General features: G+C 44.0%; 1 protein-coding gene across 3 annotated transcripts; it reads right to left on the bottom strand.

Annotated features, from left to right (window-relative positions):
• Window positions 1-2630: 2630 nt before the first annotated feature.
• SCARB1 (scavenger receptor class B member 1) lies at window positions 2631-86589 on the bottom strand. Of its 3 annotated transcripts, none has more exons than XM_040416222.1 (13): window positions 86302-86589; window positions 28930-29090; window positions 26476-26617; window positions 25907-26110; window positions 25699-25794; window positions 24877-24992; window positions 24152-24318; window positions 23591-23709; window positions 11753-11826; window positions 10431-10482; window positions 9884-10030; window positions 7921-8043; window positions 2631-3859 (listed from the first exon to the last, which is right to left on the bottom strand). In XM_040416222.1, the coding sequence occupies exons 1-12, from the start codon at window positions 86419-86421 to the stop codon at window positions 7921-7923; spliced, it is 1521 nt and encodes a 506-aa protein (XP_040272156.1). In that variant the 5' UTR covers window positions 86422-86589; the 3' UTR covers window positions 2631-3859. The 3 variants fall into 3 exon arrangements, with proteins under 3 accessions (XP_040272156.1, XP_040272157.1, XP_040272159.1); XM_040416223.1 differs by having other exon boundaries at window positions 7910-8043; XM_040416225.1 differs by lacking the exon at window positions 7921-8043.
• Window positions 86590-144179: the final 57590 nt, after the last annotated feature.

Below are 144179 nucleotides of genomic sequence, written 5' to 3' on the forward strand. Positions count from 1 at the left end.
CAACCAGAGGGACTCCGAGTGTCCGGTCACACATGGACCTCCACGCCTGACGTGCTGAGCGGGAGGTAAGGCGCAGGGATCTTGAAGGGCTTACCAGCACCTCAATACCAAACTAGGGCACGGGTGCTGCCTGCTTCCCTCATGTGTATAAGGCATTCCATTTTCTTCTATCCACCGCCTCTGCCTGCTTTAGAACAGAAACGGGCTCATAGCAAGTGTCAGGAGGATGATCCATCTCCCACCTGGAGGGACAGGAAGACACCGAGGAGGAGCAAGTTTATTCTTCCTGTCTCTACCTGGTTAGAGGCAGGTCATCTCTCATGGTATGCCATCATGGAGGATGAAAGGGAAAATAAGGACCATAAGACAGTATAACAAAGTCATGGCTTTATATATATATTTTTTCCAATTATTTTTACTTCCATTTATATTGTGACAAGAATACAGAAATGAAAATAAAAATTACACCATAGCACTGCAGTTAGAAAAACATGTAGCACCTCCTAAAGGACAGAGAGATAAGGTTAAGACTTGAAACAGCAGCTTTCAAGACTTGATGTGGTACTTGAACACAGCACCACAGTACAGAACAGGTGCAGATTTCAATCTGATGCTTTTAAATGTGAGCGGTACCTACAGCTACAACTGGGATAGGTGGAATCTTATGCATAGCATTAAAGGGGTTGTGTCACTTCAGCATGTAGACAAAGTTCATACAACATATTGTGATTGTCCATATTGCTTCCTTTGCTAGCTTGATTCTTTTCTCCATCCCATTATACACTGCTTGTTTCCAGGGGTTATGACCATCCTGCAATACAGCAGCAGTGGCCGTGCTTCCACACTATAGGAAAGAGCGGCAGCCTCTCTGGTGGACACAGTCCTGGCCAGCAGAGAAGCTGATGTCTTTTTCCTATAGTGTGCAAATGCAACCACCACTGCTGTATTGCACGGTGGCCATAACCTCTAGAAACGAGCAGTGTATGATGGGATGGAGAAATGAATCAAGCAAGCAAAGGAGACAAAATGGAGAAATCACAATACATCAGTAAGTGCCTTGTATTAAAACTTTGTCTACTTGATAAAGGCCATTTGCTGAAGTAACAACCCCTGTAGTCCAGTCTACATTTAGCAACAGACAAGAGTATAGTAAAGGATTACTGTGACCGGTTCCCAACCCCTACCCGCCCAACACTGTGCAGTAAATATATTCCTGACCACCCGGTGTCCTAAGGGATCTACTTTGCAAGGGGTAGTCCAGCCCCATACCATTTTTAACCTCCATGGAACCTGTTGGATGAAGCATACAGAAATATAATTGAGCACTATTAGGACACCTGCTATGCCAGGATGGTCACTGTACAGTAATTCAACAAATCGCGTTAACTGCCTTAACAGGTTAAGCCATCAAAATAAAGGTGGCTGTATCTTAACTGCTCTGTAACACTTGGTTTCCAGCTCCTAGGGTCCACTACTGTCTTCTCCATACTTGCAGCACCAGAGCTAAACATCCAGCACCTGTGCATATACTGCTATCCATGCTGGATATTTACCCGAGACACTTGACGTCCAGGGAAGATAGTGGTGGACCCCATGAACTGGAAATCAGTGTTAAGGAACAGCTAAGTATGCTTCACTCCACAGAGTGAGAAAGTTAAAAATTGATATGTGGTTCAACAGACCTTTAAATTAAAATCTGCACATTAAAATGCTAGAACAGAACAAATTCGATCTAGGATGCAGTTAGTGTGCATGAAAAAAGCCCAGTGATCTGTAAAGCTAAATCTCATACATAAAAAGTAGATTTTGTGCTATAAAATAACAGTAGATTTGTACACATTTTATATCCAGTCACATATACACATGTATGAATTGCATCAATATAATTTATACTTAAGCTATTTTATAAATTACTTTTCACAATGATATAAAAAAAGGCACCAGGATTCCATTTCATTAAAAAAATTTATGGTTTAAATTTTTTGGTGTATTCTTCACACTTTTCTGTGCAAAACACCTAGGTTGTAAATTGTTCCAAAAAAATAGAGTACTGCACTACAGTGCGGTTGAAATGCTCACAAGTGACCAACACAAAGTTGATCCTGCGACCATATTAGATCATAAGATTATGGCACCCTTGTACAATTCTAGTATGCTGGTTAGAATTAGGCTAAGGCTAGATGGCGACTTGTGGTCATGCGACAAAGCCGTAATGTCGAACTACCACAATCATACCTATTGTCAGTGTATGCAGTTGTGTTAGACCAGCAAGCCACCACGACAACAGTCAGGGGCTCTTATTAGGAGCAACTGGCAGAGCAACACTTACAATGTTCATGATGCACAGCCCCAAGTTGACAAAAAGCCCTAGGATGAAATCAAACATTTTGTTTCAGAAATTTCTGCAACTGTCCAATGGGGCTTCCAAAAACCTATGTGCTTGCCACCAAAATGTTATTCATGTGAATAGAACAGATTCAGTTGCAAAATTTCTACAACAAAATCTGCTGTGTAAATACCCCCTTAGACTATAATCAGACACCCGTGTTACTAGGCAGCATAAGAATTGCATAGTTACAGCCAAATCCAGGATCAGATACTAGGAAAGAAAGAAACACTCTGGTAAGGTCTTTTTTTGCTTTCCTCTGATGGGGTTCCTTTACATGCACCATTATGCTTGTGTGACCGAAGCCTTATGTTGAGACAAACATTACCCTGAGAGGTTTGTGGTATAAATTATTGCTTGAGATGTTCAGTGCAAACACAAACATAAATTTAAATTAAAATAATCATTTGCTTGGACTTCTAGTAACCATGTAACTTTGAATGACAAACAGTGAGAAAAGAGAAAATTATCCATCTGAAGAGGAGATAAGTGCTTAGTAAACTCAACACTGGACAACTTGGACTTTTTTTTGAAGGACAGTAAACTGAGAAACACAAAGCTTTGATATTACGCTGTGACATTACATAATCACATTATTGAGGCCCATTTCTCACCAGGGGTTTATACATGTAAGGGTATTGTTAAAGGAAGGTTGGCAATAACCGGTTCAATTAATACTGAAAGGTTTTAAAAATGTTGCCCCCCCCCCCCCCCATAAAGTAGTGTCCAGCTTTAGTATATAGCTCTTACACTTGCAATTTTTAGATCTGCATATTAATGCGGCTATAATTTTAGCCATAGAAACAACAAGATGACCCTTGCGAGTGGCCTCGTAATCACACAGCACAAACAGATGTATCAGGTCTTAATAAGCAGAAGAAACCGCAGATTGATGTGCATTCCAATCATATCAATAAAAGCTAAGGCACTGGAAACTGCATATTTTCTGCATGACATTAGCTACTAAACTAGAACATATACCAGGTTCTTTGAAGGGGTACCTTCATTCTGTGTTTAAATTTATTTTTTCAGGTGTTAAAAACTGAAAGCCACATATGCAGAGTCCCCAAGTCACGTTGCTTCTCTGGCCAATGTGGATGAGAAAGCAATACATTTGGATCTCTGTGGCAGTAGGATCCTGCTAAGCTCAGAGTCTTTAGGACTGAGCTCATAAACCCCTAATGTTTTACTGTGGAATCCCCTCATCGCCATTCAATTTCAGTCTTACTGGTGTGGGTTTCCTCTTGTTTTGCATGGATATTGCTCCACATTTTATGTAATATGTGGTACCCACTAAAGGAAATTATAGAACTATCCCTTAAAAACATGTTTCAAAGGGTCCATTAGAATGGGTACTGTGATTTCTCAGTCTTGAGGTCATTCATAATCTGGATCTTCAAGAAGCTTTGCATCGTCAGAACATTGATCTGCTTGAGTTATTTCACCTGTGTCTTCCAAGATGTTCTCCGCTTTCTATAAATTGGAAACAAATATACAATACATCCAATAAATATTTTAAATATTTCAGAACAGAATTGTACAAGTTTCTTGATTAAAATTGTGATCTAGAAGGGTTTGATCAGTCAGCAAAATACAATAATCTATCCATATTAAAGGGATTCTGTCAGCTAGGTTTAGCATATAGAGCCGGTTACATGTTCTGCTAGATCACCACTAGCATGTCCACAATATAAATTCAGAAAAAAAGAATATATATTCTTTTGTACCCTTCTCCTGACTGATACCGTTTAACAATGAGATCCCTCTGATGCTTTGGAAGCTCTCTGTGGACCATGGCTTTTGCTGTGGGATGCAACTAAGAAAATTTCAGGAAAGACCAACTAGAGCAGCTGAACTTTATTTGGGGTCAGGCTACATTCACACAACCGTTCCGTTTTTTGCGGTACGCAAAAAAACAGAAGCCACCCGTGTGCCTTTCTGCAATTTGCAGAATGGAAGGCCCATTGAAGAAATGCCTATTCTTGTCCGCAAAACTAACAAGAATAGGACATGCTATATTTTTTTTGCAGGGCCACGTAACGGAGCAAAGGATGCGGACAAAACACACAGTGCTGTCCGCATCTTTTGTGGCCCCATTGACGTGAATAGGTCTGCACCCGAGCCGCAAAAACTGCGGCTCGGATGCGGCCCCGAACTACGGTTGTGTGCATGAGGCCTTAAGAGGCACTTTAAATGATGGCAGGTGTATGCTGACTCCTATTTAACATGATTTTGAATGTGATTGCTTAATTCTGAACACAGCTACATCCCCAGTTATAAGAGGGTGTGCACACTTATGCAACTACATTATTTTAGTTTTTTTTGTTTTCTTCCCGCGACCTAGAAGATTTCAGTTTGTTTTTCAGTTGAGTTGTACAGTTTATAGGTCACATTAAAAGGTGGAAAAAGTTCTGAAATGATTTATCTTTGTCTAATTTTTTTTACATTTTAACAGGGGTGTGTAGACTTTTAATATATATATATATATATATATATATATATATATATATATACACATACATACACATATACATACACACATACACTCACCTAAAGAATTATTAGGAAAACCTGTTCTATTTCTCATTAATGCAATTATCTAGTCAACCAATCACATGGCAGTTGCTTCAATGCATTAGGGGTGTGGTCCTGGTCAAGACAATCTCCTGAACTCCAAACTGAATGTCAGAATGGGAAAGAAAGGTGATTTAAGCAATTTTGAGCGTGGCATGGTTGTTGGTGCCAGACGGGCCGGTCTGAGTATTTCACAATCTGCTCAGTTACTGGGATTTTCACGCACAACCATTTCTAGGGTTTACAAAGAATGGTGTGAAAAGGGAAAAACATCCAGTATGCAGCAGTCCTGTGGGCAAAAATGCCTTGTGGATGCTAGAGGTCAGAGGAGAATGGGCCGACTGATTCAAGCTGATAGAGGAGCAACGTTGACTGAAATAACCACTCGTTACAACCGAGGTATGCAGCAAAGCATTTGTGAAGCCACAACACGCACAACCTTGAGGCGGATGGGCTACAACAGCAGAAGACCCCACCGGGTACCACTCATCTCCACTACAAATAGGAAAAAGAGGCTACAATTTGCACGAGCTCACCAAAATTGGACAGTTTAAGACTGGAAAAATGTTGCCTGGTATGATGAGTCTCGATTTCTGTTGAGACATTCAAATGGTCCGAATTTGGTGTAAACAGAATGAGAACATGTATCCATCATGCCTTGTTACCACTGTGCAGGCTGGTGGTGGTGTAATGGTGTGGGGGATGTTTTCTGGGCACACTTTAGGCCCCTTAGTGCCAATTGGGCATCGTTTAAATGCCACGGGCTACCTGAGCATTGTTTCTGACCATGTCCATCCCTTCATGACCACCATGTACCCATACACCATGTTTTGACAAAGGCTCACAGTAGCCGAAACGCACGCGTCACTTTTCATTTGTATGTGACCATTAAATCTATTTGAAATTATTACTGAAGCGAGTGCTGGTCCTTACTATACCACCATGTACCCATCCTCTGATGGCTACTTCCAGCAGGATAATGCACCATGTCACAAAGCTCGAATCATTTCAAATTGGTTTCTTGAACATGACAATGAGTTCACTGTACTAAAATGGCCCCCACAGTCACCAGATCTCAACCCAATAGAGCATCTTTGGGATGTGGTGGAACGGGAGCTTCGTGCCCTGGATGTGCATCCATCAACTGCAAGATGCTATCCTATCAATATGGGCCAACATTTCTAAAGAATGCTATCAGCACCTTGTTGAATTAATGCCACGTAGAATTAAGGCAGTTCTGAAGGCAAAAGGGGGTCCAACACCGTATTAGTATGGTGTTCCTAATAATTCTTTAGGTGAGTGAATATATAGTTTTTCTGACTCAATAGAAGCATTCATAGCTATGAAAAATGTAAATTCATTGATCTGAATGTTCAAAAGGGTTCTCTTTTAAACACTTTTAGCACCCCTCAGTGTTAAAAAGCTGAGCAAACTCTTTTAGAGCCGGTTCTCACAGTTCATTTTTAATGGGAAGCAGCATTAGCTATCTTGAGGCGGAATCTCTCATTGAACTGAATGGGGAAAAAAACTGCTCCAACACACTGGTGTTAAACTTTTCCGGTATTGAGTTCCGTCCTAGGGGCTCAATACCGGAAAAAAAAAAAACTGATCAGTTTTATCCTAATGCATTCCGAATGGAGAGCGATCCATTCAGTATGCATCAAGATGTCTTTAGTTCAGTCACTGTACGGTTTTTGGACGGAGAAAATACCACAGCATGCTGCGGTATTTTCTCAGTCCAAAATTCTGTAACACTTGCTGGAATGCATTACTTTACATTGAAATGCATTAATGACCGATCCGGCCCCAAGTGTTCCGGCAAAACTGATCTGGGTTTGCGGTCTGCGCATACTTTTAAAAAATGTGAAAAAGATAAATACTGGATCAGTTTTTCCAGATGACAACCGGAGAGCCGGATCAGATATTGCAAATGCATTTGTGATACGGATCCGCATCAGTCTACAAATTGTATTCGTTTGCAGGTGACCGAACTGCCTGCGGGAATCCAACAACGCAATGTGAAAGTACTCTTAGTCCATGCCATTTTTTGTGCATTTTTTGGTGTGGATCTGTGGCAAAAACATTGATCTGAAAAATGCAGCTTTGTATTGAACAATCACCGGTAAAACAAACAAAAACAAAAAAACAATGCAAACACCGTATGAAAAAAATCTGTTTTCAAAATCCATCATGTGAACATCCCCTAACTTTGTCTCAGTTCTCATCTGAAACAATAGATGCTAACAGTAAAATGTAAGAATTTCCTAAAGTACACTTTGGATAAATCTAGATTACAACTATGTGGCGCTAAACAACTGACTCCATGGTTATATGCAATGTATAGAAAGAGGATGGTGGTGGGTTATGAAGTGTGGGACTACAAAACATTAAGGGGAATCACACAACACAACTTGGACCATGGAACATGAGCAAATGTGACAATATAATTATTAGTATTAGATTTAATATGTTAGTATAATTTTAAGCAAAGCCTCACATCCAACATTTTGAGTAGATTTGAAAAAGGAGTTGTGTGTCCCTTTTCCTCTCCTCTACATTAACAAAATTAATCCATTGTACACAGACAGATATATCATGCCAATTCTCTGAATTTAACAGTAGTATAGGAATATGTACATAAATTGTTATTTTGTTTTGATAGAGGTTCTAATGAAAAATGGTTAGCAACTGCAGAAATGAAATAATCCCCACTTGCTACAGGATTAAAAATATAAAAAAAAATTTAACCATGCAAAATGTATGAGTATTCACTAGTTGTGAAGCATGCGGTACACTAATCTAGATTAGCATTTATATTAGTGCTAAATACCCTTTTATGAGCATCATAAATGTACTAAAAACACATAATAGAAAACCTTTTTTTCCTTAAATGTATAAAAGAACAAAAAAAATGAAATAAAATAAAAAACCTTCACACATTTTGTTTACCTTGTACGCACCTATAATTTGGCTTCCAGTACCACAGTTCCATTAGAAGCAGTCAACTTTTCTTTTTGGGCTTTAGTGATATCATAATTTTCATCAAGCTTTTTATTACTACGCCAAAATAAGCAGAATTTTTCCTAAAAAATAATTAGGCTAGTTTGTCATATAGAATGAAGGGCAGAAGACAGAAGGTTAGCTATAAAATGTTACACTGTGGAAACCCACAAAGGGGGTTAACTGGATTATTAATAAATCCATTAATTTAAAGCACCGTCTGCCATTTGTAATGTAAAGATGGATTCTGATATAATAGACTGCTCATGTTTTAGATGAGCAGAAACTATATTAGTAACTTGGGGGGGGGGGGCAATATTATGGCAAACACAATTAAAGAATATTTTTTTAACAATGATACAAAGTCATCAGTTTATGCAAGTGTATCGAGATGTTTTGTGGCTTCAAAGTAGACAAAATTATGAAACCAGGTAATGCCGGTAAACCACTGGTTTAAAAAAAATATATAAAAAAAATGAATTATACTTTTTCCAACTTTACAAATTTCCATCACTCCTGTAAAGCAGATCAGATAGATTTTCAACATGATCTATAGATGTTCGTTTGTTGTGAACAAAATTAGTGCCATGACCAAATTTGGGAAGGGGTTAAAGCTCAATTTTTGCAGAATTCATTTTCACTCAATTGAAAACAAAGTTAGTACATTTAGTATAGTGTAAGGGAAAAGAACAAAAACCACGCATGATGCGGTGCAGTAGAAGCCAAAACAAAAATCACATGATAAAAGGTATACATAAGTGGGAAAACAACATGCAGAGGAAGGAAACAACATAATTCAGACAACATGATATGACTGAATGAAAGATGAAATTTTTAAACAATTTATAAATTTGTTCTCTGTTTAGTTCCTCTTATCTTTTGAGGTTCCTTTTCTAACTTAAAGGGGTTGTCCCATTAGAACAACTACTATCTATATTTGCGATTATGGAATATGTTTCATACAGTTCAAACTTCTCACCCACAAAGCTCTCCAGAGGGCTGCACCTCCCTACATCTCCCCATTCTGCCAATGATCTAAGACGAACAGCCTCATAATCTGAACCTCACTCCAGCTGTCTGTCCAGGGCAGTGCATTCCAATCAGGTTAATCCTCAACTTCCTTAGCTTTAAAATGTGCCAAACAGGTAGGCTTATTAGGGTCCATAAACTGACTCTTCCCAGTTTACCCCCACACCCCATCCTTTCTTCAGAAACAAATGTCACCTTCTTCCAGAAATCCCCACATTCAATGCACTAGCTCATGTCTGCACTACTCTATTTAGTAGAAGGATGGCTGAAACAATTGCCAAAATTGATTTTTTTTTGTGTGTCTCCTCCATATCCCAAGATTGTAAATTCTTGAGAGCAGGGCCCTCACTTCTAGTGTTTTAATTGTATACTAGGGATTAATCCTGCGATTTCCATTTTGATTTGTAAACATACAGTCTGAATTTTCAACTGCTGTGGAATATGGTGGCACTATATAAAGATCATTAATTGGATAGCAGGAAACGGGAGGGGGTGTTCAGCCAGAGCGGCCATTATAGGCCACAGTGTTAAACTGGCCATTCGCTGAGTCCAAGCGAAAGCTGCTTTCTTCTGCAATTCAAACATTTCCACTAAAGTCTGATGCAGGGCTGTTTTCTTAAACTAAAGAGCTACAGTTCTCTACAAACCAACTACACTAATTGTCAAACTTTAAAGAAAAACTATTCATAGTGGCCACTAATCCCATCATCTGATATATAGGCAAAAAAAACAAAAAAAAAAACACTGCAGAACTGCATGGGCAATGTGAACCTGCCAGAGAAATTCAGAGACCCCCCCCCCTCCCCCACTTCATGGCATTACATTTACCTGCTGTCTAAAGGATGACCAGGAAATTAAATCTTTTAACTCAAGACTGATATACTTGAAGTTTACCTTTTTTGCAAATGCAAGAACCGCTGAAACCAGTATAAAAAAGAGACCAAGGGCAATGAAGATGTATTGCAGGTAGTCAAGTACAGCAGGGAGCACAATCAGGGTGTTATAATATGTATGATACACTGGACCATCGAGATATCCACTCTGTAGGAAGCAACACAAATTATATAAACGGGAACGTCAATCACCTCTGTCTGACCTAAAACACATGTCCAGGCCGGAAGATATTTCGATTTGGACTTTACTTTTATAAATGGTGCACAAGAAAAAAATATATATATATATCTATCTATCTCATTATTATTAATCATCAATCATTCATCATCATCAATCTATCTATCTATAATGATGGGCTGCTAAAATCCACACACAACCAAAATACAAGTCTGACATTAACATTTTTAAATAAATTTTTTTTTATTTCAATATGCAAAAAGATCAACAGTCACACCACAATCACCCTGAGCATATATTCCTATTCAGTAGAAATCATTTATAGGGGGGGGGGGGGGGGAGGGGAAGAGAATAAAAAAAAACCACTTACCTCTGAAAACCACAGGATTGGAAAGATTACAGGCTTAATGTTCCCAATTTGCCTACAGATAAATTACAACATGATTATGATTATATATATATATATATATATATATATATATATATATATATATAATATATATATATATATATATATATTTTATGATCCATAAAAAAGATGGTGGCAGGGTCTCTATACATGCTCCAATAAGCTAAACATTTACATGGCTTCATCGGGGCAACAAGGGATAGATTCACTTGTCTTGTAAAAACGTGCTAAATCCAAGGTGCATGATGAGTGATAATGTTGATGCTCTGCCACACCACTACTGCTCCATATGAATGTACCCCACTAGAAAGTGGTAACAAGCCTCCTCTCTCGTCTGCCAGTCGCATGGTCTCTTAAAGGGGTTGTGTCACTTAAGAAAATGCTCTTCAATCTTCAAAGTTTACAGTATTTAGACACAAAACCTATACATATGTGGTACCGTAATCGTACTGACCCAGAGAATGAAGGGCACGCTGTAGGGACAAAACCATAAAAGAATTGCATTTTTTTCCCCGAATTTCACCCCATTTTGAATTTCTTTCCCCTACATTGTATGCCATATTAAATGGTGGCATCAGAAAGCACAACTTGTCCTGCAAAAAACAAGCACTTCTATGGACGGGGAGGGGAAAAAAAAATATATATATATATATATAAATAAATAAACTCCCCAGGAAGATAGGAAAGAAAATGAAAAAATGAAAAACCTCTATATCCAAAGGGTTAAACTTTCCATATGGCATTTGGAAAAACAAAAAGGATATAGATTGACTGCTATGAGCAAAAAACACTATGTTAAATGAGGTCCATCAGTACGGTATGGGTTGCCACATTTTTCAAAACTAAAAAGGGAAGCTAAACCCGGACATAGCCCATTCTTCATCCATTCAGCCCATATGAGTGGAGCATATCATGCTCCCCCTTGTCTTGCATTGGGCAGGCAAGGGCTGCTTAGTTTACATTTTTACACTGCCAGGCAGACGCTTCCGCCTAGCAGTGACCCCAGTGATATCACTGGCACTAATGGCCCATCTATAACGCTGCCCTAGGCTGTTTTACAGACTAGGGCAGCACTAAAGACCGTCCATTAATGCGCATGTCATCACCGGGCTCACTGCTAGGCAGATGTCTCCACCTAGCATTCCCATACAGAGACCCGGTACATCACCAGATCTAAAGAAAACGCCTTTGCCCTGTGCAAAATGCTCCACCTATTCATGCAGAATGAGGGAAGGGGTTATGTCCAGGTTCAGCTCTTAAATGAATCTTAAGTAAATACTTACGTAATGCCACTGACTCCCATGGTTAGTAAGCTGAGCTGCATCTTGATTGAACAATTCATGGGGATCCCTGTGAGCTGAAAAGATCAAACATATTAGTCAGGCTACATCAGTTAAAGTTAAGGTCCCTTTCTATGGGTAAATGATCAGGGCAATTATTGGGAGGGAACAGTCCAGATAATTGCCCTTTGTAATGGTGTCACCGGTCATCCGATGAACGAACAAGTGACTACTCATCTAGTAAAAGCATAGCTGTTGCCACAACCAAAAATCATCATTTCTGAGCAGCAGCTTGTCCTGTGTAAAACTGCAATCTGCTGCCTAAAAACAATTAATCTGTATGGGCACAAGTGATCACAGTAGCAGAGATGACTGCTGAATGTAAATGCACCGAAGATCAGACATTTGTTAGTTTTTTCACGGACAACCGCCTGCACACATTCAGCCCATGTACTTAATAACTTACAATTTTATTTATTTTACTAGTTATATAGCGTTTGCATATTCCACAGCGATTTATAGACCTCATCATTGCTTGCTGACCCTAATGGGGCTCACAATCTAAGTTCCCTAAGGGCTGTTTGACACAAGCGGATGCCGGGCGTGACATCCACTGCGTGAAAGAGCCAAGACCCGCTGCGGACAGCAGAAGCACCGAGCACTAACATGATTAATAATGCTCCGTGCCTCTTTTTACTACAAAATCACAGTGAGATAAAGTGGTCACTGATTTTGTAGTAAAAAGATCAGAGAGGCACGGAGCATTATCAATCATGTTAATGCTCCGTGCTTCTACTGTCCGCAGCGGGTCTTGGCTCTTTCACGCAGCGGTGTCTCGCACGGCATCCGCTCAAGTAAAACAGCCCTAATAGAATGTCTTTGGTGTGTGTTTGCTCTGGGTACTTTTGGTTTCCTCTCACACACACAAACCTGGGGAGAATGTTTCCTTGGTGGATTTGAACCTAGGACCCCTCATCTTTGATATCATGGAGAATGCACTGATTACACCGACTGGTTTCCTCCACTACTGGAAAACCCTTTGCATTAGGTTCCTACATTAGTCTAGATATTCAATATAATTAAAAAAAACTTTCTAGTGCTCAGGGGGCAGGGAGAAGAAACTGACATTTAACAGTATGTGGCAAATCAAGGCTGAAGATACAGCAATTGGCCTGAGACTGTACATCCACTCTGTCTAATTGAACTTGGACACTATAATACTTTTGATCTAGACTACATTGTGAAATTGTACCACTCCCAATCATTGGGAGCAAAAAAAAAAAAAAAAAGAAGGGAGAAGTTTGTGACATATTAACAGTATACGATGGAAAGGTCTGATAGGTGGGGGTAGGGTCTACTCCTGGGATCTCTACTGAACTGGGGCGGTGACATTTGTATGGTAATCTCCTCTGCAGTTCACTGGAGTTACCAAAAACATTGTTTCTCAAACCACAACAGACAGAAAAGTGTACGCACAGTCACCCGTCCTGTCTCTCCCCGAGTGCAAAACAGAGAGGAGTCCCAATATATAGAGGGGCCAGCCTGTACAGCCCTGCAACAGAGCAGACAGGCAGTGGATTTGGAGCCTTGTGTCACAAAAGACATGGGTGCTATGAATTTGGAAATTAGCACATACTTTTGGACCTATAAATGACAGGTGTTAAAGGTGGGCACTGACTTTAAAGAGGTGGTTTGGGATTTTTAAAAATGTAGCCAAGAATAGGCAAATAATGATAAAATAACATAAATCCAACTCCCGTGCTGCCTCCAGGCCTACTGATAAGACATCACATAGATGCATGATGTGACCGCTGCAGTAATGGACGGACCACGGGAGCAGCGAGGGATTAAGAGAACATTCATAGTAAATAAATATCTGATGCTTGAAGGTAGAGCCATATTCAGATTCAAACAAGGTCATCACCACAATGCGATTAGATAGGTCCAACTAACGGCTCTTCTGTGCAGGCCAAATATTGGGAATGAATGTTTGTAGGAACATTCATTCCAGATAACTGCCCCATATAAATATGCCACACCCGATTAATGAGCACCTTGTTGTTTAATCGGGTGCAAGCATAGTTAATTTGGAATCCAAAAATCATTGTTTTTGAGCAGCATATTGGCTTGTGTAAATAATGATCCTCTGCCCAGAAACAATGAACCTGTAAGATGAGTACCTGCAGTAGTGAAATGCCGTTAGTAATGAATTATTGGGAGCATTCGGCTAATGCCTGTGCACAGGAGCATACCTGCCATAGTGGCAGACCATGGGACTGCTATGGGGCCCAGTCTTAGTTGGGATCATCTCCTACTGGAGGTGAAAACAACTATAAACAAATGAGGCAGTGGAAAAATTGCCCAAGGGTCATTGAATAGGGTTTAGGCAGAAACCCTTCTGTCCTGTGGGGGGGGGGGGGGGGGGGGGCTTGTTTTGATCTTTGCTATGGGGCCCTTACTTCTCTATGTAGGCCACTGCCTGTGCATTAGCCCATTAAAAAGGGAAGGTTTTTCCTATCTAATTTAGGAATAACCAAAAAGGAACCTAAACCAAAAATGTATTTTTATCATGCTACATAAAAAATAAAAAAAAAATATTTATAACTGTACTTAGCCTTACCCATAGCATGATTAAAGCAAATTTGTGCTGCTCCTGCGGAAAACATAATTTACAGACAACTCCTTATTAGTACCGTACATGCTGAAGTTACCTTAAAATACTCCCATGTAATAGAAATGTGATTATCTCAAGGGCCTGGTTCTTGTCCAGAAAACTGAACTAGCCTGAGCCAATTTGTAGCTTGATTAAAAATATCAATACTAATTTTTTTCACAGAACACCCTTATTATAGCGACTGAACCGAGAAAACAACTTAAAAATTTGTTATGTGTCAGCCCCGTGACAATCTATTAACATTTAGTTTAGCAAACCTGGCATTCACCAGTCATGTATGCCATCAAATATCTGCCAAAAGGTCTTCTCCAAGTAGGTTTGTGAAACCGTTATATAAAAATATATATTTCATTCTTCTGTATTTTCTGCAATTGTCCCTTCAGTCATAATGCATGGGATTACAGTATGGCAGACAACGGTGCATACAAGCCGTATGCTCGGATGGTTCCATTGCAGACATTGGTCACAAGAGTATATGTCCAGTCTCCATTACTACATACCACTAACTAATGTACCTGTAATGTGTTAAAAATGTAAGGTACCATAAAAAGTTAATAAAAATAAAAATAAAAAAAAATATGAAAATGTCCGTAAATCAAGAGTTAAAGCAGCACTCAATTACTATACAAAATTATTCATTAGAGAATCTGATTTTCAGTTTTGTTAATGCAGCAATGTATTTGTAAAGTACAAAACAAGTCGTGTACAGTTGACAACATATTCAGAGAAATTTAAGCCTTGCCCCCAGGTTCACAAAGAAACACTCACTTTGGGGTAAATTTGGGACTGTTGGCAACTATGGTAGAGAAGTCATAAGCTGCAACTTCAAAAATCAAGTTGTAAAACTCATTACGAAGAAGCCAAATTTTGTTACTGCGGTGCTATTTTGCAAAAAATTACTACCAAAACAAAAACAGAAAAATTGCATATAGATGTAATGGGTGGGGGCAGATGTGCTCGAGACACCCTGGACACTTAATGAGAGCAGACAGGGTGCAGGGAACCCAATTCAGATATGTAATGCACTGGCCGTCCCAAAAATAGAGGAACCCATAGTTTGGGAAGGGTTGTGACAAACCCTTTAGGTTGAGAGATTTTCCAGGCTCCAAATATTTATGACTCAGGATAGGTCATCAATATCCGATCAGTGGGGATCAGCTGTTCTCGGCAGCTACCGTAACTAGCACTTGCTTTGGAGTGGGAACAACAGCTCTGTTGAAAGTGCTAGTTCTAATGAAAACCAATGGATGTAGGTGTGCAGTGTAGGAGCCCACCAATCCAATATTGATGGCCTATCTTAAGGACAGGAGCCTGGAAAAACTAGATTTTTGTACTCATCGTAAAATTTGTTTCTCTTCCATTCATTGGAGGACAGGCATTTACCAGGGGTATAGCTGTTGCCGCTAGGAGGCAGACACTAAGCACACAAAGTGTAAGCTCCTCCCTCTTCAGCTATATCCCTTTCTGCAGGGACAAAGCTAAATCAGTTTAGTGCAAAAGCAGTAGGAGAAGCCAGACACAAGAAAATTACATTATGTACAAACCCAGAACCACACAGGCCCGAAAAAGGCCCATAAACAAAAAACTGGGTTGGAGCTGTGTCCCCCATTGAACGGAAGAGAAACAGATTTTACGGCGAGTACAAAAATCTAGTTCTCATCTGTCTCATTGGACGACACAGGCATTGACCATGGGACGTTCCATAACAGTCCCAGAGGGTGGGCTTAATTTCAACCCCCTGCCAATCAGAGAACCGCTGTCTGCAAAACTATGCCCCAAAGAAGCGTCAGAAGATGCTAAGGTGTGCACTCTGTAAAACTTGGCAAAAGTATGCAAAGACGACCAGGTCGCCGCCTTACACACCTGAAGGGCCGGAGCCCCGTGATGCACCGCCCAAGAGGCCCCCACTGCCAGAGCTGAATGAGCAGTCACCCGGAAGGGCGGGGACCCAGTCCTAACACGGTACGCTTCCACAATAGCCAAACAAATCCATCTGGAAATGGAAGTCTTTGATGCTGCCAGCTCTCGTCTCAGCCCCTCCGGAATCACGAACAGGGAATCGGTCCGCCTAAAAGATAGTCTGGGACAGATAGATACGCACTGCACGATACCACCTTCGGCAAGAAGGACTGCACAGGGCGAAGAACCACCTTATCCTGATGGAGGGTCAGGAAGGGCGACCGACATGACAGTCGCAAGTTCTGACACTCTACAGATAGAAGTAATTGCAACCAAAAAAGCCACCTTATAAGACCGGAAGCACAGCGACACCTGCTGAAAAGGCTCAAACGGAGAAGAGTGGAGAGCGTTGAGCACTAGATTAAGATCCCAAGGATCCAATGGAGGACGGAAGGGGGGGGGCACAGCATGCGCCACCCCCTGCAGAAAAGTCCAAACCTCCAAAAGCAAAAGCTAAATTTCGCTGAAAAAGAAGGAGGAGCCGACACTTGCCCTTTGAGAGAGCTGAGAGCCAGACCAAAGTCCATGCCCGACTGCAGGAAAGCCAAAACTCGCAGCAAAGAAAAACGAACGGGAGACCGCTGTCTCAGCTCGCACCAACTAAAGTAGGACTTTCAAGTCCGGAGGTAGATTCTGAAAGACAGCTTACTGGCACGAATCATAGTCTGGACCACTGCATCCGAAAAACTTCAGTACGGCGGCTTCAACAGCCATGCTGTTAAATGTAGGAAGATCGGCCCTTGCGACAGCAAGTCCTCCTGAAGAGGAAGATGCCAAGGTTCATCGGCGAGAAGTGAGACTAGGGATGCGTGCCACACCCTGCGTGGCCAATCTGGGGCCACGAGAAGGACGGGCAGTCCCTCGGACATGATCTTCCTGAGAAGTTGTGGAATGAGCGCAAGAGGCGGGAACATGCAAGGAAATGTGAACCAACTCCACGGGATGACCAGTGCGTCGCATGCCAGGGCCCTGGACCGTGTGAGGAAGTCCTCGACCTTGTTGAACCGTGAGGCGATGAGATCCACATCCGGATGACCCCACCTCTCGCAGATATCCCGAAAGACCTGCGGGTGAAGAGCCCACTAGCCGGGATCGAGACGCTCCCGGCTAAGAAAGTCCACGATTCAGTTGTCTACGCCTGGAATGTGAACTGCCGATAGCGCCGGAACAGGTTTCTCCGCCCAGGTGAAAATCAGCGCCGTCTGCTCCATGACTGTCTGTCTCCGGGTGCCGCCCTGGTCAATGATGTAAGCCACCGCCGTGGAGCTGTTGGACTGCACCTGCATCAGAAAACCCCCGAGATGGTCGGCCCAATGTCACAGAGATTGAAGGCCCAGCGCATTGGGGCAACGGGACGCTTTGGCCGATCCAAGGAGGCTGGGGAGCGATGCCAGCTGGACAGAATGGCTCGCTGAAGCGTTTTGGTATGGAATCGAGCATAGGGAAGAATCTGCAGACAAAGAGCGGATAGTTTTTCTGAAGGCAAGAACACCTTGGCCTGACAAGTGTCCAGTAACATGCCCAGATAAGTCAACCGCTGCGATGGATAAAGACAAGACTTCTGCCTGTTCAGGATCCATCTGTAGCGCTCCAGGGTGTCTAGACTCTAGAACAATGTTCAAGCTGTCCCCTGGAACAACGGACCCTTTACCAGGATATCATCTAAGTACGAGATCGCCACGATCTCCCTGGAATGGAGCAAGGCCATGACTGCCGTCAGAACCTTCGTAAAGAGGAAAAAGCCTAATCGCGAAACGCGATAGAGGGGATGGCGGCAGCTCCACCACTCATATCCTGGTATGTTACTTATTTAGAAATTTGTGGCCATTAGTCATGCACTTTATGCTTCACCTATTTATTGAGCTACAGTCTTATATATTTTTCCCAGGTAGGATCGGAGTCTATCTTGATGTGGTATTTTCACCCTATTTAGTCACCATTTCTTATCCTATCATCAGGCATTAACTATACTGGGCTCACATTTTATATTAATCTAAATCCTGGCTTTTTTGCTCATGAATTTTGTATATACTCATCTGTAGTTACACAGGAAGGTTATGAATTGAGTGGCGGCGCTATTAAATTGGATTCCCCACCATTAGGTTGTATCTGTCATTTTTAATCATGATTAATAAAAATTGTCTATTGTACTAGAAAATTATGTTCACTCATTTTTTGTTGGGAAGTGTTATATTGATTGAGTGTTCCTGAGAAGTTTATCAAGGTTACTGCAGGATCTTTTGTGGTACAAATTCTGCCTTGTGTGAAGTTACCCTAACTTTCCTAAGTGATATTGCCCACTCAAGTTTGTGTATTAGCACATGTAATCTGGTCATCCTCTCTCCACCTTACACCTATATTCATAAGGTTTACCCTCAGTAGGTTTGTTAATCCTAGATGTTACAAAGGCAGAAACATCCTTGGATTTGGATCACTGTTTCGGTTTTGGGTGTAACTGATGAGCAATTGGCACGCATTTTTACATGAACACAAAACATAAATAATGAACCTATGAACAATAAATGGATCCACAAGCAGCAGACGTACATTTCTTCCTTCTGAAAAGGAGTTCGTACATCTGGTATATGACACAATGGTTACTTCCTCAAAGTTCCTTCAAGTGAAATACATTTTTTTGTTAATCTGATGCTGCTTCTATTAAATAACTCTTTATTGCCAACCCTGTATTAAGCAGAAAATACGCTTTGATAGAGAGGTTTATGAGGAAATTGAGGATATACTGTGAAGAATCAAATTTTCTTCTGCTGGATTGGTCATGCAGAAGTCATCAGGTTCCTGCAGAGGGAGCCAAAGCAGTGGTCAATAAGCTCTTTGCTAGTCCTAGAGCAGCACAACCATTTCACATTAGAGGACACGTAAAACACTTCCATTACATCATGAACTTGGGGATGAAACATCTTTAACAAACAGTCTGAACTCTTCCAGCACCGATGGGTGGCTTGCATACTTTGGAAATATTGCTCTGATCTGAACAGGGATTGGCAGTTAAGAGTTCAACTAAATAAGGGCAATAACAGCATTCTGCAAGATAACTCCTACTGATTAAAATCAGCAAATTTCATTTACAACCCCATAGATAGTTATTATGACTGCAGCAGTACGAGACTAACCTGATAAAAGACACGCTACTTTAAAGGAAAGTTACATAGAAAGCACTTTTCATGAAGACAATCAGATCAGATACAGGGAACCACATGAGTTGAGAATTTATGCTAGTGTGCATTTCTACACCATTTGTCCACATCAAAAAGGTTTCTATGCATGCGTGTTGCAAAACTGCGGTCAAGGGCAGGCTGGCAACTTAAAGTAGCCCTGGAAAAAATGTAAAAAATAAAAGATCTGAAAGTGGTCCATCCTAATTGACAGAAGGTGTGAACCACACAAGTAGGCATGCTCAGCCATAGCATATGCAATGCAGGCCACAGGCAGGGTGAATGATGGGCAGGAAGCCATGGGCTCCTACGCCCACTGCAGTATTCAACTGTCTCACCATCCTGATAATGGTAATACAGTTGAATTAAGAAGGGCATTTGTGGTCCCTAGCTGGGAACATACAGTAAGTACCTGATGCTCCCATTGCTAATTAATAAGAGGGTCAGATTGCTACACACCTGGAGGCCGGAGGAAGGCTCGAGAGGCCCATTGTCTATAGCCAGTCAGTCCCTGAATACCGTTTATAGCCAAATGCTCCCTACACTTTTACCAGATCTCCATTTAATAGAACATAAACTGAAACGTTTAAAGCATGCGGGGCAGAAAGTTGAAATTCTATGCTACTAGAGTACAAATAAAATTTACTCTAAGATCTCCTGCACATGACCGCAGTTTTGCAGCCCACATGCATTCTTCAATTTTTGAGAGACCCACTGTAGAGGATGCTGATGGATGGGACCTTTCATCAGCCGCCATGTTCGGAACAAATTACCCGGAAGCAGGTGAGCAGACCTGCGTGAATAAATCTTCATTAAACCGTCTGAGCCAATAGTTTAATATGAGTCTTACTAGTTGTATACATGTGCTATTCCCCGCACACGTACAGCTAGTAATGAAAACTGGCCAACCCTTAAAAAAAATAAAAAATCTAGTTGAAATAGCTTGGTCAGTAAGGTGGAGTATAATACCATCCTGGGAGGTGATGGGTAGATGACCGATTGTTGCAAAAAGTCTTTCCTAGGCTGGCAATAAATGTGTATTCAGTACATCATATCCAGGTTTAAAACTGATATAAAGTGCCATTCTAAAGAAAAAAAAAAAATAATAAAAAAACTATCTCCATTACATTTTATCACTGGGCTTGAATTATCATAAATTATAATTTAATCATTTATCACACGCAGTACCAAAGTTTAATGCCATAGAAAAAGCAATAAAATAAATGAACAAATAAAAAACAGAAGGTAATATTTGACCCAGACTAGCACATGGTCCACATTTGTCCCTTATCACTAAACGATAACAGAGCCTAATGAATTTATGGCTTTATAAGCCTCTTATCTTAATCAATGCTCATGTTTCAGCATTATGAAATCCTTGTACTATGGAATACAGGATGCTTAAAACATGCAAACGTCTGCTCAGACTTTGCCATTTATATGGTTGAGAGAAATGTAACGTTGGCCATACACAATTTTGGCAGGACTTGCTGACCACATGATGTGTATGGGATCCTCCCAACTAGTCCCTGACAACAATATTGTGGGTAGAGAAGGACTGGGTTGTTGCATTTCAAAAGTATCTGGCAGCAGCTTATTCCCCTCTCTATGAAGAACACAATGGGGTAAATTCATCAAGACAGAATCTTTCTGCTCCGGTCTGGATATGCCCTGCACTATTGGAGAATGCGCCACATTTTTGACGAGACACGCGTTGTCAGAAATGAGGTACTTCCTCCGGCAGTCCATCTAAACAGAATCTACGGCACCTCTGAGCTACCATAGGTTCCTGGCTTCACTTGCGCCAGAAAACTGGCATAAGTGAAGATAAATTTGTCTCTGCTGTTGGCCACACCACATTTCTGAAAATGGTCAAAGTTACATTTAAAAAGTCACAAACTCATGCATTTGACTTTTTAAAGCCACTTTTCTGGCACTGGCAGATAAAGGTCTCCTAAAGACCACTTGGTGGAGCATGAGTCTGCATGCTCTGTGGTCTGGGGGGTATAGTAGATCTAACATTTGGCACCAGCCATCTAATTTATATGACTGGTCTAAGGTTGCAAGTTCTTTGTCTTCCACTATTTGTTTAGTAACCTCATGCATTTTTTTTGCAAAATAAATCCTGAATTCAATCCTAGGGGGAAGAAAAATTCATACCCATCAGTCATCAATAGCTCCATCTTGATCAGCAGCTTTTTACAAGTCATGATGTAAAGTGATGCTTACTCATGCCAGTTTATGCTGGATATTTAGACAGACACAAGATTATGATGATATCTAAAAATGGGTGCATCTGTAAATATGTAGTTGGGACCATAGTCTTAGGAATCTTAAATTCTTTCACCAGTGTATGAAATATTTATGCTCTACTGAAAATAAACCACTTCCAGTCCCGTTCAAGTACAGCAATGCCTTGTAGGAGCCCATCCTACGGCATTTTTGCTTCACCATTCAGAAATAGAAGAAATAGTTCTTTTACTGAGCCACAGACTCTCAGTTGTCCCACGAGATTTACTCCACCTAGAGAACTTTGCTTGTGCCACTGTGTTCTCAGAGAGCATTTCCAGATGTTCTGAATGGCTCCTATTTACTACCATGGAATCCCCTTCGCCAACAGAGGCTTCAGTTCTCAATGCCTAACTGCATACAACATAATGTTTCTATTGTTTATGACATAACCAAACCTCGAAAGAACAGAAGAATAATGTGGTGCCTGGAGATTACAAATCATGTCCCCGATACAGAGTTCTTACAAGTTTTCACAAGCTACTTATAGCAACTCTTTAGGAAAAGAAGATATTAATGTAAGATATTTCTTATCAAGCGCTTCTATAATTAAATTGTTTTGTTCCAGTAGAGGATAGAGATGAATGAGCATTTTATTATTTAAAGACCCGACGAAAGGCCGCCGGACTAAAATTACTGCATGTCAGTTTTTTTAGTCCGGCGGCTTTCGCCGTGCACCGCCGGAGCTCCACCCCCGTCCCCATTATAGTCAATGGGGACAGAGCGGCGGCCCGGGGGCACGGCGAAATATCCGCAGGACGGATTTGACATGGTGAACAGCATGTCGGCTCCGTCCTGCCGCAAGTGTGAAAGTACCCTAATTTGTACTAGCCTTAACAAGTGATTAAAGCTGGCCATAACCATTAGCTAAAAAAGGTCCACTGGACAAATAATCTGGCAGAACTGCCTGGCAAACATGAATAGGGCTGGTTGGCTGATCCTTAAAGGGGTTGTCTCGATCAATAGAGGCATATTGCTAGAACATGCCCCCATTGCCTTATTGGTGCGGGTCCCACTGCGCATGCGCAGCTGCCCTCACTTCATTTTCTATGGGGCTGGCGAAAATAGCCAAGAGCTGGCTCGGCTATTTCCATCGGCCCCATAGAAATGAATGGGAGCAGGGGCCGCCCATGCACGGTACGCTCCCATTCACTTCTATGAAGAGTCGGCTTGGTGGTGGCCGGACCGGAGTCCTCCAGCCACCACCTTGCGGGGCTCTGTTCTCGACATAGGTGCGGGTCCCAGCTGTGGGACCCGCACCTATAAGACAATGGGGTCATATCCTAGCGATATGCCCCCATTGTCTATGATGAGACAACCCCTTTAACACATGCTATTTCTAGAAAGAAGCATTGGGCATGTTGGATTATGACTAGTGTTGAGCGAACTGGTGTTTTAAGTTCAGCGTCTAAAGTTCAGGTTATCAAAGAATCCCATTATGGATTCTGAATCCCGTTATGGTCCATGGTAGCGGAATCCTTAACGGGATTCTTTGATAACCCGAAATTTGGACGCCGAACTTAAAAACACAAGTTCGCTCAACAATAATTATGACCCATCTCTCAGGAAAATAGTTTTGGAAGAGCTGTCTTCCAGTAGCTTATCCTCATGCTACTGAGGTAAATGTGCTTGCTTATAGGGGGAGTTGTGGCTGATCACTGCTTGGATGAAAAATCTCATATGTACTTCTGGGCCCAAACTAGTAGAGAATTTATTATTAAGATATCTACAGAGGGGCATACTTACTGGATGCAGGTCTAGGAAGAGGGAGTGCAACTTTTCACTAGGGTGTAAACCGTCCACAGCTTCTACAAATCCTGGGTCAGCGTTGTAAAAATGGGGAAATGACAGAAAGAGTGGGGCATCTAATAATAAAATAAAAAAAATTATATATATATATATATATATATATATATATATATACACACACATATATACACACACACACACACACACACACACACACACACCATTATTAATTCAAAAGGAAATAAACCCCATCACCACACAAGCAATCTCGCTATATAATGTAACAGAGCATATATCTATACAGCTACGCATGGCCTGTGTAATGCACTATAGCAATCACTTGAAAGAAGCATCAAGGTCTACATCCCAATACTATTCAGCATGTACAGTCTTATTTCTTAAATAAACATTACTTCTTATGATTTGAAGGTTATGTCATGCACAGTATATTATATGTCAACTGGGTTTAACAAAATGACAGTAGGAAAAGACCATTAATATTTCATACAATTTTGTAAAAGCACTGCAAAGCTGAAGGAAAAAAATAAAAATACATACTAAACCGACAGGAACTGACGTTCATCACTCCAGATGCCACACATGGGCAAAACCCCTCATTTGGAGGATAGTCCGATCCATTTGCAAAAAGATAGTTTGGGGCGGTGTATCGGTAGGTCGGTATACCTCGAAAGGATTCCTCTTTTTCGTACACCAATTTCATGGTTCTGTCATTTATACAAAATAAGTAAGTAGTATAAAAAACAATGAGTTTAACAATCTCATCTTTCACAACTGCACATCCAGGTACATAGAGCATTGGCAATGCCTGACGAAACTGAACAGTCTGCCCTTTGAGCAGCAATTTGAAACAATGAGAAAGGCCATGAACATAGTGAGCGTTGGTGTGCCCAGTTCTTAATTGTGATAGAAATTTGTGAAATCTTATATTGCAGTCTAGTTTTCACTTCTGTGAAACATTATGTCAACTAATGTGATAATGAAATGTCACAAGTAGAAGGTCACATAATGGATTTTCCTACAAAATCCTGAGTTTTCTTACGTCTCTGATATTGTGAAATCGCTTTACAGAATGTACGCACATAAAGATTGCCTTCACGTTAACACTGAAATGTCTATTTAGAGGTCAGATTCTGTATCAGATGATACACTGACAGCTTCAAGGCCAGCGGCCAGCATTCATTGTCAGGATTGTTAGCCTCTTCACTATAGCAGGGTAAACACATAAACAGTATATTCTATAGCAAAGCCGTTCTCTCCCTTACCTGCAAGCGTCCGGGCTGTAAAATTCTAAAGGTTGGGAGGGGGTCCGAAACGGGGGCCACATCTGACCAGCAGTACCATTGAGCATATTGGCCTGCTCAGAGTGCCAGTAAGCAACCTAGGATCATACACAACAGCCATGTTATATATAAAAAATAAAAAATGATGTGTAACAGTGAGGAAAATGCAGAAAAGCTTTGTTGCCCATAGCACTCAATCACAGTGCAGCTTTCAATTCTGGCAGTGCTCTTGAAAAATGAAAGCTGGACACTGGTTACTATGAATATATAAATTTTTTTCTTTGGGCTGAGCAAATTTTGTATGCATTAGTCCAGCATGCGTGTTACTTAGAAATATAGGCTTAACCTGGGATACATTCACATGACCTTATTTTCGGTCTGCTCCCGAACCACAATTTTATGTTTTATTTTTTTTGCAGATCGAGTGTGGACCCATTCATCTCTATGGGGCCAAAAAAAGAAGGGGAAAGCGAAAGCGCATGTGCTGCAAAATATAGAGCATGTCCTATTCTTGTTCACTTTGCAGATAAGGATAGGCATTGTTACAATGGTGTCCGTGAAGTGTGGGGTGCACACAAACCACATACATAGTTTGTGGATCCGCAATTTGTAGACCGCAAAACAGAGATTCAGTCGTGTGAATGTATCCTTAGTGACAGGTCTGAGAGCAAGCAAGTTTTATACAGCGTTATGGAAAATGCCTGCGTTAAGAAAAAGAAAAAAAGGGAAGTAAAGTACTCCAAACAAGATTATTATGTTTGTACACAGGTAATCTACACAGTATATCCTACATTTCTTCACTACCTCTCTGAGTCCATTCCATGTGTCTAACATTTGGACCTTGCTGATATCTTCTACCCCAGTGTTCACGGTAAAGACACCAGTGTTTGAATTATTGAACTGCAGAGGAGAATGATAATGATAATAATAATAATAATAATAATAATAATAATAATAAATAAGTCAGTAGGACAAGTCCAGAGTGCTCACAACAATAAAGAACGTTGCTTACATCTGCAAACAAGCCAAACTTCCCTTTGAAGGGTAAGGCGTTCGGTACGATCGTATTTACAAAATCCAGGAATGGGTCACTGTAGCCCCACAAGACTTCCTTCACAGTACGGTTCATGAACGGCTCTTGGTTGTATACTAAAAATGCAGCATTGAGCATAAATCTAACAGCATAGGACATATCCTTTGTCATCAGTGAAGAAATCTATAAAGAAAAAAACAAAATTAAAAAAAGAGCTCTTATTTAAACGAGAGGAAACCATACCTTCACAAATAGTAAAAATACGACAGAAGCTTTAGATAAATGCTAGACTACTGTGAGCCATGCTCCTATCCCTCTTCAACTCAAAGCCCACAGCAAATATGGAAAACAGATATAGGACAAGGCTTCTTCTCAGAGTGTAGACAAAACTACCCACTGCAGAAATGTAAATTTACATAAAAAAATAAAATATAAAAAGACAGACCCTACAGTGGATCCTGTAACAATTCTAGTATGCAAGACATTTCTAAAATAGTAAATACAGAATAGATTTTTTTTTTTTTTTTTTTAAATGATAAAAAAATTACCATGACAATAAGATTTGGGACCAATACATAATCATCTTCGCTTCCTGCAGACTTTTCACGATCAAACTGGAAACTTCTCGTTTCCACAAACGATACGGTTCCATTTTCATTGAAAGTTATGTTTGTTTTCTGTTTGCGCTCTCTGTAAAGCAAGACACTTTGACTTTACACCACTACACTTCAAAACAGCATACTAGAAGAATTCATTTTCTAAAAAGAGGTTGTCCAGCATTAATTCATATTTTCACCAGCCCCACTCCAACCCTTTGCCTGCCAGAACTGTGGAAGACGGGGAGGGCTGGGGGAAATTATTTTGAAGATAGAGACCTTAAAAGGGGTTGTCTAGGACCTCTACACATTAGGCTACTGTTACACTAGCGTTTTTGCTGGATCCGGCAGGGTTCAGCAAAAACGCTTCCGTTACTGATAATACAACCATCTGCATCAGTTATGAACGGATCCGGTTGTATTATCTTTAACATACCATAGACGGATCAGTCATGAATTCCACTGAAAGTTAATGGGGGATGGATCAGTTTTCTATTGTGTCAGAGTTAAATGGATCCCCATTGACTTGCATTGTGGGTCGTGACGGATCAGTCTTGTGCCGCATCCCATGACGGAAAGAAAACTGCAGCATGATGCGGTTTGCTCTCCGGTATGAGAACGGAACGGAATGCATTTTGGAGCATTCTGTTCAGTTACGTTTTTGTCCCCATTGACAATAAATGGGGAGAAAATGGAAGCCTTTCTTTCCGGCATTGAGACCCTATGACAGATCTCAATACTGGAAAATATTAACGCTAGTGTGAAAGTAGTCTTACTTTGGCACAGGCATTTTTTTTTACCGGCCTTTTACTGGCCTGCATAAATGTGTCCTTAAACTGTTCACTTATCTGGGTGCTGTGACTGTATCCAGTTAACTACAATGACATGGGCCATACATGTCAAAGTACTCACACAGAGGACCAGCCAACTGTGGCTAGTGATCTGACTTGACGTGATTTCAAGGCAAGTGTGTAAAGACAAACTCCCAGCACAGTCTGATGCTAAGGGCACACAAGTTGACTGTGGTTTACGGGTTCAGCCCTTACCAGCCTCCAAAGTGGTTATGGTTGGGCAGTTATACGCCTGTAGTGAACAGCCCTTCTCCTCCACAGCTCCAGCAGACATCGGAGAGTAAGGTAGTTCTGAACAGCTGATAGCAAACAATGTACCACTACAGACTAAGGCATCATGCACACGGCTGTAGATGTTCTGTACTCTGAAAGTCACGGAACTGCAAAACACAGATCCCGTCCAAGTGCATGCAGCCATTTTGTTATTACTCCTGCAGAAGTGTCCTATCCTGTCTGGGTTTGGGAGTTGAATGGAAAAAAAAAATTTGATTAGGGAATGTGCTAGCTAGACCAACCTAAAAAAAAAAAAAAAAAAAAAAAAAAAAAAGCGTTTTCAGGGAGCACCTAAAAAAACTGATGGGAATTAACCTAATTTGTTGGAGTAGGGCCTTCCAGAGAACTGGTGTAGCTCAGGAGAAGTCTTGGCGATAGGAGTGAGGTTCGGATTATGGTGGATATTAGTCCCACTCCCCATACACACTAGATTATTGTATAGTCCCACTAAAAACAGCAGGTTCAGCTGACAGTAGCACAATGTGTTTGAAGGCCTTATAGGACAAGGTTTACCGGATTAAAATTATTGACCAGCCTACATGCTAGAACAGATTATGCAGGGAAGCCAACCTGGTTTGACATTTCCTCAACTATAGTGGTCCATTTTTAAATAACTTCGGAAGCCAACAGAAGAAATTTGGTAAGATTTATCAAAAACTGGTGAAAAAGGAAAACTGGCTTAGTAGCCCATAGAAACCAGATTCCAGTTTTCATTTTCCAAAAGAGCTCTGAAAAATATAAAGTGGAATCCGATTGGTTGCTATGGGCAACTAAACCAATTTTCCTTTTCCCCAGTTTGGATAAATTTCCCCCTATGTTCATAAAACTATCAGAACACATTAAGGAATTGTGTAAACTTCACTTCCCTTAGGGATCCTAACGTTCATTCACTACAGGACAATAACTTCAGAAGCATGAGTGAGGGTTGTGAACAGTAGGGTTACGTGAGGTGGACACACAGAAGTATAGTTAGGCATTAGTCAAGTGTCCAGTGAACTAATGCACATTTACTGCAAATTACAGGGGGCAGACTAGCCACGGTCCCTACAGTAAAAATTTCCGGTGGCCCGGTGCCCAAAGGACTGCACAAGCCCTCCTCACAGGTGCCGGCTGGGTACATCGCAATCTAATTAATGCTAGGAGCATCTGGTACTTCTGTATCTGGCTTGCAGAAGAAAATGCCCTCTTGAATTTAACTGTACAGTTTTTTTAAGGGCCACTTTAAGTCCCAGTTTATCCCTGAGAAAGTGGTAGTTTTCTTCTTACATGAACACCGCCATACCTATAAACGTAAGGCCCACGTTCTTCAACCCTTGGTTTCTCTCCCAAAGTAATTTCTTTAGGATTCATTACTTCAAAAACATAGATTGACATGAAGAAGGGTACTGGGAGATCCCTCCACATTTCATAAGCAAAGCCACTGCTGGGGTCGATACGGACATTCTGCAAAGAGAAAAAGAAATGGGAGGTTGTCAGAAGAGGAGAACAAAACCATGCTAAATTTCTATTACATGCAGGAGAAAGGTTTACTCTCCGAATTAGACCTCATTCACACATACGTACACAGAATCATTGCTTGCTATGACGCCATGCGCTTTGTGCCACCGCTGTACAGTAATACACTTGTATGATTTATTAGTGTATTACTGTACAGCGGCACGAAGAGCACGGTGTCATAGCAACCAATGACTCCGTGCACTCAGCAGGATGGGAAAATCCACGTATGTGTGAATGAGGCCTTATGCATTCATTACTAGGGCTGGCAGAGGATTGGAAGATAATGCTACTTTCTTCAGTGCAACCCCTGTCCAAAGGTTGTGTGCAGAACTGCAGCTCAGTCTCATTCACTTCAATGGAGCAGAGATGCAGTACCAGATTACCCTCTGAGGTCAGTGATTACTGCTGCAGTTGTGGGTACACCAGCACCGCAAGGAGTTGGTGAAACATGCTGGAAAATGGGTATATGGCTAGATTTCAATAAGCTGCAGTGTTGTGTGCACCAACATATTAGGACAGCCCCTTAATATAGTGGTGGTGATCTAATTGTACAAATTCAACTTACTGACACAGCCGTCAGTGTCACAGGCACCTCGGTTCCGCTGTAGCAATGGTATTGCGAGAGATGCCTTGTAACACTTATGTGAAATTACCAGCGTCATGCTCGCTACTTAGAAGGAACTTTAATACTACACAGTGCTATAAAATGCACCATAGCTAGGAGCGTTATATTTCACATTTTTAATTTTTCATAGGTTATACAGTCCTGATCAAAAGTTTAAGACCACTTGAAAAATGGCAAAATATCATTTTACATTGTTGGATCTTAACAAGGTTCCAAGTAGAGCTTCAACATGCAACAAGAAATGAGAGGGAGACAAAACATTTTTTGAGCATTCAATTAATTGAAAAACAAAAACTGAAACAGGCTGTTTTTCAGCTGATCCACATTTTAGGACCACATGCCTTTAAAAGGTTAAATATGTGCAAAGATGTGAGTTCATTGACATTTCGTGTCAGGTAGTCACACGTTGTGATGGCAAAGGGAAAAAAAAACTCCCTTTTTGAACGTGGTCGGGTTGTTGAAGGTGGGACGCAGTAAGACTGGGGGTTATGGAACAAAAGTCAAATGGAAGACCCAACAAAAATTTTATCAGCACTGAGCCAGAGGATCCAATTGGCTGTCCGTCAAGACACTGGACGATCATCGACCCAAATTAAGGCCCTTACTAGTGCTGACTGCAGCCCCATAACCATCAGACGGCATCTGAGAATGAAGGGCTTCAAAAACAAAAAAAGTCTTCAAAGACCTCGTCTCCTTGAACGCCACAGAACTGCTTGTTTGGACTTTGCAAGAGGGCACCAAACATGGGACATTCAAAAGGTGGAAGAAAGTTTTATTCTCCGATAAGATTTTTTTTTAACCATAATGGTCCTGATGGTTTCCAACGTTCCTGGCATGAGAAGCAGATCCCACCTGAGATGTTTACGCGCCACAGTGGAGGGGGCGCCATAATGGTCTGGGGTGCTTTTTCCTTCAGTGGAACAATGGAGCTTCAGGAAGTGCAGGGGCGTCAAACGGCCGCTGGCTATGTCCAGATGTTGCAGAGAGCATTCCTCATGACTGAGGGCCCTCGTCTGTGTGGTAACGACTGGGTTTTTCAACAGGACAATGCTACAGTACACAATGCCCACAGGACAAGGGACTTCTTCCAGAAGAATAACATCACTCTTTTGGCTCATCCTGCGTGTTCCCCTGATCTAAATCCAATTGAGAACCTTTGGGGATGGATGGCAAGGGAAGTTTACAAAAATGGACAACAGTTCCAGACAGTAGATGGCCTTCGTGCGGCAGTCTTCACCACTTGGAGAAATGTTCCCACTCACCTCATGGAAACGCTTGCACCAAGCATGCCGAAACTGATTTTTGAAGTGATAAACAATAACGGCTGAGCTACTTATTACTGAGTTCATGTTTGGAAGTTGGATTTCTGTTTTTTTTTTGGGGGGGGGGGGGGGTTTTAGTTATTTTTTGGAGGTGTGGTCCTAAACTTTTGATCAGCTGATAAACAGCCTGTTTCAGTTTATTCGTTGTTTTCATTAAATGGAATGCTCAAAAAATGTTTTGTCTCACTCCCATTTCTTCTTGTTGCATGTTGAAGCTCTACTTGGAACCTTGTTAACCACCTCAGCCCCCCTAGCTTAAACACCCTTAATGACCAGGCCACTTTTTACACTTCTGCACTACACTACTTTCACCGTTTATTGCTCGGTCATGCAACTTACCACCCAAATTAATTTTACCTCCTTTTCTTCTCACTAATAGAGCTTTCATTTGGTGGTATTTCATTGCTGCTGACATTTTTTGGTATTAAATCGAAATTTACCGAGTTTTTTGCAAAAAAAAAAGAAATTTTTTCACTTTCAGTTGTAAAAGGTTTAAAAAAAAACGACATCCATATATAAATTTCTCTCTAAATTTATTGTTCTACATGTCTTTGATAAAAAAAATAATAATATTTGGGTGAAAAAAAAATGGTTTGGGTAAAAGTTATAGCGTTTACAAAAATGTGAATTTCTGCTTTTTGAAGCAGCTCTGACTTGTTTCACCTGTCATGTTTCCTGAGGTTCTACAATGCCCAGACAGTAGAAAAAACCCCCAAATGACCCCATTTTGGAAAGTAGACACCCTAAGGTATTCGCTGATGGGCATAGTGAGTTCATAGAACTTTTTATTTTTTGTCACAAGTTAGCGAAAAATGATGATTTATTTTTTTTCCTTACAAAGTCTCATATTCCACTAACTTTTGACAAAAAATAAAAACTTCCATGAACTCACTATGCCCATCAAGAAATACCTTGGGGTGTCTTCTTTCCAAAATGGGGTCACTTGTGGGGTAGTTATACTGCCCTGGCATTCTAGGGGCCCTAATGTGTGAGAAGTAGTTTGAAATCAAAATGTGTAAAAAATGCCCTGTGAAATCCGAAAGGTGCTCTTTGGAATGTGGGCCCCTTTGCCCACCTAGGCTGCAAAAAAGTGTCACACATCTGGTATCGCCGTACTCAGGAGAAGTTGGGGAATGTGTTTTTACATATACCCATGCTGGGTGAGAGAAATATCTCGGTCAAATGCCAACTTTGTATAAAAAAATTGGGAAAAGTTGTCTTTTGCCAAGATATTTATTTCACCCAGCATGGGTATATGTAAAATGACACCCCAAAACACATTCCCCAACTTCTCCTGAGTACAGCGATACCACATGTGACACTTTTTTGCAGCCTAGATGCACAAAAGGGGCCCACATTCCTTTTAGGGGGGCATTTAGACATTTGGATTCCAGACTTCTCACGCTTTAGGGCTCCTAAAATGCCAGGGCAGTATAAATACCCCACATGTGACCCCATTTTGGAAAGAAGACACCCCAAGGTATTCAATGAGGGGCATGGAGAGTTCATAGAAATTGATTTTTTTTGCCACAAGTTAGCGGAAATTGATTTTTGTTTTTTTCCTCACAAAGTCTCCCTTTCCGCTAACTTGGGACAAAAATTTCAATCTTTCAAGGACTCAATATGCCCCTCAGCGAATACCTTGGGGTGTCTTTCCAAAATGGGGTCATTTGTGGGGTGTTTGCACTGCCCTGGCATTTGAGGGTCTCCACAATCATTACATGTATGGCCAGCATTAGGAGTTTCTGCTATTCTCCTTATATTGAGCATACGGGTAATGAGATTTTTTTTTTTCCGTTCAGCCTCTGGGCTGAAAAGAAATGAACGGCACAGATTTCTTCATTCGCATCGATCAATGTGGATGAAAAAAAAGTGACAGTTTACACTGATCACTTTTTTCCCTTTCACTAGTGATTGACAGGGGTGATCAAGGGGTTAATTGGGGGTGATCTGGGGCTAAGTGAAGTGTTTGGTGTGTACTCACTGTGATGTCTGCTCCTCTGCTGGAACCAACCGACCAAAAGGACCAGCAGAGGGGCAGAGAAGCCATTTAACACCTTCTATTTATAAATAAGGTGTTAGATGGCTTGTGATTAGTTTTTTTGAAAATCAACCTGCCAGCGATGATCATTGGCTGGCAGGTTGATGACGAACTTGTCCTGTAACTTTTGCCGGCCCGCGATGCGCATGTGCGGGCCGGCTTTGAGCGAAATCCCGCGTCTCGCGAGATAACGCGTATATGCGTGACTCTGCCTGCAGCTGCCGCCTCCGGAACACGATCCTGCGTTAGGCGGTCCAGAGGCGGTTAAGATCCAGCCAGCCATTCTAAATATGATTTTTTGCCATTTTTCAAGTGGTCTTAAACTTTTGATCAGGACTGTATCTATCAGCCAGTTACCCATAACAGTCATGTCCTAATAGAAAGTAGGACAACCAACTACCTCCATCCCCACTCGGTCAGCATGATGTGCCCTCCCACCATACAAAAACTGTTCGGGAATGGTGGAAAACATGGCAGAGGTGTAGCTAGTGGGAAGGGGAAGTGGCCACCATGGGCCCACCAAGGGTACAGATGCTGACTGTGCATGGGAGTAGTGTTCCCTCTAAACTGTGCGATCACACAGCTTCTATAGTGCCGCTGCTCAGGACCTCTGTAGACCCACTCCCCCCTGCAGACCTGGACCCCAGGCTACACTGTGCATGTTCTGAAAAAAGGAAAATTCAGAAAATGCGGACAGCCCACGTCAGTGAAAAACAGAAACGTCGACAAAGTTTTATTAAGTGGACACCCAGCAAATATATTTTAACATTTTTTGGCCTGAAAAGTCTTCAGAGTACTAGATTGCCGCACAGTAGGACTATGGAAGGACGCCCACGCCTAGCAGGAAGGCTAGGAGCTCTGAAGGTAGTGTAAGCCATGTGAAGCAGTGCTGGTTAGAGAGGGGTGCTAGCACTCAATGCCCACAATTTTCACTGTATACAGAGTGCTCATACACATGCATTGGGGACCGCAATTTGTGGACCCCACGGCACGGGCAACATTTATGCGGATTCCACAGACAGATCCAGACTCCTTCAACTTGAATGGGTCCGTGGGCCCTCTGCACCACAAAAAAGTAGTGCATGCACTACTTTTTAGCAGTGTGGAGGCATAAACAGAAACCCCAAAGGAAAGACTCCATGGTGCTTCCTTGCCTCCATTCTGCACCGACCTTCCAGACTGCGGACCCATTTAAGTGAATGAGTCGCATCAGTGATACGGGGTGCACACAGCCGATGCCCGCATATTGAGGACCAGAAATACGGGCAGGGCTGGACAACAGCTGTGTGCATGAGCCCTTAACCTGATGCTACCTGGGGGCAGGCTGTCAATCACTGATAGGACCGCCTCCTTGACTTCAAAGCCAAGAATAAGCAGTTCTTAAATTACCGATTAAACTCAATCTTTAATGACAAATCAGTCTGTTCAGCTCCTCTATAACATGTTGCCTGCAGATTACACTGCATTATCATAGTGACTGGTCCCCTTTAAAGCCTCAAAAACCATAGAACATGTCACATGAGAACCATACCAATAGTTGATATTATTTCAGCCACTGAAGCCTCAATCCACAGCAACAAAGTATCACAGGGTGAGGCTGAATAACTTCGCCTTAAAGTGTCTGCCGCTCTGGCCAGTGCCAAACCACCTCCTTCAAACTTTACTAGAGAAGAAAAGAGGGCGGTTACATCCCTGAAGAAAGACACAAACATCATCACCCTGCCTGAGGATAAAGGAAGATGCTCGGTTGTACTTAATACATCCGACTACGATGCCAAGGTGACCACACTCCTGGATGATAAACACATATGAGGCCCTAAGACGAGACCCAACCAGTGGCTACAAGAAGGTTATACTACTACAACAACTACACTGCGTGCAGAATTATTAGGCAAATGAGTATTTTGACCACATCATCCTCTTTATGCATGTTGTCTTGCTGTATAGGCTCGAAAGCCTACTACCAATTAAGCATATTAGGTGATGTGCATCTCTGTAATGAGAAGGGGTGTGGTCTGACATCAACACCCTATATTAGGTGTGCATAATTATTAGGCAACTTCCTTTCCTTTGGCAAAATGGGTCAAAAGAAGGACTTGACAGGCTCAGAAAAGTCAAAAATAGTGAGATATCTTGCAGAGGGATGCAGCACTCTTAAAATTGCAAAGCTTCTGAAGCGTGATCATCAAACAATCAAGCGTTTCATTCAAAATAGTCAACAGGGTCGCAAGAAGCGTGTGGAAAAACCAAGGCGCAAAATAACTGCCCATGAACTGAGCATGCAGCTGCCAAGATGCCACTTGCCACCAGTTTGGCCATATTTCAGAGCTGCAACATCACTGGAGTGCCCAAAAGCACAAGGTGTGCAATACTCAAAGACATGGCCAAGGTAAGAAAGGCTGAAAGACGACCACCACTGAACAAGACACACAAGCTGAAACGTCAAGACTGGGCCAAGAAATATCTCAAGACTGATTTTTCTAAGGTTTTATGGACTGATGAAATGAGAGTGAGTCTTGATGGGCCAGATGGATGGGCCCGTGGCTGGATTGGTAAAGGGCAGAGAGCTCCAGTCCGACTCAGACGCCAGCAAGGTGGAGGTGGAGTACTGGTTTGGGCTGGTATCATCAAAGATGAGCTTGTGGGGCCTTTTCGGGTTGAGGATGGAGTCAAGCTCAACTCCCAGTCCTACTGCCAGTTTCTGGAAGACACCTTCTTCAAGCAGTGGTACAGGAAGAAGTCTGCATCCTTCAAGAAAAACATGATTTTCATGCAGGACAATGATCCATCACACGCGTCCAAGTACTCCACAGCGTGGCTGGCAAGAAAGGGTATAAAAGAAGAAAATCTAATGACATGGCCTCCTTGTTCACCTGATCTGAACCCCATTGAGAACCTGTGGTCCATCATCAAATGTGAGATTTACAAGGAGGGAAAACAGTACACCTCTCTGAACAGTGTCTGGGAGGCTGTGGTTGCTGCTGCACGCAATGTTGATGGTGAACAGATCAAAACACTGACAGAATCCATGGATGGCAGGCTTTTGAGTGTCCTTGCAAAGAAAAGTGGCCATATTGGTCACTGATTTGTTTTTGTTTGGTTTTTGAATGTCAGAAATGTATATTTGTGAATGTTGAGATGTTATATTGGTTTCACTGGTAAAAATAAATAATTGAAATGGTTATATATTTGTTTTTTGTTAAGTTGCCTAATAATTATGCACAGTAATAGTCACCTGCACACACAGATATCCCCCTAAAATAGCTAAAACTAAAAACAAACTAAAAACTACTTCCAAAAATATTCAGCTTTGATATTAATGAGTTTTTTGGGTTCATTGAGAACATGGTTGTTGTTCAATAATAAAATTAATCCTCAAAAATACAACTTGCCTAATAATTCTGCACTCCCTGTAGAAAAGGATAAAATCATTGATCGGGCCATGTATCATTGCCTCTACCATGGGGAAGCCCCTCCATGTATTTATGGACTTCCTAAGATACATAAGGACGGGACCCCTCTCAGGCCAATTAGCAGCATCTACTCTGACCTACAATGTGGCAAAATACTTAGCCAGAATCCTAGCGCCCTTGGTTGGAAACACACAACATCACATACAGAACACATACAGAAATTGGTATTGGGCACAGAAGAAACAATGGTCTCCTATGATGTTACATCCCTCTTCACCTGCATACCCACTACAGAGGCAATTGAAACAGTCAGGAAACAGTTGCTACTAGACAACACCTTAGGCTGCAGAACAGAACTTAGCCCAGACCAAGTGTGTGTAAGCCAAAATACCATCAAACATGGGACCCTTAGATCAAACTTTTAGAAAAAAGATGCCATGACTGAACATCTTTAATTACTAAACTTCATTATCCTGACCCTGTACTCATAAGGTTAGATTAAACCTGACTCCCCCCCCCCCCCCCCACCCGTGGTTCCCCTGTTAAATTGTTCTCCCCCCAAGTTACTGTTCTCTTTGAGATATAGCTGGAATGACTCGACTAGGTTGTCACACTCAGTAATTTAGAAGCTGGTTAAATCCCCAAAGTATTTAGGATACTGTAGTGGTATAGACACATAAGGGCTCTTTCACACCTGCGTTATTGTCTTCCGGCATAGAGTTCCGTCGTCGGGGCTCTATGCCGGAAGAATCCTGATCAGGATTATCCTAATGCATTCTGAATGGAGAGTAATCCGTTCAGGATGCATCAGGATGTCTTCAGTTCCGGTACGGAACGTTTGTTGGCCGGAGAAAATACCGCAGCATGCTGCGCTTTTTGCTCCGGCCAAAAATCCGGAACACTTGCCGCAAGGCCGGATCCGGAATTAATGCCCATTGGAAGGCATTAATCCGGATCCGGCCTTAAGCTAAACGTCGTTTCGGCGCATTGCCGGAGCCGACATTTAGCTTTTTCAGAGTGGTTACCATGGCTGCCGGGACGCTAAAGTCCTGACAGCCATGGTAAGTGTAGCGGGGAGCGGGGGAGCAGTGTACTTACCGTCCGTGCGGCTCCCCGGGCGCTCCAGAGTGACGTCAGGGCGCCCCAAGCGCATGGATCACGTGATCGCATGGATCACGTCATCCATGCGCATGGGGCGCTCTGACGTCATTCTGGAGCGCCCCGGGAGCCGCACGGACTGTAAGTATACTGCTCCCCCGCTCCCCGCTCCTACTATGGCAACCAGGACTTTAATAGCGTCCTGGGTGCCATAGTAACACTGAAAGCATTTGGAAGACGGTTCCGTCTTCAAATGCTTTCAGTACACTTGCGTTTTTCCGGATCCGGAGTGTAATTCCGGCAAGTGGAGTACACGCCGGATCCGGACAACGCAAGTGTGAAAGAGGCCTAACAAATGGCAAGTACAATATCATGTTGTCAATAAAGACTTCGGTCCTTACTTGAAATTTGATTGCCTGTCACCCCAGCGTCAATGGTTATAGGTTCAATAACTTTTGAGAACTAGAAATTTTCCTTTTTCACATTAATACTTGATTGTTGTATAATCTCATTGTAATACATGTCATGACATTTAATGCTATGTAGACCAATCCTTTTAGGTTTATGATATAGATTTTCAGTATCATTTTATTGTAAAACAGAATTACTTCTTGAACCTTAAAATTTGAATAAAAAAAAAAAAAAGAATTTAAAACAGACCAAGTGTGTGCCTTACTGGACCTTTGTCTGAGTACCACCTACTTCAAGTAGAAGGACAAGTTCTACAAGCAAAAACATGGGATCAACCAGTCTCACCTATTGTAGCGAACCTGTATATGGAGGAAGTAGAAAGGAAAGCCCTGACCACTTTCAAGGGAATTACGCCGAGTCATTGGTTCCGATATGTGGAGGACACTTGGGTTAAAATTCATAAACAAGAGTTACAGGCTTTCACCGACCACATCAACTCAGTGGATCATAACATCAATTTCACGCGGGAAGATATGCAGAACAAACTGGCATTTCTGGACTGTCTTATAACAGTGGAAGAGGGAAGGAAGCTGGGAATAGAGGTCTATCGAAAACCAACACACACAGACCAGTACCTGCTATTTGATTCCCACCATCCTCTAGACCACAAACTGGGAGTTATCCAGACTACACCACCGGGCAGAGAAAATCCCCACCAGCACAGAGGCCAAGGCGAAGGAATTCAAACACCTCAGAGGGGCACTTAAAACTTGTGGGTATCCAGTTTGGGCCTTAGTCTTGGTGCTCTTTCTTCTCCTTCCTTCTGTTTTGACAACCAGTGAGGGCGAGAAGCATGATGGACGCAAGAATATGGTTATCCCACATGTAGCTGGGGTGTCTGAGAAACTCAAAAGGATTTTTAATAAACATCACATCCCGGTCTGCTTTAAACCCAGGAACACACTGAGGCAACTGGTTGACCCCAAAGACCCAACGCCTAAAACACAAGATGGACAACATTGTGTACGCAGTCCAGTGCAATGAGGAATGCTCAGAACTGTATATCGGTGAAACAAAACAACTACATCAGCGTATGGCTCAGCATAGAAGAGCCAAAACCTCTGGTCAAGATTCAGGCGTGTACTTGCATCTAAAAAGAAACAGGTCACACCTTTGAAGACAGTCAAGTACGTGTTTTGGATAAGGAGGCAGATTGGTACAAACGAGGTTTGAAGGAGGCCATCTACGTAAAAATGGAGAAGCCAAGCTTGAATAGAGACGGGGGGAGGGGGGGGAGGTTAGACATCTATTGTCTGCCACATACAATGCTGTCTTAACACCTTTTTCTGGGAAGTCTTTATCACCTACCGACTCCAATTAGGATAACTGAATCAACACCTTTGACCCCATGCTGGGTATAATGACCTCTGACCCCATACTGGGTATAATTACCAGATGTTGATTCAGTTATATATTGATTCCCAGAGAATTCTTGTAAAGTCATTCAGAATTGAGAAAGCTCGTTGGAAGAACGAGTGAAAAGTTTACGAAATCTACAGTACGTCCAGTTGCCTGGATTTATTCTTTACAGATATACCATGACCTGGATAAATGAGAACCTTCACAGACATGTCACATGAGGTACTACAACAGCAAATGGTGTAAAAAAAAAAAAAAAAAAAAATATATATATATATATATATATATATAATTTTAGAGAAGTGACATCTCCTGAAAATTTGGGTGAGGGGCACAGAGTATAGCATGTAGGTTTTCTATGCACTAGTAATACTGCAATAAAGAGCAGATACTGACAATCAGCAGGAAAAGGGTGCAGCAGGATTTTAACCCTTTTAGTTGCTAGACATATTGACAATGAACCATACTTGGTACACTGACCAAGATAAAGACCGTACTGTGCGAAAAAGAGGCAGATCTGCTGGCTACTTGAAATGCTATTGGGGAGAACCAGGTCTCTGTGTCATGCCATAGTCATATGGACCAATTATAGAAGCACGCTGCCATTTGCAACGGTGTCATATCTAACTAAGGATTAGCACATAATGTTATGCTGTGGTCATATGTGCAATCTCCCCACCAGCAGCGCTCCACCCTCAGCTCACAACTGAATGTGATAACATGAAAACTAGCAACACATTGGGTCCTTTACCATACTACTTATTACCTTTGCATTAATAAGTATATCTAGAACTAGAAAAGCTACAGTTTCTGGGGAAATTGTGTGAAGTGTTCTTGCCTCCACCAGTAGTCTACAACTGGAGTGGGCGGAGTAACTGGGTGGAGTGGCTTGAGTAACTTGTGTGGTTGGAGTGGCTGGAGTAACCGTGGAAAGGTTGGACTGGGCAGAGTAACTTTATGGAGTGTTTGGAGTGAGTAAAGATTAGTAAACATTACACTAACCAATTGATTGATCAAATTTATAAAGTGCACATGGCAAGCTTGATGAAGTGCATTTCTCACTCTAACGTTATTTATATAGCACATTTAATTGCAATGTTGTTGCCCAAAGTGCTTCACACTTACATTAAAACACACATTTACAGTCAGGTCCATAAATATTGGGACATCGACAATTGTAACATTTTTGGCTCTATACACCACCACAATGGATTTGAAATGAAACAAACAAGATGTGCTGTAACTGCAGACTGTCAGCTTTAATTTGAGGGTATTTACATCCAAATCAGGTGAACGGTGCAGGAATTACAACAGTTACATATGTGCCTCCCACTTGTTAAGGGGCCAAAAGTAATGGGACAATTGGCTTCTCAGCTGTTCCATGGCCGGGTGTGTGTTATTCCCTCATTATCCCAATTACAATGAGCAGATAAAAAGTCCAGAGTTAGACCTCATGCACACGGCCGTGTTCCACGGCCAAGAGCGGTCTGTGGTAACCCGGCCGGGATTCCAGCTGACAGCAGGAGCACACGGCGTAATTGGTTGCTATGATGCCGTGCGCTTCATGCCGCCGCTGCTGTACAGTGATACACCCGTATGATCTATATGAGTGTATCACTGTACAGCAGCGGCGGCATGAAGCGCACGGCGTCATAGCAACCAATGACTCCGTGCGCTCCTGCTGTCAGCAGGAATCCCGGCCGGGTTACCACGGACCGCTCTCGGCCGCGGAACATGGCCGTGTGCATTCGGCCTTAATTTCAAGTGTGCTATTTGCATTTGGAATCTGTTGCTGTCAACTCTCAAGATGAGATCCAAAGAGCTGTCACTATCAGTGAGGCCATCAGTATAAAAACCATTAGCAGACAATTTGTGTAGGTGGGCTTGAAAATGAGGGAGTGGTAGCAGTTTAGAAATCATGTCCTGATTTTTCAGCTCCCACTCTAGCTTTTGTCACTTTGCTGGCTGCTCACACACCTGGGATCCTATGGCAACTCACTCTACAGTAAGGGCAGAGAAGAGTTAAAAACAAACTGCTCCAACTTGCTCACTTCACTGGCGGTTGCCATCTTCAGACGGTTGTAGTTTATAAATTATAAATCCTACAGCGAAGAGCTTTATATTGTGAGAATCACAAGACCCTACATTTTGATGCATAGTATGTCTCTGAAATATTAAAAAATGAAGGCACAGTCACAGTTTAGAAATTGCCCTTCAAATTTGAGGTGGCTAGAGTGGAGTTTCAATGAATGTCAATGGGCAGCGCTGGTTGCAAACAAATGGTCATATTGTGAAAACTATCAGGACTATGGCTTAGCTTTGGACATTTTTTTTAGTGCCAGCAGGGATAGCTGAACATTTTAATACAAGAAGTGTAGGTGGCCTTGAAAATGAGGGAGTGGTGGCAGTTTAGAAATCATGTCCTGATTTAAACATTCCGCTATTCATTCCTATGGGATCAATTTCGCCACAAAAAAGCTGATATTTTGTGAACCATTCGGCAAATTGTTCCACAAAGTAATAGCACACCAATCGGGAACAATCCGCACGTTTTGCTATATTACTGTCTATGTAGTCTAAACTGTGGGAGGAGTTAGGGTGGTGAATTTGGCTAGAATATTAAGAATATATATGTGAGATAACAGTAAGTGGTCTTGCCATGCAAGAACACTTAATAATCAGATCTACATAGACCAATATTAGGCTGTGATCTGTCCTATAATACCAGTTTACAAAAGCAGCACATAGCAAGGGAATTACCAGCTGGCATTCTTAATATCCTTTAGGTCCAATCACCAGATAAAAAAAAAATCAATTGTTCCTTATCCTATTCTATAAGAATCAGTTCCAAATAATGAATTACCTGTATGCTGGTGGCTCACATTTAAAGCAATCTGGTAGAGGTGGGGGTTTATGCAAACAGAGTTGTACTCTCACTCCAAGCTAAACTATTGAAAGGAGTACTCCCACGATAAACTTTAGGCCAGGGATGCCCAACCTGCAGCTCTCCAGCTGTTGCAAAACTGCAACTCCCAGCATGCCTGGATAGCCTACAGCAGGGCATGGTGGAAATTGTACTTTAACAACTTGAGGGCCGCAGGTTGAGCATCCCTGACTTAGGGCTCATGCACACAAACTTATTTTATTTACATGTCCGTTCTGGTTTTTTATGGACATATGCAGAACCATTCATTTCCCACGTATTTGGTGTCAGAAACATGCTCTGTGTGATGGCTGCAGTTCCCAGACAGAATACTGCACCACTGACCGGTAAGCAGCATTATGACCGTAGACCCACGATCGGGCACAAACTCACAGCATCATAGATCTTTATGATGCTGCAAGTTTGGGTTAGAGGAGCATTGCTCTGCCTGGGAACTGCAGTCATCACACAGAGCATGTTCCCTCGACTGTACATACAAGTGTGAAACTAGAGATATGCAAGAAATGTCCAATGTTGGGACCCACTCCTAGTTCCAGAACAGGCCCCAAAGCAAAGAGCAAGCCGGGCATGCGGCCACCCGCTGATTTCTTAACATGCATGCTTTTTCATACAGTTTGATGCATTTTTTTTAACCAACCGGTGTTCACGTCAATACAGAGCTACATTTTCAGCTTGAGCTTTTTATGCGGATCTGTACCAAAAAAACTAAGACCATGGATTTATGCCTCATTCACACATCTGGTTTTGGCTCACAATCACTGATGGAAATCACTGACCAAAAACACTGAAGTGGAGACTGCACAGAGATAAGCTAAAAGGGAAAGATCTGCACCTGTTGTGCCCCAATGCGCATTGAATCTTATTTTAAATCCAATTGAGGCAGAAACGCTCCAAAATGAGCGCAAAAAACAAAAACAAAAAAACACCTGTATAAGGCTACTTTCACACCTGCGTTTAGGTGCAGATCCATTTGGACTTACATGCAAACTGATCCCTTTTGACTTACATTGAAAGTCAATGGGTCAACTTTAAATCCGTCCCCATTGACTCACATTGTAAGTCTGGACAGATCCGTTTGCCTCCGCACGGCCAGGCGGACACCCGAACGCTGCAAGCAGCGTTCGGGTGTCCGCCTGCTGAGCGGAGGACAAACGGTGCCAGACTGATGCATTCTGAGCGGATCCGCATCCACTAAGAATGCATTAGGGCAGTACGGATCCGTTCGGGGCAGCTTGTGAGAGCCTTCAAAACGGAACTCACAAGCGGAGCCCCGAACGCTAGTGTGAAAGTAGCCTAAATTGGTCCTTTAGGGTCCAGCCACACATCGCTTGCCCGCTGCAAATTTTTACAGCAGTAGATCTGGCTGAAATCTGCTACTGCAAAACCTGCTTGAAATAGCTGGTTTTCATTGTGGCATTGCTGCCAGGATCATGGCAGGTCATCCCATGCTTTTAACCTTTGCATTGCAAAGTTAAAAGCCATGGATAAAACTCACAGTATAAATTCTCTGCAGTGTGTGGATGAGATTTCATTTACTGTAAATGCAGTGTATTTTCCACACAAAATTTAGCTGTGCAGAATATACATCATTTATCTCACAATTGAGCTTACCCTAAGGCCTCATTCACACGGCCGTTGCCCAGCCGTCGCTGTATTGCGGCCTGCAAACAGAGGGTCCGCAATATGCGGGCACCGGCCGCGTGCTCCCCGCATCATGGATGAGGACCCATTCACTTGAATGGGTCCGCAATCCTGAGCTGCAGTGCTGAACGGAGGCACGGAACCACTACGGAGTGCTTCCGTGGTGTTTGTCCGTGCCTCCGCACTGCAAAAAATTTTTTAAAAAATCATGTTCGATTTATTTTTTATTTTTTTCGGTGCAGATGGATCACAGACCCATTCAAGTGAAATGGGTCTAGATCCGTCCCAGCTGTTGCCAGTTCATTGGGGACTGCAAATTGCGGTCCCCAATACACGGAACCGCCGCACAACGGCCATGTGCACGAGGCCTAAAGGTCCTCTTACACTGACCGATAATCAGGCAAATTTTCGGGGGATGAGCATTTGTATAAATGCTCATTCATGATAATTTGACTGTGTGAAAGTTACCTTTTTTTTTTTTACATCCCCTTTGCTTTGATTACTGCTTTGCACACTCTTGGCATTCTCTTGATGAGCTTCAAGAGGTAGTCCCCTGAAATGGTCTTCCAACAGTCTTGAAGGAGTTCCCAGAGATGCTTAGCACTTGTTGGCCCTTTTGCCTTCATTCTGCAGTCCAGCTCACCCCAAACCATCTCGATTGTGTTCAGGTCCGGTGACTGGAGGCCAGGTCATCTGGCGCAGCACCCCATCACTCTCCTTCATGGTCAAATAGCCCTTACTTTCAAAGTTTTCCCAATTTTTTGGCTGACTGACCTTCATGTCTTAAACTAATGATGGCCACTCGTTTTTCTTTACTTAGCTGCTTTTTTCTTGCAATAATACAAATTCTAACAGTCTATTCAGTAGGACTATCAGCTGTGTATCCACCTGACTTCAACGCAACTGATGGTCCCAACCCCATTTATAAGGCAAGAAATCCCACTTATTAAACCTGACAGGGCACACCTGTGAAGTGAAAACCATTTCAGGGGGACTACCTCTTGAAGCTCATCAAGAGAATGCCAAGAGTGTGCAAAGCAGTAATCAAAGCAAAAGGTGGCTACTTTGAAGAACCTAGAATATGACATATTTTCAGTTGTTTCACACTTGTTTGTTATGTATATAATTCCACATGTGTTAATTCATAGTTTTGATGCCTTCATAGTCCTGAAAATAAAAGAAAACTCTTTGAATGAGAAGGTGTGTCCAAACTTTTGGTCTGTACTGTAAGTCATTTTGATATTTTTACTGTATGTGCTATGGTCATATTAGGGAGAGCTAAAAGCTGTGATGTGAAGCCATAATTTTTATTTTGTCTTTATGCCACCCCGCCCCCCCATAAGGTCAAACGAGACCTCCGAGAGACATTTAGGCCTAGTTCACACGAATGTGGTTTTTTTTGTGAGTGTACGGGCCTTTTTTTGTGTTCCGTATACGGAACCATTCATTTCAATGGTTCCGCAAAAAAAACGGAATGTACTCCGTATGCATTCCTTATTTCCGTTTTGTTGAAAGAAAAGAGAACATGTCCTATTGCCCGCAAAAAAAACCGGAATACATACGGAAATGCATCCGTGTGTCTTCTGTATCCATTCCGTTTTTTCTGAACAGTCTATTGAAAATGTTATGCCCAGCCCAATTTTTTCTATGTAATTACTGTATACTGTACATGGCATACAGAAAAAACGGAAACACAACGGATCCGTGAAAAACGGACCGCTAAAAACTATAAAAGCCATACGTTTGTGTGAACTAGGCCTTAAACATAACTTTATTTTTTTGCTGATTTCTCCTGTAGTAGCCCAAGTTACAGGGGGAATACAGACCCCAAAGAGGTTGTACAGGGCTGCACAACCTCACTGCACAGCAGATTTGGGTCTAACGCAGACACCAGACTACCAGGAATCACATGACTGCTGGGACTCATTGAGAACTATATACAGGTCGGTGGAGAATGCAGGGACTGTGAAAAAATCCATCATTGCTTTCTCTATGGGGAGCCCTGCTGTCACAGACAGCGAGTTCCCAACTGCCACATGATTAGAGTACAGCTACAGCCCCTGCAAGGACAGTTAGAAATGTATAATTAATATGGTCAACTGTGAAACCCAAGGTCACAGCAGAGAAAATTTTGCCACATATGCCACATGTGAACTAGCTCTTATGTCAAACACCACCCTCGTTAATGTCTTTCCTTTAACATTTCAACATGCCTGAGATTGCACAAGAAATGAAAGTACCAGGCCAGCCAACAGGAGCAAACATAACCCTGAAACATATTACAGATGACTGGAATTTTTTCGTCTTTGACCTGAAGACTTCAGCAAACAGAAGCAAAAAAGGTCTTCCAGATCAATTAGTCGAGCAGCAAGGGAAACAAAGTTAAAAGGCTTGTCCAGGACCAACAAGCATCAATCTAACAGGGCAACATCCACACTGGACTGAAATGCCGCATATTTGCTTCCCACGAATTTACTGTTTTACAGTACCAGCAAAATGGATAAAAATTGAGAAATCTCATCTATATGCTGCAAAAAAAAAAAATCTGCAGCATATGTGGTGTACCCCCCAAGGGTATTTATTTTTTTTATACCAAAAAAGGGGGTTAGTCAGCACCTCCCAGTGCGCAGGTGCACGCTGCCATGGCAAAGACCTAGAGGGAAAAAAAAGAGACAATGCAGCAGCACTCTGCAAATCAGACAAAGTACAACAATGCTTACAAAAATTATGGTGCTAATACTACACTTATTTATAAAAGATGCTTGGACAATGCATTTTGTACAAAACCATCTAAGCCCGTCTGCCGAACGTCAAGGCGATCTCTGTTAGACGGGTCCTAACACTAAATACCTGTTATGCGCCATAAAATTCAGGGAGTGTTGGATCGACTGCCTTTTTCCATTTTTTGTGCCAAAATGGCCTCCATTACAAGGGATGCAGGTACCAAATTTATAATATTATTTATATATATATATATATATATATATATAATATATACACACACACACACACACACACACACACTTATTTTTTATTCTTTATTTTTAGGGCCGTCATGGTGGATTCAAGGAAACGGAATTACTGGTAAGTCTAATTGCGTTTTTTCCATTTCATCCACCATGACAGCCACAATGAGAGGTAACAAATGACTAAGTGGGTGGGGATATCCCCTGGAGAACCCTCCGGCAAAAAAAAAAAAGTCTCATTAGAGTCCGGAAGACTAAGACGATAGTGTCTCACAAAGGTATTTACACTTGACCAGGTTGCAGCCTTACAGCTCTGGTCAAGTGAGACACCTCCTTTCTCAGCCCAAGAGGCAGCAGTGGCCCTAGTGGAATGGGCTTTAATGACCCCAGGGCTGGATTTGCCCTGAATCAAATAGCAACACTCAATGGTGGATCTAATCCACCTAGCTATGGAGGATTTAGAGAACTTTTTTCCCCCATTTCTCCCTGAGAACTGTATTAGAAGATTATTATCCTTCCTGAATTCCTTGGTAGTCTCAAGATATTGAATGACTGCATCTCTGACATCTAATAGGCATATTTTATCATCTGTCCCTCTATCCTGGGACCTGATAATGGAGGGTAGAAATATCTCCTGGTCACGGTGGAAGGAGAAGAACACTTTAGGGATGAACCCGGGATCGAGCTTTAAAACAAATGTGATCCTCTTTGATCTGGAGATACAGTTCCTTGCAGGAAAGGGCCTGAAGTTCTCCGATACATCTGGCTGAGGTTATTGCTATCAGGAAAGCAGTTTTTAGGGAAAGGTGCTTTAAAGAAATATCAGACAGCGGCACGAAGAGAGGTTTTGTTAAACCTTCCAGGACGGTGTTTAGGTCCCAAGTGGGAGCCCTAGATTTAACAGTATGTCTTAGTCCGATTGCTGCTCTGATGAATCTCCTGATCCACCTGTGATCGGCTAGGCTGGAGTCGTAGAAGGTGCTAAGAGCAGATATTTGTAACTTCAGGGTACTAGGTCTTAACCCCAATTCCAAACCGTTCTGAAGGAAATCTAAGATTTTATTGATGGGAGGAGAGGAGGTGTCAGGGTGATCCACCCCTAACCAGGAACAGTATCTTTTCCAGATTTTAAGATGGATGGAAGATGTAACTTTCTTCCTACTGGCTTTGAGGGTGAGGATTACTCTATCTGAAAGGCCTTTACTTCTTAAGGTCTCGCTCTCAGGATCCAAAAAGCTAGTCTGAATATTCTTGGGTCGTGATGTAGAAGAGGGCCCTGGACTAGCATGTCTCTCTGAAAGGGGATCTCCCAAGGACCCTCCAACGACAGCTGTTTCAGTGTGGAAAACCAGCTCCTTTTTGGCCATAGAGGAGCTATCAGGATTAGAGTGGTTGGTTCTCCTAGGAACTTCTGGAGGACTCGAGGGATTAGAGGTATTGGAGGGAATGTGTATGCTAGTCTCCATTTCCAGCGTATTGATAGAGAGTCTATCGCCCAAGGTCTGTCCCTTGCATTTAGGGAGAAAAAGATCTACCCGAGTGTTTCGTTTGGAAGCAAATAAATCTATTTCGGGATGACCCCATCTTTCGGATATCCTGTGAAAGATCCTCCTGTTCAGGGACTATTCTCCCGGATCTTTTCTCTCTCTGCTCAGGTAGTCTGCCACTGTATTTTCGCATCCTTTCAAGTGGACAGCGGATAGCGATAAGGTGTTTCTTTCTGCCCAAGAGAAGATTCTTTTTGCCACTTCTCCTAGCAGGCTGGACTTTGTCCCTCCCTGGGGTCTCAGATATGCCACCGTTGGTGTTGTCGGACAGGATCTTTAGATGCTGATCTTTTAACAAACCTTCTCCTTTTGTTTTGGCCTTGAGAACTGCGTATAGTTCTCTAAAGTTCGATGAATTTCTTTTTATGTCCTCTGGCCAGGTATCCCTAAAAAAAAAATAAAAAAAAAAAAAATAAAATAGTCTCCTATTTTGGCTCCCCAGCCCTCAAGACTTACGTCCGTTATTACTTGAACCTCTGGATGGTTCAACCAATCCAGTCCCTTGAGTAGTCTTTTCCTTTTCCACCAGTTGAGATCAGATTTCACAGACTGTGGTATCCGGATCCATCTGTCCAGGTCTCCCTGTCTTCCATTCCATTCTCTCAGGATCCAGCCCTGGGTTATTCTCGTGTGGCTCTGGCACCAAGGTACTGAAGGTAGGCAGGCGGTTAGGCATCCTAATAAGCTCATGACTTCCCTGATGGAGCATATGTGAGATCTCTGAAACTCCACGACCTTCTTATCAGAATCTCTGTTTTGTCCTGAGGCAGAAAGATTTTTAGTAGGGTCCAGTTCTACCCCTAGGAACCTTATTCTCCTGGATGGAGTGAGTGTAGACTTCTTATGGTTTATAATCCAACAGAGACGCGTTAAAGTTTCCGAAAACCTGTGAGTTGCCAATAGGTTTTCTTCTTCTGTCCTGCCGAGAATGAGAAAGTCGTCGCGGTATGGAGTGATAGTTATGCCCTCTCGGCGAAGATAAGCCACCATCTCTACCACGAGTTTTATAAAAATTCTGGGTGCAGAGGAGATGCCAAATGGAAGAGCGATGTACTGGAAGTGGTGGATGGAACTGTCCGAACCATTTAGTGCGAACCGTAGGTACTTCTGAGAGCTGGTGAATAGGGATATGATGATAGGCATTCTTGTAGTCGATTAAAGACATAAATGAGAGGAATTGTGGATTTAACTTGAATGGGTCAGTGAGCATTACAAAAAAAATAAAAAAAAATTAAATTAGAACAAGTTCTATTTTTTTTGCAGTGTGGGGGCACGGAGAGAAACCCCATGGAAATACTCCGTAGCGCTTCAGTGCCTCTGTTACACACCACTTCTTCAGTATTGCAGACACATTCAAATCAAGGGGTCCGCAACCATGATACGGTGTGCAAACAGCTGGTGCCTGTATATTGCGGACCCTCTGTTTGCAGCCACGGCAATGGTCGTGTGCATGAGCCCTAACAATACATTTTTATATCTGGATATCGCTATCACAGCCATGTTCAGAAATTTGGTGCATGCAGTGCTGGAGAAAAATAGCCCCACCATTTGTACAGTGCACCCATAATAAATCTGTCTTTGCAAGTTGTGAATCACTAAAGCCTGACTATGTTGGTGATTTTTAAGTTGCATTCAATTTACACAAGTCAGCAGTATGGCATCCATTTTTTTCCACATTCATACACTTGAAAGAACAAATCAGGGTCATAATACGGACTACTGGTGCATGCTGCAAGATTCTTGCCATGGCCAATGGACATAGAATTTAACCAATGAATGGGTCCATGTGCAGTCCATTGCGCACATGGGTGTAAAATAGGGCTGCAGCTAACGATTATTTGAATAATCAATTAGTTGTCGATCATTTCATAGATTAAAATCGGGGGGAAAAAAAAACCACCAAAATGGGTTTATATGATTTCACTTGAAAAATTATGTTCAAAGGCCATATTAAAACAAATTGTGGATGGCACTGGTATGGGGAGGGCGGGATCTATGGATGACACTATATAGCATCTTATGCTATATAGTGTCATCCACAGATCTCCCCCATAGCAGTGTCATCCACAGATCCCCCCCTCCCCATAACCGTGCACAGATCAGAGCAGTATTCCTTAACCGGCAGTAACTTTTACTTTAAATCACTGCATCTTTATTACTTTACAATGAAGCTCCAGTAACAGGCAGAGCGGGAGGCTGCGTAACATCACTTACTCACGTGACGCGCCTGCTCAGCCCACTTTATGAACTAAGCAGGCAGAGCTTGCGCGTCACGTGAGTAAGTGACGTTACGCCGCCGCCCGCTCTGCCTTTTACTGGAGCTTCATTGAAAGGTAAAGATGCAGTGATTTAAAGTTCAAGGACCCGCAGGCATAGCGCCTGACAGCCCGCATAGCAACGACTCAGCCGATTATTCGATAATGGGATTCGTTAACAGATATTGGCTCTACTCACTGCTGTGTACTGCATGTGCCCCAACAGACACTGATGGTCCTGACTAAAGCTAGGATGGTAACCCTTTGTATCTAACCTGCTATGCTTCCCACACAGACAGGAATTGCAAAAGAAAAAAAATGTCACATACGGTGTATAATGAGTTTTAAGAGCAACCTTTTACAACTGTATGGCAGAGTACCAAACAGCTTCTCTAGAGATGATTAGAAAAGTCTATGCTCACCATGCTTGCCTGTGCTTCAGTTTAAAGGGGTTGTCCCACAATACCTAACTTTACTGATGCGAGTAGCCTGCCTCCTCTATGGACCTGCGCGTCCATCTTTTGGTCTTCAGTTTGTTTATTTTCTCCCGGGCATGGTCTCCGGCCTCTGAGGCCAATGACTGATTCAGGTTGGCTTCAGCAACCCAGGTGACCATGTCCGTGAGGAGGTAAACAAGCTGATGACCAGAAGACTGGTTTGGGGCCATTACGAAGGACGACAGCAGTGGGTAGCAGGTAAGCACGATTCTTTCCATAGTGGAGACAGGCTGCAGGCACCAGTTAAATATAAGGACAACCCCTTCAAATTCAGATCCCACAAGACGCAGGGAAAGAAACTCCCAAGTTTGCAACTGGTTCAGTCCCTGAAAAGATAAATGGTAAAACCAGCAGCTATCTTCAAGAAATTATTTAAAAAAAAAAAAAAACACAAAAATCACATCCCAACATAGCCTCTTAAGCCTCAAATATATGGTTTACTATGGCTTAGTCATTGAAACCTCTAGGAGGTTAACCTTGGGAGCAGTTTTCAAACAGATGCCCTAAATACAATATGAATGATACAACTTTGTGTCCTTGTATTTAGATTTTATTGAAATCCCCTTTACATGAACCACACATTATAACAAGGAGGTTCTGAGCAGTGAAAGTCCAAGTGACAGTATGCCTAAGAAATATACACTGTGCTCGCTGCTGAAATGCCACGTTACTAGCTACAAATCTGTGTGTGTTTACGTCTACACAATAATTTGTGGTTTGAAGAACTGAAGACCAGTGGGTTCATGCTCCAAAAACAAAAAGGATACACAGAGCTGTATACATGCTCATTTGCTGAGGGTTAAGCAAAGTTGAATTATTTTAAACACAAACTTTATAAAATGGGTAAAAAGGTTGTGCATGTAATATATTGATGACCTGCGCTCAGGAGAGGTAATCAGTATCTAATGGTGTAATTTTGGGGGGAGTCACGCAGTTTTGACATATCTAACTTTTTGTTTACAAAATGCAATAAACTTAAACTTTGGCTTTCAGAAAGGGGAGTGCCAGAAGTGGTAGGGGACTAGTCATGGCAGTGCAGCGCTCAGGATGGTTACCAAAATGGTCGCCAATGCGCCTTCAAATTTGCAGATGGCGACAATACTTTTTAGCTTGTCGCCATTTGTGACAGGGCTGCCGTGCTGTAGCTGAATATTGCGGCGGGGCATGGGAGACAATAATTCCTTGCCCCGCCACAGATTGCCTACGCTACAGGCCTGAGGTCTATTTGGTATGCCTCTGCTGCGGGGGAAGAACATCCTCCGGACCCAGGAAATGGTAGGAGAGAGAGTGGAGAGGCCACTTGACAGGCCTGGGAGGGGCTTACTCCTGATGTGGCTCAATGGGGGGGGAGAAATCTGCGGCTGCAGGTCTCCATACATTTCTCCCCCCCCGGTATTGTAACTAATTGTGAGGGGTGCAGTCCGTGTAGATGAGAGGAGGGGGGGGGGGGGGGAAATGTATGGAGAGCGCTCTGTTTAGATGGAGGGGAGGGGGGGTGTATGGAGAGTGCTGATGCGGTCACTGGTTGCAGTGGCACCTCTCAAGTGATTGGCCTTTTAAGGAGGGGGATAGTTTATTTTAATCCACTACTTCCCTTGCATTATGTTAATTAGTCATGTGATGCAAGGGGAGCAGATCTCCACTGCAGACAGTGATTGGCTGCAGAAACAGCAAGATAAAAGTTTTCATGGAGAAACCCAAGACGAGCAGCGGAGGCATGGAAGCTTATGAGCCAAGACCCAGCACCTAGGGGTCAAGGAAGCCTGATCAGCAACGCGAATCTGGCTAGTCTGAGAGTTCATAGAAATTAGTGCACAACCCCTCAAAATTGATGGGGGTTAGAAGAACGAATCGAGGGAGAGAGGGACAAATGGGCAACTACACAAGGTAAGACACTTTTTTTATTATACCGTAAATTATATGCATTTTAAATTTGGCAACTAAAAATGTCATTTGGCTCCTAAATCTTTCAGGTTAGGAGCCAAAGGGCAGGGCCATCTTTAATATTGATTGGACCCTGGGCAAGAATTTACTTGGGCCCCCTGGATCCCACCTTCCTACACCCTAGCATGCAAGCACGCCCTCCACGTTGTGCAACACTGGACTAGGTGGCCGTCTGATGAGTGGCCACAAGAAGTGTTCCTTGGCAGTAATGCAAATACAGCTTTTTCTCTGAAAAGCTTGCAGAGACATGCTATAGACACCAGAACTACTACGTTTAGCTGTTGTGGTTCTGGTGACTATAGTGTCCCTTAATATAGAGAGGGGGGGGGGGGGAGAATCAGCACAAAAGTATTAAACAAAATGGCTGTATCATTAGTCTAAAAATAAAAAAAGCACAACTGACAAATAGTATTGCAGATTTTTTTTTTTACAATGTATAGATTGTACTGTACTACTAACCCCTCCCTCGCTCACAAACTATATAATAGGGATCGACCGATTATCGGTTTTACCGATATTATCGGCCGATAGAGGATTTTAACAGGTATCGGCATCTTTTTTGCCGATATACCGATAACTTATTGGGAACACAGAACGCGCTGCTCTCAGCGCTCTGTGTTCCCTCCGCAGCACAGGGGAAAAGGAAGCAGTGTCTCCCTCCCCCTGTGCTGCTGCTGCCTCCAATGAGAGGGGAGAAGATAAAAGAAGGGGAGGGGCTGTGGCCACCGCTCCAACAATGAAGAGATCTCTCTCATTAATTCATATACAGGAGGCGGGAGCTGGCTGCAGAATCACATAGCCGGCTCCCAACCTCTATGAACTGTAGCTGCGGTCCGCGGTAGTTAACCCCTTAGGTGCCGCGGATTGCAGCTACCGCTCAGAGGTCGGGAGCCGGCTATGCGATTCTGCAGCCAGCTCCCACCTCCTGTATATGAATGATTGAGAGACTTATCTTCATTGGTGGCGCAGTGTGCCCCCCCCCCCAAGCCCCCCAGTATTAATCATTGGTGGCGCAGTGCACCCCCCACCCCCATCGTAAAAACATTGGTGGCGCAGTGTGCCCCCCCCCCACCCAGTATTATTCATTGGTGGCAGTGGCCACAGGGTCCCCTCTCCCCTCCGTGGCAGTTCCGATCGGAGCCCCAGCTGTGTAATCCTGGGGCTCCGATCGGTTACCATGGCAGCCAGGACGCTATTGAAGCCCTGGCTGCCATGTTCAGCTCCATGCTGCTGTGTGCACAAAGCACAGGGCAGCAGGGACAGTGTGAGATCCTACTCACCCTGATAGAGATCTATCAGGGTGAATAGGACAAGGGTTCTAGTCCGTAAGGGGGCTAAACGTTAGTAAAAAAAAAAAATTTAAAAGTATAAATGAAAAAGATTTACAAAAAAATAAAATAAAAAATACACGTTAACAATAAACATTAATTTTCAGCAGATTTGTGTAGGAAATTTTTTTCCTCAAAAATAAATACCCAGAATATCGGTATAAATTATCGGCTATCGGCCTGAAAGTTCACAAATTATCGGCCCTACTATATAATATATACATTTCCCCCCCCCCCCCCCCCTCTGTATATATTCAATTTTTTGCCCTCAAGGCCACTGTAAAGAGAGAGAGAGAGAGAGAGAGAGAGAGAGAGAGAGAGAGAGAGAGAGAGAGAGAGAGAGAGAGAGAGAGAGAGAGAGAGAGAGAGAGAGAGAGAGAGAGAGAGAGAGAGAGAGAGAGAGAGAGAGAGAGAGAGAGAGAGAGAGAGAGAGAGAGAATCATTATTATTACTACAACTTGTTCCACTCTAATGGCTCCTTGATATTTTATTTTTTTGTCTGGAGCACTGCAGTGCAAGGTAAACGTCAACGGACAGAACGAATGTCTGCCCTAGTGTAAAGCTTGGGACCAATTTTTATAAAAAAAAAAAAAAAAAAAAAAAAAAAAAAAGGCAAGCAGATGTTTCAGACTGCATTTCCAGAAGTCATGCTGCTGTGCCAGGTACAATGCATCAGGGAGAGTCTACAGGATCACTGTAAAGTTTTATTTCAGAGAGGATGCAAGGGAGAGCGAATCGCCCACCGATTAGGAGACTTTTATGTACCAAAAAATAAAATAAATAAATGTCAGTGTACCGATATGCCTAAAGTCACTTTGGTGTTGATTTCACCAATAGGTCTGGAATCACTAGAACAGAGAGGTCCCTCCTGATCAAAGTTACGCCATTGACGGAGAGGTCACAAGCACCAATGATTAGTGGGGGTGCCAGCATCTTCTCAGTGGTCCTTATGCAGTGAAAGAGTAAAAGCAGTATAAAGGGTATACCGACAATTCCAGTATAGAGACAGGAGAGTTTCTGTACATCATACTCCAATTCCTCAAATTTCAAAGCTAAAATCCGTCTCTACAGAACGACCGATGTGCGTGGTATAATCATATCAGTAGATTATACAAGCTCTTTGTATCAGCCTCTGAACATATGTTACAACTTCCACCTCAATGGACATGGATCTCCGTCTAGGAGTTTTTCCTGGTAAATGAAGTCTCTGAAGAGACAACACTGGAATTTTTATAATGGCTCATCTGTAATAACTGGAAACAGGAGTACAAGCTAAAAGGTAGTCCTGTAATACATTACAGCCAACATATAGATAAGGAAAAAACAGCAAGTTTTTTTTATTTATTTTTTATTCCTTTTTTGGAAGAGTCGACCTTTATTCTGCTAAAATCATGCGAGGAGGCTTCAGGAAAAAAAAAAAAAAAAAAAAAAAAAAAAAAAATGCAATTCGGTTGTGCAATTCTACATCACGACTATTACATTATAACAGCACGAGTTCCAACCAAATGTGCCAGAGGTAAGGTGAAACAAGGCCGAGGACAATCACCCAAAATCTGGCCTACTGTCAAATACTCCTAAATCCTCTACTAAGGAGGGAACAGGCTGATAATGTGCACGTTGCTCACTAAATTACTCCATCAAGGGGTAAGAGGCAATCGTCGCCCAGCAGCATGAAATTCATTTGACATGCTCAAGATTGAAGTGGGCATCTAATACACATAGCGCCAAGTTTATCAGTAAAGTACTTCCGCTGGCCTTGCCACTTTCATGAAATGGAAGCGTGGTGAGGGCAGGGAGGAGCCAATAGCTCTGCCACATTTATCATCTTTTATGCCAGTTTTCTAGTGTAGAACACTGAAATGTACACCAGGCAGGGGCTGGCGTACATCTTAAAGAGGACCTTTCATGCGATTTTCTTAGGGGGATATATACCTAAGTGGGGGGAGGGGGGGGGGGGGTCCAGCACGTTTATCTATGCCCCTTTTGATGCATCCCATGATCTTATTAGCCTTGGCAGCAGCTGCCTGACACTGGTTACTACAGTCAAGTCTACCGTCAACCAACATTCCTTAGGCCTCTTTTACACGGGCGAGAATTCTGTGCGGGTGCAATGCATGAGGTGAACGCATTGCACCCGCACTGAATCCGGACCCATTCACTTCAATGGGGCTGTGCACACGAGCAGTGATTTTCACACATCATTTGTGCGTTGCGTGAAAAATCGCAGCAGGTTCTATATTCTGCGTTTTTCAACGCAGGCCCCATAGAAATGAATGGGTATGCGTGAAAATCGCAAGCAAGTGCGGATGCGGTGTAATTTTCATGCATGGTTACTAGGAGATGATAGGGATGAAAGCAACCCAGGACCCCATTAAAGTGTATTTACTATTATTTTCCCTTATAACATGGTTATAAGGCAAAATAATAGAATTCTTAATACAGAATGCTTAGTAAAATGTAGATTGAGGGGTTAAAAAAATAAATAAAATTAACTTGCCTTATCCACTTGATCGCGCAGCTGGCATCCTCTTTCAGGACCTGCAAAAAGACCTTTGGTAACGTAATCGCTCACCACGTGATTACGTCACCAAAAGGTCCTTTTGCAGGTCCTGAAAGAAAAAGGGGATGCCAGCTGCGCAATCAAGTGGATAAGGCAAGTTAATTTTTTTATTTTTTAACCCCTCAATCTACATTTTACTAAGCATTCTGTATTAAGAATGCCATTTTGCCTTATAACCAGGTTATAAAAGGGAAAATAATATACAGAACACTTAACCCAAACTTCAGTGAAGAAGTCCGGGTACCACAGTCACTTATTTTATCACATGCGTGCAAAATGCATTGCACTCACACGATAAAAACTTAACATTGGAACGCAATCGCAGTCAAAACAGTAGGTACGCAGTTGCAGTCAAACACGATTTTCCCGCAACGCACCCTCATCCTATCCGGCCCTCACACGTGACGCCCACGTGAAAGAGGCCTTAGGCCACCTTTACACAGTAAATTGCTAATATCAGCAAAATGTAAGATTTTAGTGTAAAGCCCCCCCCCCCCCCCCATTTCTAAATAAATAAACCTGTGGGAGGGGTCAGTGTAGAGTCCTATTCTCTTTAACCTCTTGGGGACACAAGACGTACCTGTACGCCCTGATGTCCCGGAACTTAAGGACATAGGGAGTACAGGTACGCCCTGTGTATTTCCAATCACCGCGGCGGGCAGTGATTGGAACAGAGTGCCTGCTAAAATCATTCAGCAGGCACTCTGACAATGCAGAGGGGGGTCCTGTCACCAATTCAGACCTGTGGTTTGCAGCGCCTTCAGAAGTTTCTGATCCCCGCGACCTGATCTATAAAACGGTCATGTTACTTTCCCCGCACGGTGAACGCCATAAAAAAATAAAAAAAATTATATATGATGAAATAGAAATTTTGCCCACCTTACTTCCCAAAAAAAAAGGTAATAAAAAGTGAGCAAAAAAAAGTTGTATCTACGCCAAAATAGTACCAATCAAACAGTCACCTCATCCCACAAAAATTATACCCTACCCAAGACAAAATCACCCAAAAACTGACTCAGACTATGGAGACACTAAAACATGATTTTTTTGTTTCAAAAATTATATTCATAACGACCGGCTCTAAAAATATCATATGACCTAAAAAAAAAAAAAAAAAAAAAAAAAAAAAGGGCCAAAACCACTATTTTTCGGCAAATTTTCCATTTTAATCCATTTTTTCCCGTAACAAAAGCAAGGGTCAACATTTATTACTCTGATATAGCAGTTTACAGAAACACCCCATATGTGGTTGTAAACTTCTGTACGGGCACACAGCAGGGTGCAGAAGGAAAAGAACGCCATTTGGTTTTTGGAAGGCAGAATTTGCTGGACTGGTTTATTTACACCATGTCCCATTAGAAGCCCCCCTGATGCACCCCTAGAGTAGAAACTCCAAAAAGTGACCCATTTTGGAAACTACGGGATAAGGTGGCAGTTTTGTTGGTACTATTTTAGGGTACATATGATTTTTGGTTGCTCTATATTACTTTTTGTGAGGCAAAGTAACAAAAAATAGAAATTCAGAAATTTCATCTCCATTTGCCATTAACTCTTGTGGAACACCTAAAGGGTTAACAAAGTTTGTCAAATCAGTTTTTAATACCTTGAGGGGAGTAGTTTCTTAAATGGGGTCACTTTTTGGAGTTTCTACACTAGGGGTGCATCAGGGGGGCTTCAAATGGGACATGGTGTCAAAAAACCAGTCCAGCAAAAACTGCCTTCCAAAAACCATATGGCGTTCCTTTCCTTCTGCGCCCTGCTGTGTGGCCATACAGTTTACGACCACATATGGGGCATTTCTGTAAACGACAGAATCAGGGCAATAAATATTAAGTTTTGTTTGGCTGTTAACCCTTGCTTAGTTATAGGGGAAAAAAAAAAAAAAAGATTAAAATGGAAAATTTGCCCAAAGAAAATAGCTGTTCTGGCACAGTTTTTATTTTTTATTATTTACAATGTTCATCTGACAGGTTATATAATGTGCCATTTTTATAGAGCTGGTCGTTACCTTTAAAAAAAAAATAAGTTTTACACAATAATATCCTTTTTGAAAACAATGTTTGTGTCTCCATAGTCTGAGAGTCATAGTTTTTTCAGTTTTTGGGCGATTATCTTGGGTAGGGTATCATTTTTGTGGGATGAGATGGTTAGATTGGCACTATTTTGGGGGGCATACGACTTTTTGATCGCTTGCCATTACACTTTGTGATGTAAGGTGACAAAAAAAAAAAAGAAAAAAAAAGAAGCTTTTTTGACACCATTTTTATATTTTTTTTTACGGTGTTCACCTCAGGATTTAGGTCATGTTGTATTATTAGAGAGCAGGTTCTTACGGACGTGGCGATACCCAATATGTCTACTTTATTTTTTATGTTTAACATAAAAAAGCCTTTTTGAAACAAACAAAAAAACATGTTTTAGTCTGAGAGCCATAGTTTTATTTTTTTGGGCCATTGTCTCATGTAGGGGCTCTTTTTGCGGGTTGAGGTGACAATTTGATTAGTACTATTTTGGCGTACATACGACTTTTTTGATCCCTTCTGTTACCTTTTTTGGGAAGTAATGTGAGCAAAATTTCGTGTGTCCCCAAGAGGTTAAAATGGAAAATTTGCCAAAAAATTATTTGAAATTCTGAAATTTCATCTCCATTTGTCAATAACTCTTGTGGAACACCTAAAGGGTTAACAAAGTTTGTAAAATCAGTTTTGAATACCTTGAGGGGTGTAGTTTCCAAAATGGGGTCATTTTTCGGTGTGTTTTTTTTTATGTAAGCCTCACAAAGTGACTTCAGACCAGAACTGGTCCTTAAAAAGTCGGTTTTGGAAAATTTCTGAAAAATTTCAAGATTTGCTTCTAAACCTTGTAACGTCCCCAAAAAATAAAATTACATTCCCCATATGTCTACTTCATGTTTGGATCATTTTGGGAATGCCAAGTTATATTTTTGGAGGTATTACTATGTTGATGGGCACGGCTGGGCTCCAACAGATCGTGGGACCACCCCTTGGGCTCCTGACAGAGGTGATTTACATATCAATAGGATCGATTTTTATAAGAATCTAACACACAGAGCAGTAACAGTGAGATCATTTTAAACACAGCAAGGAGACTGAAGGGCACATATAAATATCGCTATAGCGTTAATCCTGGTGACAGAATCCCTTTAAGGTAAAAATGAGCCCGGTCCATAAAGGGGTTAAGTGTGTAATGACAACAACCTTAACCATACAGCAAGTGGAACATAGGCGTAGCAATGTAATTTGGTCAGAGGAAAGATCATATGCACACATAAGCAATAGGCCTGCACCTATCTCAAGAACAAAGTCCCATCTTGCAGCCACATATGTATAGCTCCCTCTTCAGTCATCTCTAAGGAAGTTCCAATAAAGGTAAGCCTGCCTTCTCTGCAATTTTTGGAACCCGTGTGGCCACGAAATAGGGCCGCATTCCTCGGTGACCAGCCTCTAGCTAACATCAATTACATATCCTGTGGATAAGCTACAAAATGTTGAGATGGAAATACCGCTTTAAAAAAGGTGGTGTTCTCCATGAATACCTTTAGGCTACTTTCACACTAGAGTTTCTATTTTCTATCCTATGACGGATCTAAATACCGGAAAAACGCTTCCGTTTTGTCCCCATTCATTGTCAATGGGGACAAAACGTAACTGAACAGATCGGAATGCACCAAAATGCATTCCGTTCTCATACCAGAGAGCGGTTTGCTTTCCGTCCTGGGATGCGGAGCAAAACGGATCAGTCATGACCCACAATGCAAGTCAATGGGGACGGATCCGTTTTCTCCGACAATAGAAAACAGATCCAACCCCCACGACTTTCAATGGAGTTCATGACAGATCCGTCTTGGCTATGTTAAATGATGATTACACTTACCAGTAATCAAACTTTCCAGACCCCACGACAGCACCACAGAGAGGATCCGCCCCCAGGGACAGGAAACCAGCAAAGTAAAAAAGGTGGAGCCTCTCCCCAACCTCAGTGGTTTACAGAGTATCAGAGCGACTCCAACCCAAATTAGTTAATCTAATTATGTGTGTAAAGGGTGCTGTCGTGGGGTCTTGAAAATCTGATTACCGGCAAGTGTAATCATCATTTTTCCCTTCCCCCATGACCGCACCACAGTGGATTTACAGAGAAGAATACCCCTTCCTTATGGGAGGGCTACCACTTGCAGTACTTCTTACCGACAGAAGAACAGAGGCAGAATTTAGCTGGAGCCAATAGAGACTGTAAGGTAGAAGGAAAAGACCACGTGGCAGCCCAACAGGTTTGCACAATAGAAACATTAGCTCTGTCCTCCCAAGAGGTAGACTGCACAAGTAGAAAGTTTCCCTACCTTCTCACTATTGCCTTTGCCGAATGAATATCAACATCTCTTTTACCTATGATCAACTGGTGTTACAAAAAAAAAAATTTAAATTGTTGGACACCAGGTTGGGTCATTTGTGAAATACCTCTGATGCCTATCTAAAAACTGCATCTATGTCCCCTGATGAGCCCAGTTTACACACTGGGGGAAACGCATTGGGGTAAAGGGACCTATAAATTAATTGCGATGATCTTTGCAAACTGAAGGTTGTGTGTAAGGCTACTTTCACACCTGCGTTCGGGTGTCCGCTCGTGAGTTCCGTTTGAAGGGGCTCACAATCGGCCCCAAACGATTCCGTCCAGCCCTAATGCATTCTGAGTGGACGCGGATCCGCTCAGAATGCATCAGTCTGGCGGCGTTCAGCCTCCGCTCCGCTCAGCAAGCGGACACCTGAACGCTGCTTGCAGCGTTCGGGTGTCCGCCTGGCCGTTCGGAGGCAAGCGGATCCGTCCAGACTTACAATGTAAAGTCTGGACGGATCCGTTCAGGCTACTTTCACACTTAGAATTTTTTCTAAGTTATAATGCAGACGGATCCGTTCTGAACGGATACAAACGTCTGCATTATATGAGCGGATCCGTCTGGGCAGACCCCAGACGGATCCGCTCTGAACGCAAGTGTGAAAGTAGCCTAAATCAGGATACAATTTGATATTTCTGAAATTGTACTGAGCATGTATTCATCGTTATGTATTGAGCAAAGACTCACCTTGATGTATTCAGCTTCTATCTATCTATTTTGATGTAGCTTTTTTTTCCATATTTATAGTAGGGTATCTAATAGACCCACCTAAGGGCACCTTATTTTGGTGCCTTGCATATCTATCTTCAGGGTCATCCAAGGGCTTGTAGGAGGTTCCTGAATACGGGATCGCCCCCATTGGGGCGGCCATTCCGTTCTATAGGCAGGGATTGATAGCATAGAGACCATCACCATCCTGCTTAGAAATCTGCCCTATCCTGTATTGTGGAATACGAATGACTGCTGAGTTTACACAGTCTCTCTTGATTTAATATTTCTTTTTTGTTTTGCATATTTTGTGTTAGGTAATTTTTAGCACTTTGAATAAAGGCTACGTTTTAATCAGGGTGGTACTCTGAATACTCTATTTGACTTTATAATACTTTGGCATACTGACCCTATGACAGGCTACCATGTTAGCTGTGATTCCAGAAGAGATGTAAGCCAGAGAAAAAATAAATAAAATTACCTAAACTATTTGGCTAGTGAACTCTTAGAGGCCGCCTTAGCCTTATTTATGCCAAAAGGAAACACAAGCATGGAAAACTTCTCCAATCCTTAGTTACCCCTAGGTAACGTATAAGGCATCTCCAAAAAGTCCAGACAGTGGAACTTATTCCTTTAGATTTCAGGGCTTATCAGAAGTGCTTGAAAAGTAATGAAAGGTAAGGGTACCCAGATGGAAGCATAGTGAATCTAAAAGCTTAACTAGAGGTCCAAAACAAATGAAAAAGAAACAAAAAGGGGGGGGGGGGGGTCTGATCAAGAACATTCTAGGAATTTTTAATACCGGACATACTTAAATCTAGTATAATCTTATAAAATAAATCTCAAATGGGTTTCTCATCAAGTGTTTATCAAAATAATCGGAACAGATTTTAACAAAACATCTTAGAGAAGTACTTATCTTGACAAGAAATGACCAACTGAAGACTGCTGAACACAGATTTCTTTGGTGCAGAATATATTGCGAGACAGATGCTTTGATCTAAGATCCACCACTGGAGGCCTTGCGATAATTCTGCCAGAAGAACTTTAGACGTCAAATCTCCTTCCTCGCAATCTGGCATCCATGATGGAAAACTACCGTGGCCTCCATCCCCCGGGGGAGCTCACGGGTATGCCGCTAGAGGTCCAAAGAGCTCACTGGACCCTTCAGTTTTGGATTTCTAGATCCAGACCGCGGCAAGTATAATGCGATAGAGTTTGCTGGTGCGCCATACCTCCTGTAGGCCATCCAGACTAAATGTTCCACTGGGAGCCATATAGGGCTCTGTTAATAGGCCATTCAAGCAATATGGTCTAGCCCATTTTCTCACTCATCAGGATTATAGGGCTTTGTTGGAGTGCTATGCCTATTGTAGACTATTAAACTAAAAAGTGACAACCAAAACATAGGCACAGAACTAGTTCACCCTGCATGCATAGCCACCAAGATAGACCGCCACAAAGACGTGGCGGCACCGCTGGACACAGATACTCACTCAGAGCCAAGTTCATTCATCCAGCACTGCTGCACGAGTGGTCCACTGTTTAGACATGGCAACAGAAGACACCAGCCATGCAGACACAGCTGCCAGTAGCCATCCCTCATGCAGACACAGCCGTAGAAGCCGTCGGCCATGTTGAGCTGTTCGTGGATCAACACACTAGATCAACTCGGCAGCATAAACACAGCAAGCATAAACACAGAAGGAAACAGCTCCCTAGGTACATGAGGCCAACCAGGCAAATACCAAAATGTAGCCAGCCTGCCATAAAAGCTACAGGTATTCAGCCGACCAGTCAGATGCTGTAGGTGCAAGCCTAACAAATAGACGCAACATGAGTTCATCCCACTTAGCCGACCCGGCAAAAAGATGCTACAGGCATTCAGCCAACCTACAGGAAAAATGTAAGACATTTCACCAAGCACGCATATATGGAAAAACTTTTAGCCATACAGGCATCAGTAATCAGAAAAACCAACATAACAGACGTTCAGGCAAGAAGGCCCGAAGACAGTCATTCAGTCCTCCCAAAGCCAAGAGGCAGACAACCAGAATATTTGCTGTGTAACTTAAGTAGAGTGTCATTATAAGGAGTACCTTCTTTCACAGCCATGGGAGCTGCATGATCTAGGCTCCTTCTTCCTCGTCTGAGCCGCATGCCGGAGAATGCACTGGAATACATGTTTCCTCCATGGATCTGTGCAGCATGCGGTGGAATGCAATACCACCTCTGGGCTGCTTCCTATAACCCATGGCTCTGGGCTTCAAATGTCGCACCTGCCACAAGAACTGGACAGATGGCCCCCCCACCCTCCCCGGTTCCTAGGGTCCCGTCCTCACAAAATTATGGCGCGATAGACCCCGGCAGGTATTACCACATAGCCCTCCAGAACATTTCTGGGATCTCCTAGGCTAGTGGTACCTAAAAGGAAAACTGCAGGTCTCCCGCTCCAGGGACAGGAAACCACTGAGGTTGGAGAGAGGCACCACCTTTTTATTCTGCAGGTTTCCTGTCCCTGCGGGCAGATCCTCTCTGTGGTGCTTTCGTGGGGGGGGGGGGGGAATATACGTTATCCGTCAAAAAACAGATGCAGATGGTTCTATTATCAGTAACGGAAGCGTTTTTGCTGAACCCTGACGGATCTAGCAAAAACGCTAGTGTGAACGAAGCCCAACTGATGACCTCCACTATTGATAGATTCATACCAGCAGCTCGTGTCCTGCACACTAGCTCCCTCATGTCCATCTTCAAGGGTGCCCACGCCACCACTGAAGCCAGTCATTGGCTGCAGAAGAGCAGGCAGCTATGCCCATGCCTGGGAGGAAGAAAACAAGCAGAGGACCAGAAGATGGACATAGGTCAGCCAGCACACAGGTCTATAGTGGCATGGAGCAGGTAAGTAAGAATCTTTTATTAGTGGTGACAGGTTGCCTGCATTAATTGAAAAAAGGTAAGTATTCCTGGAAAAGCATACTCCATCCCACAATTTAATATACAGTCTAGGGGTGGAGGCGCATGCGCGAGGCTCGCATGGCGGACGTGTTCCCCTGAGCTCCGCTCCTCGCGCCAAACTTTTCCCTCATTTAGCGCTGTTTATTCAGCTCCACGGGCTTCAACCTACATGCAAGAGACTCCTATGATGACCCGCAACAAAGGGAAGACAAAGTCGACGGGAACACCCGTGCCTTCACAGTCCCTACCGGAGCTGTTCAGAAACTTAAGCCACAGCAATATGGCGGATCAGGCCTCTGCATCCCGGAGCCCAACACCATCTGAAGCCAGCAACATCTCGCTGTCACCGGACATTCAAGATCCAGGTCAGGCTGAACTTTATAAAAATATAGCCTCCCTATTCCGCTCAGAACTGTCCCAAGCAGTGGACGAGTTTTCCCGCCAGATCCATGACCTAGGCACCCGGGTCTCTGACTTGGAGACTCGCACCGATGATCTATCGGACGCCCTGCACTCAGATAAGGCGGATATTCAGTCTCAGGCAGCACAGATTGCAGCTATGGAGCTCAAACTAGAAGACCTAGAAAACAGAACCAGGAGGGGTAACCTTCGGATCAAAGGTCTGCCTGAAATTTTCACCGACCTCTCGGCCACTTTGTCAGCATTGTTCCAGGCCTTGCTGCCACAAGCTGAACCAGCGAAACTCCTGATGGATAGGGTTCATAGAGCCCTGGGGAGGCCACGCTCAGATGCCTTACCGAGAGAGGTTATTCTTAAATTTCATCATCCGGGCACACGGGATCAAATTCTTGCAGCTGCTCGTAACCTCACTGAACTCCCTGGTCTCCCCTCCACAGTGCACCTATATGCCGACCTGGCCCCTTCCACCCTCCGCAGACGCAGGGACATGAAGCCTGTGACCTCGGCTCTACAAAACGCCCAGGTGCGGTACAAATGGGGATTCCCTTTTTCCCTCTCTTTTCGTCTCAACTCTCGGGATCATGTTATACACTCACCCAGAGAGGGAATCGAGATCCTTTGGAAAGCAGGAGTTCCTTGTTACCAAGATCCAGCTCCAGAAGCCGCTCCAGAACCGCAACAGCCAGCCAGAGTCTGGACGAAGGTGCTCTCGACTTCGGAGACCGACTTCGTCATCCTCTACTTAAGTCCGGGACTTCTGCCCCTGATCTTCTAGCCTGTCATGGCACTTAGGAACGTTGTTATCCTACCTTAAGGTTCCACTTCATACCCATATTCCCTTTGTCAGTATTACAGGACACTAGCCTTCATAATATAGTCCTATTATTATCTGCTATTTTCCCGAAGCATATCATCTTTTAGGGATTCGGCGTGAAGGACTGTCATGTTTGCCCCCATGTTTGGGTTCTCTGGGCTGGATTGGGAGACTCCGTTAGAGTCCTCACCCCGCTCAACTGCACCCACCTATTTTTCTCAGGCCTATTTAGGCTTAGTTATATATTGTTTTATTTGTTCTCAATTTTTTACTCCCTTTTCTTTTTTTTCTTTTATTTCTTTTCTTGTTTATGTCAGGGGAAATGCTCGTGTAGTTTTCATGTATGGGCGACGGCTGGAGGTGGCGCTCCTGAGGCGGATCACACGGGTTCACTTCGCTTTTCCTGCATACTCCTTACTTTCTGGTCATGTGTAAGATACTATCGCACAACGTAAGGGGATTTAACTCCCCCAGAAAACGTAAGTCTGCTTTTTCTACATATATCAAACATACGCCCGATGTGATCTGCCTGCAGGAGTCCCACTTCACGCCCACCTCTCATCCTTAATATTTCCATCCGCATTACACACGTTTCTTTTCGTCCACCTATGTCTCTAAAAGTAGAGGAGCTATCATTTTATTGCGTAACTCCTTTCCTTTTACACTACTACGCTCTATAATAGATCCTAATGGGAGATTCGTAATCCTTCTAGGCACCTACAAGGAAGAAACCCTGTGCATTGTAAACGTGTATGCGCCTACTAAAGATCCTATTGCTTTTTTTGTCTCAATGCACTCCATTATTGCACCTCTCACAGATTATTGTGGTGTGGTGACTTTAATTTTGTACTCAACCCTGTACTTGATCGCTCCACCCTCCCGGCTCAAATGCGCCCTGCATCCCATAATGTTAAAGTTAAGCATGTGATGGAATCCCTGTCCTTGGCAGATACCTGGAGGGAGCACAATTGCCCCCAAAGGGGATATACCTATTATTCTCCTTCTCACCAACTTTACACCCGGATTGATTTAATCCTAGCCTCTACCTCCCCTCACTAACCTACTCCAGACATGTTGTGTCCTCTTTGTCAGACCATGACATGGTTATAGCCGAATTCGCTTTAGTCAACAATTCTAGTGTCCCTTTTACTTGGCGCCTGAATGAGTCATTACTGACTCAACCGGTTGTGTTTAATTCGATATTAGACGAGCTTAAACAGTTCTTCTTGCTAAACAACACTCCGGATGCCGACCCTATGAACTTGTGGCTTACTCACAAGGCTTTCATACGGGGCAAACTCATTCAGGTAGCTTCAAGGCTCAAAAAGGACAGATCCGCAGCTCAGGTTGCACTAGAGTCTAAATTGGCCAAACTGGTGAGAGCCCATCAACAAACACCAACCCTTTACCTATTGAAGGAAATAAAAGATACTAAAACCCATCTGAATGCCCTACTTTCAAATAATACTGAAAAAGCACTCCGCTGGACGTCCTCCTACTATTACAAGTATGCCAATAAACCGGATAAGATGCTGGCACGCCAACTCAAAGCCACACAGAGACTTAACCAAGTCTACCAGATCCGTACACGGTCTGGTAGAACTACCTCCCACCCAGACATCATATACGACACCTTTCAATCCTTCTATAAACAATTATACTCAGAACAAAAAGGTGACTCCAACACTAAGGCAGATGACTTTCTTTCCTCTGCTTCCCTCCCAAAGGTCTCATCTGCAGCACTAGAAGAGCTCAATAGCCCCATCACACCTGAGGAGGTGACTTACACAATTAAGGCCTTGAAACTGGGAAAAGCCCCCGGCCCAGATGGCTATACAGCACTTTACTTTAAAAAATTTGCAGACCAGTTAATCCCCTTCATTACTAAATACTGTAACCATTTATTGCAAGGCTCCACACCCCCACCCGAGTTCTTAGCAGCCAAAATTACTGTGATCCCCAAACCTCATAAAGACCCTCTCCTACCCTCCAACTATAGACCCATTTCACTTTTGAATATAGATAACAAGTTGTTCACCTCCATTTTAGCGCGTAGACTTAATAGAATTCTCCCTAGCCTGATACACAAAGATCAGGTGGGTTTCATCCCCAGCAGGGAAGCCCCAGATAATATACGAAAGGTCTTGGGGTTAGTTCATGAGGCGAACAGGACTTCAACTCCAGTAGCTTTACTAGCGCTGGATATAGAGAAGGCCTTTGATACAGTCTCCTGGACCTATCTCTGGCGGACTCTCTCCCATTTTAATATTAGAGGCCCTTTTCTCTCCGCTATTCAAGCTTTGTACTCTTCGCCTCAGGCTAGTCTCAAATTACCTTCCTCACATCCGTTATCTATACTAATTTTTAGAGGAACGCGCCAAGGTTGCCCCCTCTCCCCAGCCCTTTTTGCACTAGCCATGGAACCATTAGCGTTAAAAATTTGATCTCACCCAGACATAACAGGAATCTCGGTTGGGGGTGTGGAATATAAATTGAGCCTTTTTGCTGACGACCTTTTGTTAACAGTCACCAATCCTATCATTTCATTTCCCTCTCTTTTGTCCCTACTAAAATTTTTCTCAGATGCATCAGGCCTACTAGTCAATCAATCTAAGTCAGAGCTTTTGTTAGGTAATGTCACCTCCCAGGTTTCTGAGATTCTTCAGAGCGAGTTTCCATTCCAACACAACACGCATTTCCTTCCATATTTAGGCATATCGCTGACCAAAACACTTAACACCCTGTATAAATATAATTATCTTCCCATGTTCACTCAAATAGGGAGGTACCTGCAGTCATGGGAGTCTCTTCCAGTTTCCTGGGTGGGTAGGATCCATATAGTAAGAATGGTGGTCCTTCCACGGCTACTATACCTATTCCGCACCCTACCGATCCCAGTCCCAGTGTCAGACCTGGGGGCTCTCCAGGCGGACATCCTTAAATTTATTTGGGCCCATAAACGAGCTCGTATCTCTAAGCTTGTTATGTGTCGTCATAAGGCTTGTGGTGGCCTTTCAGTGCCAGATTTAGCTCAGTATTACAGGGCTGCCAGATTAGCTCAACTATTTCTGACTCATCTCCCTGCACAGGCTCAGCCTATTTGGGTTTCCCTTGAACAATCGCTGCTGGGGCCGTTCTCCTGGAGAGCCCTTATTTGGACCACCTCCTCATTACCCTCCTCACTCCGTACAAAATCCCAACTTTCATATTACGCTTTGCTCCTATGGAGATCCATTAGGTTCAAGCGCTCCCTCCAATCTAAACCTTCCCCCTTAGAATATCTTTTGGGTAATCCAGCTTTCTCCACTGGACTCCAATCTGGGGCTCTCATGGTGGGTGGAAAAAAAAATTGTGCTCCCTCCGGGACTTCCTGGTACGGGGTAAAATTCTAACTATGTCTGATTTTCTTGAGAAATTCTCCCCTCCAGTTCGTGAACAATTCAATGTCCGAAGAGTATTCTCCTTCCTTCATTCTCTAAAGAATGGCTCACATGATATTGATTATACACCTTTTGAAAGGCTAATGTCCTTCTCTCTACATAAGCAGGGTTTATTGTCCCGGATTTACTCGATTCTCACTGCACCTCCAGAGGATTCTAAGCTTCGTTATATGTTGGAGTGGGAGGCTGATTTGTTAGAGGAATTCAGTGTATCTAGGTGGCACCAACGCTCCCAGACACTCTAAAGGTTCATGGCAAACTACCCTGGCAGAGACCTCTATTAAGATTCTCCACCGGACTTATTTGGTACCTGCCAAATTGCATCACTTCTATCCAGAAGTCCCCTCTACTTGCTTCCGGGGTTGTGAGGAGGAGGGCACGATGTTCCACACATGGTGGACGTGTCCCATGGTATCCAGGTTATGGAGTCGCATTTGCGATCTGCTCTCATCCTTGTTGGGGCACACCCTCCCCCTTACACCCCCGGTATTTTTACTTGGAGACAAGCCATCTAAACTAACGAATGCTAGGTTCAAGTTAGCCCAATTCATTCTACTTGCTACTAGAATACATATTGCTTCTCAGTGGCGTTCCTCAATCTTGAGCTACCAAGCGGTGATTGATAGAGTTAACAGGATTTACCAATACGAACGAATGTCAGCTATCCGCTCTGATACATTTCCTTTGTTTGAGACTGTCTGGGAGCCTTGGTCATCCTCTCCTCATTCTGCCAATCTTTCGCTCTACTCTGAACTTTGATAAGTTTCAGTATATGATGTTTGCAACTAAGGGATGGAGGTTAATATGGGCCTGCTTTTTGCTGATCGCCTTCCAAGACTTAACTCATGTAACTTTGAACTGCATGACTACTGACCCTGACTACTTGAGATTTTCCTTATTTTTGATTAATTTAATCTTTGTCTTTTGTTCTTTGTATTATTTGCTAATGTCTACTTGACTGGACGCTAAGTCCTTTATTTTATGCACAATGTACTGTGTACCTTATTAATATGAAAAAACTTTAATAAACATCATTGAAACATAATATACAGTCTAGGCCTATTTATCGTTATAAAACCATGGACAATACTTGGGGGAACCAGCTAAATTAAACAATGGCCTGCATTCACAACTTGTACAAATCCTTACAGAGAATTAAACACGTGGTAGGGCTCAAAATAAAAGAAAATCCAAACAGTTAAAAAAAACAAAAAAAAAAAAAACAATAAATGTACATTCATGCCTAGAAATCAGTAAAGTACAGGAAATAGCCCGCCGTAACAAGTACAGATTTGCCAGTCCTGGAAAATCAGCTTTATTCAAAAAGTTACACATGACAAACGTTGCACAACAGAGCTCCATGATATAAGCACACACACAAAAAAAAGAAAAATTAGAAAATCACTCAGAATTACTATGTCAGTGTTTACCTCATGTACATCTTCCCAATGCTTTTTTCAACGTGAACTCCTAACTCATCCCCCCCCCCCCTATTAGACAAACCACTATTTAAACCCAGTATGTAGCACTTCCTATTCTTGTATCCAACCAAACCCATGATGCACTTCTCATCCACAGCTCCAGCACCCCCTCCAATACCCAGCTAGTTTATAGCACCCCTCACCCAGCTAGTTACATAGACACTACCCCACCCAAGGACATGGCCATGTAACCACAGCCCAGGAGAGAAGATGGAATAAGTACTCATTTACACAATTTTTTGCAGACCGCAAATTGCGGAGGCGCTAAATACGGGTACTAGCCGTGTGTCCTGCATTTTGCGGACTGGAACATCCTTCTCTATAAAAAATTCCTGTTCTTGTCCGAAAATACAGACAAGCATAGGACATGTCCCATCTTTTTTGCGGAGCCAAAGAATGGAAGAGCAGATGCGGACTGCACACAGCGTGCTGTCCATACCATTTGTGGCCCCATTGAAATTAATGGATCTGCATCAGGTCCACAAAGTAAGGGATGCGGACAGAAAAATACGGTCATGTGAATGGGCCCTAAAAAGGTTAAAAAAAATAATTACATTAAGGGCTCATTCAGACGGCCGTATGCTGTCCGCAAAAATACTGAATGCTATCCGTTTTTTTTGCGGATCCGCAAAAAAAATGAAACATGTCCTATACTTGTCCGTGAAAATCAGGACATGGCCCCATTGAAGTCTATGGGTCCGCAAAAATACTGAATGCTATCCGTTTTTTTGCGGATCCGCAAAAAAACGGATAGCATTCAGTATTTTTGCGGACAGCATACAGCCGTCTGAATGAGCCCTAATGATTATGTTAAACGATGCAAACAACCCTTTAAGAAATTAGATGAATATATTCTAGTCCACTAATTGGTGCAGCTTTGTAGACTTTGAAAGCACAAGGGGGGGGGGGGAGGTAGGTCATTCGTTCCACTAAAATAAATATGACAAAAGTACAACTCAGCAGAATAAAATGTATACTTAATGGAGACCAATGATTTCTCTAGAACTTGGTGACCACCCACATGTCCTGCAATAGCCCTAGTTCAGCTTCAGAAAGAAAACATCACTTTTAGGGCCCTTGCACACGACCATATGCCCCCCAAGTGCGGGACAACAGCCCCGCGGGCGGCCCGACGTGCACTGTATCATTGTAATCTATGATGCGGTGTGCTCCACGCGCACGATCAATGCCGCTCCAGGACATATGGCCCGCTCACAGACTATCTCGGAGGGCATACGGTCGTGTGCAAGGGCCCTTAGAGATATGTATGGATATGCAGATGGAGACTTGTCGGGCCCTTCTCAGACAGTATCTGTACATAAGCAGTATTTTCAAGCTTAGTTTGGAGAAATCATGTGAATAAGTTCTAGGTGCTGGAAAGATCAGAGCCAAGCTTCAGACTTCTACGGCTGACATTTGTGGCGGTCAGTATTGGAAATTCAAGTTCTGGAAAGTTAGTTACATTTACATTTCATTCTAAAAGGTAATTTGTCACCAGGAAATTTACTGTTAGACCAGGCACTTACCTTGTAGGCCTAGCTCAGCTGAATGTAAGGATACCTTTCACTTAGTGATCAATTGCTTCATTCTGGAGATTAAGTACTTTTATTCCATATGCAAATGAGTAGTTAAAGGGGTTATCCGGACATATCCCCTTTTTCACCCAGACAACCCCTCTGAGTGGAGCATCAATGCATTTCCGATGCTCTCCCTTGTAGTGCGATGCATTGCGCAGGACAAGGGCTGTTTTGTTTATATTCTTACACCGCTAGGCGGAGGCTTCCACCTAGCAGTGTTCTCTGCCCATTAGTGCCAGTGACATCACTGGGGTCACTGCTAGGCGGAAGCCTCCGCCTAGCAGTCCCATGGGGACACCTGATACATCACCGGATCTGCTTAAGAAGCCCTTGCCCTGAGCGATTCATGAAGGGGTTATGTCCAGGTTCAGCTCTGAACCCGGACAACCCTTTTAAGTGCACTGAGGGCAGACAAGCCACTATGTCAAAAGAAACATTGGTGGTCAGCTCATCTCAGTCGGTTTGTCTTCAAACTGGAAACCTGAGTGCAAGGAGACAATCCTGGACTGGAAACAGGTTTCTAGAGAACTTGCAGAAAAATACATCCACTTCTCCAGCACTTTATTCAGTTACGATTAAAAAAAACATCTTGTACAAAAGCAAACAGTAGCCAACAGGTTTCGGACTCAGAAAATCTAGTACTTTCATGGCACTATGTACACCCTTGCTACTCCTGTTCACTCTGCCAGCCCCTGATCTCCTTCTGGATTAAAGGGAGTCTGTCAACAATTTGACACGTTTTAAACTGCTCTGTGGGACACATATATATGCCACTGATGGTACTTTCGTCTGGCTTTTGAGAGTCTCTAAAGCATCAAAAACAGAGTTTGAAATATATGTAAATGAGAAATTTCAAGTGCCCAGAGGTGGTGTCTTTGCTGGAAGTGCCCAGGCACCGCCTCCCCACACCCCCGGCATTACTTATGGCTAACTCTTCCCCTGTTTATCCTGCAGCCAATCCTGTATCCCTCTGCCGTCACTCTTCGGTGTCCAAAATCCCGCATCCGAGCACATCACCGCCAGGCCCGGGTATAGTGCACAACAGTTGGTAGTGTACTGCACATGCCCAAGCCAGTCGATGATGTGAGCATATGCAGGATCCCAGACAAAACTGCCCTCCAAACAGGTTTTACAAAGTCACAATCCCTTCCAGCCACTCAGCGTGTAGGTTACTGGTACAGTCAAAACTCATGGGCATTCTGCTCTACCCACAGATGTAAAGCAACCTTTAGCATCTTGTACATATCATTCAGGGCTAGTAATACATGATTGATTGTACAAGTAAGGCTACGTTCACACTGGCGTTTTGGCTTTCCGTTTGTGAGATCCGTTCAGGGCTTTCACATTCGGTCCAAAACAGATCAGTTTTGCCCTAATGCATTCTGAATGGAAAAGGATCCGCTCAGAATGCATCAGTTTGCCTCCGATCCGTCTCCATTCCGCTCTGGAGGCGCAAGCAGCATTTTGGTGTCCGTCTGACTAAACTGAGCCAAACAGATCCGTTCTGACACACAATGTAAGTCAATGGGGATGGATCAGTTTTCACTGACAATCTGGCACAATAAAAAACAGATCCATCCTCCATTGACTTTCAATGGTGTTCAAGACAGATCCGTTTTGGCTATGTTACAGATAATACAAACTGATCCGTTCTTAACGGATGCAGACTGTTGTATTATCTGAACGGATCCGCACCAAACCAGAGAGTGTGAAAGTAGCCTAAAGCACTTTGTATACTAGTCTATGTTTGAGGCATAACTCGATGCTCCCGAGCCTGATGCAAAGTCTGTACTAGGCTCTTCTAAACATCACATGCTAGTGAGTATAGGTGGCACCATGTAACATTAGGGTCTTAGGCCACACGTCTTCTCAGCTTCCTATAGTTACACCTACGAGGCAGATGTTCCCACAGTTCTCAACATTGATTCATTAACATAAGATTCATTAAATAGACAAGTCAATGCTCCGAGGGCTGTTTACCTTAATACAGGAGGATTCAAAAAGAATGGTGCACAGCTATAACCTCAGTATTCATAACAGAGAGCATGTAACACACTAACCTGAAAGACACAAATACAACTTCTCTACACTACAAATGTTGAATGTGAGCTCCATTGGAGCCACGGCAGATATCTAGGCAGCAGTCCAGTTCTGTGCAGACACATGCCAGCATATCCTCGATATGGACTTTCAGTCATGGATCATCTCAGGTAGTCTGTATCCTGTGGCTGGGGGGGATACAGATACACTAAGTTCTTTATGTGGCCCCACTGAAAGATGACGCAGGAAGTTAGATATGGCGATCGTGAAGCCTGGCGCAAAATTGGTTGCTACTTTCACACCTGCGTTCGTTGCGGATCCGTCTTGTATCTGCACAGAGGGATACGCACCGATAATGCAAACGCTTGTATCTGTTCAGAACGGATCTGTTCGCATTATTCTTTCAAAAAAAAAAAAAAAAACTCTAAGCCAAAACGGATCCGTCCTGATTTTCATTGAAAGTCAATGGGGGACGGATCGGTTTTCAATTGCACCATATTGTGTCAGTGAAAACGGATCCGTCCCCATTGACTTACATTGTAAGTCACAACGGATCCGTTTGGCTCCGCATCAGGCGGACACCAAAACACTGCAAGCTGCGTTTTGGTGTCCGCCTCCGGAGCAGAATGGAGGCAGAACGGAGCCAAACTGATGCATTCTGGGGCTTAACTGATCCGTTTTGGACCGGTTGTGAGAGCCCTGAAACAGATCTCACAAACAGAAACCAAAACGCCAGTGTGACAGTAGCTTAATTGTTTATTCTGGCGCGACCCATCCTGTTGATAGATCAGCCAAACAGTCTGACATACGCCATTCCCTTAAAGGGAACCTGTAAATGCAGGAGGAGCTGAGCAGATTGATTTTGTGGGAAAAGATTTTGCACAACTTCTATTTCAATAATTTAAATTCCTGCTCATTCTGGGCTTTGAAGTCCAGGAGGGGTCCCATCAGTGACGGACAGGCTGGATCATTATCCATTTGTAGAAACCATCCCCTTTTCAACTTCAGCTTTTTTTTTTTACAGATAGTTTAAAGGGGTTCTGCACTTTGTTTAAACTGATGATCTATCCTCTGGGATCTTAGGTCATGCTGCAGCCGTCGTGATTGAAATTGCCATGTAGCCAAACCCTTGAGGTTATGAAATACCAACCTGTATGTGAGCATTTGTAGAGGAGATAAACGCTAGCAGCTCTCAGATTCAATATTTAAAGGGGTTGTCTCGCTTCAGCAAGTGGCATTTATCATAGAGAAAGTTAATACAAGGCAAACACTGCCACCGCTGCTGGATTGCAGGGTGGTCTTAACCATGGAAATGAGCAGTGTATAATGTGATGGAAAAATGAATCCAGCCAGCAAAAGGAAGCAACATGGACAATCACACTACATAAGTGCCTTGTATTAACCTTCTCTACATAATAAATGCTTTTTGCTGAAGTGACAACCCCTCTAAAAAGGACATCTGTCAGCAGATTTGTACCTATGAAAATAGCTGACCTGTTACATGTGCACTTGGCAGCTGAAGGCATCTCTGTTGGTGCCATGTTCATATGTGCCCGCATGCAAACGAACCTCTAGGAGCATCAGGGGCGTTGACATTACCCCTAGAGGCTCAGGTCTCTAACTGCCGCACTCTCTGCAGAGCCATGCGTGATGACGTTTTCACAGCCTGGTTCTGTCAAAATGCAGAAGGTACATCAGTTGCAGAGAGAGCAGAGCCTCTAGGTGTAACAGCAAGGCCCCCGTTGCTCCTAGAGTCTTATTTGCATATATTATAACATCATTTTTCTCAGCAAGGAGGGCATATATGAACATGGGACCAACACAGATGTCTTCAGCTGCCAAGCGCACATGCAACAGGTTTAATAGGTACAAAACTGCTGACAGATGCCCTTTAACCCGTCAAACAGATTTGGTATGAAATATCACCGTTGATACTCTTCCTCTACAAAACAAAGTTACAGGAAGTTTTAAACCCTAAGCACACAGATACTATTACGCTGAAGGACTGAAGTGTTCAGAGTTTGGGGGGTTAAATATAGCAATTCTGGACCTGCTTAAACAGCAGGAGAATTTTAGCTTCAAGCATAACATTCCTTGTGTATTACTACTTACTGTCTTCATTCACTATATTAGGATAGTCTTGTGCATCTCTGGCTTATTCTTGAGCGATAAAATATTTTTGCAGGCTGCTGCTAGCCTTCGTTGTTCTCATCCGTCCTTTCCCATGCTCAAATGCCAAACTCAATCACCAAAAAAAGAAATGGACCCATAGATGGTGGCTCAGCTTTAGGACATGCAACAAGTGCCCCATTATGCATGGTAATGACAAAAGCAGTATTCGGCAGTCCAGATAACCAGGACACTTGGTTATCCACAGTCTGACTATTAGAAGTGCACTAAGGGCTTGTTCACATGAACTTAAGGGCTACGTGCCCGTGCTGCGGTCCGCAATGCACGGGCACCTACCGTGGGGCAGCAGCATGCAGACCCATTCACAAGTTCTACCTTTTTGCGGAACCAAAGCACGGATCACCACAGAAGCACTCTGTAGTGCTTCCGCATCTCCGGATTTGTGGACCCATTCAAGTAAATGGGTCTGCATCAGTGATGCGGAATACACACGGTTGGTGACCCGTGTATTGCGGAACCGTCATATGTGGCCCGCAGCACGTTCGTGTGAACAAGGCTTTAAAGTGAACATAAGATCACACACCTTAGCATACTGTAGATTTATCTATATGAAAGTGACATTTACAGAACAATGATCACCCTAAATGACAGACATGAAGCTTCCCTTTAAATGTTCTAGTTTCTAGAAACAGGGTCAAAAGCATTTCGATCAGATGTTTACTTAAACTTTGGCACACAGACTGGTCAACAGAAGTGTACCGTAGGTTGTGGACCTCGGCCTCCACAGTATTTTTAAAGTTCTAGGCTGTGTAGAGTGCAATCGCACACACTTGCAGTGGTGTAATGAGATCTTCTGCAAAGCTTGCCGCTAGCAAAGTCAGAACGGAGAGGGCAGGTTAGAACATTTTCTGATGTCTGGCTGCAAGAGCCTAAACATCTGCCCAAATTCTTAACCCGAGTCGCTTAAAGAGGGGTTTTCAGAAAAGTTAATGCAGTTACCACCCACAGCTCTCCTGGCGAAACGTACACAACCCCCTGTGGTATGGAGTTCTGGAGAAATAAATCTGCTTAAACCCCAATTATACATGAAAAATACTCCGTTTCTAATTATGAAGATCTTTGAAGATTTTTGCCACAAGGTAGCAGAGGGAAACCTGGAATCTTTCCTTGTCGAATGTACCCCTGTGCGGTGATCTCATCCACCTTGGTGACTAAAGCCCTACTGGACTGGATCTCCCAGATGTGTAAGGCATTATTCATACAAGATACTAGGAGTTATGCTGTTTTTTCTTAAAGTAAAAAAAGTGCCGCCACACCCCAAAGACTGAAATATTTCAGTGATGATTTCATCGTCCAGCAGGTGCTTTCCCCACGTCTGACCTTAAGACTTCACACTCCATTTACCGTAGCCACCATTTATTGTCTCAGTGAAGGGCTCCTGTTCACAGCCAGGTATTCATCAGATACTTTCCAAGAGCTCGTAAGCCCTCATTACAAGGTGTGAAGCCATTACGACATCGATAACCTGTTCGTTTTAATTATGCAAGCAACTCTGTGACGCTGCATCTCACCATCATGGTGTGATCACCCAGGGGTGTGCATACCTTGTGTACATCACTGTCATACGACTGAAGAAAAAGGATGCCCAACCAGTCTCATCTCCATAATACAAGATCATACTACCACGCAGTGCCCTTGGAGAATGGTCCTGTTTAATCAGTTGTGTTTGCTCTCCTCCTGAGCAGTGCGTGTTCCCACAATTCAGAGGCATATTTTGCCGATCCGGTCATTCCTCCTGAAAATTTACAAATAAATTGGAAACTGCCAAGAGTAGGCATGGACACCTGCCCCCCCAAATTGTAACCAAAGGTCGGACTACATTTTTCCCGGAAGAGTAAGTTTTTTTTCCACACAACAGATTGTGAAAACACGCCTAATAAATACAAGGCAGAATCCACATGTTTTTTTCTCGCAGTTGATGTGGTTTTTGACAATTTAACCAATGGGTGTTCGCTTCAGCAGTACAAAGCTGTATTTTCAGCTTGAGGTTTTTGGTGCAGCAAAAAAATAAAAATAAAAAGACAGAAACGCATACAAAAACAGCATGGACTTACATGGACTTTTTAATGCTTCCCATTTATTGCAATGGGAGATTCAGTGCAGATTCTGCCCCAAGATAGGGCATGCTGCTGCCTTTTCCACTTCCAAAAAAGCAAGTGCTGCTTCTCATTGAAATGAACAGGAAGCAGTATTTTTTGGAGCTGATTTTGAGGCAGAAACGCTCCAAAAAATTATGTGAGCCCCATGTGACCCTAAAAATACATTTTTGAGGAGTATTTTTATCCGTGGAGTACGAAAGTTGCAGTAATTCAAATAAATAAAACCTAGGCCTACATAATGTTAAGGTCTTGCTCACGCGTGTTGAGGCTCCATTTGGGGCTTCTGTCGCAGATTCTGTCAAAAAGACTGGCCAGAAAAGCCCTGCACGCAGTCAATTCAGCTCCGTACGGCCAGTTATGTGGGGGGGGGGCGCAGATGGAACAAGCCCCAAGAGGTCAGCATTTATGTAGGCAAACCATTACTAGTCTAAATAACATCCCTCCCATCAGCTTCTCCAACACACAGTCCCATGTAAATATCACTGTCCTTCCTCCAGCCCACCTACCATACATTCCGATGTAAATAATGTCTTTCCCCTCCCCTCAGCTTCCCAAACATTTAATTCCATGTACATAACATCACCCCCTCCCTCTAGCCCAACATACATTTTACATCTGTTCACATGGAAAGAAAGAGAAAGTGGCCATAAACGGACCAGAGTGCCGCATGCTTCCATTTTTTCAGTAGAACCAAACAGACATGTAAACCTACCTATTGAGTTCAATGTACAGGACTCACTGACACCATTATGACCTTTGGGGAAACCATTGCAGATGCAGTGCTAATTTGTCCTATAAAATGGACACCATGACGGAAGCCCAATAGCTGCTGGTGTCTGTCACAGCCGTCATTTTCTTTGCCCTGCTCCTATGATTGAGTAATACAATGGATATCAATGCAGATGTGAACAGGGCCTATTAGTGTACTTGCACACGAGAGTAGGTTTACAAACAAGCCTCGCACAGATATCCGTACAGTTTTCGGTGTGCTGCCGCACCAAATTCCCATGTAGTTGTGGTTTCTGGTGGGGATTTGACACCATTTTTCTGCACATCTCACCCTTGCATTGCAGAGTGTGAATGCTGCACAAACATACAATTGACATGGCACCGCAGAAAAAAGCAAAGTGTACATGCCATCTGTCTAAGCTCATTCACTTTCCTGGTACCGTATTACGCTGTGGTTTTTCTGCATAAGAAATCCACAACATGTGCAGGTAGCCTAATATTATGATGGCTACAGATTTTCAGGGTTCACAGCATATATTGAGCACACATGACCGCAGCACTGACCATTAAAGGGAGTCTGTCAGCAGTTTTTACAATGCTAAACTGCTGAGGGCACCAGTACAGTGCTTCACCGTTAAGCACTCCCTGCATTTGGGCCGTCTCACAGCCGCTCTCTTCTGCATTGCTCTCCTGCTTGGAAGCGACAGCTGCCACCCAATCTGTAAAGCAGCTCCACATAAACAGCTCTTCACATTGAAGCCCTGCACTGGGTAACTGCAAGAACAGAATCTGGCAGAATAAAACTTCATATCCACAGTACTCCTGATAAGAAAAACTGCAAAAAAGGCATTTGTCCTGTTCTCACCCATTCCCCACCAAGATCTGTCAGCAGTTTAGCTGACAGAGGCCCTTCAAGTGCCTGGTCATCTAATTAAAGAAACAATACTAGGTGATAAATGGAGCAATATTCCCCATATGACTGGACAGCTGACAGACCCAGCCGAGAAGCGAGATTTCGTTTTTATCTGTAGATTTATTTCAAGTACTCACTTGTCTTTTTAATAAGAGTCAGAGCCGTAACATGTACTTCTAGCTAATTTAGATAAGCGATTACTGCAAGCTTTTCATTTATTTTCAAAGAGAAGCACTGTTTGTGTATTGTTTGGGCCCCCCTGCCCAAACTGCAGAAGGGGGCTACAGCCTGCATCCATCTCCACAGGCGCTACATTGCTAAATGTCTTCCCAGCCAATCTGTCCCATTACAACAGCGGATCCCCCATCCTGTGTGCTGGGATAAGTTATTGTAGTGGGAAAACCTTTCCAAGCGAAAACTAACTCACAATTGCTTTAACTGAACTCTAGGCTCCTCCACCAGGTGGCATATGACCCAGCTCACGGCTAGTGCAGGATGTGGGAGGCAGCTATTTTACACAGATCACATGAAACGCCACATCTCATGTTCAGTCACGGTGACTCAACGCTCAGGTCACAGCTTCTGGTTTCTGGTGTTATGGAATCTGATTTAGTAACTACTTGATTATGAAGGCTCTATTCATGGAACTGTATGTTGGGTCGCTCCTGTTATTCCTACTGACAACTTGGTGTTATCAGTGAGGGGCGCATCCTTGCATAGTCTCATGTTGTCAGGCTGTGCAGGGACAAACCCCCACCCCACTGGCAACACCCAGCTAGCAATTTATATATAAACTGCTAGTGGGAACAATAGAGGAATGGTACAAAATCATGCGAATAGATGAAAGGGGTATTTCCATCTGAACATTTATGGAATATCCACAAACCATACGTGTCAGATAGGAGGAGGTCCCAGAGGTGGGAGCTGCATCTGTCTTGGGCCTCCTGCACACGACCGTAGGTGTCCTGTTGCCGTATTGCGGACCGCATATGAGCAAATTGCACTCCCCAATGCATGGAACGAATACGTTCGTGTGCAGGAGGCCTTAAGGACAGATCCCATCGTGTACTGCCAGGAATGGATAGGTGGTCACATATGCTCTTTTCAGAAGTCCAACCAACGTGAATGAAGACAGCCGGGCATGTGTAGCCAACTCTTTCGACGCCTATTGGACATTTTTGACATGCTGTGGCTATGCCATAACCGTCCAGATGGGACAACATGGAATTTGCAAAAAAAAAAAAAAAATGTTTTAAGGATTAGACGACAAACTTACAGTAGACCGTCTACAGGTGCAGCAGATCCATCATCCGGCATCAGTCGCTGTAAGGCTACCATGTTAGACACGTTTTTCCTGCACAGATTTTTTGTACGGAATCCAATCTGCTTTTTTTTTTTTTTTTTTTCTCAGATCGTATAGGGACCCATTGCAGAAAAGGCACAATGCTGTCTGCATTTATACATCTGTTCCATCATCCAGCAAAACAAACATAGAACATGTCCTATTCTTGTTGACTATGCTGACCAGAGTAGGCATTTAACATAGGGCGGGACATGCAGATGCACACAGCTGGTATTCAGGTTTTGCATGATAGCGTGCATGAAGTCCAATACAGTTTTGGCCTGCTTTGACAATAGTTTGTCGGACTCCACACTATCTGCACGGAAATTTGTGTGGAATTTCTGCAAGTCTACCTACACCAGTGTGCAGCTAGCCTAAGAGGGTGGGGGTCATGTATTAAATCATACGCGACTATTTTAGTTGTAATAATAGTCGCAAGTCCCCTTTTAAACCAGATGTGCAAGAATATTTTGTCGCATGGCCAGTTTTACACAGTGTGCGGTAGTTGGGCATGAAGGGGGCAGAGCGGGGGCCGTGTTGGGGCTCCGGCACCATTACATTTACACCAGGAAACGGGCATAAATATTCGTTTCTCTACAGGCGCACGGACTGCCTTCAAGTCACCCAATTTATAACCACGCGCATGCCTCGTCAGAAATTAACTGAATCTTGCAGCAGCGCGAGGGGAAATCTTAGACCAGTCTTAGTAAATTACCCCAGTATTGGTAAATGTGCGCCACTGACTGTTCAAGACCAGCACGCCTGTCACTGCCACAGAGAGGAATCATGAAGTGGCCGGCAGTTCTTTTTAATAGGCAGACTAAAATAAGAGAAAATATGTGGATGTCGGTTATCACAGGGAACGGTGCCATGTATGCCCAGTGCACTGCTCCAGAAACCAGTGTCTGCGGCTGCATACTGGTACAAGATCCACATGTAGATGTGCGTAATGTAAGAAGGAAATAGGACATACTGCTACCCTACAACTTTCTACCCCCATTCCTTTAGGTTCAAGTCACAAAACATTGAACTGTCTGAAGTTTCCACAGTCTCGCTCATTTACTTCATTACAAGGGGATGGACATAAGGTATGGAGGGAGAGGGGAGCTCGTCTTGGGCTATGCGAACTATCAGGTAGTAGATCAAGTTGTTGTGGACCAAAGTTATGCTAGCAACCCTACACCACAAGAATAAGACGAGCCCATGCAGATTCTGTGCCCATTGTCCACCAAGCACTTACTACCACAAAGATATAGGTCTTTTCCATGCTTCTAAGGTAACACATATTACTGGTGTCTGTGAATAAAGCAGTAATATGTATATTAGTCATCAGTGTGGTGAAGCTATAGTACATAGTGTATATGATATGTAGATGCTAGGACATAGCTCTACCCTCAGCATGTCAGTGTCACAATGCAGTGCTCAAACTTCTCATTGCATAGGAATAACAAGAGAAAGGTATTTTATTGAATCTGCATGATGAGCCCTACCAGGCAGTGTACCTGGTTTAATAGGGTGGATCCTGGTGACTGAGCCGCTTTAATAGTTTGGGAGAGTGACAGGTTTTTAAAAAGCAACAATCTTCCAATAAAAAAAAATATATATAATTTACCCCATAAAAACAATACAGATCCATAATACACAAGTGTGAATGAGCCACTCTCAGAGCTGAGACCAGAATGGGTTCAGTTACACAACTCGATGTGTCAGGCAATTATCAGGAATAAGGGTCCATTCACATGTACGCAAAATGGGTCCGCATCCGTTCCGCCATTTTGCGGAACAGGTGCGGACCTATTCATTTTCAATGGGGCCGGAATGTGCTTTCCGCATCTGCAAAAAAAAAAACGAACATGTCGTATTCTTGTCCGCAATTGCGGACAAGAAAAGGCATTTTCTATGAGCATGCCGGTGTCAGTGTTTTGCGCATCCACAATATGCAGATCTGCAAAACACATACGGACGTGTGAATGAACCCTAAACCAGATGTCCCCGATTGCCGCTTGGAAATGCAGCCATCACCTCTGCTGCATGGGGACCGGCGATCAATACAGCGCTCACTTGTGTCCATAGAAAATCAGTGTTCCTGGGCAGCAGATCTGCAATCATTTTAGGTGCTGGGCAAAAGACACGATCACCCGAGTGTTTGCTTATTGCATCGGGTGATCTCCAGGAACATTTACACAGGTCAATTATTGGGAGCGAGCATTTCGATAAAAGCTCCTCCCCGATAATCGGCCTAATTACTGGTCAATGTAAAAAGATCTTAAAGGGGTTTGTCCTCTCAGACATTGATGACATAACACTAGAATATGGAAATGTGAAGTGGGACCTGCACCTATCTCCAGAACAGGGCGCCCAAAGTGGAAGAGAGCATGCGCATGCGTGGCTTGCGCCCCACTCAATGCTATGAAGTTTCTGAAAACAGCCAAAGGCTCATGCACATGGCCGTTGCCTGGCCGGGTGTGTAATGCGGGTCTGCAATATACGGGCATCGGCTGTGTGCAGACCATATCATGGATGCACACCTATTCACTTGAATGGGTCCACAATCCAGAAGAGCGGTGCGGAACAGAGGCATTGACTCCCACAGAAACACATGTTCTATTTTTTTGCAGTGCGGATGGATCATTGACCCATTCAAGTTGAATGGGTCTACATCTGTCTGTGGCAGCCGCACGGTTGGGGACCATAAATTGCGGTCCCTAATACACTGAGCGGCAGCCACATGAGCCTTTCAGTTCTTCTGCTCCGTTACAGGAACAAAACGATTGGCACATAACTGGGCCAAATGGAGCCTACGGACCCCAAAGACCATAATGGGGTTAGTTAGGATCAGAGGAAGATTTTTGAAGCCGAGACAAAGGTCTAACGGACCCCCTATTCTAGTCTACGGGGTCCATAGACTCCGTTGGGCTCTGTTATCATTCAATTCCCATAACGAAGCAGGAGAACAGAAAGGCTAAACAGGGATGTGAACTCAGCCGAGGCGTGCGCAGCTAGAAGTACCATAGCGGCGAATGGAGAGCTGCCATCTCTCCGTTCACTGCTATGGGACCGCTGGAATAGCCCGAGCTTTCGGATGTCCCATAGCAGTGAAAGGAGGGTGGCTGTGTTTGCATTGTACGCACCCTTTCACTTTGAGGGGCACTTACTGGAGAAAGTGCAGGACCCCCCTATGGACCCGTTTCCATTATGCAGGAGAGGACGCCCCTGCGTAACAGAAACGGGACGGATCTGTTTTGCAGCCCATAGACTTCTATTATGACGGAATGAATAACGGAAAGCCTCTAAAGGCATTCAGTCATAGAATTGCGATATGGATTCCGTTACCACGGACCATAACGCAATTCACCCTTTACCAACAAAGTGTGAATTAATTTCATAAGCGGAAAATCGCTCATCCGTAATAGTGACGTGTGAACATGGTTATATGAGGGCCACCTCAACCTCCACAGGGCATCATCTCCATCAGTATCTGACCCCCAGGCGATACGGTTTCCACATGAAGCGGGGGCGCACAGATCACGTCCCTGTGCCGCAGGGAGTGGAGGATCCTCCAGCGTTTCCATGGACTTTGATTGAGCTTCCACCATAATCAGTACAGAATGATAAGATGTCACCACATTTATCTGATGCTGAACCAGGACATCACTGAAGACATGGAGATAAGCGGCTGGCGTCCTGAGTAAGCATTTATGGAGGACTGCTGTGCGCACAAGTCCAAAGTCAGGCAGGAAAAGCCGCCGAGGAGCTGACACATACCGGCAGGCAGTACACACCACCGTCCATACAAGTAACAGTTTTTAGTGGCTTTCTGGAAAAAAAAATTCAGGTTATGTCACACTAGAAATCCTGTCAGACAGTCGTACAGCAGAGACCAGTGTGTACAGGAGCCGACGCGTGTCGCCCGTCACAGAGGATTCCGGGGTCGCCTCAGTCATCCTGTGTTTACTCGCAGAGACATGTGACCCTCCCCTCCCCCCAGAGCTTTACATACATGCGCCCCTGCCTGACCCGTTCTTACCTTCTCCACTTGTTGCTTCATGATAACAGGGACCAAAAATATCAGCAGCGCCCCTAACGCCACCAGCAGCAGGCCGACCACCCCGAGGATGATGGGCGCCTTGGTGCCGCCACTGACCATGTCTCCCTCAGGCTGTAGTGACTACGCGACGTGGACGACAAGAGTCGGCTGCCCAGCTCCCAGGACTGCGCTCCTCCAGCACGGCAGACATCCTCTCAGCCCGTTTTATTCGGAGGGGAAGGTAAGGGCCCGCCCCGTGCGAGCTTACCCAAACTCACCCCATTCTGCAGCCTGTCACGGTGTCAGGAGGACTCCCCCCGGGAGGAGGGGCCGGCGCCGCTTATCTAAACACGCCAAAATGTGGAGGGACTCCTGTGTCCAGCGCTGGGGCTCGTGCGGCTACTTAAGAGGCGCATGGCGGCAGTCACTCAGGAGACTTCAGGGGGAGCCTCGGTGGGGATACTCCGGGCTAAGAGTAGAATACCATACAGGAGCGATAGAGAAGATGGAGCGATAGATAGAATGTGTGCATCCCGCCTAACGACGAATAATATGTCTACACCAAACACATCTATACTCACCCAGTCCCTCTCATGACCCACATGGTAAATATTCCCCTTTGTGCCCCCTCACAGTAGTCATGCCCAGATATATGCCCCCTTCACAGTAAATATGCCCAGATATGTGCCCCCTTCACAGTAGTTATGACCAGAAATGTGCCCCCCTCAGTAGTTATGGCCAGTGACATCTCTAACTTTCATATTTTGGGGGGGGGGGGGGGGGGGCACACTGGAGGCCAGGACAAAAGTAGGGGGGGGGCAGCTATAACAACGATACATTTACACAAGTACGCTTAGAAATGCTGCGATACTTTACCCAATACCTAAAACCGCAACAGGGAAGAAAAGTCCTGCTGTCTGTGGTTTAAAAAAAAAATAAAAATCACTCAGATTTCAACATGTCCTAGCTGCCTGTGGATGACACTGTTATAGGGAGGGGGATCTGTGGATGACACTGCTATGGGGGGGATCTGTGGATGCAACATACCATATATAGCATCTTATGCTATATGTGTCATCCACAGATCCACCCCATGACAGTGTCATCCCCATTTCCCCCTCCATAACAGTGTCATCCACAGATCTCCCTCCCTATAACAGTGTCATCCACAGATCCCCCTCCCTATAACAGTGTCATCCACAGATCCCCCTCCCTATAACAGTGTCATCCACAGATCCCCCTCCCTATAACAGTGTCATCCACACACAGATCTCCCTCCCCGCCGCAGGAATGTACATTTGACTTTTCTAAACTGTAATCCATATCCTGCAGTAACTTTAACTTTAAATCAGGATTAAGCGGCCGCTCATCTCTACTAGTACCTTAACCTTACACTACTCGGCTAGCTTCGGTAACAGGGCCAGGCTACAGCCTACAGGCACTGCCTGTTAGTTGTTACCGAGCGAGTGCTGATTTCTGCAGGTCAGAGGATCCGGATTACAGTTTAGAAGAAATTTACACTCCTGTGAGCGGTCCAGACCAGTGGCGGATCCAGAGCCTGGTCTCGGGAGGGGTACTTCCAGATTATTTCTGTCCACCGCCACAGAACAAGGGTGCTTATAGAACAGACTACACAGTGTAGAGGTATACTGTACATTGTGTGGCACAGTGTAGACGTATACTGTACATTGTGGGGCACAGTGTAGAGGTATACTGTACATTGTGGGGCACAGTGTAGAGGTATACTGTACATTGTGTGGCACAGTGTAGCGGTATACTGTACATTGTGTGGCACAGTGTAGCGGTATACTGTACATTGTGTGACACAGTGTAGAGGTATACTGAACATTGTGTGGCACAGTGTAGAGATATACTGTACATTGTGTGGCACAGTGTAGAGGTATACTGTACATTGTGTGGCACAGTGTAGAGATATACTGTACATTGTGTGGCACAGTGTAGAGGTATACTGTACATTGTGTGGCACAGTGTAGAGGTATACTGTACATTGTGTGGCACAGTGTAGAGGTATACTGTACATTGTGTGGCACAGTGTAGAGGTATACTGTATATTGTGTGGCACAGTGTAGCGGTATACTGTACATTATGTGGCACAGTGTAGAGGTATACTGTATATTGTGTTGCACAGTGAAGAGGTATACTGTATTGTGTGTGGCACAGTAAAGAGGTATACTGTATATTGTGTGGCACAGTGTAGAGGTATACTGTATATTGTGTGGCACAGTGTACAGTCGTGGCCAAAAGTTTTGAGAATGACATAAATATTGGAAATTGGAAAAGTTGCTGCTTAAGTTTTTATAATAGCAATTTGCATATACTCCAGAATGTTATGAAGAGTGATCAGATGAATTGCATAGTCCTTCTTTGCCATGAAAATTAACTTAATCCCAAAAAAAACTTTCCACTGCATTTCATTGCTGTCATTAAAGGACCTGCTGAGATCATTTCAGTAATCGTCTTGTTAACTCAGGTGAGAATGTTGACGAGCACAAGGCTGGAGATCATTATGTCAGGCTGATTGGGTTAAGATGGCAGACTTGACATGTTAAAAGGAGGGTGATGCTTGAAATCATTGTTCTTCCATTGTTAACCATGGTGACCTGCAAAGAAACGCGTGCAGCCATCATTGCGTTGCATAAAAATGGCTTCACAGGCAAGGATATTGTGGCTACTAAGATTGCACCTCAATCAACAATTTATAGGATCATCAAGAACAAGGAAAGAGGTTCAATTTTTGTTAAGAAGGCTTCACGGCGTCCAAGAAAGTCCAGCACGCGCCAGGATCGTCTCCTAAAGAGGATTCAGCTGCGGGAACGTAGTGCCACCAGTGCAGAGCTTGCTCAGGAATGGCAGCAGGCAGGTGTGAGCGCATCTGCACGCACAGTGAGGCGAAGACTTTTGGAAGATGGCCTGGTGTCAAGAAGGGCAGCAAAGAAGCCACTTCTCTCCAAAAAAAACATCAGGGACAGATTGATCTTCTGCAGAAAGTATGGTTTATGGACAGCTGAGGACTGGGGCAAAGTCATATTCTCCGATGATACATATAGAAACCACGGCACTCGATATGTTTCAAAGTTAGGTTCTTTTATTTATTGTCCATCCCAAATGGATTAGATCCATTTGGGATGGACAATAAATAAAAGAACCTAACTTTGAAACATATCGAGTGCCGTGGTTTCTATATGTATATTCTGATTGACCTCCTCCACTGAGCACCGACAACCACAAACCAGGAGTGCCATCCACTATAATCATTATATTCTCCGATGAAGCCTCTTTCCGATTGTTTGGGACATCTGGAAAAAGGCTTGTCCGGAGAAGAAAAGGTGAGCGCTACCATCAGTCCTGTGTCATGCCAACAGTAAAACATCCTGAGATCATTCATGTGTGGGGTTGCTTCTCATCCAAGGGAGTGGGCTCACTCACAATTTTGCCCAAAAACACAGCCATGAATAAAGAATGGTACCAAAACACCCTCCAACAGCAACTTCTTCCAACAATCCAACAACAGTTTGGTGAAGAACAATGCATTTTCCAGCACGATGGAGCACCGTGCCATGAGGAAAAAGTGATAACTAAGTGGCTCGGGGACCAAAACGTTGACATTTTGGGTCCATGGCCTGGAAACTCCCCAGATCTTAATCCCATTGAGAACTTGTGGTCAATCCTCAAGAGGCGGGTGGACAAACAAAAACCCACTAATTCTGACAAACTCTAAGAAGTGATTATGAAAGAATGGGTTGCTATCAGTCAGGAATTGGCCCAGAAGTTGATTGAGAGCATGCCCAGTCGAATTGCAGAGGTCCTGAAAAAGAAGGGCCAACACTGCAAATACTGACTCTTTGCATAAATGTCATGTAATTGTCGATAAAAGCCTTTGAAACGTATGAAGTGCATGTAATTATTTTTCACTACATCACAGAAACAACTGAAACAACGATCTAAAAGCAGTTTAGCAGCAAACTTTGTGAAAACTAATATTTGTGTCAATCTCAAAACTTTTGGCCACGACTGTAGAGGTATACTGTACATTGTGTGGCACAGTGTAGAGGTATACTGTACATTGTGGGGCACAGTGTAGAGGTATACTGTATATTGTGGGGCACAGTGTAGAGGTATACTGTATATTGTGTGGCACAGTGTAGCGGTATACTGTATATTGTGTGGCACAGTGTAGCAGTATACTGTATATTGTGGGGCACGGTGTATGCTATATGTGTATAACATAAACATATTTCACATGAAAACTTACAATTACTTGGCTTGGCCCTTGGGGATCTCGGACGCCACTTCAACACTTTGGCCGGGGGCTTGGCAGAGCTGATGTTGTGTTTTATCCTAATGAGAAAGATTTCATAATAAGGATTTGGAAAAGGGGCAGAGGGATAGCAGAGCAGGGAGAGGCTGGTGCTGCTACTAGGGGGTCATACCATGGGGGAGTAATAAAACCCACCATAATGCCCCCCCAGTAGAAATAATTCTCCTTATAATGTGACAACGCAAAAAATACTCCCTTGTAATTCCCCCAGTTGAGCTAATGTCCCCCATAATGTGCCAGTATAAAATACCCCTATATAGTGCCCCCAGTAAATGCCCCCATAGTGCTCCTCTCCCTCTTCCTCCTAGTGCCCCCCATAATGTACCAGTATAAAATGCCCCATATATTGTGCCTCAGTGTCCCCCATAATTTTCAAGTATAAAATACCGCTTCTTAGTGCCCCCCATAGATGACTCCATAGTACTCCTCTCCCCCCCTTCCCCATAGTACCCACCATGTGTCCCAGTATAAAATGCTACTGTACAGAGCCCCCCATATAAAATACCCCTTCTTTGTGGCCTCAGTAGATGCCCCTATAGTGCCCACCAATAATGTGCCAGTAATAAGTGCCCTCAATAACGTGCCAGTAATAAGTGCCCCCAATAACGTGCCAGTAATAAGTGCCCCCCCATCAAGTGCCAGTAATAAGTGCCCCCCCATCACGTGCCAGTAACAAGAGCCCCCCAATGTGCCAGTAATAAGAGCCCAGCCCCCCATCACGTGCCAGTAATAAGAGCCCCCCCAATGTTCCAGTAACAAGAGCCCCCTATCATGTGCCAGTAATAAGCCCCCCATCATGTGCCAGTAATAAGCCCCCCCAATGTGCCAGTAATAAGCCCCCCCATCATGTGCCAGTAATAAGCCCCCCATTATGTGCCAGTAATAAGCCCCCCCATTATGTGCCGGTAATAAGCCCCCCATTATGTGCCAGTAATAAGCCCCCCATTATGTGCCAGTAATAAGCCCCCCCATTATGTGCCAGTAATAAGCCCCCCATCATGTGCCAGTAATAAGCCCCCCAATGTGCCAGTAACAAGAGCCCCCCTAATGTGCCTGTAAAACTATTGTAAAAAAAACTTTAAAAAAAAACGTATACTTACCTCCATGTCAGCGATGCGATGCAGGCCTCTTCCAGCCTGTGTCCCGCGCTGTATGGCTCCGGCGGCGCGATGACGTCATCGCGCCGCCTGTGCCGGCCTAGTGCCTGCAGCCTATCAGAGGAAGGGGAAGGGACACGCCTCTCCCTCCCCTGCACCGCCGCAGCACAGGCAGATTACTATGGAGATGAGCGCAATGGAAGAGCTCATCTCCCTGTGCCCGACTGCGGCGGCTCACTTGGGGGGGCATTTTAGTTGGGGGGGCACAGCGTGATGTAGGGGGGGTTACACTGGTTATGGCCAGTTATATGCTCCCTTCACAGTAGTCATGATCAGATATGTGCCCCCTCACAGTGGTTATGGTCAGATATGTGCCCCCTCACAGTGGTTATGCCAGATATGTGCCCCCCTCACAGTAGTTATGCCAGATATGTGCCCCCTTCACAGTAGTTATAGTCAGATATGTGCCCCCTTCACAGTAGTTATAGTCAGATATGTGCCCCCTTTAGAGTAGTCATGCCCAGATATGTGCCTCCTTCACAGTAGTTATAGTCAGATATGTGCCCCCTTCAGAGTAGTCATGCCCAGATATGTGCCTCCTTCACAGTAGTTATGACCAGATATGTGCCCCCTCACAGTGATTATGCCCAGATATGTGCCCCCTCGCAGTAGTCATGCCCAGATCTATGCCCCTTCACAGTAAATATGCCCAGATATGTGCCCCCTCACAGTAGTTATGGCCAGTTATGTGCCCCCTTCACAGTAGTAAAGCCCAGATATGTGCCCCCTTCACAGTAGTTATGGCCAGATATGTGCCCCCCACAGTAGTCATGATCAGATATGTGCCCCCTCACAGTGGTTATGGTCAGATATGTGCCCCCTCACAGTAGTCATGTCCAGATATGTGCCCCCTTCACAGTAGTCATGCCCACATATGTGCCCCCTTCAGAGTAGTTATGACCAGATATGTGCCCCCTCACAGTAGTAAATGTACATGTGCGTTATATGTATGTACAGATAGAAATACACATAGCTGTGCGTGTGCGTTATATGTATGTACAGATACAAATACACATGGCTGTACATGTATGTTATATGTATCTATAGATAGAAATACACATAGCTGTACATGTGTGTTATATGTGTGTATAGATAGAAGTACACATAGCTGTACATGTGTTATATATGTGTATAGATAGAAGTACACATGGCTGTACATGTGTTATATGTGTGTATAGATAGAAGTACACATAGCTGTACATGTGTTATATATGTGTATAGATAGAAGTACACATGGCTGTACATGTGTTATATGTGTGTATAGATAGAAGTTCACATAGCTGTACATGTGTGTTATATGTGTGTATAGATAGAAGTACATATAGCCATAAATGTGTGTATAGATAGAAGTACACATAGCTGTACATGTGTGTTATATATGTGTATAGATAGAAGTTCACATAGCTGTACATGTGTGTATAGATAGAAGTACACATAGCTGTACATGTGTGTTATATATGTGTATAGATAGAAGTTCACATAGCTGTACATGTGTGTTATATGTGTGTATAGATAGAAGTTCACATAGCTGTACATGTGTGTTATATGTGTGTACAGATAGAAGTACACATGGCTGTACATGTTTGTTATATGTGTGTATAGATAGAAGTACACATGGCTGTACATGTGTGCCTAGATCAGGGTTTCTCAACTCTGGTCCTCGGGACCCACCTACCGGTCAGGATTTGAGAATGTTCCACAGAATGAATACCTGTGGTAAGTCCTGATGCATGGACACTAATTATATCACCTGCTGAATACTAAGGAAATCCTGAAAACATGACTGGTAGGTGGGTCCCGAGGACCGGAGTTGAGAAACTCTGGCCTAGATACATGTGTGATCAGTAACACTCGGTGGCTGCAGAATACAAGGAGTCCCCTGTGTTCTCCTCCACCACACTGGATGTGTTTGTTTTCCCACTTTTCTACCATAACACTTCAATAGAACAGCGCCACCTAGTGGTTGTAATGGTTGCTGTTACACCAACTGCTTTGGTTTCCTAAGGGCTCTTTCACACTTGCGTTCTTGTCTTCCGGCATAGAGTTCCGTCGTCGGGGCTCTATGTCGGAAGAATCCTGATCAGGATTATCCTAATGCATTCTGAATGGAGAGAAATCCGTTCAGGATGCATCAGGATGTCTTCAGTTCCGGAACGGAACGTTTTTTGGCCGGAGAAAATACCGCAGCATGCTGCGCTTTTTGCTCCGGCCAAAAATCCGGAACACTTGCCGCAAGGCCGGATCCGGAATTAATGCCCATTGAAAGGCATTGATCCGGATCCGGCCTTAAGCTAAACGTCGTTTCGGCGCATTGCCGGAGCCGACATTTAGCTTTTTCAGAGTGGTTACCATGGCTGCCGGGACGCTAAAGTCCTGGCAGCCATGGTAAAGTGTAGTGGGGAGCGGGGGAGCAGTATACTTACCGTCCGTGCGGCTCCCCGGGCGCTCCAGAGTGACGTCAGGGCGCCCCAAGTGCATGGATCACGTGATCACATGGATCACATCATCCATGCGCATGGGGCGCTCTGACGTCATTCTGGAGCGCCCCGGGAGCCGCACGGACTGTAAGTATACCGCTCCCCCGCTCCTACTATGGCAACCAGGACTTTAATAGCGTCCTGGGTGCCATAGTAACACTGAACGCATTTGGAAGACGTCTTCAAATGCTTTCAGTACACTTGCGTTTTTCCGGATCCGGAGTGTAATTCTGGCAAGTGGAGTACACGCCGGATCCGGACAACGCAAGTGTGAAAGAGGCCTAAAGCACCGTACCTGGCATTTCTGTAGAGGATTTTTGGAAATGGCTAGCCTTTTTTTTTTTCCCAAGGAAAATATTTACCCCTCCTGTAATCTAAAAAGTGTGCAAAAAGTATTGATACAAAAAATCATGCAAAAATGTAATTAAAAAGCACCAACTCGTATAGCATGTGCATTTTTTTAAGCAGAAAAGAAGAACCTAATAGAGGTCTATGGGAGAAGACGTCAGGTAATGAGAGGACGAAAGCAAGAGCATGTTGCAATTTGAAAACATATGCCATTGACCCAAAAAAAAGCCTCAAGAATGAAAAAATCTCCACTACAAAAAAACACGCCTATGTAATAAACTTGTACTAGTGTTTTTTCCTCAAGTCCTCAAAACTGTCTGTGCCAAAAATCAGTCTAAAACATGGATCAGTTTGGTGCATCTAGGGTTTCTACACTTTTTTCCAACATGCTCAGGGGTAGCAGAAAGAGGTGGTGCTTTTTTGGTAAAGGAGCGACGCCAAATATGCTACATTTTGCACCAAAATTGTGTCACATTTCTGACATAACAATCTGTCTAAAAGTAAAGGCTCATGCTGGCCGGACCCATGCTGCGGATCGCAAATTGCAGTCCGCAATACATGGGCACCGACCGCGGGGCAGCCGCATGCGGATCGCAGACCCATTTACTTGAATGGGGTCCGCGATCTGCATTCCATAAGTAGTGCATGCACTACTTTTTTCCGGTGTGGAGGCACGGACAGAAAACCCACGGAGGCACTCCGTAGTGCTTCCGTGGGCTTCTAATCCGTGCCTCCGTTCCGCATCTCCTGGATTGCGGGAGATGGGTGAATGTATCCGTGGTGCGGGGTGCTGTATGCGGGCCGCAGTATGACAACGGCCTTGTTCATGAGCCCTTAGCCAGCAAATAGTCGGTATATAGTCAGTGGGGCACATTTACTAAAGTGTCGCCAATATGGTGGGACCGCCATAAGGGCTATTGACATTTTATAATTGTGAAGAACCCACTTCATTCAAGTAGACCAGCAGCGCAAGTACCATTGAAACCTAGCGACTCATTTTTACTCTTTTTGCACTAAAGTGTCGCCGCCTGTTTTCATAAATAAAAAGCATTTTTCCAACTGTCCACTTGGGGACCTAACAAAAAGTTTTGAAAAAAATGGAAAAAAAAAAAGGTTTGAAAAATAAAAAAATTCTATTCACGCCCCTTTCTTCAAAATAAAATAAACAATTAAAAAAAAAAATAACGCCCATACTATTAGGCTAGGTCTACACGACGACATTTGTCGCGCGACGACAGATAGGGCACAACTACACTGCAACATTTGTAGCGCAACATTTTATTGCACCAACATTTTGTTGCACCAATGTCGCGCAACAATTTTTTTAATGGCAGTCTATGGTGTCGCACTGCAACATGCTGCGACTGCGACGCAACAGTCGCAGAAAAATCCATCTCGAATGGATTTTCTGCGACTGTTGCGTCACAGTCGCAGCATGTTGCATGTTGCAGTGCGACACCATAGACTGCCATTATAAAAATTGTCGCGCGACATTAGTGCAACAAAATGTCGCTCGACAAAAGTTATCCCATTCGGTGAATGGCGCAATGGGAAAAAAAAACTAAAATGGCAGATTCGCTGTTTTTTCATCACTTTATCTCCCAAAAAGAGACCAAAAGTTATACACACCCCAATGATATTATCAAAAACTACAGATCGTCCCGCAAAAAATTAGCCCCCACACACTTCCATACACATAACTATAACAAAGAAAGTTTTATTTTTTTGTTAGTATTAAATCGCAAAAAAACTACATTCCTGATCAAAAGTTTAAGACCACTTGAAAAATGGCAAAAAATCATATTTAGCATGGCTGGATCTTAAAGAGGACCTTTCACTGATTAATACACTATGAACTAAGTATACAGATATGTAGAGCGGCGCCCGGGGATCTCACTGCACTTACTATTATCCCCGGGCGCCGCTCCGTTCTCCTGCTTTGTCCTCCGGTATATCCGCTCACTAAGTTATGGTAGGCGGAGTCTGCCCTTGTTCTTCTGTAGCGCTGGCCAATGGCATTGCAGAGCTGACAGCCGGGGAGAAAATAACCTCCCAGGCTGTGAGCTCTGATCTGCGATTGGCCTGCGCTAGAGCAGAACAACGGCAGACTCCGCCTACCATAACTTAGTGAGCGGAGATACCGGAGGGCATAGCAGGAGAACGGAGCGGCGCCCGGGGATAATAGTAAGTGCAGTGAGATCCCCGGGCGCCGCTCTACATGTCTGTATACTTAGTTCATAGTGTAATAATCGGTGAAAGGTCCTCTTTAACAAGGTTCCAAGTAGAGCTTCAACATGCAACAAGAAGAAATGAGAGTGAGACAAAACATTTTTTGAGCATTCAATTTAATGAAAACCACGAATAAACTTGCTGTTTTTCAGCTGATCAAAAGTTTAGGACCACATGCCTTTAAAAGGCCAAATCTTCACAAGGCTTTCATACGGGGCAAACTCATTCAGGTAGCTTCAAGGCTCAAAAAGGACAGATCCTCAGCTCAGGTTGCACTAGAGTCTAAATTGGCTAAACTGGTGAGAGCCCATCAACAAACACCAACTCTTTACCTATTGAAGGAAATAAAAGACACTAAAACTCAGCTGAATGCCCTACTTTCGAATAATACTGAAAAAGCACTCCGCTGGACGTCCTCCTACTATTACAAATATGCCAATAAACCGGATAAGATGTTGGCACGCCAACTCAAAGCCACACAGAGACTTAACCAAGTCTACCAAATCCGTACACGGTCCGGTAGAACTACCTCCCACCCAGACATCATATATGACACCTTCCAATCCTTCTATAAACAACTATACTCGGAACAAAAAGGTGACCCCAACATTAAGGCAGATGACTTCCTTTCCTCTGCTTCCCTCCCAAAGGTCTCATCTGCAGCACTAGAAGAACTCAATAGCCCCATCACACCTGAGGAGGTGACTTACACAATTAAGGCCCTGAAACTGGGAAAAGCCCCCGGTCCAGATGGCTATACAGCACTTTACTTTAAAAAATTTGCAGACCAGTTAATCCCCTTCATTACTAAATACTGTAACCATTTATTGCAAGGCTCCACACCCCCACCCGAGTTTTTAGCAGCCAAAATTACTGTGATCCCCAAACCTCATAAAGACCCTCTTTTACCCTCCAACTATAGACCCATTTCACTTTTGAATATAGACAACAAGTTGTTCACCTCCATCTTAGCGCGTAGACTTAATAGAATTCTCCCTAGCCTGATACACAAAGATCAGGTGGGTTTCATCCCCAGCAGGGAAGCCCCAGATAATATACGGAAGGTCTTGGGGTTAGTTCATGAGGCGAACAGGACTTCAACTCCAGTAGCTTTACTAGCGCTGGATATAGGGAAGGCCTTTGATACAGTCTCTTGGACCTATCTTTGGCGGACTCTCTCCCATTTTAACATTAGAGGCCCTTTTCTCTCCGCTATTCAAGCTTTGTACTCTTCGCCTCAGGCTAGTCTCAAATTACCTTCCTCACATCCGTCATCTATACCAATTTTTAGAGGAACGCGCCAAGGTTGCCCCCTCTCCCCAGCCCTTTTTGCACTAGCCATGGAACCATTAGCGTTAAAAATTAGATCCCACCCAGACATAACAGGAATCTTGGTTGGGGGTGTGGAATATAAATTGAGCCTTTTTGCTGACGACCTTTTGTTAACAGTCACCAATCCTATCATTTCATTTCCCTCCCTTTTGTCCCTACTAAAATTTTTCTCAGATGCATCAGGCCTACTAGTCAATCAATCTAAGTCGGAGCTTTTGTTAGGTAATGTCACCTCTCAGGTTTCTGAGATTCTTCAGAGCGAATTTCCATTTCAACACAACACGCACTTCCTTCCATATTTGGGCATATCGCTGACCAAAACACTTAACACCCTGTATAAATATAATTATCTTCCCATGTTCACTCAAATACGAAAGGACCTGAAGTCATGGGAATCTCTTCCAGTTTCCTGGGTGGGTAAGATCCATATAGTAAGAATGGTGGTCCTTCCACGGCTACTATACCTATTCCGCACCCTACTGATCCCAGTCCCAGCGTCAGACCTGGGGGCTCTCCAGGCAGACATCCTTAAATTTATTTGGGCCCATAAACGAGCTCGTATTTCTAAGCTTGTTATGTGTCGTCATAAGGCTTGTGGTGGCCTTTCAGTGCCAGACTTAGCTCAGTATTACAGGGCTGCCAGATTAGCTCAACTATTTCTGACTCACCCCCCTTACACAGGCTCAGCCTATATGGGTTTCCCTTGAACAATCGCTGCTGGGGCCGTTCTCCTGGAGAGCCCTTATTTGGACCACCTCCTCATTACCCTCCTCACTCCGTACCAAATCCCAACTCTCATACTACGCTTTGCTCCTATGGAGATCCATTAGGTTCAAGCGCTCCCTCCAATCTAAACCGTCCCCCTTAGAATATCTTTTGGGTAATCCGGCTTTCTCCCCTGGACTCCAATCTGGGGCTTTCTCATGGTGGGTCGAAAAAAAATTGTGCTCCCTCCGGGATCTCCTAGTACGGGGTAAAATCCTAACTATGTCTGATTTCCTTGAGAAATTCACCCCTCCAGTTCGTGAGCAATTCAATGTCCGGAGAGTTTTCTCCTTCCTTCACTCCCTAAAGAATGGCTCACATAATATTGATTATACACCTTTTGAAAGGCTAATGTCCTTCTCTCTACATAAGCAGGGTTTATTGTCCCGGATTTACTCGGCTCTCACTGCACCTCCAGAGGATTCTAAGCTTCGTTATATGTTGGAATGGGAGGCTGATCTGTTAGAGGAATTCAGTGTATCTAGGTGGCACCAACGTTCCCAGACACTCTCTAAAGGGTCGTGGCAAACTACCCTGGCAGAGACCTCTATTAAGATTCTCCACCGGACATATTTGGTTCCTGCCAAATTGCACCACTTCTACCCAGAGGTCCCCTCTACTTTCTTCCGGGGTTGTGGGGAGGAGGGCACGATGTTCCACACGTGGTGGACGTGTCCCATGGTTTCCAGGTTATGGGGTCGCATTTGTGATCTGCTCTCATCCTTGTTGGAGCACGCCCTCCCCCTTACACCCCCGGTATTTCTGCTTGGAGACAAGCCATCTAAAATAACGAATGCTGGGTTCAAGTTAGCCCAATTCATCCTGCTTGCTACTAGGATACATATTGCTTCTCAGTGGCGTTCCTCAATTTTGAGCTACCAAGCGGTGATTGATAGAGTTAACAGGATTTACCAATGCGAACGGATGTCAGCTATCCGCTCTGATACATTTTCCTTGTTTGAGACTGTCTGGGAGCCTTGGTCGTCCTCTCCCCACTCTGCCAATCTTTCGCTCTACTCTGAACTTTGATAGGTTACATTATATATCGTATGCAACTAAGGGATGGAGGTAAATATGGGCCTGCTTTTTGCTGATCGCCATCCAAGACTTAACTCACGTAATTTTGAACTGCATGACTGCTACCCCTGACTATTTGATATTTTCCTTACTTTTGATTAATTTATTCTGATTTTTTGTTCTTTGTATTATTTGTTTATGCCTACTTGACTGGACGCTATGTCCTTTATTTTATGCACAATGTATTGTGTACCTTGTTATTGTGAAAAACTTTAATAAACATCATTGAAACATAAAAGGCCAAATCTGTGCAAAGATGTGGCTTCATTGTCACTTTCTGTCAGGTAGTCACACGTTGTGATGGCAAAGGCAAAAAAACTCTCCCTTTTTGAACGTGGTCGGGTTGTTGAACTGCATAAGCAGGGTCTCTCACAGCACGCCATCGCTGCTGAGGTGGGACACAGTAAGTCATTTGGAATTTCTTAAATGATCCTGAGGGTTATGGAACAAAAAAGTCAAGTGGAAGACCCCAAAAAATTTCATCAGCAAAGGTGGAAGAAAGTTTTATTCTCTGATGAGAAAAAATGTAACCTTGATGGTCCTGATGGTTTCCAACGTTACTGGCATGACAAGCAGATCCCACCTGAGATGTTTTCTACGCGCCACAGTGGAGGGGGCGCCATAATGGTCTGGGGTGCTTTTTCCTTCAGTGGAACAATGGAGCTTCAGGAAGTGCAGGGGCGTCAAACGGCCGCTGGCTATGTCCAGATGTTGCAGAGAGCATTCCTCATGACTGAGGGCCCTCGTCTGTGTGGTAACGACTGGGTTTTTCAACAGGACAACGCTACAGTACACAAAGCCCGCAGGACAAGGGACTTCTTCCAGGAGAATAACATCACTCTTTTGTCCCATCCTGCGTGTTCCCCTGATCTAAATCCAATTGAGAACCTTTGGGGATGGATGGCAAGGGAAGTTTACAAAAATGGACAACAGTTCCAGACAGTAGATGGCCTTCGTGCGGCCGTCTTTACCACTTGGAGAAATGTTCCCACTCACCTCATGGAAACGCTTGCATCAAACAAATTTTTGAAGTGATAAACAATAACGGCAGAGCTACTCATTACTGAGTTCATGTTTGGAAGTTGGATTTCTGTTTTGGGGGGGTTTATTTTTTTTTTGGAGGCGTGGTCCTAAACTTTTGATCAGCCTGTTTCAGTTTATTCGTTGTTTTCATTAAATTGAATGATCAAAAAAAGTTTTGTCTCACTCCCATTTCTTCTTGTTGCATGACGAAGCTCTACTTGGAACCTTGTTAAGATCCAGCCATGCTAAATATGATTTTTTTGCATTTTTCAAGTGGTCTTAAACCTTTGATCAGGACTGTATATGGTATCGCCAGATTTGTACTGACCTGGAGAATGAAGAGTACAAGTTGTCTATCATGGAGAGCAGAAATGCCCAACCTGCGGCCCTCCAGCTATTGCAAAACTACAATTCCCAACATGCTCTGATAGCTGTAGGCTGTCAGGGCATGCTGGGAATTGTAGTTTTGTAACAGCTGGAGGGCCACAGGTTGGGCATCCCTGATGTAGAGAAAGTTAATACAAGGCACTAGGGCTGCAGCTAACGATTATTTGAATAATCGATTAGTTGTCGATAATTTAATCGATTAATCTGGAAAAAACACCAAAATTACAAAACAAAGAGCTTTATATGATTTTACTTAAAAAAATGATGTTCAAAGGCCATATTAAAACAAATTGTGGATGGCACTGTTATGGGGGATCTGTGGATGACACTATAATGGGGGATCTGTGGATGACACTATTATGGGGGATCTGTGGATGGCTCTGTTATGGGGGGGATCTGTGGATGGCACTGTTATGGGGGGATCTGTGGATGGCACTGTTATGAGGGGGATCTGTGGATGGCACTGTTATGGGGGGATCTGTGGATGGCACTGTTATGGGTGATCTGTGGATGGCACTGTTATGGAGGGGATCTGTGGATGGCACTGTTATGAAGGGGATCTGTGGATGGCACTGTTATGGGGGATTTGTGGATGGCATTGTTATGGAGGATCTGTGGGTGGCACTGTTATGGAGGGGATCTGTGGGTGGCACTGTTATGGAGGGGATCTGTGGGTGGCACTGTTATGGAGGGGATCTGTGGGTGGCACTGTTATGGAGGGGATCTGTGGGTGGCACTGTTATGGAGGGGATCTGTGGGTGGCACTGTTATGGAGGGGATCTGTGGGTGGCACTGTTATGGAGGGGATCTGTGGGTGGCATTGTTATGGGGAGGGGGATCTGTGGATGGCACTGTTATGGGGAGGGGGATCTGTGCACTGTTATGGGGAGGGGGGATCTGTGGATGACACTATATAGCATCTTATGCTATATGTGTCATCCACAGATCCCCCTCCCAATAACAGTGCACAGACCCCCTTTCCCAATAACAGTGCACAGATCCCCTTCCCAATAACAGTGCACAGATCCCCCTCCCCATAACAGTGCACAGATCCCCCTCCCCATAACAGTGCCATACACAGATCCCCCTCCCATAACAGTGCCATACACAGATCCCCATAACAGCCCCGGCCCCGCTGCTCACAGCAGACTATTCCGGCAGTAACTTTACTCAGCGTCAGCGCATCTTTATTACCATACAATGAAGCTCCGGTAACAGGCAGAGCGGGCGCCGGCGTAATGTCACTCACTCACGTGACGCACCTGCTCCGCCCACTTTATGAATGAAGCAGGCGGAGCAGGCGCGTCACGTGAGTAAGTGATGTTACGCCGCCGTCCGCTCTGCCTGTTACTGGAGCTTCATTGTAAAGTTAAATAAAGATTTAGTGATTTAAAGTAGGGATCGACCAATTATCGGTTTTACCGATATTATCGGCCGATATTCAGGATTTTGAACGTTATCGGTATCGGCATCTATTTTGCCGATATACCGATAACGTATTGGGAACACAGAACGCGCTGCTCTCAGCGCTCTCTGTGTTCCCTCCGCAGCACAGGGGAGAAGGAAGCAGTGTCTCCCTCCCCCTGTGCTGCTGCTGCCGCTGCCGCCAATGAGAGGAGAGAAGACAAGAGGAGGGGAGGGGCTGTGGCCACCGCTCCACCAATGAAGATAAGCCTTTCATTAATTCATATACAGGAGGCGGGAGCTGGCTGCAGAATCACATAGCCGGCTCCCGACCTCTATGAGCGGTAGCTGCAGTCCGCGGTAGTTAACCCCTTAGGTGCCGCGGATCGCAGCTACCGCTCATAGCGGTCGGGAGCCGGCTATGTAATTCTGCAGCCAGCTCCCGCCTCCTGTATATGAATGATTGAGAGACTTATCTTCATTGGTGGCGCAGTGTGCCCCCCCCTCCAAGCCCCCCAGTATTAATCATTGGTGGCGCATTGCGCCCCCCATCCCAATAGTAAAAAAATTGGTGGCGCAGTGCGCCCGCCCCCCACCCCCATCCCAATAGTAAAAACATTGGTGGCGCAGTGCGCCCCCCCCCCCCAGTATTAATCATTAGTGGCAGTGGCCACAGGATCCCCTCTCCCCTGCTCCTCCGATCGGAGCCCCAGCTGTGTAATCCTGGGGCTCCGATCGGTTACCATGGCAGCCAGGACGCTATTGAAGCCCTGGCTGCCATGTTCAGCTCCATGCTGCTGTGTGCACAGAGCACAGAGCAGCAGGGACAGTGCGAGCTCCTATTCACCCTGATAGAGATTTATCAGGGTGAATGGGACAAGGGTTCTAGTCCCTAAGGGGGCTAAAAGTTAGTATTTTAAAAAAACACAAAAATATTAAGTATAAATGAAAAAGATTTACAAAAAAAATAAAATACACATTAACAATAAACATATTAATTTTCAGCAGATTTGTGTAGGAAATTTATTTTTTTCCTCAAAAATGAAAATTCCCAGAATATCGGTATAAATTATCGGCTATCGGCCTAAAAGTTCACAAATTATCGGTATCGGCCCTAAAAAATCAATATCGGTCAATCCCTAATTTAAAGTAAACCGCCCGCCCACATAGCAACGAATCGGCGATTATTCGATAACTGGATTCGTCGACAACGAATCCCGTTATCGAATATTATCGATAAAGTCAATTAATCGTTGCAGCCCTACAAGGCACTTACTAATGTATTGTTATCATCCATATTGCTTCCTTTACTGGCTGGATTAATTTTCACATTCACATTATACACTGATCGTTTCCAGGGGTTTAACAACCACCCTATAATCCAGCAGCAGTGGCGGTGCTTGCACACTATAGAAAAAAGTGGCGGCCTATGTGCGCTCCCACAGTCCCAGCCGGCATTTTTTCCTACAGAGTGCAAGCACGACCACCGCTGATGGATTGCAGGATGGTTGTAACCACAGAAACGAGCAGTGTATAATGCAATGGAAAAATGAATCCAGCCAGCAAAGTAGGCAACATGGACAATCACACTACATTAGTAAGTGCATTGTATTAACTTCTACATAATAAGTGCCACTTACTGAAGTGAGACAATCCCTTTAAGTATTCAGTTTCTGGATATTATATTGCAGGGAGATAGTAGTCTGAGACAGATTCCTTGTCCCTTTGAAGGAGCCAGTGACTGGGAATTCCTTATTGCATGCTTCCAGTTGTCATCCTGGACATGTGGTGAGGAATCTACTGGTGGGTGAAGTTGTTAGAGCCAGACGCTACTGTAGTGATGACCTCAGGTTTGAGGTGCAGGCACAGAATATACGATCAAGACTACGGAATTGGGGATATACTGACAAGTGTATGGAAAGAGCTTATAACATTGCTATAGCTGAAAACTAAGTAAACAATTGTTTCCCAAAAATGCATAACCAGTTAGATTTAGCGCCTCTTAGAGTAACTGGAGTTGCTATTATAAAAAAAAAAAGATAGATTTTCCGATTTTGTTTGTGAACCATTTTAGGTTTGTGCATACTCCATCGACATCTTAGGGTACTTTCACACTAGCGTCAGTGTGTTCCGGCAGGCAGTTCCGTCGTCGGAGTTACCTGCCGGATCCGCCGATCAGTGTGACAACTGACAGCCGGGTGCGGATCCGTCTACAAATGCATTGCAAGAACGGATCCGTCTCTCCGCTTGTCATGCGGATGGACGGATCCGTCTTGAAGTTTTTTTCACAGTTTTCCTGGTCTGCGCATGCGCAGACCGGAAGGACGGATCCGTCCTTCAGTTGTTTTGCAATGCCGGATCCGGCACTAATGCAAGTCAATGGGAATTAATGCCGGCATTCCGGCGACTGATCAGGCATTTTGGACGGACATAATACTGCAGCATGCTGCAGTATTATGTCCAGCCAAAACGCCTGACAGTGACTGAGCGGAAGGCATACTGATGCAAAGTGAACGGATTTCTATCCATTCAGAATGCATTGGGATACGCCTGATCAGTTCTTTTCCGGCATAGAGCCCTTTTGACGGAACACTATGCCGGAAAAGAATAACGCTAGTGTGAAAGTACCCTTAGTATATACAGGTAAAGATAGAGCTGACAGAGGAGAAACTGCATGGTATGAGTATGTCTCTCCCAGTAGTACTGGAGAAGTTTTTTTAATTGAGGTGTGCTTATTTAGTTTCTGTAATTACTTATACCCAATGCAAAGACCAGTATGTTGGATCCACCATTACAGCACTCAGAAAAAGGATTTCAGAGGATATAAATGATATGTCTAACCCGAGTTCAAGAAATCCTTCAGCAGTATTACAACACTTTTTGAATCAACACTCAGGGTATCTTACCTACTTTCAAGTGCAAGGGAGTGAACAAGTATCTAGACCACAAAGAAGAGGAGACTGAACACAAAAGGTCTGTACTCGAGAATTTACGTTCTGATACTATGTACTTTAATAGTATGTTGGTAGCTTAACTACTGCGTAAACAGATGCTAACAAAGGGTTAATATGTGGGAGTGCTATGATTTTACCCATTTTGATTTTAAAACATGTCTGATATGCAGTGTTTGTTAGTCCACGATCAGAGACTGTCTGATAGGATATAACTACGCACTTTCTTGGATTATTTTAATGTGACCTAATAAAGATTTCAAGAATTTAAGATGTTGCTGGAATTTTTCCCTTTTAGATATGCATAGTTTTATATATAGTGATGCATTGCGCCCGCACTAAATCCGGACCCATTCACTTCAATGGGGCTGTGCACATGAGTAGTGATTTTCCTGCATCACTTGTGCGTTGCGTGAAAATCGCAGCATGTTCTATATTCTGCATTTTTCACTCAATGCAGGCCCCATAGAAGTGAATGGGTCTGCGTGAAAATCGCAAGCAAATGCGGATGCAGTGCGATTTTCACGCATGTTTGCTAGGAGATGATAGGTATGAAAGCAACCCTGGACCACATTAAAGTGTATTCCCTGTATTATTTTCACTTATAACATGGTTATAAGGGAAAATAATAGCATTCTTAATACAGATGATTTCTATCTTCATTCAGCAGGACCTGCGCTGACGTCACCACGTTCCAAAACTGATCAGTTTTGCCCTAATGCGTTCTGAATGGATAAGGATCTGTTCAAAATGCATCAGTTTGCCTCTGTTCAGTCCCCATTCCGCTCTGGAGGTGGACACCAAAACGCTGCTTGCAGCGTTTTGGTGTCCACCTGACGACTCGGAGGCAAACGGATCCGTCCTGGCACACAATGTAAGTCAATGGGGACGGATACGTTTTCACTGTCACAATTTGACACAATAGAAAACGGATCCGTCCTCCATTGACTTTCAATGGTGTTCAAGACGGATCCGTTTTGGCTATGTTAAAGATAATACAAACGGATCCGTTCTGAACGGACGCATGCGGTTGTATTATCGGTGCGGATCCGTCTGTGCAGATCCATTGCCTTGGCGGACACCAAAACACTGCAAGCAGCCTCCAGAGCAGAATGGAGGCTGAACGGAGGCAAACTGATGCATTCTGAGCAGATCCTTATCCCTTCAGAATGCATTAGGGCAAAACTGATCCGTTTTGGACCGCTTGTGAGAGCCCTGAACGGATCTCACAAACGGAAAGCCAAAACGCTCGTGGCTCGTGGAAAGCACTCAGCTCGTGGCATTTCAGAAGACGTCCTCAATCCCATCTCACCAACAGTACAATATACACTAGTACTCCAATGGAAGACAGCACCATAGATTAACCCCTTCACGACCCTCACCATACATGTACAGCACCGAAAGAATTGCCTTCCAAGCCTGTACGTCTATGGTGCAATGAAAATAGTCACCACGCCTAATTGCCCAGTGACTGGTGGTGTTGAGCGAAGTTTACAAAAATTCCATTTGGCTGCTTCGCCAAATTTCCCAAACAAATTCACTTTGTGACGAATTGCGCCGCCCCCAGTCATTGAACCCCTCAGATGCCATGTTCATTGCTGATCGTGGCATCTGGGCTGTTGTGGGAATGACTGGTGACTTGCAGCTGTAATTGCAGTGAAAGGTGGTCCTACAAGGTATTGACTCAGGAGGGCTGAATACAAAAGGCACGCTACACTTTCCAGATCATTTTCTTTTCACACATACTTGATACTTTGTGTTAGGCCTCTTTCACACTTGCGTTTTTGGGATCCGGCGTGCACTTCCGTTGCCGGAGGTGCCCGCCGGATCCGGAAAAACGCAAGTGTACTGAAAGCATTTGAAGACGGAGCCGTCTTCAAAATGCTTTCAGTGTTACTATGGCACCCAGGACGCTATTAAAGTCCTGGTTGCCATAGTAGGAGCGGGGGAGCGGTATACTTACAGTCCGTGCGGCTCCCGGGGCGCTCCAGAATGACGTCAGAGCGCCCCATGCGCATGGATGATGTGATCACGTGATCCATGTGCTTGGGGCGCCCTGACGTCACTCTGGAGCGCCCGGGGAGCCGCATCCCCGCTACACTTTACCATGGCTGCCAGGACTTTAGCGTCCCGGCAGCCATAGTAACCACTCTGAAAAAGCTAAATGTCGGGTCCGGCAATGCGCCGAAACGACGTTTAGCTTAAGGCCGGATCCGGATCAATGCCTTTCAATGGGCATTCATTCCGGATCCGGCCTTGCGGCAAGTGTTCCGGATTTTTGGCCGGAGCAAAAAGCGCAGCATGCTGCAGTATTTTCTCCGGCCAAAAAACGTTCCGTTCCGGAACTGAAGACATCCTGATGCATCCTGAACGGATTTCTCTCCATTCAGAATGCATGGGGATAATCCTGATCAGGATTCTTCCGGCATAGAGCCCCGACGACGGAACTCTATGCCGGAAGAAAAGAACGCAGGTGTGAAAGAGCCCTAAGGCTACTTTCACAGTTGCGGCAGAGAGATCCGGCAAGCAGTTCAGACGCTGGAACTGCCTGCCGGATCAGGCAAAATGTATGCAAACTGATGGCATTAGTAGACTGATCAGGATCCTGATCAGTCTTAAAAATGCCTGATCAGTCGAAAAAATGCATTGAAATGCCGGATCCGTCTTTCCGGTGTCATCCGTCAAAACGGATCCGGCATTAATTTTTTTCACCCTTTTTTCGATCTGCGCATGCGCAGACCGGAAGGACGGATCCGGCATTCCAGTATTCCAGAGTGTGCAAATCAGTAATCAAAGCAAAAGGTGGCTACTTTGAAGAACCTACAATATGACATATTTTCAGTTGTTTCACACTTGTTTGCTATGTATATAATTCCACATGTGATAATTCATAGTTTTGATGCCTTCAGTGTGAATCTACAATTTTCCTAGTCATGAAAATAAAGAAAACTCTTTGAATGAGAAGGTGTGTCCAAACTTTTGGTCTGTACTGTATATATATGTATATATATGTGTATAATTTTTAGCTAGTGTAATTTTTTTTTTACCGTAGTATTATTAGTATTATTAAAGCACTGAGCGTAATATATTCCTATACTTCAGTTTTTGCATGCACATGCAAAACATTTGTGTGGCTACCAGATGTTCAGCGAACCTTACTATGTATGGGGGCTCCAAAGCAGATGGATGGTCACTGCATCTCTGCTAACAAAGTTGCCTCAGCAGAAAAGGCTTCAATTTTCATGGCACTATTAGAATTGAACCTGTGCTGATTGTCAAAGGGTTACCTTCTCCAATGAAATACGTTTTCTGCTTCATAGAACGGATGTATGTTGGTGTGTCAGGCGAGAAACATCAGAGAACAAACACCCTGCAACCATTTCTGGAAGAACACAAGCTGGTAGCAACAGCGTTATGGCCTGGGGAATGTTTCTGTGGCATTCTCTGGGCCCACATGGATATGGATATGAATCCATCCTTGCAGATCACATACATCCATACATGCTGACTGTCTTCTCTGGGGGGGCGGGGATATGATATTACAGTAAGACAATGTGACATGTCACACGGCTAGAAATATCTGACATTAGTTGAAAGAGCATGACCAAGACTTCCAAGTACTGCCCCAGCCCCCTAATTCCCAGACTTGAACCCAAATTGACATCTGTGGGTCCACCTTCATTGTATTCCCTCCATTGGTCCTCCCCCACGCAACCTCCAGAAGCTTATATATGTATACCTCAAAAGAGTAGTGCATGCCAGACGGCTCAGGAATCTCACAGAACTGGAAGACTTTTGCAAAGAAGAATGGATGAAAATCCCTTATTATTATAAGACTAGTGGCTGGCTATAAAAAGCGATTACAAGCTGTGATACTTGCCAAAGGGGGTGCTCCCAGATACTAACCATGACGGGTGCCCAAACTTTTGCTTTGGGTCCTTTTCCTTTTTTATTTTGAAATTGTAATTTAAAAAATAGTTTTTGCTTAAATTACAAAGGGGAATGTGTCATCTTTAACTATGCCTTTTGGAGACCATTTTTTCTTTGACTTGCTTAAAAGGATTGTCCAGGTTCAGGGCTGAACCTGGATATAAGCTCCCCTTCACTCGTTTACAGTGTAGGAGTGGAGCATTTTCTTGCTCAGATGCTTGCCTTACACTGTATTGTGCAGGGCAAGGTCTGTTTGTTGTCTGCCGGTGACATACCGGGCTTCACATCAGTATGCTAGACGGAGACTTCCACCTAGCAGGGAGCTCAGTGACGTCACCGCCACAAATGGGCTCTGTACAGCTCTGTTCTGGGTGGTTTTAGAGGCAGATCCACATTAGAACTGCAGCATAACCAGATGCAAAGGGTACATTTTATAAATTCGGCTTTTTTTGGAAGAAAAAAAAAAAGACGTATTGACAAACTCTGTCTGCAATTTGCTCCTCATTTATTATCCCTTATTAAATCTGGCTTGTCTTTTTTTGGCTTACGTCTGACACCTGGTGGTCGTTTTCTTGTAAGACAGATTCACATTCACTAAAACTAGTCTAATTAGTATGCGCATGAAAATGTGGGGCAACTCACCACTCAAAACAGACAAAAAAAAGTACGCCAGCTGTGGTTGGAGTAGAAGTTAGACTGTTTTTATGACAAAATCTGGTGCACCTGTATAAATAGGACAGATATTAGGCGCAAAACTTAGAAAACGTATGAATTTGTAAATGTAAATCTCCTCCACTACACCGTATGCAGATACCTCTGATGTGTACATCTGTACTAGTAGGCAAGGAGCATAAAGTACTCAACAGTTCTATTGATAGCGTTGACGTCCGTTTTGATATTTTTCTTTGCTCATAACTGAAGGTCTGGAGGAACAGGCGTCACATATTTGGTGTCAGCACAGACAATGTTTTTTTATTGCTTAATATCCCACATAAACTTGTCTAAAAAATATACTTGCCCTTCATCATTGCTGATGTAGTGTTACAAAATATTAAAATAGTTCAGTTTGTGGAGGTCAACAGCTTGTACAAAATCTTTTTTATACGATGTTTAGGATTTTATACATTTATATAAAATACAAGTTATATATGTTTTTCTAACACATTCTGTTTAACCGGGTTTTCCGGTTTGCACCAACATCCTTTAACCCCTTCTACCCCGGGCCAGTTTTTCGCCCTTCCGCCCAGGCCATTTTTTGCAAATCTGACATGTCACTTTATGTGGTAATAGCTTTGGAACACTTATTTATCAATGCCATTCTGAGATTGTTTTCTCGTGACACATTGTATTTCATGATAGTCATAAATTTGAGTCAATATATTTAACCTTTATTTATGAAAAACCCAAATTTAGCAAAAATTTTGAAAAATTCGCAATTTTCAAAAGTCCAATTTCTCTGCTTTTAAAACAGAAAGTGATACTTCATAAAATACTTATTACTTAACATTCCCCATATGTCTACTTCATGTTGGCATCATTTTGTAAATGTAATTTTATTCGGACGTTAGAAGGCTTAGAATTTTAGAAGCAATTCTTAAAACTTTTAAGAAAATTTCCAAAACCCACTTTTTAAGGACCAGTTCAGTTCTTAAGTCACTTGGTGGGGCTAAGGGTACTTTCACACTTGCGTTGTTGGATTTTGGCAGGCAGTTCTGTCGCCGGAACTGCCTGCCGGATCGGCAATCTGTATGCAAAGGGATACCATTTGTAGAGGGATCCGTATACGGATCCGTCTCACAAATGCATTGCAATACCGGATCGGTCTCTCCGGTTGTCATCCGGAAAAACGGATCCGGTCTTTATCTTTTTCACATTTTTAAAGGTCTGCACATGCACAGACCGCAAAACCGGATCCGTTTTTCCAGAACACTTGAAGCCAGATCTGGCATTAATGCATTTCAATGCAAGTGTTCCGGAATTTTGGACGGAGAAAATGCTGCAGCATGCAGCGGTATGTTGGACTGAGAAAATACCGCAACATGCTACGGTATTTTCTCCGTCCAAAACCCGAACAGTAACTGAACTGAAGACATCCTGATGCATACTGAACGGATTGCTCTCCATTCAGAATGCATTAGGATAAAACTTTCCGGTATTGAGCCCCTAGGACGGAACTCAAAACCGGAAAAGTTTTACGCAAGTGTGAAAGTACCCTTACATAGTGGAAACCCCCCATAAATGACCCCATTTTAGAAACTACACCCCTTAAGTTACTCAAAACTGATTTTACAAACTTTGTTAACATTTTAGGTGTTCCACAAGAATTAAAGGAAAATGGAGATGAAATTTCTAAATTTCACTTTTTTGGCAGATTTTCCATTTTAATCCATTTTTTTTCTCTAACACATCGAGGGTTAACAGCCAAAGAAACCTCAACATTTATTACCCTGATTCTGCGGTTTACAGAAACACCCCACGTGTGGTCGTAAACAGATGTAAGGGCACACGGCAGGGCGCAGAAGAAAAGGAGCCCTGCGCCATATGGTTTTTGGAAGGCAGATTTTGCTGGACTGGTTTTTAGGTGCCATGTCCCATTTGAAGCCCCCCAGATGCCACTTACAGTAGAAACTCCCAAAAAGTGACCCCACTTTGGAAACTAGGGGATAAGGTGCCAGTTTTATTGGTACTATTTTGGGGTACATATGATTTTTAATTGCTCTATATTACGTTTTTTGTAAAGTCAAGGTAACCAAAACATGGCTGTTTTGGCACCGTTTTTATTTTTGACAATGTTCATCTGACAGGGTAGATCATGTGCTATATTTATAGAGCAGGTTGTAACGGACGCAATTATATCAAATATTTCTACTTTGTTTCAGTTTTACATAATAAATCATTTGTGAAAAAAAATATTCTGTTTCCATTTTCTGAACGTCTTATTGTTTATTTTTTTTCGGTCGATTGTCTTGTGCAGGGGCTCGTTTTTTTGAAGGAGGAGTTGACGTTTTTATTGGTTCCATTTTTGGGTACATATGATTTTTTGATCATTCATTATTACACTTTATGAGGCAAGGTGACCAAAATTTTTATTTATATATTTTTACAGCATTCACCTGAGGGGTTAGGTCATGTGACATTTTTATAGAGCAGATTGTTACAGATGTGGCGATACCTAATATGTATACTTTTTCTTATTTATTTCAGTTTTACACAATATCATTTTTGAAACAAAAAAGATTATGTTTTAGTGTCTCCATAGTCTAAAAGCCATAGCTTTTTTACTATTTTAGGGGGGCATACGCCTTTTTAATCGCTTGGTGTTGCAATTTTGTGATGTAAGGTGACAAAAAATAGATTTTTTGGCACCGTTTTTTTATTTTTTTTACGGTGTTCACCTGAGGGGTCAGGTCATGTGATATTTTTATAGAGCAGGTTGTTATGGACGCGGCAATACCTAAATATGTCTACTTTTTTAAATTTATTTCACTTTAGCACAATAGCAGTTTTGAAGCAAAAAAAATCATATTTTAGTGTCTCCATTGTCTGAGAGTCATAGTTTTTTTATTTTATTTTGAACAATATGTTTATTAATTTTTTCCAAACAAGTTGAATATCTTACACTTGTATTTCAACATGTAATTACACAATCATTGTACAGAGTGCACATATACATAGACATCATGTACATTATGCATCAACCCCAGTGTAACTCCCCCCCCTACCCCCCTGTTCCCTCCCCTCTCAAGTGGACAAACTTTTTACTCTGAGCTTATAGGATTCTGAAAAACTAGGTTTCTTGTTGCTCAACTAGGCAGGTACTATGTAATGGTGCATTTTAGTTTCCCTAACGTTCCTGCTATGTCTTCTTTAAGGTACCAAGTGGAATCTCTGAATGGGTAGACCAATTTCTGTATTTTAATGTCAGTCAAAAATTCACTAATAAAGACTCTCCATTTTCTAAAAAAAAAACTGTCGACTGTGATTCTTGCTGTTTCCTCGCCTCGATTGCCTCCAGCCATAAACACCGTTTAACCTGGTCTACCACTTCTAATATGCTTGGACAACTTGGTTCAAGCCATCTACTCAAAAGAGACCTTTTGGCTGTCAAAATGAACAAATGCATTATATCTGGGCAATTTGACTTATTTTCTGTTGCCTGAAAAAGTACCACCTCTGGAAGACCAGAATTTTTAGGTAAGTTTTTAGCCCATTCCAGAAATTTTTTGAGGCCTGACAGCTCCAAAGACCAGGATAAAGATCAGTGTCTTCAGTCTTACATTTGGGGCATGCTGTTAGTTTGGTATTATCTGCATGTCTATTTTTTCGGAATCCATAAATTGCCCTATGTATGATCCTAAATTGGGTTACCTCCAATTTTCACTCACGGTTACCCTCCTCACTGTTCTCCATCCTCTCAGTATTATGTCAGTAATTGGATAATTAGGAAATTCATTTTTCCAACCTTTGAACAATTTAAAGTCTGTTATTTTCAGGAGCTTGTCTCTGACCTTAGTGTAAATGTTTGACAAGTTCTGCTTGATGCGTGAGGAAGGTATCAAAGTATCAAACTCATTCATGTGCAGTTTCTAAGTCTTTTTTTGAGGGAGCTAATTATTTGGTAAAAAGCTAGGAAGGATGCATTGTCCAGGTTAAATTTGCTCTTACCCTCCTGGAATGTATCGTATCTCTCTTCTTCTACGTGCCATTTGTCTGCTATGGATTTTAGTTGGAAGTGACCTGCTGGCAATTTTAGTTTAGCCTGCGTTCCCCCCTCCGCTACTATGACCTTCAAGGGGTCCAGATATTTAGATATCTGATATGGCAAGCCATAGTTTTTTCTTACTATCTTCCAGGTCATAATGGTATCTCTGAACATAAGGTGATTTTTAATCCTATCTGGAATCATCGTAAAGGGAGTGTGTAATAGTGTATTTAAATCTCATGGTTGCACTAGGGCTGATTCCAGCTCGTAGTTGAAGTAGAAACTGGATTTCTGTATCCAATCTACACAATGACGAAATATACCAGCCAAGTTGTATGATCTAATATCTGGGAAAGCTACTCCTCCTTTTTCCTTCGGTAATTTGAGCTTGTACAAAGATATCCTGCTCCGTTTCGATCTCCAAAGGAATATACTGAATTCCTTCTCCAATAAAGATATATCCGCATGCTTCAGTAATAATGGGATAGTCTGAAGATGGTACAACAATTTTGATACTGACATCATTTTTACCAGATGGCACCTGCCTAATAAAGACAAATGGTAAGTTGTGCCATTTATTAACCGCCTCCGGACCGCCGAATGCAGCGACGCGTCCTGGAGGCGGTCGATTCATTCCTCCTGGACGCATATACGCGTCCTCTCGCGAGACGCGAGAATTCGGTCAGAGCCGGCCCGCGCATGTGCATCGCGGGCCGGCAAAAGTTCAAGGAGTATTTCCTCAGCAACCTGCCAGCCAATGATCGTCGCTGGCAGGTTGCTGATTTTTAAAAAATCGAATCAGAAGCCATCTAACACCTTATATTTATAAATATAAGGTGTTAAATGGCTTCTGTGCTCCTCTGCTGGTCCTTTTGGTCGGTTGGTTCCAGCAGAGGAGCAGACATCACTGTGAGTACCCACCAACACCACACTTAGCCCCCAGATCACCCTCCATCACCCCAATTAACCCCTTGATCGCCCCCTGTCAATCACCTAGTGAAAGGGAAAAAAGTGATCAGTGTAAACTGTCACTTTTTTTTTTCCACTGGTATTGACTGATAGTTTTAGGATAGTTTAGGTCCCTTGGTTAGGTAGTTAGCGTCAGTTAGCGCCCAGCGCACCGCACCGACTTATTCGCTGATTAGCGTATCGCTAATCAGCATTTGTACTTTTATAGTATCTGTAAGTGATCAAAACTGATCACTGTACAAGCGCTGCGACGATAAAAAAATCAGTTTTGATATTTTTTATCTATCGCAGCGGCCTCCGGTACTTCGCTAGCCTCCCATTTGTAAGACAGGCTTGCTTTTTTTCTTTGGTAGTCTCAGGGAATACCCCTAAATTTAGTAGTCCAAATGTCAAACAGGGGGTATTCTTCTGAAGAGGCCTACAGGATTCTGACCCAGTCGGATGAGGAATGGGAACCCTCATCTGACGAATCTAGCGGGTCAGAATATGAACCTGTAGAAAGCAGTGGCAGTCTGACCCAAAGTTCGGACGAGGAGGTTGAGGTCCCTGATAGCACCAGGCGTACCCGGCCCCGTGTCGCTAGACCACAGGTTGTGCAGGATCCGTTTCAAAAGCAGCAGAATGGGGCTGGCGCTGTCGGATTACGTGGTGAGGCATACACCAGCAGCGCAGCCCATCCTGGACCTAGTACCAGCACTGTTGAAGCTGGTATGGTGGCACATGCAATAGTTACCCCGTCGCAGCCACCGCAAATACAGGCCCGTAGAGTCCCTGAGGTGCTGGCAAACCCTGATTGGCAGTCCCCAACTTCAGCCGCACCTGTAGTTCCCCCTTTCACCGCCCAGTCTGGAGTTCGGGTTAAGACAGCTCAGATCGGTTCGGCCCTGGGATTTTTTGAGCTGTTCTTGACTGCGGAGCTCTTGGACTTAGTCGTGGCAGAAACAAATCGGTATGCCACTCAATTTATAGCCGCCAACCCGGGAAGCTTTTATGCCCAGCCTTTCCGGTGGAAACCAGTCCAAGTTTCCGAAATTAAAATTTTTCTGGGCCTTCTCCTGAACATGGGTCTAACCAAAAAGCATGAATTGCGGTCATATTGATCCACGAACCCAATTCATCACATGCCCATGTTCTCTGCTGCTATGTCCAGGACACATTTTGAGACCATCCTGCGTTTCCTGCACTTTAGCGACAACAGCACCTCCCGTCCCAGAGGACACCCAGCTTTTGACCGGCTCCACAAAATTCGGCCCCTCATAGACCACTTCAACCAGAAATTTGCAGATTTGTATACCCCTGAGCAAAACATCTGCGTAGACGAGTCCCTTATACATTTTACCGGGCGCCTTGGCTTCAAACAATACATCCCAAGCAAGCGCGCCCGGTATGGGGTCAAATTGTATAAGCTCTGTGAAAGGGCCACAGGCTATACCCACAAATTTCGGATCTATGAGGGAAAAGATCAGACCCTGGAGCCGGTCGGTTGCCCTGACTACCTGGGGAGCAGTGGGAAGACAGTCTGGGACTTGGTGTCACCCTTATTTGGCAAGGGGTACCATCTTTATGTGGACAATTTTTACACAAGTGTGCCCCTCTTCAGGCATTTGTTCCTAGAACAGATTGGCTGCTGTGGCACCGTGCGACCTAGGCGCCGGGGCTTCCCCCAACGGCTCGTTACCACCCGTCTTGCAAGGGGGGAGAGGGCTGCCTTGTGTAACGAAGAACTGCTCGCGGTGAAATGGAGAGACAAGCGTGACGTTTGCATGCTCTCCTCCATTCACGCAGACACGACAATACAAATTGAACGGGCAACCCGTGTCATTGAAAAGCCCCTCTCAGTCCACGACTATAATGCGCTCATGGGAGGGATGGACTTCAATGACCAGATGTTGGCTCCCCCCGACGCACCAGACGCTGGTATAAGAAGGTGTCTGTATATTTGATTCAATTGGCTGCATATAATAGTTTTGTTCTCTACAGTAAGGCTGGGAGAACAGGATCCTTCCTCAAATTTCAGGAAGAGATCATCGAGAACCTCCTGTATCCAGGAGGTTCCGTGGCCCCAACCACCAGTGTAGTGAGCCGTCTACACGAGCGACATTTCCCCAATGTCGTTGCTGGTACCTCAACCCAACCGTCACCCCGAAAAAAAATTTGTGTCTGTAGCAGGAGTAGATTAAGGCGTGACACCCGCTATTTCTGCCCTGACCACCCTGCCCTGGGGAGTGTTTCCGGAAGTACCACACACAGGTACACTTAGCATAGGGATTGCATCTCACAGGTGCTGCAAACCTCTCCTTTCACCTGGGATAAAGTGCATAATGTACTTCGCCACATCTTTGGGCGATTTGCGCTTTGCACATTGTTCCATTGTGAAGGAGAGATTTGTCCTATAAAGGTAAAAAAAAAAAAAAACACCGGTAAGCAAAAAAAGTTAACGTTCAGTTCAATAAAGTTTATATGTTCTGTTCAAAAGTTATTATAAAGTTAATAAATTTATTCCGTTGCGGCCTGGTTTTTTCTTTTTTGTTTTGTTTTTTTTACCAACCGATGAACCAGCTGCAGCACTGATGTGCATTCTGACAGAAGCATTGCGATTACACAAAAGTCAGTGTATGCGGCGCTGCAAGACGAGATTTCTCCTCTGCAGTAAAAGATACGTTTGCCGAGGCATATGAGCTGAGGAGGCGGCGGTGTTCATATACTTTGGCAAACACTTTGTATATAAAAAAAATATAAAAAATCCCGGCAATGATTTATTCATTCACATCGATTGATGTGAATGGAGAAATCTGGTTTGCCAGGGCATACGGGCTAAGTGGGTATGGATGTTGGGCGGAGCTCCTATGTCCTGGCAGACGCCTTTCCCCTCCTTTTTTTTTTTTGGCAGAGATTTTTTCATCCACATTGATCGATGCGAATGTAGAAATCTGTGCCGTTCATTTTTTCTTTCAGCCCAGAGGCTGAACGAAAAAAAAAAATCTCATTACCCGTATGCTCAATATAAGGAGAATAGCAGAAACTCCTAATGCTGGCCAGGGCAGTACAAACACCCCACAAATGACCCTATTTTGGAAAGAAGACACCCCAAGGTATTCACTGAGGGGCATATTGAGTCCATGAAAGATTGACATTTTTGTCCCAAGTTAGCGGAAAGGGAGACTTTGTGAGAAAAAATAAATAAATCAATTTCCGCTAACTTGTGGCAAAAAAAAAAAAATTATATGAACTCGCCATGCCCCTCATTGAATACCTTGGGGTGTCTTATTTCCAAAATGGGGTCACATGTGGGGTATTTATACTGCCCTGGCATTTTAGGGGCCCTAAAGCGTGCAAAGAAGTCTGGGATCCAAATGTCTAAAAATGCCCTCCTAAAAGGAATGTGGGCCCCTTTGCGCATCTAGGCTGCAAAAAAGTGTCACACATGTGGTATTGCCGTACTCAGGAGAAATTGGGGAATGTGTTTTGGGGTGTCATTTTACATATACCCATGCTGGGTGAGAGAAATATCTCGGTCAAATGCCAACTTTGTATAAAAAAGATATTTCTCTTACCCAGCATGGGTATATGTAAAATGACACCCCAAAACACATTCCCCAACTTCTCCTGAGTACGGCAATACCACATGTGTGACACTTTTTTGCAGCCTAGGTGGGCAAAGGGGCCCACATTCCAAAGAGCACCTTTCGGATTTCATCAGCCATTTTTTACAGATTTTGATTTCAAACTACTTTGCACGCATTTGGGCCCCTAAAATGGCAGGGCAGTATAACTACCCCACAAGTGACCCCATTTTGGAAAGAAGACACCCCAAGGTATTTCGTGATGGGCATAGTGAGTTCATGGAAGTTAAAAAATTTTGTCACAAGTTAGTGGAATATGAGACTTTGTAAGAAAAAAAAAAATCATAATTTTCCGCTAACTTGTGACAAAAAATAAAAAGTTCTATGAACTCACTATGCCCATCAGCGAATACCTTAGGGTGTCTACTTTCCGAAATGGGGTCATTTGTGGGGTGTTTGTACTGTCTGGCCATTGTAGAACCTCAGGAAACATGACAGGTGCTCAGAAAGTCAGAGCTGCTTCAAAAAGCGGAAATTCACATTTTTGTACCATAGTTGGTAAACGCTATAACTTTTACCCAAACCATTTTTTTTTTTTTTTTACCCAAACATTTTTTTTTTATCAAAGACATGTAGAACAATAAATTTTGAGAGAAATTTATATACGGATGTCGTTTTTTTTTGCAAAATTTTTCAACTGAAAGTGAAAAATGTCATTTTTTTGCAAAAAAATCATTAAATTTCGATTAATAACAAAAAAAGTAAAAATATCAGCAGCAATGAAATACCACCAAATGAAAGCTCTATTAGTGAGAAGAAAAGGAGGTAAAATTCATTTGGGTGACATATAAAGTGCTTATGTTTTGGTATCATACCCCACAGTTATTAAAACACTTTAGCCAAGATATCTCTGATAGATGTTGGAGGTGTATGACAGGTGAGGGGACTCACCTTCACATTTTCTGGGAATGTCCTGTAATTGTGCCCTTTTGGAGAATGGTGGAGTCTGTCTTTTTTCAACTCCTCGCAATTCATTTTCCTTTTACACTTTTTTTTTACTTATTGAATATGCCAAAAATGTCATTAAAGAAACAATTCCACCTTTTAGTCCTTCAGGTGTTAATGGTGGCCAGGCGCCTAATTGCGAGGTTTTGGTTGAGGGCAGACGCGCTTACCCGAATAGACCTCATACATAGTGTGGGGGAAGTTAGGAAAATGGAATACTTAACTGCATGCATTACTAACTCAGTCGATAGATTTACAAAGACCTGGCAAGCATGGGATGACGCTTTTGATCATTTACAATAAAAGACCTCTGAATATCAGTTTATTTTTTTTCCCCTTCCTTTATTTTCCCTTTTGTGTCGTGTCGTTGTAATTGTCCTATGTCCTTTCGTTGTTTCAGCTCTCAATGCGTCTATTGGCTTCAGATGCAAAATGTATGTTTTGTATACTAATGTACATTTTTGATATTGACTTTATGCAATATAACATTGTACCTGTATTGCTTCTCACGAATATGCAATGAGACAATGTATCTGTATTATTTTTTTATTGACAAAAAATCAATAAAATAAACAATTTAAAAAAAAAATTCATTTGGGTGGTAAGTTGCATGACCGAGCAATAAACGGTGACAGTAGTGTAGTGCAGAAGTGTAAAAAGTGGCCTGGTCATTAAGGGTGTTTAAGGTAGGGGAGCTGAGGTGGTTAAGATCCCTCACTATCGTTGAAATTATAGGGGGATAGTTTAGAGTATATATGGTGTCTGGTGTCCTTCCTATCCAGATTCTTAGATATTTTATGGACGTTTTACTTAGAAGTGCCTGGTACGAAGATCCCTTCCAGACACTGTCAACAGTTCATACACTTTTGGCAGATCTGTCTGGGGATGAGCCATGAAAAATAGAACGTCATCTGCGAATAATGTTTGATCTCTTCCTTACCCACCTTTACACCTCTAATTGTCCCCGCTAATGTGATGCTCCTGGACAGGGGCTCCAGGGCCAGGATAATAGTGCCGACAACGGACATCCTTGTCTCGTGCCTTTCTGAAGGCTAAAAGATGGGGACAAAAAACCTGGCGTGTAAATTCTCGCATGAGGATTATTGTACAGGGTAGCTAAATATGTCCTAAAGGCCCCCGTGAAGCCCATGATATCTAGCACCCCACCTGACATTATCGAAAGCCTTTTCGGCATCTATAGTTAGTATAGCTGGGTGATCATACAGATTTGGATGATTTTTTACATGGTCTAGGACCATCAGGACTTTCCTAATATTGTATATGGCCGCCCTCCCTTGGTTAAAACCCACCTGCTGCTTTGAAATCAATCTGGGCAGTATTTTCACCAACCTATTAGCCAATATCTTAGATTGTATCTTGGTATCCACATTTATAAGTGATATTGGTCTATAGGATGATGGCTGCGTGGGGTCCCTTCCTGGATTGGGAAGTACCTTTATATATGCTGTGTTGGAGTTGGGGGACATCTCCAATCCCGCCATGTATTTTCCATACAACTGGGTCAGGAGGGGCGAGATCTGACTATTGAGTATTCTAAAAAATTCCCACATATACCCCTCCGGGCCAGGAGCCTTCCCCATTTTCAGATTTTTGATTACTGCCTGCACTTCCTCAGTAGTGATGGGGGTATTCAGGTCTTGTAATTCGTTCTCTGAAAGTGTGGGTAATGCTAAAGTACATAGCCATGCCTCGCCCCCCCTGTTTTCGCCAAGCATCAGATGTATACAGTCGTTTGTAGTAATGTAATAAGATATCGTTAATCTTCTTTGGGTCATGGTGCGCTATCCCTTCATCTGATTTAAGGGTCAGTATTGGTGTGGAGGCATACGGGCCACGGGTCAGTCTTGCTAGTAATTTACCGGCTTTATTGCCATACCTGTAAAGGTGGGCTTCCCTTTTTGACCTGTAGAAGGATTCCCTTTCCTGCAACCATGTTTCATATTGGGTCTTAGCCGCCTGCCACTTATTTTTGTTTGTTGGTGTTGGCATGGAGATATAGTCCGTGTATGACTGTCGTAGTGTCTGGCTATAATGAGCTAGCTGCGTGCTTATCTGTTTATTTCCTGAAGGACACAGGACAGTATTTTCCCTCTGAGCACCACTTTTCCTGTTTCCCACAGTAACCGGGGACACTTTGTTTCTGTGTGATTTTCCAAGTATTCACTCCAAACTTCAAGTTTTTCGCAGAACCCCTCATCCTGGACCAATTGGGAGGGAAATCTCCATATGTAATCTGTCCCCCTGGGTATCTTATCCTGAACATGTAGAGTGACTGGAGCATGGTCGGATATGATTAGGTCCTCAATTGCGACCGATTGGCTCCTTGCTGCCAGAGGTGGTGATGTCAGTATGTAAGTCTTGACCAGGAGGAGTGTGCGTGAGAGAAGTGAGTAAATTCTCTCCCTTCAGGGTGAAAAGACCTCCAAACATCTATGACTTGTACCTCATCCAAGAATTTACCAAGGACATGTTCGTTCCTTCTCTGGCTCCCTTCTGTGGTTATCCCTCGTGTCCTATACTCCAGTGACCGTACTGTCAGATTCATATCTCCTGCTATGATTTTGTTATTCACTGGATCTGATAAAATCTGCTGCGTCAGTCTCTGGAAGAAAGGACCACTTGAATCATTCGGCCCATACACATTCTATATGCTAACCTCATCCGTGGGGGAGCTGAGTATGATATAATGAGAACTCTCCCCTCGGAATCTGGTTCCTCCCTCCGAACCGTATATGGTACATTTTTTTGTATTAAAGTTATGACCCCTGTTTTTGATCCTAATGCTGGCGACCCGTAAACCTCCCCCACCCACAGCTTATGCATCCTGCCTATATCTGCCTGGGACAGATGTGTCTCTTGTAACAGTGCGACATCTGCCCTCATCCGTTTTAAATGACGCAGCACCATCAACCTCTTGTTAGGGGATCACAGCCCTTTCACATTCCAGGTAATTATTTTCATATTATCATTCCCTGGCTGAAATGTATCTGAGCCCTGAGTGACCACTTGAGAGAGTGCCCTTCAAGCCAAACTACCCCACATAACTTAGGAACAGTAAAATAAATAATATGAGTAAAAACCTTTAACAGTATAGTGTCAATAAAGAACTCCCAGAGTTTACATCTGGACTCCAGGACAGAGATTCTATGGACTTTTTTTCCTTCACGACGAACAGTATCGCGATAACGAGTACAATTAACATTGAGAGAAAAATAACATTGCTCCCCCTCACACCTCTTGTACTTCTTCGGCATCGGAAAGCCCGGAATATACATAATGACTCGAAAGATAGGCGTATTTCTCCCTGATATATCACGAACCAGTAAGCCTGCAGAGAGCATCAAGTAATCAAACAGTCAAGTGTAGTAGTAAACTTATCTGCATGACATCCACGATCAGCGGTCAGAGTTCACTCTCGCAGATTTCCCCCTGGGCCGGTCAGTATGAGGGGGCTCATCCCTCGGTCGTGGTTTTGGAGTAGTGCCATCAGGAATCTGCAGGCTCCTCGGTGAGTGCCTGTATGACTCCGGCTCCCCCCCTCTGCCATCTGAGATAGGTGCTGCATCTTCCGGAGTGTGATACAAATGCGCTGAGCCGTCCGACTGGAACACTTTCAGTATCGCTGGATATAGAAGGGCAAATTTTACCCTCCTGTTGTACAACTCCGTGCAGATGGGCCATTTCAGCACTTCTGCAGAGAAGTCGTTGAAGATCAGTACTTTATGCCCTCTTATTTTCACTGCGTCTTTGGTGGCCCTATACGCCCGAAGTATGGTAGCCTTATCAGAGAAGTCAAGATATTTGACTATGATCTCTCTTGGCTGTTGGTGAGCTCTCAGGGGCTGCCCAGGCAGGTGTTGTTTCTCCTTCCCTTCTCTGAGGTCAGGTCCCACGCGGTGCGCTCTTTCAACCTTGAAAGGACCCGTTAGTCCCAGGGCTTCTGGAAGTTCCATCTTACAGATAGCTCGTAGTTCATGGAAGGGAACAGCCTCTGGTATCCCCACTATACGCAGGTTACTTTGCCTGGATCTGTTCTCCAGGTCGTCTACTTTGGCCCATAACCTCTGCACTTCGCTTTCGGCTTGAAGTAATTTAGTGCGCATGCTAGCCACATTTATTTCCATCTGGCTGGGAGTAGCTTCAACCGCGTCAAGTCTGTGGGCGTGCTGTGTTACCTCTGCCTGCAACTGTAGAAAAGATTGCGCCACGGTGGAGGTTATCGATTCTTGTAGGTCGGGCAGGATCCTCGTCGCTACTTCTTTTGCCAGTAGGACATAGTCCACCTGGGTGTAATCTTCCTGCTCTTCGTCTAGAGCCCTCGGTGAGTCTGGGTGCGGAGGGCTTGGCGGGAGCTGGCAATCCACCATGTCTTGCGCTGGGTCTTGTGGCACAGGTTTCCCTGTCTTTCCGGTATCTTTCACTTTGCTTTTTGCCCCTATGGTAGTCAAATATTTTTCCATCCGTGGCGATGTATGCGCTGGCTATAATGTGGTGGGGATTTGAATCCCTCTCTGATGGGGAGATCGCTTGTTAGCTAGGATCTCATTTTTTGCGGGATGAGGTGACTGTTTGATTGGTACTAGTTTGGGGGGCATATGCCTTTTTGATTGCCTGGTGTTGCAATTTTTGTGATGTAAGGTGACAGAAAATGGCTTTTTTTGACACAGTTTTTATTTAATATTTTTTTTACGGTGTTCACCTGAGGGGTTAGGTCATGTGATATTTTTGTAAAGCAGGTTGTTACGGACGCGGCAATACCTAATATGTCTACTTTTTAAAATTTATTTCACTTTAGCACAATAATACCAGTTTTGAAGCAAAAAAAAACATATTTTAGTGTCTCCATTGTCTGAGAGTCATATTTTATTTTATTTTTTCCCCGATTGTCTCAGGTAGGATCTCATTTTTTTGTGGGATGAGGTGACGGTTTGATTGGTACTATTTTGGGGGGCATATGCCTTTTTGATCGCCTGGTGTTACAATTTTTGTGATGTCAGGTGACAAAGAATTACTTTTTTATACAGTTTTTATTTTTTTTACGGTGTTCACCTGAGGGGTTAGGTCATGTGATATTTTTGTAGAACTGATTGTTATGGACGCGGCGATACCTAATATGTCTACTTTTTTTTATTTATTTCACTTTAACACAATAATAGCATATTTTTAGCTATATTTTTTTATTTTTTGAGCGATTTTCTTATGTAGGGTCTCATTTTTTGTGGGACATACGCCTTTTTGATCGCTTGGTGTTGCACTTTTTGTTATGTAAGGTGACAAAAATGGCTTTTCTTGACACAGTTTTTATTTTTTATGGTGTTTATCGGACGGGGTGGATCATGTGATATATTTATAGAGCCAGTTGTTACGGACGCGGCGATACCTAATGTGTTTTTGTTTTGTTTTTTCAATTTTTTATTATTAAATCTGAGGAAAGGGGTGTTTTTTTCTTTGAAACTTTTATTTTATTTTATTAAAAACACGTTTTTTTTACTTTATTTCTTTCCCACTCTGGGACTTCAACTTTTGGGGGTCTGATCCCCTCTGTAATGCATTACAATACATCTGTATGGTAATTCAAAAGTAAACAAAATTTGAGCAGCTCTCACCTGCCTGGAATTCCAACTCTGAGGCACGGAACCGCTCCCTCACCCGGACTGGGAGCAAATAGAGATAAATGCAAAAGAGGAGTTGTCCAGCCTTTCTTTGTGGTAATCCAAAAAGCACTTTATTGAATAACAATTGCTAAAAATATCCAGATACAAGTTGCATAGGTCTACGCGTTTCGGGCAGAAAACAATTCAGTCATGAGTAAGGGCTAAATTGTTATTCAATAAAGTGCTTTTTAGATTACCACGAAGAAAGGCTGGACAACTCCTCTTTTGCATTTATCTGTATTGTAATGCATTGCCTGTTAGTGTATTACACAGAGTAATACACTACCAGGTGGCCTAGGAGACCCAGCCTGAGGCTGGATCTCCTGGGCACCCGTAGAAGGCAGGTCCCGATGCCGTGTAAGGCATTGGGCAGCATCTGCACGGCATCGGGCTGCCCGGTCACCCATCCGGTCCCCGCCACAGCAGCGCAGGGACCCGATGGGCTCCCTCACCCGCAGCAAACCCCTTCTATGTCGCGGTCATCGTGGACCGCGGCATAGAAGGGGTTAATCCGCTGACATCGGCTTTTACAGTGGCTGCTGGGCCCCGCCCGATCACCATGACGTACTATTACGTCAACATGCGGAAAGTCACTGACTTCCATGACGTAATAGTACGTCATGTGTCAAGAAGGGGTTAAAATAATCACATATTTCTTTTACTTTTTGCCCCTATCGTCTGTTCTGGGCTGTGCTCACATGACCATGTCCATGCAGCTCTTTTCTGTTTTCCTGTGATGGTATGTCCATATAGGGGCAGTGATATTGGAGTGTCTATGTAAGTAGCTGGGAGGGAAGACTATAAACTAGCTGGGCGTTGTTAGGGATGGTGATGGAGCTATGACAGATTAAAGAGAAGTGTATCATGGGTTTAGTTAGATACAGCAACAGGAAGTGCTACATACAGGATGGAAACAAACCAGAATGAAACGTGGTGAAAACGGTCTGGAGAGTCCAAATTAAAACATTGGGAAGATGTACATGCAGTAAGCAACTACATGAATGTAGTAATCCCAGAAAATCCCTTTAACGCCTTTTTATTTTTCCATTTACAATATTAATAGTAGTATACAGTCATGTGAAAAAATTAGGACACCCTTTGAAAGCATGTGGTTTTTTGTAACATTTTTAATAAATGGTTATTTCATCTCCGTTTCAACAATACAGAGAGATTAAAGTAATCCAACTAAACAAAGAAAACTGAAGAAAAGTCTTTTCAAGATCTTCTGTAAATGTCATTCTACAAAAATGCCTATTCTAACTGAGGAAAAAGATAGGACACCCTCACATGTATTCCCTCTTAAATTGGCTCAGATCTCACACAGGTATATCACACCAGGTGCACATAATTAGTAGATCGTTACTCTGCATGTTGAATGAGGCTTGCCCTATTTAAACCTCAGACATTTAGTTTGGTGTGCTCCTGACTGTTGAAGTGAGAGTGAGCACCATGGTGAGAGCAAAAGAGCTGTCAGAGGACTTCAGAAAAAAGATTGTAGCAGCCTATGAGTCTGGGAAGGGATTTAAAAAGATCTCAAAAGATTTTGAAATCAGCCATTCCACTGTCCGGAAGATAGTCTACAAGTGGAGGGCTTTCAAAACAACTGCCAACATGCCCAGGACTGGTCGCCCCAGCAAGTTCACCCCAAGAGCAGACCGCAAGATGCTAAAAGAGGTATCCAAAAACCCTAAAGTGTCATCTCGAGAACTACAGCAGGCTCTGGCTACTGTTGATGTAGAAGTACATGCCTCTACAATCAGAAAGAGACTGTACAAGTTTAACTTGCATGGGAGGTGTGCAAGGAGGAAACCTTTGCTTTCCAAGAGAAACATCGAGGCCAGACTGACATTTGCCAGCGATAAAGTTGACAAAGACCAGGACTTCTGGAATAATGTTCTTTGGACAGATGAGTCCAAAATTGAATTATTTGGACACAACAGCAGAGGACATGTTTGGCGTAAACCAAACACAGCATTCCAAGAAAAGAACCTCATACCAACTGTGAAGCATGGAGGTGGAAGTGTCATGGTTTGGGGCTGCTTTGCTGCAGCAGGACCTGGTCAGCTCACCATCATAGAATCCACGATGAATTCTACTGTGTATCAGAAGGTGCTTGAAGAACATGTGAGACCATCAGTTAGAAAATTAAAGCTGAAGCGGAACTGGACCATGCAACATGACAATGACCCAAAACATACTAGTAAATCAACCAAAGATTGGCTGAAAAAGAAGAAATGGAGAGTCCTGGAATGGCCAAGTCAAAGTCCAGATTTGAATCCCATTGAGATGCTGTGGGGTGACTTGAAAAGGGCTGTACGTGCAAGAAACCCCTCAAACATCTCACAGCTGAAAAAGTTCTGCATTGAGGAGTGGGGTAAAATTTCCTCAGACCGATGTCGAAGACTGGTAGATGGCTACAAGAACCGTCTCACTGCAGTTATTTCAGCCAAAGGAGGTAACACTCGCTATTAGGGGCAAGGGTGTCCTATCTTTTTCCTCAGTTAGAATAGGCATTTTTGTAGAATGACATTTACAGAAGATCTTGAAAAGACTTTTCTTCAGTTTTCTTTGTTTAGTCGGATTACTTTAATCTCTCTGTATTGTTGAAACGGAGATGAAATAACCATTTATTAAAAATGTTACAAAAAACCACATGCTTTCAAAGGGTGTCCTAATTTTTTCACAAGACTGTACTACTATGTGTTTCAATTATAGTTACACTTTTTTGCATAACCCCCTAACAAAACAGCATCAGTTTATCCAAAGAAAGGGTTGTCTGAGTTATAACAAAAGTCCAAATGTTATGAAATAATAAAAAAACATATACTCACCACATAGTCCCCAGCCGTTTTCAGTACTGCAGCTCTATCCTCCCCTCCAGTTTCTGTTTACAGGCAGCAATGGTGATGTAGCTGTATTCTGTTGCAGCCATAAAGCCATAACTTTTTTAGTTTTCCATTCACATAGCATAAACTCAAGGTACTCAATTAGTCTAAAGTTAACAGAGGACCATGCGATTTCATTTTATTACTCCCCACCTTCCCAGAGTCATAAAACTTTATTTTTCCATTCACTTAGCCTTATGAGGGCTTGTTTTTTGAGGGATAAGTTGTACTTTCTAAGGGCACCATATATGGTTGCATACAATGTAATTGGAAGTGGAAAAATGTGGTGGAATTATAAAAAACACAATTCTGCCAAGGTTTTATGGGTTTTGTCTGTTTCCTATGCAGTAAAACAGACCTGTTATCGTCAGTGCGATTACAATGATACCACATACCTGTATGTATATTTTTTCTTGCGTTTTAATACTGAAAAAAATACTCTTTTTTTCTTTACATCGCCATATTCTGATGCCCATAAAAAAATAAAATAAAGTTATGTGTATGGTGCTTTGTGAGGGCTCTCCGTACAGCATTAATCCGAAGCTTTGAGCGAAGAGACTTCGGATCTAGGATCCGAAGCCCCCTTCGCTCATCACTAATTCTAATCCTGCCTGTAATGATATAACCTCTGTGTATAGATAAGACAGGATCCTCTATTCACAGTAGGTGATTGTCAAAGCTTATCTATTCTTTCCTTGTACAATGACCTCTGCACAGGTCACAGAGCATGCCCAAAAATCTCTCCCATAGATGTGAATGAGGTCCCCTCCTGACCATTGTGTCTATGAACCATGGGGCTGGTGTAAAGAAATTTCCTTGAAGGGATTCTGTCAGCCAGATTTTAGCTACAGAGCTTTTCATATCATCATATCAGTCTCTTTGATCTAGCACTCTGGTAGACAGTTGAATAGGAAACCATAAGAATAGGTTTACGCTCTGTAGGGACCCGCTCTGGTAGGCAGTGGTAGCGAGTGCAGTATAGAGGCAACACAGACCAGTCTTGGTGTAAAACACAATGCTTTGTTTATTCACACGGTGCATATTTGTGAAAGACGGTGCAGTTTATAGGGAGGGTGGTCACACACAGCAAAAATAATAGTTCAAACACAGCAAGTCCCTGCTGCAGGCTACTTGAGGCCTGTTTCAGTCACATAAAGCAAAGTCTATTTAAAGCCAGGAGTAATGTCACCTTTTCTCCTTGGTGAAGTAAGTCCATGGGTCCTGCTTCTAGCCACAGGACACGGATCCCTCCTGGATTCAGCTGCGGGTCCCTGCCCACTCCTTTACAGGCCTCAGCACACAGCCCAGCTCACCTCCACTCCTTACTCTCACAGCCAGAGAACCCAGAAGCTCCACACTGTGCACCACACCCTTGTGCTGGTCGGGTTTTAACCCTTCCCTGCAAAACCTGGCCTGGACCGTGGGGAGACAGGCACCCGCCCGCATATCTGCCTGCTCCCAATAAGAGCCGGCCCGGATCCGCTGTTAACAGCGTAACCGCTGCAAAATGCACTTTTCCGGCTCTTACTCCACCAGGGCCAGGACCCCCGGTGGCACGTACCTCCCGTTTACCACCACCCCAGGTACTCTGCTACATATCCCCCCCCTTTGTTCAACCCTGAAGGGTTGCACACCCTGTTCAATCCTGAGAGGTTGGACACACGTACAACAGTGTACCCGGGACAGGGCATCGGCATTCCCCTGTAAGCGGCCTGCCCTGTGTTCGACACTGAACTTAAAATTCTGGAGGGATAAGAACCATCTGGTGACCCGGGCACTCCCCTCCTTGGCCCGGCTCATCCACTGAAGAGGGGAATGGTCGGTCACCAGACGGAACCTTCTCCATAACAGATAGTACCTAAGGGACTCGAGGGCCCACTTTATGGCCAGGCATTCTCTCTCTACCACGCTGTACCTGGTTTCCGCTGGGGTGAGTTTGCGACTCAGGAAGACAACAGGGTGTTCCTCCCCACTGATTTCCTGAGAGAGTACTGCCCCTAGGCCCACTCCAGAGGCGTCCGTCTGAACGACAAATTCCCGTGTGAAGTCTGGTGTCACCAAAACCGGGGACCCACACAGAGCCGACTTCAAACAGGAGAACGCCTCTTCCGCCTGCTCATCCCAGCGGACCATCACCGTCTTCCTCCCCTTTAAAAGTCTTGTCAATGGGGCCGCCACTGTGGCAAAGTCTGGGATAAAGCTCCTGTAATATCCTATCATCCCTAGGAACGAACGTACTTGCTTGGTGGTAAGAGGTCTGGGCAAGCTCTTGATCGCCTCAACCTTGTCTACCTGGGGTTTGACAACTCCCCGCCCAATCACGTATCCCAGGTACCGGACCTCCTCGAACTCGATCAAACACTTTTTTGGGTTGGCCGTCAGTCCGGCTTTTCTAAGTGAATCGACTATGGCCTGTACCTTGGGCAGGTGACTCTCCCAGTCCTGGCTAAACACGATGATGTCGTCCAGATATGCCGAAGCATATGGACGATGGGGCCGTAGGATGACGTCCATCAATCGCTGGAAGGTGGCTGGAGCGCCATGTAGGCCAAAGGGCAAAACTTGGTACTGAAATAACCCCTCGGGGGTGACAAAGGCAGTCTTCTCCTTTGCCGCCTCTGTGAGAGGCACCTGCCAATATCCTTTTGTGAGGTCGAGGACCGAGAAATAGCGAGCTTTCCCTAGCCGTTCTATGAGCTCGTCTACTTCGTCGAGCTTTCTAAAGTCATTGCAGAAGCGCAGAGTACCGCCAGGTTTTGGGATGAGGACTATGGGGCTGGCCCACTCGCTCCTTGACTCCTCAATCACCCCTAACCTCAACATCGACCTTACTTCTTCTGAAATGGCCTGTCGCCGGGCCTCCGGTACACGATACGGCTTTAACCGTACCCTGACGTGGGGCTCGGTGACAATGTCATGTCGGACTACCGAAGTTCGTCCAGGAAGCTCAGAGAACACGTCCCTATTTCGACTCACCAACTCTTTGGCTTCCTGAGCTTGTTTGGTCGACAGACCACCCGCTATCTTTACCGCGGAGGTGCACTCCGGGACCTCGGGTGGAGCTGGGATCTTCCCCACAGACAAGACAGTGCTTGGGCCGTCCCCAATGAGGCACTCCCTATCTCTCCACGATTTCAGTAAATTTACATGATATACCTGTTCTGGCTTCCGCCGGCCTGGCTGGGATATCTTGTAATTCACTGGCCGTACCTTCTCTTTCACCTCGTAGGGACCTTGCCACCGTGCCAAAAACTTACTGTCAATGGTGGGGACTAGCACCAGTACCCGGTCACCCGGGTTAAATGTCTGGACCTGGGCACTCCGGTTGTATACCCGGCTCTGTGCCAGTTGGGCGGCCTCCATATATTCCCGGACGATTGGTAGGACTGTCTCGATACGGTCCTGCATCTTTTCTATATGCTCTATAATACTCTTGTGTGGGGTGGGCTGTTGCTCCCACGCCTCTTTAGCGATGTCCAGCAACCCTCTTGGCCGTCGACCGTACAATAGCTCGAAGGGCGAGAATCCCGTAGAGGCCTGGGGCACTTCTCACACTGCGAACAATACGTACGGCAGCAACAAGTCCTAATCCTTTCCGTCTTTGGCTACGGTTCTTTTAAGCATAGTTTTTAGGGTTTTGTTAAAGCACTCCACTAGTCCGTCGGTTTGAGGATGGTATACGAACGTGTGTAACCGTTTAACCCCGAAAAGCTTGCAGAGCTCCCTCGTCACCTTAGATATGAAGGGTGTCCCCTGGTCGGTCAGGATCTCTTTTGGAATCCCCACTCTTGCGAACATACCCATGAGTTCTTTAGCTATGAGCTTAGCTGAAGTATGACGTAGTGGGATCGCTTCAGGATATCTGGTGGCATAGTCTAAGACCACCAAGATATGCTGGTGCCCTCTGGCCGACTTGTTTATGGGGCCTACCAGATCCATCCCTATTCTTTCGAAGGGGACCTCAATGATGGGCATGGGTACTAGGGGACTGCGATAGTGGGGCTGGGGGCTCGTCATCTGACACACTGGACAGGATTGGCAAAACCTTTTGACCTCCTCATAAACCCCGGGCCAATAGAACCTTTGCAGAATCCGCTCTTGGTTTTTTTTTACGCCCAAATGTCCTCCCAGCACGTGGGAGTGGGCCAAGTCCAGTACCACACGGCGGTATGGCTGGGGTACCACCAGCTGCTCCACTACCTCGTGCTGCCCTTTGTCCACCCTATACAGCAGGTCCTGGTTAAAAGCCAAATGGGGAAACACCGAGTCGGCCCCTGGGTGCTGATCCACCCCATTTACCACTGTCACCCCTTCCCTCGCCCGCACAAATGTCGGATCCTGGAGCTGGGCGGTCCCGAACGTGTCACGGGATACCTCCAGGTCCGGGATTCACGGGGTTTCCACGGATTCGCCTGCCAACACCTCTAGGGGAAACCTATCGGGATGACACTCTACAGGTGATGTGGTGACCCCTACGGCTGGTATCCCCGCATCGGGATCCTCGGGCACTGGGCCAGATTGTCGTCTGTCCCTAAGGGAAGGCATATCGCTCTTCCATAGAGTCCAGAACAAAGGAAAATCCCTTCCCAGTATGGCGGCATAAGGGATTTGGCGTCCCACTCCGACGACATGCTGCACCTCTTTGCCCAACACGGACATGGTAACCCTGGCAGTGGGGTACTCCCGGCGATCCCCATGGATACAGACAATGGACAGGGTTTGCTTCTCTGGGAGTGTCTCAGACACTAAGGACTCATGCACTATGGTTACCAGGCTCCCAGAGTCCAGCAAAGCATTAATCGGATGCTCATCGACCAAGACTTGGCACAGAGGTGGCATATCGGCGTCCGGCCAGGCATCTGCGGTACATACAGGCCGGGCAAAGAAAGAGGACCGGCGAGCGAACCCGCAGTCCATGGGTTCAGGTGTTTGAGGACAGTTCGCTGCCCTATGTCCCAGGCCGTGGCAGTGCCAACATTGAATCCCCATGGTCCCTCCCCGGTCTCTCTTCCCTGGAGTAGGACTAACCTTCCCCCCCCTTTGTGGTTGGGTCCCTTTTTCCGGATCCCTAGCCTGAGAGGGAGCCTGACGGGATTCCCGTGCCTGCGTTGAGTCCCGCACCAAGTCCTGGGTCGCCACATACCTCTCGACTAGGCTTACTAACTGATCCAGGTTGCCGGGGTCTCCCTGACCAACCCAGCGCTGTATGGCCCTTGGCAGTGTCCGCACCAAACGATCGACCACCACCCGTTCCACCATCTGCGAGGGGCTCAATGTCTCAGGCTGCAGCCATTTTTTTACTAGGTGTAACAGGTCATAGGCCTGGGACCGAGCAGGCCGGGACTCAGAGAAGGCCCACTGGTAGACTCGATGTGCACGCACATAGGTATTAACCCCAAGACGAGCCAACACCTCCCCCTTCAGCCTCTTATAGCTCTTGGCTTCCTCCTGACTGAGGTCGAAGTAGGCCTTTTGTGCGTCTCCCACTAAAAATGGCGCTATTACTTCGGCCCACTGTTCTGCAGGTAACCTTTCCTGTTCCGCAGTGCGTTCGAAGACCATCAGGAACGCCTCAATATCATCCTTTGGGCCCATCTTTCTTAACGCTGAGCGCACCTTATCCCGGGCAGCAGGTAGGACTGCGGTTCCCCCCCGATTTCCCCCTGGTTTGTTGTTGTAACACACGCATGGACTCCTGCATAGTCGCCAGTTGCTGGGCCAGTAGACTATTCAACTGCCGCTGGTCTCTCAGGGCTTCCTCATGTCTCCGAGTAGCCTCCTCATTTCTTTGCACCAAGTGTCTAATGGCCTCCTCCATCTTATCTGGAGCCACAAAAACTTGCCGGCTTAATATATGACATACAGTCCAAACAACACAATTTTTCGGCCTCACTGCTGTTTGCCCGCTGAAGCCACCAATTGTGGGGATCCGCTCTGGTAGGCAGTGGTAGCGAGTGCAGTATAGAGGCAACACAGACCGGTCTTGGTGTAAAACACAATGCTTTGTTTATTCACACGGTGCATATTTGTGAAAGACGGTGCAGTTCATAGGGAGGGTGGTCACACACAGCAAAAATAATAGTTCAAACACAGCAAGTCCCTGCTGCAGGCTACTTGAGGCCTGTTTCAGTCACATAAAGCAAAGTCTATTTAAAGCCAGGAGTAATGTCACCTTTTCTCCTTGGTGAAGTAACAGGCCTCAGCACACAGGCCTCAGCACACAGCCCAGCTCACCTCCACTCCTTACTCTCACAGCCAGAGAACCCAGAAGCTCCACACTGTGCACCACACCCTTGTGCTGGTCGGGTTTTAACCCTTCCCTGCAAAACCTGGCCTGGACCGTGGGGAGACAGGCACCCGCCCGCATATCTGCCTGCTCCCAATAAGAGCCGGCCCGGATCCGCTGTTAACAGCGTAACCGCTGCAAAATGCACTTTTCCGGCTCTTACTCCACCAGGGCCAGGACCCCCGGTGGCACGTACCTCCCGTTTACCACCACCCCAGGTACTCTCCTACAGCTCCTAGCAGTCAAACTGGAACAGTATACCATAAATCCTCCCCCAAGAATGAGACGACACTTCACTTTGACGGTTAAAACAGGAACACTTTATTGAGGGCTACCCGCCCGTATTTATGCAGGTCCCCATCTAGTGTACACGCCCCTAGGGGACCAGAAGGAAGACTGTGACACAGGACAGATACGTAGCAACTCAGGATACACAGACACAACACATCCCCACAATGCATCATGGTTTCCTCCTCTCTGCCCTGGAGACACCCGAGGAGCAATACAAATATCTCTCAGGACAAAGGGAAATCGCCAATACACATGTGGGGACAACAGGACAGAAATCACCAGTTAAACATACAATGTCACAACCCTTACAGTAAACACAGACATTTAACATATCCCCAGATAGCTCAAGTCTGAGTGCATATCATTAGGTAAATACACGAATACAATAAAATTAGCTATCTGGGTACCCTCACATAACATACAACAAAATTCCAAAGACAGAAAAATACATGAACTTATATAACTATGCCCAAATATTGCATTCAAACGTACAAATTTACCAGGGGCCATAGTCAGCAGGTAGGAGGCGGGTAGCCAGGCCTCTCCAATGCCCAGTGGCGAGGCGGGTTCCGCCACAATTACCTTCATAAGGAGCTCAAAGGGCTGTCCCTCCGGCTGTTGGAGCCCAGCCGCGCCCCTTATCTTGGAGCCCAGCGCCACCCCGCTATTAATTATTCACTCCTCAATTATTTTATTATTTTTTTCAGCGCGCCGTAATCTCGCGCATGCGCCCTCGATACACACGTCTAGGCCCGCTCATTGTCCTGGCAGCAGCCTCATCCAGGGGAATCGTGCATGCGCCAGCTTTCTGCAAAAGGAAGAGCAGAGTGGTGTGCGTTCACCTTACAGGCAGAGGACGAAGGTGAAGCAGCGGAGCAACGCCACAGAGCCAGCCACTGGGGAGCCATTTTGGGAAAACTACCCTACATAATAAAAGGTACAAGGAACACAAGTCTTGTGCTACAAAGGAGCTATCACTATTCTAGTTGATCATAGAAAGGCCATAATGGGGGACATTATTTAAAAATAAATCATCCTTGACTTAGAAAACCATAGTGGTCGGGTGCTCATGTATACCCTAAAACAGTGTTTCCCAACCAGTGTGCCTCCAGCTGTTGCAAAACTACAACTCCCAGCATGCCCGGACAGCCTTTGGCTGTGCGGGCATGCTGGGAGGTGTAGTTTTGCAACAGCTGGAGGCACACTGGTTGGGAAACACTGCCCTAAAAGATGTGGGGTACCTGTAGCAATAAAATTTTTCATCAATGTCACAGATCAATATGACACATGGGGTGGCATAATTTCTCACACAAACAGGCATCATGGTGTTCGGGGGGCAATGTCACATGGTCTATGGAGTTGGCACAGAGACATACATCATGGTGTTTGGGAACTGTCACATGGGTTATGGCGGTGGCACATAGACATTCATCAAGGTGTTTGGACAATATTACATGGGCTATTGCGGTGTTACATAGACATGCATCAAGGTGTTTGGGCATTGTCACATGGGATATGGCGGTGGTACATACACATGCATCAAGGTGTTTGGGCATTGTCACATGGGGTATAGCGGTAGCACAGAGACATGCATCAAGGTGTTTGGGCACTGTCACATGGGTTATGGCGGTGGTACATAGACATGCATCAAGGTGTTTGGGAACAGTCACATGGGCACATGGGTAATGGCGGTGTCACAGACATTCAAGGTGTTTGGGCAATATTACATGGGCTATGGCAGTGTTACATAGACATGCATCAAGGTTTTGGGCACTGTCACATGGGGTATGGCGGTAGTACATAGACATTTGTCAAGGTGTTTGGGCACTGTCACATGGGTTATGGCGGTAGCACAGACATTTGTCAAGGTGTTTGGGCATTGTCACATTGGCTATGACGGTGTTACATAGACATGCTTAAAAGTGTTTGAGCATTGTCACATGGGTTATGGCGGTGGTACATAGACATTCATCAAGGTGTTTAGGCACTGTCACATGGGGTATGGCAGTGGCACAGAGACATGCATCAAGGTGTTTAGGCACTGTTACATGGGCTATGGCGGTGGTACATAGACATTTATCAAGATGTTTAGGCACTGTCACATGGGGTTTAGCGGTGGCACAGAGACATGCATCAAGGTGTTTGGGCACTGTCACATGGGCTATGGCGGTAGTACATAGACATGCATCAAGGTGTTTGGGAACTGTCACATGGGTTATGGCACTGGCACAGAGACATGCATCAAGGTGTTTGGGCATTGTCACATGGGTTATGGCGGTGGTACATAGACATTCATCAAGGTGTTTGGCTAATATAACATGGGCTATGGCGGTGTTAAAAAGACATTCATCAAGGTGTTTGGGCATTGTCACATGGGCTATGGCGGTGGTACATAGACATGCATCAAGGTGTTTGGCCACAGTCACATGGGATATGGGGAGCTGGTAGCGGTGGCACAGAGACAGGGTTCAAGGTGTGGAAGTATTGGGACAAATACTCGGGGGGTGGCACAAACACATGGATTATGTTACTTAGACAGTACATAGAGAGAGTCTTCAAATTTTGAGATAGTATTGTGGGTCAGACAACTATTCTAAAGTAATATCATTTTTATAATGCGCATAATAGTTTGGAAAAAGCTTGCAAAAAAAATGGCTTTTATGTCACATTATTGCTTTTATAATTATTTTAATTCATTAAGATAGAAGTTCAAGTTAATAGTTTAAAAAAAAACGTAATTATTAAAGAAAAAAATAAGACTTCCTATGCTATTTTTAGTGTAGTGGGAAAGTTCATATAAAATACATTATTTAATATTTCGCACAGGTTGACCTGAAACGGATTATACATCTGTTATTTTTTCCTCTATCCCATATAACGACTGCATTGAGGTAAGTACCGTATTTTTCGCTTTATAAGACGCACCTGATGATAAGACGATTAGACGATAAGATGATCTTAGGAAAATAAGAAAAAAAAATTTGAACCAAAATGTGTGCTTTTGGTGGGTTTTGAACTAATGCTGGTCTGTGGATGACGCACTGTTTAGGGGAGTTGACCTGTGGATGACGCACTGTTATGGGGGACCTGTGGATGACACACTTTTTTGGGGGGACCTGTGGATGACGCACTGTTTTGGGGGGACCTGTGGATGACGCACTGTTTTGGAGGGACCTGTGGATGACGCACTGTTATGGGGGATCTGTGGATGACACACATATAGCATCTTATGTAATGGGGGTCACTATTCACACAGGGACAATATACTGTGACACATATGATACTGTGACCAGCATAAGATGATATATTGTCCCTGTGCGAATAGTGACCCCCATTACACCACAGGGCACACAGTAGACTTTATATGTAAAATCTTTTAATGGCTCTGCTTTCTTCTATAACAGTACTCACTATAAAAGCAGCAGTCCGGCCAGCACGTGACGTCACTCACTCAGTCAGTCACGCTTCTGCCAGCTTCATTAATGAAGTGGGAGGAGCATGACCGAGTGAGTGACGTCACGTGCCGGCTGGACCGCTGCTTTCATAGTGAGTACTGTTATAGAAAGCAGAGTGTAATGAAGCAGTTTTCATATGTAAAGTCTATAATCTTCAAGCAGTGTCCCTGCTTTAAACTAGGGCAATTCTCTGTAGTAGTAGAACTCACTATGAAAGCGGCAGTGTAACCTCGCGATGCTCACTCATTTACGCTCCTGCTCCTCCTTCATGAATGAAGTGTGAGGAGCGTGAATGAGTGAGATTCGCGAGGTTACACTGCCGCCCTGACTGCCGGCCCTTTTATAGTGAGTTGTACTACTACATAGGATTTCCCTAGTTTAAAGCAGAGATACTGCTTGAAGATTATAGACTGTACATCAGAAAATTGCTGTGAGCGGGGCCCGATGTATTTCAGTACAGTGACTGCATTGGGCCCTCCGCGAATGTTGCCAGCCTCCGTCCCCTCCTCCCACCCCTCTGATGCATCGCAGGCCGCAATGTATCAGCGTCACCAAAGTAAACATGGCAGTGTTCGCTCTATAAGACGCACTGGCATTTCCCCCCCCCCACTTTGGGGGGGAGTGAGTCTTATAAAGCGAAAAATACGGTAAGTTTTCCCTCGGTGACTACCCCGTTTTAAGCTAAATTTAATTATGTATTCCGTTTGGTGAAGAGAGCAAATAATGAAAAGGACTATTTCGTCCATTTATTTGCCATATTTATAAAGGTACAGTCTACATTATATATATGGTATTGGCAAATAGCTCACCCCTCTGACAAATCTGGAATGGGTGCTCTAGTCTCAATTCACTCAATCAAACAAGGAAAGTATTCATAATGTAATTTGAGACTGGCACTCCCACGTAAGAGTAAATAACAGTTATAACAATTCTATCTGAGATATTCACAATATTTATTATGTCACATAGGATAAAAACTAATCACAATGAAAAGCTTAATAGTTGCTTCAGCAATATATGGTATTAAAATGAATGAAAAATAAAAAGTCCAATAAAATTTCCCAAAAAAGAAGAAAAAACGAAAATCCCTGGATAGGGAATAAAAAAGGAACAGTTCTGAGCAGATCCACTCAAGCTGTAATACGGTATTCCCAATCTGTATACTCCTTGCGTTTCTATCAGTCTGTTGACTGTATATTAGGCTAGTTCTCTTAATATGAGTAGCAATAGCAAATGATTCTCCAATATTACATGGATATAAATATAGAGAAGAGAGTCCAGTTTTTTTACTCACAGTAACCTTACTCCGTCCGTGGTTGAATTGTTCGGCGTCTCACCTTGCTCGTGCACAGCCGCTAACTCTCGATTGTTGTGCTGTAATCTCGGGTCTGGTCACGTGACCTTAGCTTGTACTCGCGAGAGGTGGACTTATACTGACCGAGTTTAGGTGGCCAATCTTCCGGACTTTTCTTTCTACTCTTCTGGAGCGCTCCAATTTTTATATCGGAATGTTAGCACACGAGCTTCCAGTGAGGATATCCTGTTGGGAATATGCTTAATAGAACCAAACATGTTTCGGGGATCTCTTTCCCCTTCCTCAGTGGTCAAATCCCAACTTCCTATGATCCCTTTTATATAGTTTTCAAGAGGAACGCAAAACCTGGTCTGGAATTACCAGAATCACAATTTTGTAATTAATATGCGTTTCTCATGCGGTTTTCTTTGTGATGTTGCGTTTTTTTAGGTATGTTGTGCCCAATGTTCTCCTTTTACCACTAGCCTGATGAAGGGCATATAATTTGCCCGAAACGTTGTTTTCATTCAGTCCTATAAGGACCATTATGTCCGGCTAAAATAAAATAAGCATTACCTAATGGCTATAGAATATCAATATAACATGCATTCATATAGAGCATCAACTCTGTTCTATCTGACAATCACATACACTCTACTAAGATAAATACATAAATAATAATACAAGTGACAGTGATACATTGAATGGATGGATATTGACCATCTTAGTGTGCAATCTAATATATGTCAGGTTAAGTCAGTAATACTTAAATCTAGATAACCCTAATAGTGACATTTGTTAAAATGTGACATTTATTTTATAATAGTGACATATTTATTTATAATAGTGTTTTACCCCAATATATTCTAGTGTATCCAATATTGAATTACATTCCTAATGTATGTGCATAATACAAAAAATAGTATCAAAATGATAATAACAGTGTTTATGTGATATGGTTCTTCTCTCATATTCGTTTTGCATAGTGAGTGTGCCCATCGCAGAGGGAGGATCGCAGTGCTGATAGACAGCCAGACATGCGATCCTCCATCTGCCGAGGGGCACACCCACAAAGGTCTACAGAAATCCAAAAATCTCCAACTCTGCATTGAGACCTGTCGGAATCAGGCTCCCAAATTCATACATTTTTCTTGATTCTGCACTAGACATAGTTTCAATATGTTTAATAATATTTAATAACTATTTCCCCCCCTTAGGGGCTAGAACCTGGGATCTTTCATCCCTTGTCCTATTCACCCTAATAGAGCTCTATCAGGGTGAATAGGACTTCACACTGTCCCTGCAGCTCTGTGCATAGTACACACGGCACAGTAGGGGCCATCCCTTGCGGCTCTTCAGAGTACGGTGCCCCAGTGAACACTGAACAGACGCGTCCACTCTGGGGTTCACCTGAACCCCTACTTCTTTGGTGTAAGAGCGGCTCAGTCAGCCCCAACTCCGGCCCCAGCTGGCTGAGCAAGACCTACAGCTGAGCCCACCGGTAGTTATCCAGGCAGTCAAAGGGAAGGGCAGACTTCATGGGCCCTACGGCCCCCTTGTAGGGAGGCTTCCAAGAGGGCCCCTCGGGTTTGTAGTAGGGGGGCTGTAGCTGGTAAGTGGGCCCATAGTTTGGGAAGGGCGGATAGGGAGGGTGCATGATCGGAGTCCTGCTGTCATGCCCCACCCTGACGATGTGCGGAGGTCGGCCAGGATTGCAGCACGAGTTTAGTGTTTGTTTTGGAGTCGTGCTGGATCCGCCCCTCATCAGGTGCACTGGGTGGAGTCATTAGTTTAAATAGCTCCTCAGCCCAGTGCCGTGAGCGGATTATACTCATCATTGTGATCTTGGAAGCTAGGAAGGAAGGTTGGCTGTCTGTTCCAGCTCAGGAAGATAAGTGTTGTTTCTAGTTGGTTGTTTTGTGTCATCTATCCCATCCAGGTTCTGTGCGAGCAGGCTGCTCCTATTTCCCACTTAACCATCTCAGGGAATTCAGGGTTTTGTCAGCCCAGGCACGGGGACATCTCAGATCTACCTTCAAGGTCTGTAGGTGGGCTGAGCAGTGCAGAGAAAGAGGTCAGGGATTAGCTAGGAGGTGACCCTTCCCCTGTCTCTCGCCCAGAGCCTGGTTGGTTCGTTATCTGTTATTCTGAGTGCACGCCCGCCGTGACACCTGCAAGGAGTAGGTGGGCTGCGCGGCTGCCCCTTATATCAGCCTGTTATACCAGGCTCGTTACTTTAACGACCGGCACCCCTGCGGCCTTAACACCTTCACTGCCAGCCACACTTGAGCCTCCCCAGCGTGGTGGCATCTCCGCATCGTAGGCTGTTCAAATGGCGGAGTGCTCCCTCATACCGCCGCACGTGCACCAACCGATGGAATGGGTCAAAATCGCACTTATCGGAGTTTTGATTACTGCCTGCACTTCCTCAGTAGTGATGGGGGTATTCAGGTCTTGTAATTCGTTCTCTGAAAGTGTGGGTAATGCTAAAGTACATAGCCATGCCTTGCCCCACTGTTTTCGCCCAGCATCAGATGTATACAGTCGTTTGTAGTAATGTAATAAGATATCGTTAATCTTCTTTTGGGTCATGGTGCGCTATCCCTTCATCTGATTTAAGGGTCAGTATTGGTGTGGAGGCATACGGGCCACGGGTCAGTCTTGCTAGTAATTTACCGGCTTTATTGCCATACCTGTAAAGGTGGGCTTCCCTTTTTGACCTGTAGAAGGATTCCCTTTCCTGCAACCATGTTTTATATTGGGTCTTAGCCGCCTGCCACTTATTTTTGTTTGTTGGTGTTGGCATGGAGATATAGTCCGTGTATGACTGCCGTAGTGTCTGGCTATAATGAGCTAGCTGCGTGCTTATCAGTTTTTTTCCTGAAGGACACAGGACAGTATTTTCCCTCTGAGCACCACTTTTCCTGTTTCCCACAGTAACCGGGGACACTTTGTTTCTGTGTGATTTTCCAAGTATTCACTCCACCAACCTCTAAGTTTTTCGCAGAACCCCTCATCTTGGACCAATTGGGAGGGAAATCTCCATATGTAATCTGTCCCCCTGGGTATCTTATCCTGAACATGTAGTGTGACTGGAGCATGGTCGGATATGATTAGGTCCTCAATTGCGACCGATTGGCTCCTTGCTGCCAGAGGGGGAGATGTCAGTATGTAAGTCTTGACCAGGAGGAGTGTGCGTGAGAGAAGTGAGTAAATTCTCTCCCTTCAGGGTGAAAAGACCTCCAAACATCTATGACTTGTACCTCATCCAAGAATTTACCAAGGACATGTTCGTTCCTTCTCTGGCTCCCTTCTGTGGTTATCCCTCGTGTCCTATACTCCAGTGACCGTACTGTCAGATTCATATCTCCTGCTATGATTTTGTTATTCACTGGATCTGATAAAATCTGCTGCGTCAGTCTCTGGAAGAAAGGACCATTTGAATCATTCGGCCCATACACATTCTATATGCTAACCTCATCCGTGGGGGAGCTGAGTATGATATAATGAACTCTCCCCTCGGAATCTGGTTCCTCCCTCCGAACCGTATTTGGTACATTTTTTCGTATTAAAGTTATGACCCCTGTTTTTGATCCTAATGCTGGCGACCCGTAAACCTCCCCCACCCACAGCTTATGCATCCTGCCTATATCTGCCTGGGACAGATGTGTCTCTTGTAACAGTGCGACATCTGCCCTCATCCGTTTTAAATGACGCAGCACCATCAACCTCTTGTTAGGGGATCGCAGCCCCTTCACATTCCAGGTAATTATTTTCATATTATCATTCCCTGGCTGAAATGTATCTGAGCCCTGAGTGACCACTTGAGAGAGTGCCCTTCAAGCCAAACTACCCCACATAACCTAGGAACAGTAAAATAAATAATATGAGTAAAAACCTTTAACAGTATAGTGTCAATAAAGAACTCCCAAAGTTTACATCTGGACTCCAGGACAGAGATTCTATGGACTTTTTTTCCTTCACGACGAACAGTATCGCGATAACGAGTACAATTAACATTGAGAGAAAAATAACATTGCTCCCCCTCACACCTCTTGTACTTCTGCGGCATCGGAAAGCCCGAAATATACATAATGACTCGAAAGATAGGCGTATTTCTCCCTGATATATCACGAACCAGTAAGCCTGCAGAGAGCATCAAGTAATCAAACAGTCAAGTGTAGTAGTAAACTTATCTGCATGACATCCACGATCAGCGGTCAGAGTTCACTCTCGCAGATTTCCCCCTGGGCCGGTCAGTATGAGGGGGCTCATCCCTCGGTCGTGGTTTTGGAGTAGTGCCATCAGGAATCTGCAGGCTCCTCGGTGAGTGC

Source organism: Bufo bufo, chromosome 2 (genome assembly GCF_905171765.1).
Source record: "Bufo bufo chromosome 2, aBufBuf1.1, whole genome shotgun sequence".
Classification (NCBI taxonomy): domain Eukaryota; kingdom Metazoa; phylum Chordata; class Amphibia; order Anura; family Bufonidae; genus Bufo; species Bufo bufo.

Excerpts from the sequence above, each read along its gene's own strand:
- SCARB1 (XM_040416222.1), bottom strand. The coding sequence starts at position 86,421 with ATGGTCAGTGGCGGCACCAAGGCGCCCATCATCCTCGGGGTGGTCGGC. Across the intron at positions 24,993-25,698 it reads CATGGAATGGACTCAGAGAG|GTTGCTTACTGGCACTCTGA; the intron begins GTAGTGAAGAAA and ends GTATGATCCTAG. Across the intron at positions 11,827-23,590 it reads TCTTCCTAGACCTGCATCCA|CTCACAGGGATCCCCATGAA; the intron begins GTAAGTATGCCC and ends TGATCTTTTCAG.